The 128,849-nt window shown below is 40.5% G+C and overlaps 1 protein-coding gene across 3 annotated transcripts; it reads left to right on the top strand.

The window, feature by feature from the left end:
- Positions 1-22,482: 22,482 nt before the first annotated feature.
- Positions 22,483-117,957, top strand: CORO6 (coronin 6). 3 transcript variants are annotated; one of them, XM_075196876.1, is made up of 11 exons: positions 22,483-22,752; positions 53,895-54,102; positions 64,086-64,208; positions 90,968-91,097; positions 91,534-91,715; positions 94,227-94,346; positions 102,012-102,116; positions 104,585-104,730; positions 109,010-109,067; positions 111,932-112,162; positions 113,280-117,957. In XM_075196876.1, exons 2-11 carry the CDS (start codon positions 53,905-53,907, stop codon positions 113,400-113,402), a joined length of 1,416 nt encoding a protein of 471 aa, XP_075052977.1. In that variant the 5' UTR covers positions 22,483-22,752; positions 53,895-53,904; the 3' UTR covers positions 113,403-117,957. The 3 variants fall into 3 exon arrangements, with proteins under 3 accessions (XP_075052977.1, XP_075052978.1, XP_075052976.1); XM_075196875.1 differs by lacking the exon at positions 94,227-94,346 and adding an exon at positions 96,383-96,502 and having other exon boundaries at positions 22,485-22,752; XM_075196877.1 differs by lacking the exon at positions 94,227-94,346 and having other exon boundaries at positions 22,484-22,752.
- The last annotated feature ends 10,892 nt before the right edge of the window (positions 117,958-128,849 follow it).

Below are 128,849 nucleotides of genomic sequence, written 5' to 3'. Positions count from 1 at the left end.
CTGGATGACCGCACTGATGCCCTGGAGGCCAGAATGGATGAAATTTGTAGATCTGTAGTGGACAACACACAGGAACTTTCCTCATTGCGCACCAATGTCGCATCCCTGACGGAGAAATGTGAGGATATAGAAAATAGAGCCCGCAGGAATAACATTCGGCTCAAAAACATCCCTGAGACAGTGAACACATTAGCCCTCCCTGGCTTTCTGTTTGGCTTATTCAAAACCATCTTAGTAGCTACGGATGTAGACCTCCGCTTTGATAGAGCACACAGGTCACTGCGACCTAGGACCGCTCCAGGCCAGCAACCTAGAGATGTCATTCTTCGCATGCATTATTATCATATAAAAGAGAAAATCATGCAGGCTACAAGGAATCACGATTCTTAGTAATAATATCCAATTGTTTGCAGATCTGTCTTTTCTCACTATCCAGAAACGTTGGGAACTGAAGGACACCATAAAGATTCTTCGTCAACATGGTTATCGTTACTGCTGGTGTTTCCCCTTTCAGCTCTAAGTCTTTACAGAATCTAGATCTCTCTTTTTATTATTATTATTATTAATTTTTATTTATAGGGCGCCAAAAAGTATCCGTTGCGCCGTACAAGGACAAACAATGGCACAGTACAAGTAGCAGTAAGCACTATAACTCTGGGGGCTCAGGCACAGCATGAAAGAGAGGGAAGGAGGGGAAAAGTGAGTACAGGCAGGTAACTATGGCCCAAGAGGGTGGGCACGGATGACAGGTTGAGAGTCACTGAGGGGAGCGGAGAGAAGCGAGAGGAGACAGAGGGCAGAGGGACTGAGAGGAGGTGAGCTGAGTAGCTGGAGAGCGCAGTTAAAAGTGATGGAAACAGAAGGTAGGAGAGCCCTGCTCAAAGGAGCGAACAATCTAAAGGGAGAGGAAGACAGACAGACACATGGATGAGACGGAGAGACGGGAGGAAGGGGGAGAAGGGATGAGAAAGAGAGGTAGCCGACCGGTGGGAGTTTAGGCATGAGACTGGAAGGCTTTAAGGAAAAGGTGGGTTTTTAATGTTCCTTTGAAAGAGGACAGATTAGGGGAAGTTCTGATGGAGCGGGGGAGCTTGTTCCAATGGAGGGGAGCGGCGCGGGAGAAGTCTTGGATACGTGCGTGAGAGGAGGTAATCAGAGGGGAAGAGAGGCGACGATCGTTGGACGATCGCAGTGAGCGGGAGGAAGTGTGAATAGAGATAAGGTTAGAGATGTAGGGAGCAGTGGAGTTGGCGAGGACCTTGTAAGTCAGAGTGAGGAGCTTGAAAAGGATTCTGTAGGGGAAGGGGAGCAGGTGAAGGGCTTGGTAGAGTGGGGATACAGAGGTGGAACGGCGAGAGAGGAAAATAAGCCTAGCAGCGGCGTTAAGTACAGATCTAAGGGGAGCGAGATTAGAGAGGGGGAGGCCGATAAGGAGAAGGTTGCAGTAGTCCAAGCGGGAGATAATCAGAGAGTGGACGAGAGATTTGGTGGCATCCTGGGAGAGAAAGGGCCGAATGCGGGCAATGTTGCGAAGATGGAAACGGCAGGATTTGGCGAGAGAGTGAATGTGAGGGGCAAAGGAGAGAGAGGAGTCGAGGATGACACCTATGCAGCGGAGTTGGGGAACAGGGGAGATAGATGAGTTGTCAACAGTGATGGAGAGGTCAGAGGGGAAGGAGGTACGAGAGGGAGGAAAGACAATGAGTTCAGTTTTAGCAAGATTGAGTTTAAGAAATCTAGAGGACATCCAGGAGGAGATGGCAGAGAGGCATGCGGATACCCTGGAAAGAAGGGAGGGAGAGAGATTAGGAGAGGAAAGGTAGAGTTGAGTGTCATCAGCATAAAAGTGGTACTTGAGGCCAAAGGAGCTGATGAGTGCACCCAGAGAAGAGGTGTATAGTGAGAATAGTAAGGGTCCAAGGACAGAGCCCTGAGGGACCCCGACTGGAAGGGAGGAAGAAGGGGAGAGAGAATCAGAGGTGGAAACAGAGAAGGAACGGTCGGCAAGGTAAGAGGTAAACCAAGAGAGGACGGTGCCGGAGAGGCCAATGGACTGAAGGGTGTGAAGCAGGAGGGGGTGGTCAACGGTGTCAAAGGCGCTGAGAGGTCGAGGAGAATCAGGAGGGAGTGGTGGCCCATGGCTTTAGCCTAGAGGAGATCGTTTGTAACTTGAGCCAGGGCAGTTTCAGTGGAATGGAGGGGGCGGAAGCCTGATTGGAGAGGGTCAAGGAGGGAGTGTTCAGAGAGGTAGGTGGAGAGACGGTTGCAGACAAGTCTCTCGAGTATTTTGGAGGCAAATGGGAGAAGAAATGGGGCGGTAATTAGAGAGTGAGGTGGGGTCAAGATTGGGTTTCTTGAGAATGGGTGAGGCGAGAGCATGTTTAAAGGCGGAGGGGAAGATGCCGGTGGAGAGGGACAGATTAAAGAGGTGAGCGAGGTGGGAGCAGGTGGAGGTGGAAAGGGAGCGAAGAAGGTGAGAAGGGATGGGGTCCTGGGGGCAGGTAGAAGGGGGGGGAAGAAGAAATGAGAGAGTGGACTTCCTTGCAGGAGTAGAGGAGAGAGAGAATGAGAGGAGATGGTGGTCCGAGAGTGGAAAGGGGGAGATAGAGAAGTCGGACAGACTGCAACGGTGGGAGAAGACAAGGTCAAGGGAGTGACCAACGCAGTGGGTAGAAGAGGAGGTCCATTGGGAGAGAAGAAAGGGCAAGGAGTTTGATGGAAGCAGGGTCGGTGGGGTTGTCAATAGGGATATTGAAGTCGCCAAGGATAATGGAGGGGATGTCAGAGGAGAGGTGGTGTGGGAGCCAGGCAGCAAAGTTGTCAAGGAAAAGGGAGGAGGGCCCAGGGGGGCGGTAAATGACAGAGACGCGGAGATGGATGGGGTAGAAGAGACGGATAGAGTGGACTTCAAAAGAGGAGAAGGAGAGGGAGGGTTCAGGAGGAATGAGTCTGAAAGTACAGGTGGAGGATAGGAGAATGCCCACTCCTCCGCCTGGGCGGTCTCCAGGTCTGGCGGAGTGGGTGTAGGAGAGAGCTGCAGGGGAGGCAGTGTCGGAATCGGTGAGCCAGGTTTCGGTAATGGCAAGAAGGTTAAGAGAGTTAGATAAGAAGAGGTCATGGATAGAGGGGAGTTTGTTGCGGACGGATCTAGCATTCCAGAGGGCACAGGAGAAAGGGAGGGAGGGGAGATGGGAATAAGGTTGGCAAGGTTAGCGGTGCGCGGGGGAGTGCGGGGACAGGAGCGTGAAGTTGGGCGAGGTGAGAGTATGGGTATGGCAAGTGAACAGGGAGGCATGGTGAGGTGGAGGGGTGGGGGAGGAGTGGAAGAAGTAGGGGGGACCGAAGAATCGTCTGAAGCAGAGGGGCGGGAGAGGAGGACAGGGGGAGTCAGAAGGTAGACAAGAGGAATTGAGATAAGTAAGTTAAATAAAGTAATAGCCAACAATGACAATGGACAGGGGGAGTCAGAAGGTAGACAAGAGGAAATGAGATAAGTGAGTTAAATAAAGAAATAGCCGACAATGACGGTGGGGAGAGGTGTGGCAAAGAGGCTAGGCAAGGCAAGCCGTGTTAAATGAGACAGAGAGGCGTGAACGGGGAACAAAGAGACAAGAAAGGCCAATAGACGGAGAGCAGAGGAGTACCAAGGGAGAAATAAAATGCTGTTGGAATAGATAAGAAATGCAAATAGAAATAATTAAATTATAATTAAATACAGTAAATAAGAGAAGCAAATAGAAATAATTAAATACAGTAAATAAGTAAATAAGAAATGCAAATAGAGATAGAGTAAATGCAATAAAAACAGCGAAAAATAAAAATAAGTACAGTAAATGCAATAAAAATAGAGAGCGAAAAATAAAAATAAAGAATGGAGAAAATAAATCTAAGAATATAATAAATAAAGAAATAAAGAAATACAAGTGGAATAAAAATAAAAATAAGGCCTACAAAGGAAGCCGAGAACAATAAATACAGTACAATATGGACTAGGGTGAAAACAGGAGAATGAGAATGAGAACAAACCCGGGAGATGAGACAAAGTCACTGGGAGAAAGTCTGTGAAGTCTGAGATGAGACAAAGTCGCTGGAAGAAAGTCTGTGACGTCTGTGATTGCCAGGAGACTTAGAAGCAGGAGCTTCAGGCAGCGGGTGTCCAGAGGAGTGCAGGGCCGATTACCACAGGTCGCTGTAGTCCTCAGGAGGGCCAGAGATCAGGAACGGCAGCAGGCAGCGTGGAAGGCAGGCCAAGGCTGTGGGTGTCCAGGGGAACTTGTCAGGAAGGCCAGGCGGCGGTGACCAGGAGACACAGGCAGCTCAGGCGGCAGGAGACAGCGGACGGATAAGGGTGAGCAGGAAGCGGTACCAGAGACGGCCGCGGAGGTCAGAGAGGAGCCACGTGTAGAGGATGGATGGGGAAGACGGCAGGAGACAGCAGGCGAGTCCAGGCAGTGGGAGACAAGAGGCGACCCAGGCGGGTCCGAGTCGGCAGATGCAAAGACTCCCACGGAGGGTGCTCTAATACTTGAAAAATTAGGCTTACCACCTAGCTCCACACCTTCTCCGGTTACATCAGCGGCTCCGCTGGCCTCCCGGTGTCTTCCACAAGCCGAATGGGACACAGCTTGAATCTACCAAAAGCTGAAAAATTGAATTGTTGATCTCCTCCTTCCAACATGGTAAAGCGATCCTTTGGAGGTCAATGGACATAACCCTGACCCTCATTGACTTATTCCTCGATGGCGTCTGATGCTTTCTCTTCTCCACCTTGTTGTCTTTTCTTTCCTTCTCTCTCCTCTTTACAGGTCCGAATGCCGCACAACCGCGTTCTTCATATCAATTGATTGGACCTGATCTGTGAAAGGAACATCGAGAAGATGCTGCAACCTACCCACCATCCTCACTTTCGCCATCACTGAGGGACAGTGCTAACTTCGAGATCAGAGTTCAACCCTCTACCTATGTTATGTGTTTGTGGTCAACTCTGCAATGGTGATGTTTAATTTTTTTATGATTATTCTGTTTTGATAACTTGCCAAACTCACATTGCACTTTCACAATTGTTTACTATTGTTATATATTTGTTCAGAAAATAGTTTATCCATACAGGTTAATGTTAACTGACTTAAATTGTTATTGTTGACGCCCACGCTCATCTACACCCACTACCCGAACTCCACTTTCGTTAGAGTTTACCCTCACTCCCCCCCCTCCACACCTTTTTGTTGCTCCCGAACTCCACTTTCGTTAGAGTTTACCCTCACTCCCCCCCCCCTCCACACCTTTTTGTTGCTACACCCTGTAACAACATTTTCCAATCCACCCGAAGTCGAGCAACCATAGGCCGGATACATCATGGCCGGCCTTTCCCTTTCCTCTCTGGTTGCAGACAGTTCAAATTTTCCTCTATTCCTCATTTCCTACCCATCTCTTTTCCCAATCTTCTTCACGCTACCTTCTATCACCTGTTTAGTCATGGTCCTATCATGATCCTTGAGGATCACAGATTCGGAGGGGCCTCTTGGCGACACGTCCTAGACTTCCCCTTGTAACATGTCTCTCCAATTACTGACTGTTAATGTCAAGTGGCTAAACACACCCCAAAAGCGTTCTACATTTATGTCCGCCTTAAAAAAATCGGATGCAGATATAGTTTTTCTCCAACAAACCCATATTTCCAAGCCACATGTAACATTTCAAGGAAAACTTTTCTCACAGACATTCTTTGCTTCAGCTGCATCCAAACATCGGGGACTGGCCATTCTGGTGCGACCATCTGCTCCGCTGGTGGTGCACCGCTCGATTGCAGACCCAGACGGCCGTTTCCTAGTCTTAGTAGGCACGCTGGGACAACTCCCAATCACCCCCCTCCCCCCCCAACAGTGCCCAAATTCCCTTTCTTCAGAAGCTATTTAGTCTAGTAAACAAACATGCCGAAGGCCACTTGCTCATGGGGGTCGACTTTAATATGATTATAGACCCCACGCTGGATAGGTCACCAACGACAATAACCTCTCAACCTCAAACACACACTACCCGGCAGGCTAATAGATTTGATTTATTACTCAAAGAGCATTCTCTCTTAGATGCCTGGCTTTCTATTCCCATCCCCATAACATATACACTCGAATAGATTATTTCCTGATGGACATTAAATTAGCTACCAAACTCCATGGAGCTGGGGTCAACCCGTTTGCCTGGACAGACCACATGGGAGTATCTCTCCAACTAGATATTGTAAATCTCCCCAAACGAAGCCCAACTTGGCGATTAGATGACACCCTTTTGCTCAACCCCACGACATGCCTAGAAATAGCGGAGACGCTTACTGAATTCTTTGCCCTAAATGAGACCCCCGACATATCATTGTCCACGGTCTGGGAGGCGCACAAGGCCACAATCCGTGGGCGTCTCATTAGTATAGTAGCCTCCTGACGCAGAGAGGAGCGGGAACAGATATCCACGCTAGAAGCTTGACTTCTCTCCCTCCTCACCCAACATCAGGGTTCATTAGACCAGTCACACCTGAGGGTTCATTTTTTTTATTTTAAATATTTTTGACAAGCCAAATAATTATATTTAATACTGTTGAGTGAAAAGCATCAGCTAATAAAATATGCACGATATGGAGAAAAATAAGGAAAACATTCACTTTATCCCTTCCTCTTTCATCATTTTTTTATTCTCCAAAAAAAGCAGATAATGCTATACTATGATTAAAGCAACAACAATTATTACGTACTGTATTTCATTCTTTCACCTTTTGTCTTGTGTTGAAAATGTGATTTTCTGCTTTTTCTATCTTTTATTTTAGCATTGTGTGTATAGGAACATTTTAAAAAAGTATAATGTGATTCTTCCATCCGTTTTGCTGTCTGGTTAACACATAGTTACGTACTCCCCAATTTTTCAGGAGTTCTGGACTTCCAGGACTTCCCGCTTCCTGCCCACTTCAGTAGTGAAGTTAATGTGGGCAGAGCTAATTGCGTCATGCTGGTTCCACCCCCTGCTGTAATAGGCCAATATTTGTATAGTTTAGCAGAGGGTCGGATCCTAATTGCACGCTTCACGTGGCCACACCTCCATTACACAGCAGCGAGATCCCCCTTCCGAATTGGAGATCTCCAAAGTTGACAAGTATGGGTTAACGTGGTGCACATGAGAAAAAGACACTTTAAAAAATTATTTTATAAAAAGGACATAAAAAAGTGCATCATATGTTACAACAATGAATAAAAACAGTATTTTTTTATTCTTTTTTGCAGAACACGTAATTTACAGATTGCAACAAATGCCTTTGAACATGCCTTTTTTATGATAAAAAGACCCGTTTATAAAATCCTTAGGCACAGTGATTAGCATTGCAGGCTCGCAGCACTGAGGTCATGCATCCTGCTCCATCCAAGACACTATCTATGTGGCGGTTGTATGTTCCCCCCATGTTTGTCTGGGTTTCCTCCTGGTGGTTCAGTCTTTTTCCACACTGCAAAAATATACTAGTAGCTCAAGTTAGACTGTAAGCTCCACGGAGACAGGGCTGATGTGAGTGTTTTAATTAAATCTTCTCTTTTAAGCACTGTATAATATGTTTCTGCTATATAATCTTAAATAACTAACGGTTAGTAGATAGAGAAGAGATAAAGTGAATGTTTTCCTGATTTTTCTCCGTATCACGCTTATCTTATTAGCTGCTGCTTTTGACTCAACAGCATTATATGTAATTCCGGAGTCTAGTTTATAGAGCAGTGGTAAACCTGTTGTGTCCACCAGTGGGCACTATGAACTCACACATACAGTAATGACGGGGTTTTTTAAAATAATAAATAATAATTTTTAAATACCCATTTAGGAATGTCTTTATCTCTGAGCTATATATTTTAGATTATGAAAAATACTACTTTTTACATTTTTAACATCAATCTCTAAAGTGTTTTTAAAATAAGTAAGGTTTTCATCAAATGAAGACAGGAATAAGACTTGTCCTAGAGCCCATGGGTGTAACTATCAGGGGTGCAAGTGTTATAACCGCTACAGGGCCCAACACCTCTTGGGAACCCAAAACATATGCATCTCGCACGCAGATATACCATTATGTATAGCTTAGGAAAGCATATGTTGTTCTATGTTATCATATGTCTTATAACTTGTTACATGGTACTATATGGTGAGATGTCCTAAATCTACGCGTGGGGTCGGGGGTAGGGGGGGATTTAATTGGCGGCAATGTGGAACACGGAATCTACACTGATTTTTGCAAGGTAAAACGAGGAGTTTCAAGCTATAAAATCAGCACAAGTTGTCTCCGAGGATGTTCCAGGACACCTTCGCCAAATTTAATCTCCCCCTAAAAGTTATTACTGCGCCCCTTTAATTAGCTATGTATTATTATGCATCATCATGCGCTCCTGTTTTTCTACAGAGAAGGATGTTGTTTATGTAATGCTAAATTTATCCACTAAATTATATATCTCAGTGATTAGTAATTACTGTTCATTATCGCCTTATGTCACTTGTTCCAATGCAGCAACATTCGCTTGTCTCTGATGTTTACCAAGTTCTGTTCTGACATTGATGCTCAGATTGTAATTCAATTGTGTGCAAAATGTTAGAAAAATTGCAAAAATGACAGAATTAAATGATTTACCCACAATTGCAATGATAGTTTAAAAAGAAATATGATTTAAATAATGTCATAAGTTCTTGATTTTTACCTTAGGAAAAATGAATACCATATAACACATTAATTGGGACAAGTATTGTTAAAAAAGAAGAGAAAAAAAAAACATTATTTTAGCATGCAATAAAAATATTCACCCAATTGAATATCAATAGATTTGCAAAATATTTCTTAATTGGAAATTCACATAGGCAGGCACCGGCCTGCATTCAATATCTGCCTTGTAAATGAGAAAACTCTTTATAATATGAGGAAAATAGGCTGTACTGCAATTCCTAGCTTAGTGTAAGCACAAGAACTTGAAAACTCCCTTCTAAAAAGTTATGTCCACCTTTGTGGACTTTCTTTTGGGGTATGTAGAGGTATGAGTAATTGGAAGTTTCTATTTTGCACGTATAACCTGATCTTATATCTAGTTGTTGGTTAGATACACTCTCTAGCAGAATATATTTTACACATGCCTTTTGGCCCAGACTCTCGATGTGCACTCATCAGTTTAAAATGCTGAAGTCGGCTACATGACACAGCAGAAAGAGCAGGATCTATAGGGTGTTACAAAATAAGTTTGATATCACCTTAACCAGCCTGTCCCTTGTTTCTCACAAAATGGGGAGTATAACAACATGTACTTTTTATAGCCCTGTTAGTGTTCCCCAGCTCACCAGATTGCAGGTGCAGTGTTTCAAAAATGGGGATAAGGGGACATTGTAGTCATGCCTATAGAGACTTTTTCATTTCATCTCATACTTGCCTACTTTGGAGATCTCCCTTCCAGGAGGGGAAATCTCCATGCTGAGTCCTGTGGGTGTGGCCATGTGTAGTGTGTCTTTAGGACCCGTCCTGCTTCTACACCATACCAATTTTGTCCTATTGCAGCAGGGGACGGGGTCAGTATGACACAATTAGCTCCACCCCCACTCTTCCTGTTCCTGGAGAGTAGGCAATTATGCGTTAACAGGCAATAAAACGGATGGAAAAGGCACATTATACATTTTAAATGTTCCTTTACACTCAATGTTAAAGTAAAAGATAGAAATTGCAGAAAATCACATTTTTCAACACCAGGCAAAACGTGAAAGAATAAAAAACAGTACATAATAATTGTTGTTGCTTTATTTATAGTATAGCATTATCTGCTTTTTTGGAGAACCATAATCATAATCATCACCATTTATTTATATAGCGCCACTGATTCCTCAGCGCTGTACAGAGAACTTATTCACATCAGTCCCTGTCCCATTGGAGCTTTCTAAATTCCCTAACATACACACACACAGACAGAGAGAGAGACAGACTAGGGTCAATTTTGATAGCAGCCAATTAACCTATTAGTATGTTTTTGGAGTGTGGGAGGAAACCGCAGCACCCGGAGGAAACCCACGCAAACAAGGGGAGAACATACAAACTCGTCACAGATAAGGCCATGGTCGGGAATTGAACTCATGACCCCAGTGCTGTGAGGGAGAAGTACTAACCACTTAACTGCCATGCTGCCCTAAGAAAAAATGATGACAGATGAAGGGATAAAGTGAATGTTTTCCTTATTTTTCTCCATAACACTCTTATCTTATTAGCTGCTGCTTTTTACTCAACAGCATTATATATAATTCCAGAGCCTCCTGGATATTCTGGGAGAGAAGACAACTGTGTTCTACCTTACCCATTGTAAAAATGTGTATAGTTGATATTGCAGTGATACTGTTATACATTGTTCTTAAATTGAAGCCAGGTCTGTTGTGGGTAAGGATCAGGTGGGGTCCATTTCCAGGATACAGATGAGGGGGCTGTAGCGGCATTCATTTACCCCCTCCTTGCGCTACAGGAGGTACTGATCAGCTGGAAGCTAGTTGTGGCTGAAAAAGCTTGTAAGGGATTAATACTGGGGGTGTCACTTAACCATACTTGCCAACTCTCCCGGAATATCTGGGAGACTCCCGAAATCTGGGTCAGGCTCCCGGACTCCCTGGAGAGAGGGCAATTCTCCTGATTCCTGACTGGCTGTGGAAAAGTAAATGGAGAGGGTGGGGCTTATTGGTGTCATGGATACGTCATTGTGGCCCCCTAGTTTTATTGGTCGAAAAGGGTGGTGACAGCTTTGGGGGCAGGGCTAACGGTATGGTTCTTGGAGCCCCGCCCCCACACACCCACCTGCCCCCCGCACCTCCCGGGAACACAAGCTGCCAATTTTGACAACTATGCACTAAACCATCTAGCTTTGCCCCTTAATTAACCTGAATATGTCCCCATTGTCTCAGGTTGTATTCAGAAGACACTTTGGAGTCAGCCCGGCTGGGGACCTAGGGATGTATTGGGATGAGAAGGGACAGACCTGTAACAGCCCTTTTGACAGACAGGCCCTTTCAGAGGATCCCACTATCTAAGGCCACCCCTGACCCAGCCCCTGGAGCGTGGGAAAACTACAGCTTATAGAGGATAGAGCAAGAGCCAGGAAAGCTGTATGTTTCTTTTTGCTTTGATCCTGGGAAGAACTCCAGTGTTGAAGTCTAGTCTACTGCTGGACCGAGCATCCTCCTGGTACATCTGCAGCTTATAAGAGCTCTGTGGGTCTTGTTAGTTGGTGGGCCTGATCTAACAGGGAGACCAAGTGCTCGACTACTATCACGCTGGTAAAGGAGAGATTGTCAAAACAAGCGGCCGGTATTCAGGAAGTCAGGACATCCAGGTGACTGTAACTTCTGAAGCTAGTGGGCTAAGGGACATATAATGTGGTAAACCTGCCTGCCATTTATTTACTGCTTGTATATAGTATTCTAGTGTTTATTTTTATTACAAAAATGTACTATTCTACTATTCTACTACATTTGCCTGAGTGACTATAGGAACCTTAGAAGGTAGAGAGTATGCTTACCTGGCATAGTAAGGGACCTATGGGTGGCCAGCAAGTGTGACGTGGGTATTATTGGGCCAGATAAACCAGGTATCTTCACAGAGGGAAGGCTGTAAATGACCAGTCTTCTGCATATTGACTGTCTGCTCTAAAGGCGCTCTGCTAGAAAGATTATATAGAGCATATAGAACATTTAAGCACCCCCAGCCACTCCCCTGTTTGTAGACTTATCTTTTAACAGTTCAGTGTGATTTTTAGATTTTTTTATAGAGCAGGACATATATCTATATATATATATATATATATATATATATATATATATATATATGTATATATATATTAGACAGAGAACATAGGGAAGGTCACTTGTGAGATAGGAACTACTGCCACTGCAGGGGGTGCGGCTGCTGGATCCGGCCATTCATAAAGACCCCTGATTTGCTCTTCTCACAGTCAAGCAGTGGCCTGGGAGGCTAGAGTGGCATCACCAGGTCCTTACCCAAATTTTGTTATGGGGGTGTATTTTATTACCTTTTTGTGGACGGCAAATATAATACATTTTTATAATAGTACTGCAATGTTGGGATCAATATCCCCAGCCAAATCACAATATTTAACACAATTGGCCAAGGGGGTGTGCAGTCGTGGGTGGTACCTGGTGAAAAGGATATTACATGAATGAATGTGAGCACCCACCACGTTATGCTCGCTTCCACCCATTGTAGCCTAATACAGCTAAGCCGCCCTGTGGGTAGCATTAAATAATGCCATTCTGATGGGTGTCAATCCCTTTGCAAACTTTCAGCTGTACCCTTTCAACATGATCCTAAGCAGTTGTTCCTTACTGCTTTTTCCCTCTACAACATCACTTTTATTAACTTCACTGATACTTGTTTTTATTCTATATGCAATTTTCCATAATTGTAAATAAATGTTCAATGGTAGTATTTTCTTTTTACAATATTCCTATATTATAGGATGGTTTTACAAATACATTTATAACTGTACTTATTGTTAAAGACAATTTTTTCAGTGGGTTTTTTTTTGTCAGAGAGCTCTATCAGTAGCATATTACTTGTCAAACTCCATACAGTAAACTCATTTTTTTTTTATCTCAGTCTCAAAATTGGGACTGCTTGAGAAAGGCTCTTTAAAAAGTGCTTAGGACATGATTTCTTTCTGTTAACAAAAGTATGGTTAACATCAGGTTAAAACAATTCATGACTGAACTCTGGAACGCAAAAAATTTAATTAAATATCACGAGCTGTATTGAAATACAAACAAAAAAAATCTTAAGCATGCAAAACAAGAAAAATTTCAGCAGGAAAGAACAGTGATCACAAGTTCTCGTCAAAAATGAGTACATGGAAAGAAAGTTGGTCATAATAATTTTTTATAAAAAATAAATAAAGAATCTTTGTATTTTTATGGTCGGGTGCTCCTCACACCAATACAGGAGGAAGATAGCAGCGACCAGATTCAGTGACTGACACAATTCTGCTCATCTAGTTTTGCAGGCGTATGAAGAGTGCAATGACCATATTGTTCACTGACCAATCACCACATGTGTCCTCCGATATCAGTATGAGAAGGACATGGAACAGGCAGCAAAGGGGACCAAGGGCTTGTTATAAACTAAAGGTTTTTAAAGAAAGAACATTACCAGCACTCAATAAATAAGGCAAGTTATGTAGATACAAAAGCTAGCTGTATAGGTAGGACACTCACCATGAGGCCAAAAGAAAGGTACTATAACTTGAATCGAAATCCATTTCATTTAACATTAATTTAGAAATTATATAAAGCGGCAATCCCACATAGACAATGTATTGATTTTCTTTAAATAGCAAGTTAAGTACCCTTTTAAGTATGTTTCTGATAGTCATTTTGTTTAGCTATCATCATGCAAATCATTATCCACATTTCAGAATATCTTTGTTTGAATAAAAATTGGGCCTCTCTTGCAGATATTCAGTGAAAATTTGCCCAATTATATCCCCTTGTTTAGAAATTGTTCCAAGTTCGTTTTCTCATGTCCCTCCCCCTAGCGGATACCCAATGCACCCCCACTAATTTTAAATGGATTTGCTTGGGCTTCCCACTTTCCAAAGGTATGATTTCTTCCATTTATAACTTGTAGATTCAGGTCACTTCCAAGGTCGCCACAAGCGTGAATGGGGAAAAAACTTGGGACCTCTTCCAGATGAGTCTTGTGGCAATCCCTTCTCTAACTTCTTCCCGACAAGTTCTAGCTCAGCACAAATTAAGAAAACCGCATATAAACTCTACTATCACTGGCACTATACCCAGAAGAAACTCTCCAAAATGTTCTCCATGTCCACTCCGATCTGCTGGCAGAACTGTGGCCATAGAAGTATGCTCCTTCACATATGCTGTTCCCTTATTGTTCCCTTCTGGAATATGGTCATCTTCATTCTTAATTCTGTATACGAACAACCATTAACCAAAGATCGCTGGACCTTCCTCCTCTCCTGCCTGTACCAGATGTGAGCGCTCAATCCAACAAATTGATTTCGCACGTCCTTGCCACAGCTTAATCTTTAATCGCAAACCACTAGAAGAACCCTGATCCTCCCACTGTTCGAGCCCTCAAACTCTGGCATATTGCAAGCATAGAATGTATTACCTGCTACCTGTACAATAAACAGTATAAAGTTGACCTCATCTGGGCCCCTTGGTACCTCAGGGAAAGCCGCAATTGTTTGCCCTCCACTGTCCATCTTACACAACGTGACTTCCCACTCCTTCTCCTGTTCTACTCGGAGCTGCCTCTGTATCTTTCATGCCGGGCTTCATGTCTACAGAGAATGTGGGAATAATTATGCTATATTTGTTACTGGTTGTATTCCTGTATTCATTATTATTTTTTATTTGTCTGATATTTGACTCAATAGTGTTATGTACCTGTACACCCCCCCTCCCTTTTCTCTACCCCTAGTTCTCTGTCTTGTTTTCTCCCAGTCTAACCGCACAAAAAAAATACAATAGACAAAGGAGACAACTTGATTGCTTGTTTGCTGACATTTAATGTTGATGGGCCTGATTCATTAAGGATCTTAAATGAAGAGGTATCTTATTTCAGTCTCCTGTACAAAACCATGTTACAATGCAAGGGGTGCAAACTAGTGTTCTGTTCTGCACATAAGTTAAATACTGACTGTTTTTTCATGTAGCACACAAATACTTGATAGCTTATTTGTACACTGAAATTTAAAGTTGATATTTGTGTGCTACATGAAAAAACAGTCAGTATTTAACTTATGTGCAAAACAGAAAATTAGTTTGCACCCCTTGCATTGTAACATGGTTTTGTCCAGGAGACTAAAATAAGATACCTCTTCATTTAAGATCCTTAATGAATCAGGCCTGATGTTTTCATCTGTTTCCTTTACAAATAAAGAGTTTTAAAAAATATATCTATTTGGTGAACAAACATGGCTGCCTGACACAGAAATAGTCAGACACAGGCTCATAGACTCTCAGCATGTCATGTGATGACAGAGGGGGGTGAATGAGGTTACTCGCGATGCAAACAAAAGTCAGAGGGGAGTTTCAAACCTCTGCTCACTATATCAAGTGGCATGTAACGGTGGTTGCCATGGCAGTCCAGAATCATAAATCACTAATAGCAGTCTAAAGGAAAAAAACAAGGAACATGGTAAATATCAACTTCTTATAACCTGTCACAGTGATTTATTTAAAAAAAAAAAATTTTTTTTTTTTTTTTTTTTCATGGGATTGCTGCATTTATTAAAATCCAGTATGGGAGATTAAATTATGCAAAATAAAATGCAATACAAAGTGAGAATATTACATGTGTGTATACAAAACCAGCTAAAAATGTAAGATTTGTCATATGCTTATTCGTTATTTCTGAAACAAATGAATTAGATTGCATCCAGCCAATAAAATTGTTAGCCTTGAAAAATGGTTTCAGGATTTAATTTGCAATATGTGCAAGCATAATTTGAATATGTTACAGTAGTTGTATGTTTAGACAGGTTTAGTATGCTTATAAAAATAATGGAATTTCAGTGGTCATTTAGCAAATCCTCAACAATTATATTGTTGCTTTCTCAATGTGTATTCAAAACAAATAATTTGGGGGGAATAATCTAGAAAATAAATAAATTTAATGGGCAAAATAAAAAGGACTCTGGAATATACAATGGTGCAAACCTTGCTTAACCACTTCAGTACAGGAAAGAAAAAAACCACTATGATAACGCCTGTTAGGAAATCATAGTAATAATCATCATCATCAACATTTATTTATATAGCGCCAACAAATTCCGTAGCGCTTTACAATTGGGAACAAACGTTAATAAAACAATACTGAGTAATACATACAGACAGAGAGTTAAGAGGGCCCTGCTCGCAAGCTTACAATCTATGGGACAATGGAAGTTTGAAACATAAGGGCACGTGCTACATCATATTGCACATTGGACCAGCTAGAATACAAAGGTAAAAAGTATTGAGTGGACTGTGTGATCAGTCACACAGCAATGTTGGTCAGAGAGTTGTTGTCTTGTGTTAGCTGTGTAGAGGGTGGTAATAGGGTAACCTATGGAGATTAAGTTGCTGGTTGAGGAATATTACAAGCTTGTCTAAAGAGGTGGGTTTTCCGAGAACGCTTGAAGGTTTGAAGACTAGAAGAAAGTCTTACTGTGCGAGGAATAATGAGTTTATTTTGCTGTGAAAACCATTATGGAGTTTATTGTAGTATCATGAGCAGACAGGAAAAGCACAAACTCCGAGGTAATGCAGGTTTGAGTAATTAGCCACAATGTAATGCATTAATCATTGTACTGCAAAAATCATGCAGTAGTAGAACAATCTTTTGTTGCAATACAGATATAAACAATATATCTGAAGAAATACTGGTGTGGTTTTACACAGTTTAAGGCAATGCAATCATATATCAATATCTCTAAGGAAATGCTGGTGCAGTTTTATACAGTCTGAAGTTATGCATAATAAGAAACAAGGTCTCTGAAATGCTGCTGCAGAGTCTAGTAATCACTGTGAAGCCACACAAGAGAGCAATAGTTACTGAGATGAGCTATATGTGAATAGCGTGTAGATGCAGATCAGGAGACAGGAGGCAAAAGCAGAGCCAAGAACCAGCAGACTTGTATAATGCAATCCAAGTATCAGGATACAAATGAATGCAGAACCAAGAACAACAGATGCAAGATCAGGAACAAATGGAACACAGATACAGGAACCAGGAAGCTTTCATGTCCAACGCTATCACTGGCAATGAGTGCAAGACAGGTGAGGGTTTAAATAGTGGAGTCTTCCAATCAGCTCACAAAGAAAGACACAGCTGAAGTGCATAGCAGATCTATAGGGGTTTGTTCAGAAACTGATGATGAAACCTAGGTTTTATTCTCGATCTCTCTATAAAAGGCACTTAAACTAAAATGTATAAGAAGACGCCATCTGTCTCCCACAAAAAAAAAAAAAATCACTTGGGTATTCAAAGTATAGAAAAAAAATTAATTTAAAAAAACATTAGACCATAAAATGTAAATTTTCTGATATGAACCATGATTGTAAAATGCATTGTTCATTAGGCTGACTTGCCACATCAGCTGTTATCTCCCCTCTTCAATGCAGATCCCCCTCTCATCTTTAATTCAGTGTCTTAATGGAACATGATGCAGGTCAAAAGCTGTGGCTATAGATATTTGGGATACTGTGATATCACTGGCCCCTTATTAACTATACTAACTTATCTAGAGTGTCTGCCTACTTAGTTAGAGAAGTACCTACCTCTCAACAAGACAACATGCTGCAGAGGAGTGAAAGAAAACCTGGTGGACACATTTGGTAAAGTGTAAACACTTTAGTTATATATATATATATATATGTATATATATATATATATATATATATATGTATATATATATATATATATATATATATATATATATATATAATTACGCTCAGTAATACACAGCCTTTTATATATATTATTGTCAAATAATGGCTTTCCTTGCTCTAAAACTGACTTTTAAAGCAACTTTTTAAAATGTGGCCTGGTCACAAAGGTATAAAATGCCCCTAGTCTGGAAGGGGATCAAAGGAATCCTACATCCAAATGGGAAGTCTGTATAACAGTGTCCCAAAGAGGATTTAAAATATCCTGAAGGCAAAGGCCCACCTAATTATTAGTTAATAATATATATTATTTCCATTTTTTCTAATTTATGTAAATGTTCACGAGAAATATACAAAACACTGGATGCAATCTACTTTGTGTGGTAAATTTTATTTGCCCTTCAACTCGTTCACCTTCTTCCAGCTCCTCGAGTGCTACTCTGCTCTGTCAGTCTCTACACTGGGATTCCTATTACAGGTACAGGTACGAGGTATAGTTCAAAATCCTGATTGTAACCTACAAAGACCTCAGCAATTTCACACCTTACATCTTTTTCCTAATCTATGTACTTCCCCCACACAGAGTTAATACTCTAGTCTACACTTAACCCCATTCTTCCCCTCTCTTCTCACTCACACCTCCAGGATTTCTCTTGTGCTGCACCTATTTTCTAGAACTCTTCCTTATGCCACCAGATTATGAGTTGATCCATATAAGTTAATGAAAAAACCTCTAAAAAGTTGTATGTAAAAATATGGCATTTATGCCCATATGCTGAGGCGTAGGCAGCACAAGATGCATCCAGCTCTGCACCAGTAGCATATACTGGTTTACACCAGGCCTACTTACACCAAGATACATTTCCACCCAACCAGGTCATAAGCACAAGAAGAGTTTGTTAACATTTGTTTTGATAGCGAAAAATGCAATCAGTAATAGTTTTGATTTAAATTAAAAAAACTAAAATAAAGCAGATATAATATTTATTTTCGCTTATGAATGAAAGCAACAAAAAAATACATTTCAAAATACCCCACAAAGTTATATGTGTACAAACAATGCAGAATGCAGCTTCAGAGGTGAATTATTAATCAGCCAATCAGAAGTGGTTAAGCTAGTGCTGGCGACCTTTATCATCAGCGTGTATTTGCAGCAGCTATCAGGTGCCCACAATTGTTACAGCTTCTGATAGGCATAGATGCTTCTCCGTGGGGGTCTGTATTTGTTTGCAACTACCCAAACACGCACTTACTGTACTCGTTCTGCATTTGACCTTCACTCCCTGTCCTGCCACTAAAGTGTAAGAAGGCACAAGTACCAAATCTGCATACAGACGCTTTTTTGTGTGGGCATGTGCAGTTTAAATTTGCGTATTGTACGCTAAGCCAACAAGTGTACCCCCAAATCAAGCAAAACCTGACCCCCGCAATGACCTTGCTCTCGTCACCTGTTATATCAGAACTTCTCACACCACAATCTCATTTACAATATATGCATGCGCTATCAACTTTCGATGTGTTTAGATTGTAAGCTGTTTTCCTTTATATTGTAAGCTATTTCAGCAAGGTTCTTATTCCCATTGTCTCACCTGTCTGTAAATGTTGAAATAATATAAATGTTATAAGGTTCTGTATGCATTGCTTAATCTGTACAGTGCTGCAGAATATGTTGCTACTTTATAAATAAATAATTGTAATACTTTTATGAGACAGGACATTTGTCAAGTCTAAATTTATGAGATATGAACTGCGGGATGATTTTGATATTCTGTGTATTCTCTATTGCTAGAAAACATTGAACTATGTTGAATAAAGGCATGATCTGCATTATTATAGTCACTTCAGTGAGGCAGAAATAATGTATATACCTTAGCTTGATGAGCTATTGATATGACAATAAAAAAAAATTGCTGTTAGCAGTACAAAATTCTCCGACTGACCTGATGCTTGGCAGCTTAAGGGAAAATAAATCCAGTTTATTTCGTTTTTTTGTAATAACTTTTTTATTGGAGAAACATTTATTAAACAAAACGCAAAAGAAAAAAGACAGCAATGGAGAATTATAAATAATGAATCTGGGTACACGAAACAGGTAATACACAATGAAATATACAAAAGCCTCAACAGACATTCAAGGCCATGTGGCCAGGTGGTATATTTACTAAACTGCTAGTTTGAAAAAGTGGAGATGTTGCCTATAGCAACCAATCAGATTATAGCTGTCATTTTATAGAATGTACAAAATAAATGATAACTAGAATCTGATTGGTTGCTATAGGCAACATCTCCAGTTTTTCAAACCCACAGTTTAGTAAATATACCCCCATGACTCTACAGCTTAGCAATATCATAGAATCCAGCTAATACAAATCCATGACTAAAGATGCCAAAGAAAGACACACGAACAACAGTACGGGGAGACATGAGTTATAACATTCGGCAGGAAAAAGAAGTGATAATCTCCTGCCTAGCCCTGTGCATCCAGTAGTATTGGGGGATCTTTCAAAAACAGTCTTGTTTTGTGTACCACGTTGTGTGTTCAAAGCAGTGATAAAGGAGGATTTCTGGCTACTGCCGAAATGATCATTAACAGTTTTCTACCTCTTTTTATATTTCTCACTAAAAATATGGTGATACCCTGGACTGGTGTAATTTCATCTTTTATACTTAGTTGACCTTTGTTAATGTTTTTTGTATACGTCAATATAGACAAGTGTTTGCAACAACATTAAAAATATAAAAGCAATTTTGTATTTCTGTGTTTATATGATTCAATGGGGAGATGGCTGATGCACAGTAGTGCTTAAATTTTTCTTTTTTTAATTGACACCAATGGGTAAATGTATCAAGCTGAGACTTTTCAGCGGGTTTGAAAAGTGGAGATGTTGCTTATAGCAACCAATCAGATTCTAGTTATCATTTTGTAAAATGCACTAAATAGATTATAACTAGAATCTGACTGGAGCACATGAATTAATTGTATCACCAGCATCGAGCGGTGGCTGAAGGTGAATGTTAGAGCAAATGTCAGTGGGTCAGAATCTTGAATCCAGAAACATAATAACAGAGGTCTAGTGTGACAGGAGGATTTTATGTCATTGTCTGTTGATGTCTCATTTCCATCTTCTTCAGTAGAGTGGAGTTTCAGCATCCCCAATGGACATCAAGATACTATCATTTCATAGTGCCAAATTCAGTTAAAGAGGGTAGAAATTGTTTTATTTGTTGGTATTTCCAATGACCTACTGATGGGTTAGGTGTCACCAAGATTCCATCTTAAGTGTCCCAGTTCAATTACAGGTGAACCTGTATGTCTTGCAATCTGCCCTAGACAAGCCTTAAGGTAGCTACGCATGCTGCAATATCAAATACAATATCGTGTGTGGCCCCAGAATGACTACAATAAACAATATTGAGCCTAACAAAATCATTAAGAACATTATCTGGTATGGTCTAAAATGCAGTTGGAAAATGTGGAAGCGAGTGAGATAATAAGGGTAAGCAGAGACACCACTAGGAATGTGTACCCTAGGCATAGAGTTTTTTAACCATACCCCATGTTGCCATATTACAACCCTTTTTTCACCATGGCATTGTGATGTAAAGTACTGGACTCCTAGAATGAACCTCTAGGACCATCTTCACCTTTAGCAGGCCCCTTCCGCCTAGAGGTGAACATACTCACTGGTACTCAGCTGCTTCCAGGTCTTATTCTTAGGAACAGGCTGGTACAGGAAATAGCAGACGCTAGGGCAGTAACTGAAACGATGCTGGTTCAGGTGTAGGTAGGAAAAACATACACTGAGGGCTGTGCACACTAAACAATAATGCAGGTACCTACACTGGGAAAACATAAACAAGGTCCAATGTCCAGGGCAGGCAAGGGCTAAGACACAGTTCACTGCACCTATAATTAATATACAGTACATGCAGGCATCTAATCAATAGCCCCCATGCCCTCGTATGATGAGGATAACAGAAGATAATGAATTAAAAAATGCTTTATTATTTAAATAAATCATTTTTGCATTAGGTAATAGTTTTATATATCATTTATTTCTTTGAATATTTTGTATCTATTTTTTTTTACTATTTAATTTGTATTATTTAATTTATTTAAGTAGTGGCACTGAAAGCCCAAGTCATATGCCTATCTCTGAGTGTGGCCCGGCAAAGCGGTAAGTTAACGCTCCAGGTCAGTATCACAGAGGATGCTGAGTATAACTTAGCTGTCTCGAAAAGATTTTGGTAATAAATTATGGTGATAGGTGATTTTATATTGCTGCAATAAATGGCAATAGAAAATCAGCCCTATCACATATATTAATTAATAGACCCCTTACACTTCCATGAAAACAGGGCACGCGAGAACTGGTTTACTTACTTCACGGTAATCTCACAGACTGTATTTTGTATTTATATGTGGATTTCACAATGATGCCAGCACCTACCCTCTACTAGGGTAACCAAATATTACCTATAAGGCTAGCGATATAATTAGGCAGGCAGGAAAGGCATAATAATTGATAGCCTAATGTAGGGAATAAAGGTAAAATCATGGTTTAAATGAGTGGTTTATACCCTGATGGTAGATCTGATGATTATAATGCTACAATATATCATCATCATCATTTATATAGCGCCACTAATTCCGCAGCGCTGTACAAAGAACTCATTCACATCAGTCCCTGCCCCATATATCTTTAATACCACACAAAACACTATGAGGTGATGTCATATTACCAATTGCCACCTCAGGCAACAGCATGTTTACAGCCACCCCAGATTACTTATAAGCAAAGTTTCACATGTCTTTGGCTAAATGCCTTCAGACAGTGACTTGGCTGGTACAGTATGAAGTCACCCTAGTTATTAAAGTGGTATCTTATCTATAACATTTGTTATGCATGTAAAAAAAAATATTTTTTTGAAGGGACAATACAGCCAGTCATAGAGGAAGAGGCACTACTCCTCCCTTTGTTGAACATTTCCCCTCCTCACCCCATCATTCTGTCTTTCAGCTGTTGGGTGTTGAGTTATTTTGCTTGAATGTTGATAGCAGCAGCTGTTACTGCAGCAGTAGTCTCCTGCAACACACACACACTAGACCCTTTCGTCAATTTGTGACTGAGAGCAGGCAGCTCAGCACTGGACAGAGGGAGTGCATGCTAGCTGTGCACAGAGACACGCAGAGGCAAGAGGAGCAGCTACCACACAGCCACCTCCTGGCCAGGATATAAGAATAAGGACATATAATCACTAATAATTCAAGTACCCTAACATCTTTCAGGAGCTGTCATCTACCCACTAATCAAGGTAAGACAGCTGTCATTTACTTAGCCAGTAAGTACTACCCAAGCTGCGGTGTCATGCTATTGGGCAGGACAGTGCAGAAATGTCATAATCTGAGCCTGGTTCTTAATATTGGGAGGCTTTATTGTCAATGTATAACACACATCATCAAATCATCTCTTATTTTACTCAGTTATTTCTTATTTTACTTAGTGCTATATGTATAATTATTCAGCTTTTTGTCAGTTTCCCCTGCCTCACTGGTCACAGGACCTGTAAGGGAATGTTCCGTTATTGCTATATTTGGAAAGTGACCTCTCTCCTCTGCACCAAGCAGTCGGTCTCCTTCTTTAGCTGCTGCAACATTCTCTACTACAAAACGTCATTTTATTTCGCTAATGTCGCCCCAGGCACCACTGCCTGAGGGTCTCTGTGTCATTTCTTTTATCATACAAGTAAAGGTCTTTTTTGCTTTGTAAAGTTTGTGCACCAGCCCTATACTTTGTTCCTGTGACATAGATTATTATTATTATGACACAGATTATTATTATTATTATTATTATTATTAATACAAAATATTATTATTACTTTTATTATTATGCATTACTCTTTGCAAAAAAAGATATACTATTGCTTCATTAACATTTACAAGAAGGTCTGCTCATGTGGAGTGAATGTCACTATATAATAGCAGCCATCTTGTCCTATCAATGACACACATATTCCTATGAGGGCTGACTGTCAATATGAGTAATTTCCTTCCCTGCCATGCACAATGCTGACAGGATTTTGATTTGATCTGTACAGGTTTGCTGCATGTAGGAAATTCATTCTTCATGTGTGCATTGTAAAATAGTCACTGTGAGTGGACAGACTGCAGGAAATAGGGCAAAGTAAAATATAGTGAACAGAAAAGATGTTGGTGTTTCAGGAAAGTACAGGTTACATCAGATATGGACAACCTTCTCAGGGGCCACACCTGGCTCTTCGACTTTTCACCTACGACCTATGTGGAGACGCATCAGATAATTTAATGATGTCATTAGTATGGACATGAAGTGGTTATGCATCGCAAACAGTAGGTTCATTTATGGCTGGCCAGTCAATCTGGTAAGAATACATCACAATTAAATCTGGAATGAACCTGCTGTAAAACTGTTCATAGCGAATTTACGCATGCTCAGGAAGGCCGCATTGTGGCCCTCGGGCTGTCTGTTGTGGACCACTAGGTTACATACATGGGGCCTGATTCATTGAGGAACTTAAATTAAGAAGTTTCTTATTTAAGTCTCCTGGACAAAACCATGTTACAATGCAAGGGGTGCAAATTAGTTTTCTGTTTTGCACAAAAGTTAAATACTGACAGTTTTTTTCATGTAGCACACAAATACTTGATAGCTTATTTGTACACTGAAATTTAAAGTTAATATTTGTGTGCTACATGAAAAAACAGTCAGTATTTAACTTATGTGCAAAACAGAAAACTAATTTTCACCCCTTGCATTGTAACATGGCTTTCTCCAGGAGACTTAAATAAGAAACTTCTTAATTTAAGTTCCTTAATGAATCAGGCCCATAGACTGTAAGCTCTTCAGAGCAGGGACCTTGGATACCTTTTGTGTGCTGTATTCTCAGCATATACTGAGGGACATTTAGGATATCTGACTCCTACAAAATTGACCCCTGTTCCTGTACTTAATATATAAATATGTACCACTACTTCTATACAAGTGTTACATTTGCTTTGAATGCTGCCCACAGGGCCCATCCTGAGGCTCAGTGAGAGCTCCTAGTGACCTCATAACTTTCCAGTTTGGTCACATGTGTAGCTAGATTAGATGATTTTATTTTTTCAATGTATTCAGTTGTAGTTTGTGCTTACAAGTAGCATTAGGATTAATGGCAGGGCCATCTTTTCCATTGGGCACGATGGGCAACTGCCCGGGGGCCCCATAGGCACGGCTCTTAATGAGAATAAATAATCCTGCAAAAGAAAAAAACCTGCAAAAAAAACCTACAAGGGTCACTGAGCAAGTACATCTAGCTATCTCTATCTCTATATATCTATATCTGTATCTGTATACATCTATATATCTATATCTCTATCTATATCTAGGGACCCCGGTGCACTGCTTTGCCCGGGGGCCCATAATGTTGTTAAGATGGCCCTGATTAATGGGGATGCAACTTTTGTACTTTTTGGATTTTTAGACCTGGTATGTTTGCCATATTGGTAAGCCTGACATTCATCCAGGGCTGTGAGTCACAATCATTTGTCGCTAGAATGTATTAGGCCTCTTACACGCTGGCCTCCCAAATCATGCTTTTACTAACAGAAGCATGTTAACTGGTATAGGAATGGAACCCTTTGGTTTCATTGACCCCGTACCCACTCCCATTTGCATTTGGGAGTGTTTGTGATATGTCTGTGTTTTTTGGACGCAAGCATGTCAAACCCGAATGTGGTGTCATTGTTGTTTTTCCAGTGGGTAACAAGTCTTGCATCAAACTTTGGGAGAATCAATGGAAGTAGAGCTCAGGTTTTATTCTCTGAAAGGCTTTCTAGATTTGAATTTGGAAATTGTTTGACATATGTATAAAAATGTAGATTAAGTTTTTATAGTTTTGTAAACTACGCCTCATTATTCAGGGAATATAACTACCGGTATTTTACTTTCCCATTTGTTGCAAGGAACTTGCAGTGACAGTAGTAACACCAATAATGTTTCTGTTCTGTGCAACCTGTGTCGTTGTTCTTTCGGACTATAGTACACAACCATAAGTTGTGCGGTGCTCAGTTAGAGTGTCAGGCCGTTTACTTCCAGGTGTCAAAATGTTATGGTCTGAATTTACTAATGGAGGCAGAGAGATCGCAGAACACCGTACAACACGTTTTACATGTAATTTTAGACCTAGTTAATAGACTATGGAGCAGGGTGCTCTCTATAATATATTATAATCCTTTATTTAGTGCCAACATGTTACAAAGTGCTATACAATCAGATAATCAATCAATAATGCTGGACTTGTTTCAAGTAAAATATACATTTATATACATTACAGACAAGTAGACAGTAGATACAATAGTCGAGGTAAACCTGCAATACATAGGATAAATAGAAATACATTTAGATTCAGGTTAAACAGTAAGATATGGCAGTGGGGTAGATTAATATTTATACCTATTAAAACACCATGGGGTAAATGTATCAAGCTGAGAGTTTTCTGGTGGGTTTGAAAAGTGGAGATGTTGTCTATAGCAACCAATCAGATTCTAGCTGTCATTTTGTAGAATGTACTAAATAAATGATAGCTAGAATCCGATTGGCTTTTCAAACCTGCCGGAAAACTCTCAGCTTGATACATTTACCCCCATATGTGGTTTATTATTCTTGTAAAGTATAAGAGTTTTGTCAGGAGATCAGGACAACCAGTTAGTTAGAGAACAGTCTGATATTGGGATAATAATAGGATGGAAACAACTGAGTTATAAGTATACAAGGAATAGGTAAACAAGGCAGGGTGAGATTTAGGGCACTAGATGAGTAGGTTTCTCAGGGACAAGTTATATACTGATGGAAGAAGGAAGGAGGATGGAAAACAGGGAGGTTGTATAAGGTGAGTGGAATATTCTAAGGTCATTGAAAGAAGTTTCAGTCTTCTGTACAGTATTTCAGGCTATAAGCTCTTAAATACAGTTATATTAACAGAGGACTGAAGTTCAAGTGATTTTCTGTAGCACCTTTCCGAGTGACAGCAGTACAAATCCTGTGGCAGCTCTCCAAAAACATCTAGGTACTTTCAGAGAAATTGGTGAAGAGCTTCTTATGGGTAAAGGTTCCAGGCATATTGAGAGACAATATACTACGGGTTGTCCAGTGATAGCTGTATATGTCCGGAGAGATGCACTTTTATTTTGTGTGTAGTGTAAGGTGGCCCAACGTACGACCACATATGAAGTGCAGGGTTCTGTGACAAAGTACATTCAATTTACCAATGTAAAGGTCTCTGTACATGGTATGCAGTTTAACCTGAACTAAAGACCTAGGGGTAAATTTATCAAGCTGCTGGTTTGAAAAAGTGGAGATGTTGCCTATAGCAACCAATCAGATTCTAGCTGTCATTTTGTAGAATGTAGTAAATAAATGATAACTAGAATCTGATTGGTTGCTATAGGCAACATCTCCACGTTTTCAAACCCGCAGCTTGATAAATTTACCCCCTAGATGGAAATTTACTAAGCAGTCATTGTTTTTGTTGCTTTGGCGCACACCACCAGAAATGTCCAGCTCCAGACTGCTGGTTTTACTATCCAGCAATGTGTGAAAGTTTTAGGAAAACTACCTTTTCGAACAATTAATTTTTATTTTGAACTTCAGACATGTCTAGCATATTAATATCAAATATTACATTATTTAACATTCCTATGTAATTTCTTATCCTTTTTTTCATTCTAACATCCTTATATACTAAAACATTTGTAGAGCAGTTCAAGGCATTACAATGACATTTCTTAAAGAAAATGTAATCTAATCATTGTAGTGTTTTTTAATTATTCAGTACACTATATCCTGAGTAAACCATATGGGCATATACCATTCTGTACAGAGATCCAGATGAATCTGGATGTTATTATTTTGTGTAGACGAATGTGAGCAGGGATTGTTATTTACAGAGCAATTAAGTAGACTAATTATCATGATCATCCACAATACAAAGAATGCTGTAAATTAGCAGACAACATTAGGCATCACAGACAAGTATAGACCAATGGCCTGCGATATGAACAATTTCGCTTCTCGCAATCTCCTCTTTTCTTCTGACGGATTTTCCAGCAGTTCAACACGCTGCAGCTTTATATATTTCATGGTTTGTATTTTTACCATGTTAAAAATTGGGATAGCGATGTCTAATTTGCCGTGTTGAAAAACAGCGTTTTCTCGTTTAAGTAAAGCTGACCATTTGGAAACTGCTAAAAAAAGCTATTAAAAATAAGCGTCTTAAGAAATCTGCACTTTAGTACATTTCCTCCTAATCTCCACCTCGTTTTTTTTCTTAAATAAATCCTCCAAGTGTAAAGGAAAGTTAAACATCAATCCTGAAGACATGTGAATATATTGTTTCAACGGGGGGAATTCAATTCCCTCCAGAATAGCGCCACGATAAATGTACTACCGTTATTACGGTAAAGGTAACCCGCATTTCTGCTCGCGGCTTAGGGAACCGCAAGCAAAAAGCCAGCGTTGAAATTACCATAACAACGGTAATTAAGTGCACTTTTACCGTAATATTGCGCAGGCCGCGTTACTTTCGGCAGTAAGGCGGCCAATTGAATTCCTCCCTATATGTTTCTTTTTCTAACCACTTATGTTTTGGAATATTTATTTTTTGTTTGATTATGTATTTGTTGTTTTATTTTTTTAAATAAGAGAATGGAAAGCTGACAGCCTGTCACGCAGCTGTATTTTATGAGAGGATTCTGTGACAGCTAGCAAGGCTTATATTGTGATCAGTGTAATAGCAGCCTGAAGTAAATTACATGAAGGAAGAGATAAATGAAGCAGAGCAGCTGCAGGTATTGCTCAGATACTGTAAGGCTCAATTCCAAAATGCAAAAAGTGCAGACTTCTGTGCTTCTTTATGTGTACAACTGCTCCTACTTGTCCACCTAGTATATTATAATGTTTCTACCAAATATAAATATTTAAAGTGTCAAGGTAAAGTCCAATCAACTACCACTTTAGGATCAAATCCTTCATTAATTTAAACTTCTAAGTTATTCTCCTAAAATGCCGCTCAGTTTATCCTGACTTATGTCTGCGCAAGTGGCGCAGGAAAACCGATGTGGTGAAGTTCACATGATAGATCTTTTCTGGTTTATCAGTCATAAGCTCTGAAATCCCCTTCACTGCTGAGAGTGTAGACTCTTCTTTCTTGACTATAAGGTAGCGGAATAACAATTGCAGCGGTTGGCGGGTAACGTTTTTGTGGCTACTGTAATGTAGAAGCATTATCAGTGACCAATAGTAATACAGCCATTGGCAACTGGTATTGTTGCGCCCCTACAAGTGGTTTGATACGGTTCAAATGAGGGGAAACAGTCACCTGCTGGCACCCTTAATTTATAATAAATGAACCTCCTTTTTGTTTTGGTTCTACAGAAGGTGTAAAATGCATCTCGTTAAAAGTATAAGGAAGTGACCTGATCTCTGTCCATTTTTTATTTGCTGGGAGAAAAAAGCTGCCCCCCACTTTTTGTATCATTTATATAAGATGAAAATGACATTTTTTGCATGTTGATGCACTTATGTGCCGGATCCGTTCTCGTCAAGGACAGACAGTGAATTCTCTCACTGGCCTTGTAAACATTTGCACCCTGCAGAAGCCAATATAAACAGATTGCACTCCTGGAATTGCATTTCTGCACATAAATTCCTGTAAATGACAACTAGTAGATGAACAACTGTGAAGTATTTTATCTTTGTCAGGCTCTGTCATGGATGAAGTATGTCCTTAAAGAACCACAGTAATTAAAGATATTATTATTTGGTGACTTCTGATTGCAGAGGTTTACAAAGGTAAGGATGTATTTCACAGCTGTTCCTACAAGTGTTCACACCACTCATGTATGACAGAGTATATATTATACATGTGATGTTAATGCATGTAAAAACTCCTGTAAATAATATCTGTATAATCATCAGCGCGTTTTGATATCATCTTCTTAGATTCCACTTGTGTATTCTACCAACACTGGTCACAAACAGAATCACAGGTCAGTTTACAAATCCTCTCCTGACAGTCAGACCCCAGGTAATCTCTAGCATAATTAAATACAATTAAATTATACTGTATTAGGTGAATAGTTGAGTGATAACTTCAGTAATTATTAAGAACTCAGGTAACTTAACGTATTCCCCTTAGAAAGTAATGCTGCTAGTGCTTACAGATATCACAAGCACTGGGAGTTCCGTACCCATCAACGTGCGTGATAGAGGAGAGAGCAGAGCACTGCTCAATTTGGAAACCCTAGGCCAAGTGATTTATGTATTGGTCGTGATGTTTTGCAAATCACAGGCACATGCATGCACTGTACACTGATTACTTGATCTTGTGTGTTAGCCAGTGCCATTAGGGACCTCTTGTGCCCAGTATTTAGACATGTGCTCATTCCAAAAGCTTGCACAGCTGAAATTGATGTGAAGTATTGGCCAGGAATCAGTTTTATCCGTCTTTTGGAAATCCCATTCTAGTATGATATCTTTGAGACTCTTATTTAAGTTATGTAATATGTGGCAAGTCACATCAGATCTAGAGTAGATAATGGCAGTCTGTGTAGAGCTATTCCTGTATTCATCTTGTACATTACTAAATAATTAAATGCTTCACACTCACACACACACACAAACACACACACACACAATATATATCTATAATATAAATGTCTAGTGGCGTGTGTTAGTCTGTCTGTGTGTGTGTGGAAAAAATAAAACCAAGCTGCAGCGCCATCCGCTGGGCAGAGTTATACACTGACCTACTAAATTCTTAGTGTGTGTGGAAAAAAAAAATCAGAAAGGGCTGAAATTTGGTATACTAAGATGTTTTTAATTTGTTAATTTAATTTGTTAATTGTTAAAAGTGTTTATAAAGATTTAAAAAAAATATATATATATTTCTTGAAGGAGAAGTGACAGTTGGGAGTGGTTGGTGGTTGCCGGGGGTGACAGTGGGGAGTGGTTGGTGGTTGAGGCCTGGGCTATGGCCCAAATGCATGACAAGAACCTTTTTAACACCTTAAGTAGCTTGATTTGACTAGAATGCATGAGTATCATGCACGGGTTAACTTGTGTGTGTATATATATATATATATATATATATATATATATATATATATATATATATATATATATGTGTGTGTAGATTGAGGTATAAATATATAAGATTAGTCAACTTGCAAGATTTATTTACAGATCTTGACATATCGTTTCTCACACCATTCCATAATACTTCTCTCTTTGATATTTCAAGATGTTCTCTTGCATAATTTCAATTTATCATCTGCTAATATCTTGTTCTATAGCCACTGAGCCAAGCGTAGCTTTTTTTGATGGTCTATTTACTAATGTGCAATCAGCCATAAAAACAGAGAGATCCGCGGTTTCCTCTGTAATGGCCATCACATAATTTATGAAGGGTTCAACACAGAAGAAATCTTAGATTTCTCCTCCCATTATCTATTTAACATTGCTTTAACACAGACCCCATAAAATCAATGTGGGTACTGTGCAGTAATCCAATTTATTAAGCTGTGAAAAGCATCTCAGGACAAGGTTACTTGTCATTTTCAATGGGATCCAGAAGAAGCCTCTCTGGCTTTCAGCAGCGTTAGGCTACTGGTGAACTATAGAAAGTCTTGGTGGAAGAAGGGGGTCTTCTCCTGGGCTCCTAGAGCAGTCCGGCATGGTAACTTGCAGCAGTACTGCACTATGTATCTGTACGTACTGAATGGTACCGCTGTGCAATAATAAAACAGAAACAACACAAGTTGGAGGCAGTTTCTAAAGCACTACTTCATGGCAGATTAATGATATTTTCAGTTTCTGTCAGCCCTTACTGTTACAGGGAATATACTATCTAAAATAACAGCTAAAAGTATCTGACTTAAACATTTGTCACAACTACTCGTATATAAAAGTTTTCGTTCGTCTGCTACAGGAATGACCTTTGCAACCTCGTCCTTTCATAGATCGCTTTACCCATTATGGTCTTGACCAACTACAATGGGGTAGATGTAGATTTTGTTTTTTGCATCTTAACAGTTATTGGGATATGCTGCAGTCTTTCAGCTGCTCTGAACAAAATGTTATGTTTTGGCCACAGAGAGGAGCGGGATTGACAATGAGTGATGTGATCATACAAGAATACTGAAGTCCATACTCGCCTACTCTCCTGGAACATCCAGGAAAGTCCACTATTGGGGGGGTTCTCCCGGACTCCTGGTAGAGTAGGCTACCCTCCCGGATGCCGCCGGGCCATGGTTTGTGTCATCACGGTCCCACCCCCCACTCGCCCTGACCTCAGAGTGTGGGACTTTTGCAGCTTATACTGTGTATATATATATATATATATATATATATATATATATATATATATATATATATATATGATTGCAATGTCAGGGCATGCTGATACTTATAGTACTACACGCATCAGCATACATATACACTTTAACGTGGCCAAGGCATACTGGGATCAGTAGTACACCTGAGGATGAGGAGCTCATGCTGCTGATGCCATAGTGTGTGCAAACGAAGTGTTCTCTCTATTCTGGGCAGGCTTCTGAAGTGGTCACAAATAATTACAGATCAATAGGTGTTAAGAATGATATGTAGAGGTTTGTGTCTGTCGCTCATAAAATTTTGTTTTAAAAACGTCCTCTATTTTGAGTCTGTGCACTCAAGTTTTTGAGAAAACGTTATTAAATGCCCTTCAAAAAGGTAAAATAAATTGCTATTGTGGATGAGTAAAGCTTTAAGGACCTCATTTAGAGTCGGACGCAAAGTCTGTTTAAGACGTGGAGGAGTGGGAGTGTGCCGCAGCTTGGTAGGGTATTACGAGTAGCATACAACCCCAGTTGCATCCCACTCGTAATACCCTACTAAACTGCGAGCAGTTTGTCCTGCTAGCTAACTACTTGCGCCACCTAATTCATGCCGCACAGTTTTAGCCCTTTTTTGACGTGTGCTGCATCTGCGCCCACAATTCCGCGTTCCGGCCTTTTCCTGGTAGTAAGCCGCAAGCTGTCACAAGTGTTAACTGCGTCCAAGATGCAGGCGGATATGGTGCTTGCTGCACATGTGTGATATTGTTTTTTTTGGTCCTTGCGCCTAAAACAGACTTTGTGTCCGACTCTAAATGAGGCCCTGAATGTGTATCTCAGATCTAAACATTTCAGAGAGATAGCTATGGCAATAAATATGCTTGGTACCATCCCAGTTTACTCTCCCTACCAAAAGCATTTCACATTTTGCTACAACCAACAGATTTATCAGGTTTTTCGGTTCATTCAAAGTTCTCTATCCATTCAGAAAATCAGGGAAATGCAATTACAATAACAATTTACTTTTTACTGTCAGAAAAAACTAATTTTACAATGTGCTGCAAAAGGTTGTTTTTAACACCACACCCAAATATTCCTTTATGTGTTGGTTAGAAGTTAGAATAACATTAAACAATAATTGCAAGTCACACCTGTATCTTAAAGGACTGCTTGTCATCTGCTGATGTGCAGCCACTTGTACTCTGCCGTTTGCCATAGCACAGTGCTAAGAGTGCCCTACATAAATACAGAAATACATACTCCCATCAGCGAAAAGTACAAAGTATAATAACAGGCCAATTGATGAAGCGTCAAAGGTCCTCATTCTCTTGGGACACTAACATCTAGAAAATCACTGATTAAAATGTCCTTCCTTGCCAAAAAGACCAAAAGTTACACAGTGGTACAAAAAGGTTGACTTTTAACACTGAACAAAAATATCCATTTATGTGCTGTCTTGCTATTTGAATAAAATTAAGCAATAATTTTAATCCAGGAAAGAAAGGATGCACAGTCACACATGTATATTAAACTATTGTCCTACCCATTCACCAGAATATCAATGGAGCGCCTTTGATCAAAATGTCACATAATATTTTTCTATGTTCATTGTTAATCTGAGCAGGGAGAGACTTCTGCAAGAGAAGTCTTCATTTAAATCCCCTATAGGGATTGTTTTTTTTATTTCTAATTAATCTGGAAAAAGCAGTTCTAATTCCTTATCAGGAAATTCACCTCCTAGTTCCGATCAAATATCAAAAGCAAGGGTGTTCACTGTTGTCATAAACGGAGATATCGCCTGGAATGGATTCCTTTCGAATGAACATATTTAGAGGTCTATTTACTGAGCTACATTAAAGCCAAAAATCTGGAGAAAACACCTCTTCTTTTAAATTATCAAGGGGTTAAAGCAGGAAAATTAGAGCATTCTCCTGCCTTAACCTGATTAACGCTGGTTACTGCGATGTGACCCAATTTAACAAGCTTTGTTTCTCACCGCCAGCCTTAACAAAAACTAACGCCATCTCAAGATAGCGTTAACTTACCTTTTCAATGGAGTCCTATGGAGAAGTCTCTTTGAATCCAAATCTGGGTCTCATCGCTATGCACATGCGCAACCTTAGCAGCGCATGCGCAGTAGTCACATCTGCTGCCAGGGTTTTTAGTCATGTTAGAAGGGGCCCCCGCCAATGAGCCCTGGCTTGATAAATATAAGCGACAATACATTATGTATTGCTGCGGTACCGTATGAAGCAATACAAAATTATTCTTACTGCCACCCACTAGCCACCAATGATTAATAGACCTCTTAGAATGAGTAAATTTATCCATGTATGTCATGTTGAATACAATTCATAATGAGGTCACTGTGGTATATATAAAAATTGTCAGAAATAATTGAGAGTTTCTATATGTTGGGGGTTACGTCAATGAAATTTCATTTGATGAAAAAAAAAAGGTTCAAAAAGTAATTAGAGCCCATAATAGACAAGCTGAATGCTCCTAATTCCTATCCATCTCCTTACTAGTTCAGGGAAGACAGTGGTGCTGGTGATGTCCTCCCAAACAGCTATGCAGCCAATGAGCAAAGATATGAATGCTATATGTACAGTAATTTCATGCTCTGTGATTTAGCACAATGGTTTAAGGCAGACTGTGATTTTAGAAGATGAATAAAGTTATTTGCTACAATATCATTAAAGCTGAATAGCCAAAGTGTATAGTCCTGTGAAAGCTGTGATTGCAGCTAAAGCTTTTAACTCAAATTGGACTTGATTTAAGGTCATCAAGACAGGCACTTGGGGGTATATTTACTAAACTGCGTGTTTGAAAAAATGTAGATGTTGCCTATAGCAACCAAATCTCAAATATATTAGATCATTCAGTGGCTTTTAGAGAAGTTAGGCAGTTTTGTAAGCAAAACTCAGGGGCTCATCTTGAGTTGAACGCAAATTGTATTTTTGGTGTATAATACGCTTTTTTACTTTGGCGTAAGCGCTCAAACCACTAGTTCTGAAATGAATGGCTTGTGCGCATGCTCAAGTGTAATAAAAAGCGTATTCTAGATATACGTATTTCATTACTTCTAATTATGAAGGCAGTGAGGCTGCTTGAACATTTCCAATATTTGTACTTCAGTTGCCACTAGCCATGTTTATGCATGGCATTTTTCAGTTGTATGGAAGGGGGTTAATGTGAGCACCCCCAATCATTTTAAAAATTTGGCTCCTATTGGTCTAATTATTTTTTTATCTATATATTAATAGCATAAGTACGACTTTTATGAGTGATTTATTTCTGACGTTATTGTCCGAGCATTGAAATTCGCCGTTATTTCCAAAACGTCTGCCTGCCATTTGCAACAATGCATTACGATTTTCCTCTGGAAAATGTCACAGTTGGCAATACACCTGTGCACCTGTTGGGTGACCTGGAACATGTGACCTGCTGGGTGGTCTGGAAATTGTGACAGTTATTTGCAGCCACATATATCAGCATGTCTTGTCGGGACCTCAATCATGAACGCCCTTGGGGACGTCACATGGTGGAAACCTTAAAGGTCGCCAAGAGCGCAGATTTCAAAGATCTTACAGTCAAGAATTTGATCATCAAAAGCAACTTTTGGGTACTATGGACGTGCAATATTTCAATTATGATGCCCTTTACTTTTTGGTGGAGGAGATTAACACCCATTTTTCAGACTGCTGTTACAATGGAAAAGTTTCGTTGCCCATGTGGTTGTTTCCCCATATTTAGCAGAACTGTTTATGACAAAGTCATTTAGTCATTACATTTCAGTTTAATTTAAGACGGTTACTCCCCAGGGAGGATTACTGCCGTTTTTTTTAGAATGTGAATATGAGGCTTTATGGAGAAACGCTCCTCTGCATTCTGATCTCCCACTAGCTGTTGCTAGGGGGCAAACCTTCCTTGGCAACATATACAAGTTTGCAGAAATCAATGACCTACACATTTAATTATTTCAAGGGATAAAATCTTTACCTAACAGCATTCCCTATTGTATTCCATGATCTTGACAGTTTATTTGACTTTATTATTTGTGTGTACATATTTTATTTCGCCTTTACTATAGCATTTGGTGCAGGGTTAATACCTAGAAAATACAGGGTACATTACAGGTTTACCCTCACAATACAGCTGCTAAGTATTATATTTTACTCTTCTCTTCCTTTTCATTTTACAGTATAGTTAAAGTGGTTTTCTAAAGTAGGCTGTAGGTCATTTAGGCCTAAAGCAGTATACAAGCCTAGGCTTAGATCAAAAATACTGAGCTGTGAGTGTAGTTGAGGCAGGACTCAGCAAGGTGGTCCATGATCCCTCCCTTCCTTGTATCTTGACAGTCATACCCCTCAATCATATTTACCTACTCTCCTGGAATATTTGGCAGACTCTGTAGGCAACTATCCTGTATCCAGCCTCTCCTTCTTCTGAAAAGGGTAAAGAGGGTGAGGCTCTTCCCCTGCTGCAAAGATGACGCGATCATGTCACAAGCTGGTCCTCTCCCCTCTAACCCCAGGTTTCAGCAGTGGCTGTTGGAGGAGCCCTGGGAAAAACAGCTGCACAAATCAGTCTCGGCTAGGGCAAGGGAAACGTTATTAACATATTTTACTAGTCGGTAGCTTTAAAATAGCAATAAAACCACTGAACCCTAACATTTAATCAAAATAGAGATGCTTTTTAAACTCAATTTATTGTCATAAATTCAACCTACCTGTTTTGCTCTTGACTATTTTTTTTTTATAAAGTGTGGTATGTATGCCGGTGGTAGTCAGTTTAACGATACATGAGAATTCTGAAGAACTACCCGACCTGAACAAAAAAATGACTTAGCATGATCCAGACGACGACCCAATGTCTTGCTGACTGTGGAAAATAACGTCACATGAAAACACGACTACTCTTAAAGCGGCAATGGACGGACCCGGCTGCCATTTATCGAACGTAAATATTATTTTAGGGGTTAGGGTTCGTAGTATTAGGGTTAGGAGTAAAGTAACCCTAACCTTAACTGCTAACCCTAATACCCCTAACCCTAACCCCATACTTACATGAGATGAATGGCAGCCGGGTCCGTCCATCGCCGCTTTAAGAGGAGTCGCATTTTCACGTGACGTCATTTTCCACAGTCGGCAAGACATCAGGTCGTCACATGAAGTCATCTGGATCATGGTAAGTCGTTTTTATTTTTAGGTCGTGGTAGTAGTTCTTCGGAATCCTCATGTCGTTGTAGAACAGGTCGAGGTAGTCAGTATTGTTAATATGTACTACACCCATGTATGAAAGTCAGGGTAGAAAACAGTCAATGACTGGTGGCATGGACTTCACAGAAATGTTCTCATTAGGCTGTTATCTCATTCAAGGAATGACACCTTACTATACAGTAGTTCACTGTTCTGTGCAATACACATAATGGGCCTGAGTCATTAAGGAAAGTGAAGCAAAAAAAGGAGTAACTTTGCACCTTGGCAAAACCATGTTGCATTGAAGGGGAAGGTAAATTTAAAATGTGGGGAGAGATTTATAGTTGAGGTAGGGCCTGTAATAGATCAACTTTAAATTTCAGTGTAGAATAAAGCTATTAAGTTTTTGTGTGTGTTACATGAAAAGCAGCCAGTTTTTAACTTCTACGCAAAATAATAAACTAAATTTCACCCCTTGTATTGTAACATTGTTTGCCCCGGAGAAAATTTACTCTTTTTTTTTTGCCTTGCTCTCCTTTATTAATCAGACCCAAACTTTTATTACTGTTATTTTATAAAAATTGAATCTCCAATATAAAGACATATATCTTACAACCATTGCCATGTTTATTTGTAGAGATTGGCAAATTGCAGTTCAAAGATCAGTTTAGCTCATACTTGCCAACATTGACAAGCACTGCTCCGGAAGAGCAGGCATGTTGGGGGCAAGGCCCTGGAGGATTGTGCCATTTGTCCCCACCCCCTACACAGACATCTCATTTCCCAACCAATTACAGGAGGGGGCGGGGCCACAATGACAAATGATTGACATCCTAAGCTCCAATATCCTCCCCCCCCCCTCCCGCCACTTTTCTATTGTGAGGTGATTAGGAACCAGGAGGTTGCCCTGCTCTCTGGGAGTCCGGGAGGACTCACAGAAATTCGTGAGTCTCCCGGACATTCCAGGAGAGTAGGCAACTATGGTTTAGCTTATTCAGGTAAAAAAATTTATGAACCAGTAACCTTGGCGAATCACAATTACATAATTTTGTGCTAAGTATTGGGATCAGTACTTGATAATTATAGGAGTGCTATTGTAACACATCAGCAACACATGCTTAGTCCACTCTCACTGCTTTCAAATCTCCCACTGCTACCAAGATCCTCCAGCAACAATACACTGCTCAGGAAATAAGCGTTTAGTTTCCACTACTTCCGCACCTACTGCTCTCAATGACATAATGGTGTTCAGCAAGTTTGCAATAAATTCTAAGCAATCAGAAAAACTCTTACTACCTCAATGAACATTTCCACTTCATTTTTATGTATGTACCCCAGATGATGATTTGCTAATGATAGATTTTGACTTTTTCTGCTCCATTAATGTTTGTTCTTTTCTCCCTAAATCCCCTTGTCTCTTCCTTTCAATATTTATTTGTCTTAATCTTTAGTAAATGCATTAAATATTTGGCCAAATCCTGAATTGTGTTTTAATGCAATCCTAATAAATATACTTATATCAAACACACAAAATATAGGCATCAGTGCCAACCATTGGCTAAACCATGTACTATAAAGTGCTACATCCTAGTTCCTTTTCCCAAGTCCGTACTCACATACACACATATATACCTCTTTTTGTCTGCTTCTTTATGGAAAAACAATATCTAATCTTATCAGCACTAAGAGACTGTTTTTCAGAAGATAAGATTTTTTGTTTCACCACCCAGCCAAACTTCCTGATGGGTTATCTCCTCAGTATAGAAAATCCTTTCAAATTAAGGAGGTCTATTTAACAAGTGGTGAAGATCCAAAATGCTGGCAGATTACACAGCTTTTTCTTATTTAACAAAAGGTTAACACCAGGGAAATCAGAGATTTCTCTTTACTTAACTCAATTTCCGGCGATTTGCAGCAATACATATTGATAGTGACCATGCTGAGGTCATAAATAGACCCCAAAATCCTCTCGGAGGTTGACATTTGTGGGCAGTGTGGAAGGGTTTTCAGTTTTATGGTAATGTAGGTAAAGGTGCCAGGTTGCCTCCTTAAAATGTAGCTCTAATATTGTGTTCCAGGATTGTTTTTTGCAAGCTTACATGGTTCAAGGTTATATTATAATCATCAGCATCACCATTTATTTATATAGCGCCACTAATTCCGCATCGCTGTATAGAGAACTTGCTCACAACAGCCCCTGCCCCATTGGGGCTTACAGTCTAAATTTCCTAACATACACACACACAGAGACTAGGGTCAATTTGATAGCAGCCAATTAACCTACTAGTATGTTTTGTTTTTTTTGGAGTGTGGGAGGAAATCGGAGCACCCAGAGGAAACCCACGCAAACTCGGGGAGAACATACAAACTCCGCATAGATAAGCCCGTGGTCGGGAATTGAACTCATGACCCCAGTGCTGTGAGACAGAAGTGCCAACCACTTAGCCACCGTGCTCCAATCTAATATAAAAGAAAGGTGGATACTGGAGTCCTTCTACACCAGTAGACTCCTGAAGTCTGCACTCTAAGCTATCTCGTCTTCTGCAAGCTGACTAACTAGTACCATGATAGTAACTAGGTGAAGTCATATAAGAAGAATATTTTTTAATGTTCAACATTTAATATTTGCATTCAGCAGATACAAACAAAAAATAAATAAAATAAATAATTAATTTGGCTTAAGTCATTTTAAAAAGATAAATCAGTAACCGTACTTCTAATCACTATTACTGTTTTAGTGAAATAGGGGGGGTCTATTTAACAAGTGGTGAAGAGCCAAAATGCATTAGCCTAATTAATGGCACTTACCGCTGTACAAGTAGACCCCTATGGGAACAGCAGCCTTAGGCAATGTATTAAGCAAAGCTTTTCTCAGCAAGATAATGCCATCTAAGGATGGCATTACTGGTCTATTTCAGTGGCATCCAGCTGAAGCCATCCCAGATTCACTGGATGACTTCCGGGAGAACGTGCTATGCGCATAACACTTTCTCCAGTCGCTGGCTGCATTAGGCTGCTGGTGAACACCAAGGGCTAGATTTACTAAACTGCGGGTTTGGAAAAGTGGAGATGTTGCCTATAGCAACCAATCAGATCCTAGCTTTCATTTATTTAGTGCATTCTACAAAATGACAGCTATAATCTGATTGATTGCTTTATTCAACATCTCCACTTTTTCAAACCCGCAGTTTAGTAAATATACCCCCAAAAGTCTTCAATGAGGAGAGGGATCAATGCCGGCAAAGTAAATTTCATTTGTGCTTCTTCACATACCCCTGCGATTTGCAGCAACACAGATTGATGGCTATCGCGCCTGGTCATAAATAGACCCCTGGGAGAGGTATCAGTCAATAGAGAGCTGATCGTCATAGCTGTCTTCTAGGCATTTCTTTTACAAACACAATCCTATGAAACTGGAGAGCCCGTAACTTAGGCATGATTCCAGATTCCAGTCCAGTGTGAGAACTGAATCAAACAGGCATTAATGGAAAGTACTTTGCAGAGTAAATCTTTTGCAGTAATGCAGCGCAGCAGAGCTCCATAACTTTAAAGTGGTGTACACGGAAAGTTTTTATTTCCGGCTCCCCTGTAATTCAGCATAAAGCAGGTGAGCTTGTCAGTAGGACATTACACTTGGAGGAATGGTGCATTGTGTTATTTTGGGGACACATATCTAATTCCGTCAAATCTCTTCCACATTTGGCATCCGTATACTCATGAGAACTAGTCAGTTACATTTCAAACTACATTTTGTGGAGTTGCACTAATTATCTAAAAATAGTTTGGGGAACAATCAGGGAAAAGTGTTTTTTTGTCCCCCTCCTATATAAATTCCATATAATGAAAATATATTTATTTCAATGTGTTGCCAAATGAAAGCCATATCTGTCTTTCCAACACAATGCTAAATTTGCTTGGACAGACTAAACAAATGTAAAAGTTCTTCCTAGTGAAACCGATTATAACTCCAAAATATAAAAGTTAGCCTGGTCATGAAGAGGTGAATCCTTCCTGTATTAACATAGTGAAACAAGGTTTGCTGGAGCACATTTCAATCTATGCTGCCAAGTAGTGTTCATTATTCATAAACCTCTGATTTTAAAGGGTCTATTCAAGAAAAGGAGAAAAGGCCTTTCTTCTGCAAACACGGTTTTTCTCGCCAGAGTCAGGGCTTCACCCGATCTACCAAAGGGTTACCGCTTTCACCTGCAGTACTCCACACCGCAGGAAACTTTCTTCAGTTTTCTCAGGGAGCCTCTTTAACAAGGACAGTGGTGGTACAAGTACCACCGATTTCCTCCTTTCGCTCCCACCATTTCAGGATGGCGATAGTAGAGGATTTTAACAATTGTGCAGTCTTCATATGCTGACAGGGGAAGGTCATGTGTAGGCTGGTAATATAATGTCTGCTTTTGTTACCTGTATCTGTGCTTGTAGACAGTGAATTTGTGTTGCTGGATGGAGAGAGGATCGGTTGTGACCAAAAAAATAAATGAGACCGTTTGCCTGAAACTAACCGATCTCTAGCCAGCACTACCGTCACTGATGAACACCTATGTAAACATAGCAGGGCCGTAACCAGGGCTGTACGACAGGGGGCGACCGCCCAGGGCGCAACGCCGAAGGGGGGCGCAATTTAGGAATATTTTAGGTTCATTTGGGTAAAATTGACAGCTAGGGGAGTGGCATTTGTCTTTCTCGCCACAGGCGCTAGAATTCTAAGTTACGGCTCTGAAATATAGTGTGGCTGTGTGATTAGACTCACTGCCACTTTTACTATCCTGTCAGCCAGAAACACCTGCTAAGAACGCTGCAGTTACGACAATGCTGTTGCTAAGCGACGTATTGCTGCTTCTTCATCTCTTCTTCTGCGCATGTGTGAATTGACAAACCCAGGTCATGCATTCACAACTGTATTCAGGAATGACTGGCGACGCGATAAGAGTCCTCTTACCACTGCCAGCCAGTATCGCCGGGGAGCTGACGCTCAGCTGCCTCAGCAAAAACACAATAGTAAATAGCAGCAATAGGAAGATTTCTAGTGATAGAAAACTAATCGTGTCACTGCCTGATAACTAATAGATTCCTATATGTTTAACTGTTCAGTTTTACTTAAGTTAAGTCAGTATTATTCAAACTGTTCTTTTGTAAGTTATAAGTACATACTGAGCGCTACATTTGAGACTGTGGAATTTGTTGGCATCAGCCTGGGAATTGTATTTGACGAAATCATGCAACAAACACATTCTGGTTAAATAGAATTTTTCATGGTAGGTTAAAATGTCAAATGCTAAATATAATCTATAATTGCTCTCTACGCAATATATTACAGTGATAAAACAAATCTTTGATGAAACTTCACACTCCTAAATACTGATGTATAGATCTAAAAGAAATCTTCCCTTGAGAATGTAATTACCCACATCAGTCTATTTAATGTTTTATTAACCAGTAGCCAAGCACTTTTTTATCATTTGATTGATGTTGAGATTGGATGCTCATCATCTTCATATTCATTTATTATTTACAATTTTTTGTTCCATCTAGAATGCTTCCAGTAAAATACACAAGTATCCGTCAACCGTTCTAAAAACACTAGAACAAACGCTACAGCAGCACAGTTGAAACTGTTCATGAGTCTGATCATTTGTATTAGCGGCCTGCAGGTGTTGAGTCTTCACTATTGTGAAACTAACATTGCTGATGTAAAGAACTTGATGGCAGGTGCCTAAAACTAAATTGCAAGATACAATTTCTTAGGGGGTCAAAGATGGCGGTCCATCCTCCCGAGTCTTCTTAGCCTGCGCTGGTCCCAGTGGTTCCACGCCTCTGCGGGTGGTAATCATATTTCCTTCGCAAATAATACTGACACAAAGAATACTGACACTAAAATGCTGACACTGTATAGCCGCCGGACCTGCTTCCATTGCCCACTTAATGTTGGCAGCGTGATTGTCGGCGTTTTCACTGTCGGCAATCACTCTGTCAGTATTTTATGTGTGTCTGGATTTCTTACATGAAGGTATTTAGGCTGTCGGAATTTTTTGCATGTCACTGTTTATGTTAGACATTTCCTACTTGTCAGTATTTTAAGTGTCGGCATTTTATTGTCAGTATTCTTTGTATCTGTATTATTTGCATCAGAAATTCGTACTACACCCGCCTCTGCTACCCATAGTCATTGTACCCCTTCCCCAGCAACAACTGTAGGAGTTAACATTTTCAAACAGTAGAAGTGTAGTAACTCTTTTGTCACATGGGTGTATCTAGCCAATGATGCCTGTCAATCAGAAGCTTGTTTCCTGCTCTGTTTATTAAAAAGCACTGTAATAATATATATTTTTTTGATAATGGACATGGATATGTTGTAGTTATGCCATTTAGGGGACAACATTTCTTCTATTTTTATTTTTTGTAAAAGGTGAAATTGTTCTTGAAGTAATGCCTTAATTTTCTCCTTTCTTTGTCACGAGGTATGTGAACAATCGGACCTCTGTAAGAACTGAAAAGCTTCATTGGAACTAAATAATAGCCTTGTTCCCTTAGCTTGCAGTATGTGGGTGTATTTGTTAATATAAAATATATGTGTGTGTGTGTGTATATATATATATATATATATATATATATATATATATATATTGTGAACTATCTGTTACTGATACGTGTATGTACATTGCATAAACCTTGTGCTGGCTTTGTCATAGAATAAAAGTAAGGTTCCACTATTGCTGAGCCATGCACCATTAAAGGGTAATGTTCCTTTTAGTTTATGTGGTGTCCCTTTCCAAAAATATTTTGGTAGCAATGGCACTTATGGTATATTTTCTATGTGTGAAGGTTTTCATGTTTACTATGCATAATAAACAATTTCCATATTTACTATTAGAGTAATGGTGAGTAATGTGAAAATCTTCATGGGTCCAACAAGTGGCCCCTGGTTCTCCTAGGAGAGAACATGTTGTCCCCATTGTCAGGCTCATTTTGGACCCTATTTACCATCATATGGTGATATCAAAGATTTTCTGTCGCCGCTGATCACAGCGATACAGAATATTGATATGATACAATTTTTTCTTTATTTCATGAGGGCACCTTAGTGATACACTCCTCCCTGCCGAAACTTGCTGGCAGTGGAAAGGCTGAACTTACCGCTTTGCAGGCCAGGGTACAGGCAAATGCGCATCTGTGAACTGCCCCCTTCCTCACTGGCTGACAATGGGGTGTGTGTTTAATTATGCAAAAGCTTTCTGTTCCGCCCTCCCCCAGCTGATCTTACCTTACAAAGTAGACTGGCTGAAGGGGGGGGGGATGTCAGTCTCGGTGGTGATCATGTGATCATACACAACACTCTGCTTGTTGACTATTATTGAAGCATGAAGAGGATAGGAAGAATTGTGTATTGGAAGGCACTCAGCGATCTACTTGTTAAAAATAAAAAACTTGTACTTTATTAATATACTTAAAATAGACCTCCTAATTGAATAGCGAAATATTAAAGTGACTAAAGTGAATTAAAATAGCAAATTAAATTGCTATGCCCTGCTACTTGTTATCAATATATATAAAGCTAATCTATATATAATAGTCACTCCTCTTCTAATTATATATGACTACCTAAGATACCATTGCAACTGAAAATGTATGCTGTGTGTACTGAGGTTATCTTTATTGGACCCAATGGTCATATGATTATAGTTGACACAATTTATAAGGTAATGAGCTTATATATTGACTCAAACCTCTGGTGATGTAAGGAACATTTTATTATATAAGTATATTCTCATGTTTATATAAGCTCACACCAAGTTGAGTATTGATATATGTTATTATTAAGTAGTATTTCTGGGGCTAAAAGGAACTCTGACTAATGTTGATTAGTTTGTATAATCTAGTAATCCTTTGTCCCTGTAATATACTACTGAACTGCTAACAAACAGGCGCTTGATATGTCTGTAGTTCTCCTGCTAATATTGATAGTGCCGTTTGTGCAGTCCTGCATACACACACCAGTGGACTGCTACCAATCAAGCACCTGATATATCTGTTAGTTCACCTACTAAATAGCGGTAGTGCCGTTTGACAATCATACACACACACATACATTTAGATTAATAAATGACCCATACAAGGGTGAGTGATAGTTAGGTTAATACAGGTAGCAAGGAGTGAATATTTGCAGCAGCAGGGTAAACGCCAACGCGCGTTTCGCTACATGCTTTTTCAAACAAGTTTTTTATTTTTAACAAGTAGATCGCTGAGTGCCTTCCAATACACAATTCTTCCTATCCTCTTCATGCTTCAATAATAGCTATTTGTGTAATAGTGCACCACCCAGTAAACTATTCTAACATTTGTAATTATATTTTGATACTGGAATAGCGATACCTAGTGCAGTGGTACCCTCCTTGTAGTAAATCTGCTTGTTGACTGCAGACTTCTTTACGATCACATACAGATACTGACATCTGTTTCTCTGCCTGCCTACCCTACAAGGTAAAACATGGCAGGAGGGGAATAATGAATTAAAGTGAGGAGATAAGTGAATCACATGGGTGGTTTAATGAGACGCATATGAATCATATGTTGGGGAGCTAATAAGCAGTAAAGAAATTATAGGGTAGTTGGGAATGAATTCTTGAGGAGGGTGAACATAAATTACAGTGGTGGATGAAGGAGGAGGAAAAGAAGTGAATTATAGGGGAAGGGAAGAGTGAAAGGGAAAAGTAAATGATGAGTTAGAGGGCTGCGGTGGACTAATGAATTGTAGAGAGTGGTATTGGAGGAATAAATTACAAGGAGATGAATTACAGGGAAGTGTGGTGGAAAATTAATGACAAATGAGAGGGCCATACACATAGATACATATATGACCAAAATGTCCTGATTCTGGGGGACTCAGAATCTTCCACTGTAACGGATACTGTGAAGCCAGAGAGGCTTAGAGAGGACAAATTAGCTTGATGCATAGACCCCCTAGTAATAATGTAACATGCAATGGTGAAATGTAACCATTGTTATTATTATGTCTTTGAGGTAAGCTTGGTGAATTTCAGTATCATTCTGTCCCTTTTTCTCTTTGATACAGCAAATACCATTAATGACATTCTTGGTTTGTATGTATGCACTGTGTATACCTTTTTGCGTGGATACTAGTAAACCCAACTACCTTTTAACTTTTAGTCAAACGCTATAAAATCTTTACAAGCTGTCTTTTCTTTTAACATTATTTTAAAATTCAGATATTATTTAAACATTTCCTCGCCTCTCTCCTACTGATGACGCTGGATGCTGGAGGCACCGTGGTCACAGGGGAACATTTCTCCGCATATGGTGGACCACCCTTGAATCTCCCCTGTCTGGGATGAAATACAATGCTGAGGAACTCTATGGTTTATCTATTTGTCAAATAGGAAAAGCCGTAAACCCCAGACTTAGGGAAATTCACGTTTCTCTCTATTTAAAAAGCCTTCCCCCTGGATGATAGCTTTCAATGGTGATCACTATTGTCTGGTCTGTCCAGTGAATCTACCCCCTGGAAAGCAGGGGAAGCCGAGTTAACATAGACAACAGTGATACAAGTACTGCCACTGTCCTCCTATCACCATCTCAGGATGGCAATAGCCACAGGTTACCACCAGAAAAAATACTTTATTAATTAAAACATTTTTTAAATAGTGCTATCAATTTTCTTTGTACATTTTTTTTAACTTAACTATTTTTTGTCTTGAATCTGGAACTGGGAGCCCAGGAATAGATATGGTCACTAGCATTATTAGATTTTAATCATTGGATCTCTGTACAAGGTCATCATAGAGACCTAACAATTTCTGAGTAGGGGCTATCGGTACAGAAGTCTTTACAGGGGAGCCTTCTGCTGCAATTCCCCTTTCACTAAGCTACACACACCAATATGTATCGGCAGCTATATAAAGCCTTCTTCTTAGGCTCGGTACACACTGGAGGTTTTTCAGACCATTATCGGGACAATCACCCGATAAATTACCACTCAGCCACGTATCACGTTAGTGGGTATAATCACACTGTGAACAACAATTGTTCCAAAGTGCCGATTGTCATTTCATTTGGTTATTCGTACTGTTTAATAATCTCGTTCCAATCATCTTCTGATCATGTAGAGTGTATGCACTTACAATCACTATCTCCATAGAGTTTACAAAGTCATGGAGCTAAATTTACTAAGCTGCGGGTTTGAAAAAGTGGGGATGTTGCCTATAGCAACCAATCAGATTCTATCTGTCATTTTGTAGAAGGTACTAAATAAATGACAACTAGAATCTGATTGGTTGCTATAGGCAACATCCCCACTTTTTCAAACCCGCAGCTTAGTAAATCTAGCCCATGATCTTTTCATCTGATGCCGGCAATAACCATGTCCTGGTGACTTAAATGTAGAGAGTAGTGTAGATAGAATAGTTTGTTTGTTCGTTCTGAGACTGAAAATTTCATTTCAGAGTCAGAAAAGCTAACGAAATTTGTAAGGACATGTGGATAGCTATAACAAGGCTGTTTTTAATCAGTGTGACAAGAATGAATGAATATTGTGCTGTCAGTCTCTAAACGACTAGAGGACTACATGAAGAGCACCGACCTGAATGTAAATCGTGTCAGTGTGTACGCATGAAACGCCCGACCAGTCAGACTTCCAGTTGTTAGTAAAATCATTGTAGATAACACGGTCGGAAAATACTTCAGTGTGTATCTAGCCTCACACTACAATACAGGATCGGTCTATGGTACACAAATCATAAACTGATAGTTCAGTTATTCGCAGCTTAGTATGTCAAGCACTTCTCCATTGAGAAGCTTGGATGCACTCTTTGGCTGCAACAAAATCCTAACTATTTATATATACATGTCTTCACAAATACCATATGAAGATACTTGCTCACTAAATTTAGGCCACTAGCATTCCTATGGATGGGCTATGTTTCCAATGAGCCATTCCTGAGATCTGATCACTGTAACCCTGCATTATTATTATTATTACCATTTATTTATATAGCGCCACTAATTCTGCAGCGCTGTACAGAGAACTCACTCACATCAAATTCCCTTCTAATTCCCTCCTTCTAAATTGCCTTAGCAGGAGTGAGATCCAGTCTTATTAGGACTTAGGAGAAGAACGAAATTCATCTCAGATACAAAAGAGCACTTAGGATAATAACAGAGCTATAGGCTGCCTGGAATCCTCTATGGTTAGTTCAAAGCTTTAGAAGACTTTACCTTCTATGAAGGTACTCAAAGGATTGGCCATAACTAGTCTACCTCCTGCTGACTAGGCACCTTCTCTGGTTTTTCTTCTGAGTTATCTCCTGTGTGTAACCCCCTGTCACTGTGTGTAGTGTGGGGTGCAAAGGGTACACAGTGCACCTCCTTCTCAAGCCCTGGCTAGCTGATGGGCATGGGTGTAAATGATCAGGGGGTCCCTGCACATGCAGGTGTTTCTCTGTAGTTAGTGGGACACAGGTAATGTCACTTTGTAATGCAGTGTAAAAGTCACAATAATTTGGGCGCCAGACCATCTCTATAACAAACTGAACTTTTATTTACACTCTTCCTCCAGCACGATAATCATAATGGTTGCAGAATATATACATCTCCTTACTCTCTCCAGCACAGTTCTTAATGTTATCCAGATGTTATGTAACATAAATCATTGGTCTCTCTTACACTCCATACTCACTGCAGATACCCTTTCTGCAGGGGCACATGCATGGATGCTAATAATCAGGCAGCCTCTCCTCCATGCAGCTCTGACACACTCTGTGTACCTCTCAACTGCAGCTCACCCCTCCTCTGCGGGGATGATGTCTCCTGTGCTCTGACACGTCACTCTGTGTACTCTCAGCCTCAGGATCTGACACTACAGCTACCAGGCCTCTTGTAGCAGCCCTCACTCCAGGGCCTCTTCCATGCGAAGTGTCACCCTCTTCCTTGGGTTCTCTATAGTGGCATGGAGTTCTCCCCCTCATCCAGGGCACACATTCCTTGCCCTGCCTCAGTCACCACGCTCAGACTTCCAGGCAATGCTGGGGGAGCCTGGGAGCTTCCACCCCAGGTCCCCAGCTACAACTCTCCTCTTCTGTCTCCCTTCTCAGTTCCTATCCCCCCTTAATGACAGCCCCTCCTTCCTCTCCCTCAGTCTCCAGGCTGGGCTGGGTTATCCCCATGGTAACCTGTTTATGTAACTTTTCAGAAACTTCTATCTTACCCTCTAGGTGACCCCTCCTCTATTCACTGAGGTAAAGGTTTAACTAAAACACCACTAGGGGGGTGTTACATTCTCCCCCGATTAGCTGGGCACCCTAAACTACACCTAATGGGCTGCCTAGCTAATCTCACTCACACCTAACTCACATATGACCACACACACATGTAAACTTTTCTACATCACTATTGCATTAAACATCACAGTGTAAAGTGAATACATACATAGCAATACAATGGCAGTATCAATATAAAACACATTTCACATTGCATACCCCACAACACCCCCAATGGATGTAAACATGTGAGTCACAGGTGTCCTGTTTTCTTTCAATGTACATTTAAATATGGCTTTATGCCAAAGCAATGTAGCACCTGCCCATGCCTGCCCATGTCTCCCCCCTCCTGGGTCAAAAAGAGACAGGTGGCTCTCGTGGGCCCCTCCCAACAAATACATCTCCCCCAAGTCACATATCAGCAATATATGCAGGGGTGGCATTTGACCAGCGGGGTTGCCTTCCCCCCTTTCTCTCCAACGTGGACGATCTGCCTTTCTTTGCTCCCCCTAATCCTCCGGAAGGGCAATATACAGACGTCACATTGCACAATCTGCCTCTCTTTGCTTCCCCAAATCCTCAGGAAAGGCAATATACAGACTGCATTATAATTGCACCTCACACGTTGAACCTTTTCTTCTTTTGCTTCCCACTCAGCTGGGTTAAGTGGCACTACAAGTCTCAGCAACAAGCACACTGCTGCTCCATATACTGTCCCGGACAGAACTACTCAGCAAACAGCTTGCTTCACCTTCTCCTCATTACCCTTGGTCTCCTGGGCACCTAGAGACGGTCAGACATGGTGTCCCAAGGGTGTTACTCCGGCTGGGCACACTGCACTCAGTCCCTGTGTCCTGCAAGCACTTTCTCCATCTGTTGTGCTTGAGCCCCACGTTGGGCGCCATTATGTAACCCCCTGTCACTGTGTGTAGTGTGGGGTGCAAAGGGTACACAGTGCACCTCCTTCTCAAGCCCTGGCTAGCTGATGGGCATGGGTGTAAATGATCAGGGGGTCCCTGCACATGCAGGTGTTTCTCTGTAGTTAGTGGGACACAGGTAATGTCACTTTGTAATGCAGTGTAAAAGTCACAATAATTTGGGCGCCAGACCATCTCTATAACAAACTGAACTTTTATTTACACTCTTCCTCCAGCACGATAATCATAATGGTTGCAGAATATATACATCTCCTTACTCTCTCCAGCACAGTTCTTAATGTTATCCAGATGTTAAATAACATAATTTACATGTCTCTTGCACTCCATACTCACTGCAGATACCCTTTCTGCAGGGGCACATGCATGGATGCTAATAGGCAGGCAGCCTCTCCTCCATGCAGCTCTGACACACTCTGTGTACCTCTCAACTGCAGCTCACCCCTCCTCTGCGGGGATGATGTCTCCTGTGCTCTGACACGTCACTCTGTGTACTCTCAGCCTCAGGATCTGACACTACAGCTACCAGGCCTCTTGTAGCAGCCCTCACTCCAGGGCCTCTTCCATGCGAAGTGTCACCCTCTTCCTTGGGTTCTCTATAGTGGCATGGAGTTCTCCCCCTCATCCAGGGCACACATTCCTTGCCCTGCCTCAGTCACCACGCTCAGACTTCCAGGCAATGCTGGGGGAGCCTGGGAGCTTCCACCCCAGGTCCCCAGCTACAACTCTCCTCTTCTGTCTCCCTTCTCAGTTCCTATCCCCCCTTAATGACAGCCCCTCCTTCCTCTCCCTCAGTCTCCAGGCTGGGCTGGGTTATCCCCATGGTAACCTGTTTATGTAACTTTTCATAAACTATTAGCTTACCCTCTAGGTGACCCCTCCTGAATTCACTGAGGTAAAGGTTTAACTAAAACACCACTAGGGGGGTGTTACATGTGTTTAAAGGTGCACATAGTTGGAATTGAAGTTCAAGATGTGTTAACCCGCAGTATTGATTAAATGCAGAGGTCAGTGTCTACATAAAAGGAACACCTAGCAAAGGGAGAGACATCCACCACCTTCAATACTTTTAAGCATTAAGATGTGCTATCTGGACCTCATGAAAAAAGTAAAGGCGACCTACAGTCCAGTTACCAGCAGAATAGTGGGCTGATCAAGAGTTTACACATGAAATAGACAGACTAGGAAGCAATGCCCACCATTGCAGCTCCCAGGTTGGATTACTTGTCAAAGGAATGTGCTGCCCCATTGGTTAAAAAAAGCTGGATAGGATGATTTTCCAACTGCCCTGAAATAGAATGTGACCCACTGTGTGGCACTAATTACTGAGATGACAATTGATCATCATTGTCATTTATTTACATAGCACCAGCAAATTCCCTAGCGCTTTACAATTGGGAAGAAACACAGTAATAAAACAATACAAACAGACAGAGAGTTAAGAAGACCCTGCTTCATCTCAGGTTTCATCAATGAGACTTACAGAGCAACCAGTCTAACAGAGATTAAGGAATTACACCAGCGGTTCAGCAGTCTCCCGTGAAAGCTGAGCTGTCAAATTAACAAAAGAGTCACATGCAATTCACGCAATCAAAAATTATCAAACGTGAGTGAAGCACTGATGTTCTGTAGCCAATCACTAAGCAAGCGTAAAGCTGGTCACAAAATAGTCAATCCTGCTGCAAGACCCAGACAACAATATAACTACCCATTATTTTGTTCTGATCCTTTTTGTCATTTTGTGGGCACAACTTTGCATTGAAATAATATAAGGCACTGAGATAAAGTTCTGGGTTTCACTGCCCTTATGTAAATTTCATAATGCGCATGTGCTGATATTTAGCAGCGTAGGCGCAATAAAAACATAGGGAAGTGGACGATCTCTGAAGACCTTAGCGCTAAGTTGCCAGCAAAACCCTTCCATTCATCGCTGAGGAGGAGGTAAGGTATTTTGAAGAGAATGGCAAGGCAGGGGATGAATGGTAAATAGCAGCTGTACAAGTTAAGGTATCACATAAATTAGCAATACATGGTGATAATTAACGCTGTGTTCTGGCTACCAATGATAAATATACCACTAATTTACTGAAGGCAGTACATTGTTTCTTATAATACACACCTTTCAATGGTAAAATAAATAGAAAAGTAGTATACAAACACCTCAGACATACGATCCCACCTGTCTACTTCTGTTGAATGGTAGCCATCATGTAACTGTTCTGTATTCAGTTGGGGGGTGGCCTCTACAGTGTAGAATTGGAATGTTCTGACTTCTGATGTGTTTGTAGAAAAGCCAATGGATGTGTGTTATATGATTGCTTCTTGGGTTTGTATAGTTCACAAGTTAATTTGTCCAGTAGGAGGCAGTGATGTATATATCTGTAAAAATAATATCAATGGGGTTGGCCTTGCCAGCGAGGAATTATACTTCACGGCCCCCTCTGGTTCCCTTTGTTAGCTGTAATACAGAACGTAATTTTAGAGTCATTCTGACTTGCTCAAATTAAAAATCATGCATGGACACAGTTAAGCTGGCCACACTTCCTGGAATGGAATTGAGCCGACATCACAGCATAAATGGCCCCAAAGTAACACTGATGCCCTCTAATACTCCATTAAAAATCAGGCATGGTGGAAAATTCTGTCAAAAGATGCCAACAGTTGTCCTGTGTGTAAGGTCATCTACCAGCCACAAGAACAGGATCCAGTGTAGCTGTAAGTGATCCAACTGCTCAACTTCTGTTTCAAAAGACTGGATCTTGTACAATTTGCCCACTTACATGTGTGCCCAAATTGGACACTAGTCCTATGTTTTAGTGCTTGGGCTAAGCAGCAGGATCGACTCTTATATGGCAATTTTTACTTTGTGTTGGGCATAAAGTCTTGAGCTCGTAGAGCACTTGGGGCCTCATTCATTACCAAATGCAAGATGAACGTAATGTGTGTCTTTGTTTTTTTTAAACCCCATGTGCATCGGGTATACGCACGTTGGTATTCAGCAAGGAGCGTTTGTGAAGATACTTCTGGTGATGAATGCGGGTCTAGGTCCACTCAGCTCTAGTAGACAGGCCACTGTAGGATACGTCCAATACATATGTTGCATATCAAGTCGCAAAGGAGCGCGCAGAAAAAAACAAAAACTATTCAATTAATGTCACCTGTTAAAAATATAGTCATTAATGTCAAAACATTAAAAAAAAAAATTTTTCCCCTAAAATATTTTTATTAGGATGCAATTAATGTCTACATAAAATATTTTTTTTACAGTTGCGCCTGATTGCAAACACATATTCTAGCCTGCATACACAGCAATCATCAATAATCAGCACTTACACCGGACCTGTTGCTGGTGCAAGTGTTAAGACTGAAAAACACGTACCTTTGAGATGCCCAAAGCTAGAATCGAACTTGAAATGCTCGAGCTTGGCACAAACTTACTGTTCATTGAATGCGCGCATCCATCTATTCCCCTCTCCGCTCTACCCATGAAATCGTAGGCTCTAGTAAGTGTCCTTTGTGCTCGAAGATGAAGGTGCACATCCCCTCGTTACTTTTGTCAGTTAGTAATGTATAGATTCCATACATGTGCAGAACTTCTTTACAGCATCATAGAATATAATCTTATGTCTTACTTTTCTTCTTGCAGTATTTCCACAATGAGCCGAAGAGTGGTGCGTCAGAGCAAATTCAGGCACATTTTCGGCCAGCCGGTAAAAGCTGATCAAATGTATGAAGACATCCGGGTATCTAAGATAACTTGGGACAGCTCCTTCTGTGCTGTGAATCCTAAATTCTTGGCCATCATTGTGGAGTCTAGTGGTGGAGGGGCCTTTATAGTGTTATCATTATCTAAGGTGAGTACTCACAAAAAGCAAGGTTAATTAAAAAATGCTGTTAAACGGACAAGATCATTAAAAATCATCATCATTTATATTTAAACATAACATTTAGAATTGTGAAGCTGATAGCTTTTAAGTGGACATGTTTTTGTTGCACAAAAAGTCTAATTTCTTGCTGTTTTACTATTGGATCTGCAGCTGCTTTTTACAATACACTGCATATATATTGTGTGATTTTAAAGCAATCGGCATGTCCAAGAATAATTCGATCAACATTTATCATTTGATTCTTGGTCGATACCCGTAAATCTGGTTGGAAAATATCCGCTGTAATTCGAGAAAAGGAAGGAAAAAAGGGTGCGATTCAATGGCGCACTCATAGGGTGTCAAGTGAGAAAATACTTTTAAAAACTTAAACTTTATTCATCAATTTATTAAAAATATGATAACACATATCAGGATCCTTACTTAGTACCACCAGTGAAAATATTAAAAGCAAAATAAGTGATACAGTGAAAATGTGTAAAATTGTGTAACTTGTGAATTTAAATATGCAGTAAATACTGCAAAGCTGTATATCTCCTTTATTAATCTTAATTTTGGACATAGTAACTACACAGATAATTGTCCTGGCAGGTGCACCACATTTGCACTGTAGATCCTGGACACCTTTACTATGACAGGACAATACGGTGCCTTTATATAATAGACAATGGCTATAAACCACATTAGCAGTTGAACACCAGCCAGCCCAGAAGCATGGGCAATTCAATAGTTATTGAATGAATTGTACTAATCTTCCTCCATAACACAAGACAAGCACATGTCAGTTCCTGCTGCCTTCTTACTCCTGCCACCCACAATCCCACACTCCCTCTTTTTTTTATACTGCTTGTCCATATATGAGATTCGGCTACACTGCAAGGCTCCCACTGGGGTAGTGATTTGAACTTAGAACTTGAACTATTTATAGCAAGCTTACTAAAGACGAACTAACTGAGAAATCACTTGTGGACAGGCTAGCAGCATCTAAACCTGACAGATGCCACTCCCAAGAGAAATGGGGTCCCAGGGCTACCCAATACACCCATCCCTGAACATATACAGTGTATTCATACCAGAGAACTTCTTTCTAATGCTGTTTGGTGTGTGCACTTGTCATCCAAGTCCCTTAGCAGCAGGAGAAAAGCGACTCATCGGTCTCTGTGTGGAATACTTGGCATTGCGGAACCCCTGTTACGATTCAGTTGTGTGCACGCTATTAATACTGTATCCTATTTCTTGTTCCAGTTCTCTGCAGGGAAGTCTGTGAGTTATTACCTCATTCTGTATTCTGTACCACTGTGCTGATCTGACACTGCTTGTTGCATAAAGGAAGTAGCTTAACTTTATTATTTGAGACATAATTTAACTTTTCATTAAGACCAGTGCCACTGTGTCTGCCCTGTAGCAACCAGAAAATGTGTGCCCATGCCTTGCTTTCTCCGGCTTCAATGTCAAGCACAATTACCCAGACGCTTGGCTTACTGCAAAATCTTTCATTGCATTACAAATCAACAGTACATCTGTAGACATCCCGTCCGGGCTTCATAAGGCTGCTGTAGCTAAAAGCATGATAACATCTTATTGTCCATTCTGCATTTGATTTCATCTCACAACCTGGAAACAGAAAATAATAACCATTCTGGTACTTATTATGTCTCATATTAGGATCATTTATTTTTCATGGTTCCTTCAGAAATCTCCAAGAGACAAGAGGCAAATCTGGTATATAATAACACAATGCTTTACAGGATAGAGATTCTGCCCGTATTTCTGCACTAGAAGTCATTTCTATATAGATAAATGATAACATTAAGTTGCTGAGTAATGCCCCTGCAGTTAGTGGGAAGTAGCTGTGGATTAAGAAAGGCTTAGGGGTATATTTACTAAACTGCGGGTTTGAAAAAGTGGAGATGTTGCCTATAGCAACCAATCAGATTCTAGCTGTCATTTTGTAGAATCCAGTAAATAAATGACAGCTAGAATCTGATTGGTTGCTATAGGCAACATCTCCACTTTTTTAAACCCGCAGTTTAGTAAATCTAGCCCTTAGACTGTGCCCCCTTTCCTACTGCAGTGGTGGTGAAAATAAAGGACATAAAAATGAAATAAATATTTCATACGAGAGGCACAGAGAGCCAGGACATGCCTGGTTTGCTGGGTGATTATCCAGACTGCAGCTGACATCTTTGCTGGAGAGGGGAGATGGGGGGAGAAGATGAGGACAGAAGGGGTTCATTTAAAAGTGCCATAGTTATGGCTGTCAGCTGCATGTACACACACTGGGTCATTCACAAACTGACTGTAGAGTACAAGGGGCCCCTATATGCCTTTGTGAAGTAACAGAAATGTATTGCAAACTGCATCCTTATATTTACAGAACTGTGCATGGAGTTGCATGGAAACAGCAATCAATTTTGCATGTGATGGGACCTGGGGGGCATTTGTTAACTCTGTGGGATAGGTGTAATGATGCTCTGAAGCATGCATGAAGTCTGCAAAAAAACAGATAATTGTTGAGCGTGATATTTAAATAATCAGAAAGATTAGACATGTTTTCTGATTGTTCCAGACTGATGAACCATGCTGCAGACCTGTAACTTACATTACCTCAGAGGACGCAGAAGTTACTGCTTTTCTAATCATTCCAACAAACCCACTTTGTCCCTCTAGGAGCAAACTAGGCACAATGCACATATATATATATATATATATATATATATATATATATATATATATATACAGGTATTAAAAAAATATAACATTCGTCATTTGAAATTAAGCCCGCCTGCTCTCCCCGTAGTCTTAATAGTTGTATGAAACATAAGTTAGGTTTTTAAAAAATAGTACATATGGAGAACATGAAGGGGAAAGGTCATACTAGGCCATGCTTAACAGTTACGTTTACACTCATGCAAGACATGTAGCTTTAATATCCACCTTCAAAACCACAATGATTTTGTATATAAGCTGTGCAGATGAGCTTGCTGAAATGCACCTGCGTATGTATGAAACCATAAAAACATGCAGAAATCCCCATTTAAAGCTGGTGAAACATGAACTGATCCTGCCACTTGGCGGGAGTGGTGGGCAGTAGAACCATTATCCAATTTGGCTACACAGGTAATCAATTAGGGACGGTACATGCAGTCATAAGATGACCATGCACCCAGGCCAATAGGGGGGATCTGTGGCCATCTTCTGGCCGCATGTACCAACCTGTCCGATAAACATCTGACCGATTTGCTGTCATTTGTTTGCCACACACATTGTAATACCTCGATAGTTGCCTGATATCTGCTGCGATATTGCAGTGTACACAATCGCTCTCTCCCCTAGTTGTGTAACCCTGATGAGCAGGGCCCTTCTCCTGTCTTCTTCCTACCACGTCAACCAGTGCAACTTTGTACTTTACCTTCTGCATGTCCTTTACGACAGTTATTGTATACTTTGCCTATTATGTCTTATGTACTGTATTGTGCTTCCTGAATGTACAGTACTTTGCCTATTGGTCCACTACATCTTCGTAATGTGCTCTATTCCCCCACTGTACGGCGCTGCAGATTTCTGTAGCGCCTTATAAATAAATGATAATAATAAATTACCCAAACTGTCTTCCCAGAAAATAGTGGTTTTTTTTTCCATTTAGACAAACAACTAGATATTCAAATGTAGTTCCCTGTACAAAATACAATTAGAGAAAGAAAAATGTTGTGGTTAGTTTTTAAGGTTAGAGTGCTTTTAAGGAGACACTCAGAAAAACAGCCAACACAAAGGGAATATTAATACAGATTTGAACATTTGGAGTTTAACATTGTGATGTCCACTCTAATTATGTTGTACATTTTTATGCAGAAGAGTGTGTGGCCAGGCCCAATAACATAACTCGCTGCTGTAGCCTTCCAAGACCCCCACTCTGCTCTTATAAGTGGGGGTCTCTGAGCATCTGCGATGCATGGTACAGGAGTATGTGCCGCAGAGAAGAGGATTCCATTCCACTCTGATTATCAATGCAGGGAGGTGGCCACGGAGGGGAGGGGGGGGGGATTTTATTTGGTGCTCAGAGGGGGACCCCATCACATCTGGATCTGTAGCGGCTGCACCCACGGTCGCTCTGTCACTCTTATTAATAGAAGTAGTAGTAGTATTCCACTTTCAAGTGACTTTATTTGAATGGCTTGCACATACCTTCCTGCAGCTTTTACTAAGGGTATTGTTTTATCTTTCTGCTTTTCTTTTCCTGCTTTCCAGACATATAATTATATAATAAGGCAGAATTGTTTGTTTTCCTTGTCCTGAGAATCGGGATACAGTACAGCTCTGCTGTCCTTCTGCAATGGACACAAATTAAATTCTGAAAGCAACATTATGTCGCATCCCAGGACAATATAAGTAAACAACTCTGCTGACATACAGGCATAGCTTATTGTAAAAACAAAGAGAGAAAGATAGAATGTTAAAGGCATGTATTTTGATAAGGTTGCAGGAGGACATGTAGAATAGATTCAAGTCATGTGAAGCCCCATCTTCCAGGCTAGTCTGGTAAAATAGAATTCATTTCAGTTCTGCACTGCTACACAAAAATTGTCAATATGATATTATTATATTTATTCAGAGCCCTTTTAAGGAGTTTTGGCAATAACCCATCTCCTGCAGTGACACCAGGGACACAGAAAGTCTTGTCATATGTACTAACATCTATAAACAGTTCAGTTCAGTAGATCTGTGTCCCTAGGGTTAAGGATTTAACATGGAACAAGGTGTTGTGATGTAAATGGAATCTGAGTTTGAAATAGCAAGTCAGAATGACTACAGCTCCTCCTTCTGCACACTGATCTTTATTTGGCTGGAGAATGTATTATCATTAGCTCCTCAGGTCACTGGTAATGTCCTTGACCCATTTTATACCACATTCCACCTCTAGGGAAGGAATGGAGAGCTTCTCTGTGCAGACTGTGGGATGGAGGCAGTTCTCTGCTGATCCTGTACTTCTAATAAGAGTGACCTCATGCAGCAAACAATAGAAATGTCTCAGGAAGTACTAAAAAGGCTATTAGAGTGTTCAGTTTTTCCAGAGTGTCAGACTGGAGGTTGTTTTGCTCAGTTTACTGCTCATACTGGGGCACCGCCCTCCCAGCCCCCGGCACGTCCTGGAATATATTCTGCGCCCAGTGACACTTCTGTCTTCCTCTTTCCTCTTCAGTTCTGTTATTCGTTTGAACCTTTTTGCCCTGTCGTTGTTGTTCTTCTTCTACTGCAGCTAGGAGACTCCCTTGTTCTCTTTTACCAATCTGCACATGTGCTTTTATAACAAATATACACTGCAATCATAATGTATTGTATATATATTGATGGACTTGTCAGCTAGACTTGTCAGATGAAGATTTTAATGACCACAACTAATTACTTATGATATGACGGCTTATTTGTCATCCTAGTTTTTTCCTTGTTTATATGCTCTAATATTTATGGTTACTGAGCAAATACCGGTCCTCATTTACACTTTGGTGCAGCCCTAAAGCCTTGGTTTTGCACTAGTGTGTCCCCATACTTGCCAAATTCTAGGGGATTGTCCTGCCATCCCGACAGTCAGGGCACATTAGTGTCAGGTTTCTGTTTTTAATTTTTATTAAGGGAGCACAGGTGAGCTGGGTGTGATCAATGTGATGCGGCCACACTCCTATTTTGTCATGACCACACACACACACCCTCTTTTAGTGTACCGACTCCAAAGATCCAGATGTTGGGAGGTATGTGGTACCTGTATGCTCCACCCAGCACACATCATCATCATCATCATCATCATCATCTTCATCATCTATTTATTAATTCCACAGCGCTGTACAGAGAACTCACTCACATCAGTCCTTGTCCCATTGGAGCTTACAGTCTAAATTCCCTAACACACACACACACACACACACAGAGACTTGGGTCAATTTGATAGCAGCCAATTAACCTACTAATATGTTTTTGGAGTGTGGGAGGAAACCGAAGCACCCGGAGGAAACCCACGAAAACATGGGGAGAACATAAATCTCCACACAGATAAGGCCATGGTCGGGAATTGAACTCATGACCCCAGTGCTGTGAGGCAGAAGTGATAACCATTAAGCCCCCCTGCTGCCCTAAACTTCAATGCCCTTGCAACACTATTTGACCACTCCCTTATTTCATTTACATGTTTGCATTTTTGTCCTAAAGTACTACCCCGAGCCTTATATCCTGTATATGTGTTATGTCATAATAGTAAGTGGCCATTGGGAAATTCTTTTATGCATCACATTTGTTCATTGTAATTGTATTATTAAAGTGTTATATGTACATCTATAAATGCACTTTGCCATATAAAGTGCACCTACTTCGTTTAAAAGTTGTCCCATTGACACCCAATGTCCTCCATCTCTACAAAACACATTACTGCAGCTAACCCGCTTATAGAAAGGACTAGCATGATCCACCCATCTTCTCACATCAACAGGAGCAACATTTTGCATGACTACAATCATCATCATCTTGACGCGCTGATCCATGCACTTTCCCAAGCAAGCAGAGCAATTGCAAAAAATAGGCGCAATTACAGAATAAAATATGGGAAGAAACAGTATTTGTGTGGCATGCCCACATCTTCCTTATTTATGTCCCTTACATTAGCATTAACCTGGTTATGTGAGTGTCATTAGCAGTGGGCAGCTGCAGTGCAGTAATATCCATCATTTTGGGTTTGAGAGCAAACTATTATGAGTACACAGACGTATGTAGGCGGATACAGGGGCTGATGCTGACCTTACATCAAGAATACGAAGATGTAAAATACCTTCACAAAACCCCTCACTACTATGCAATTGGACATTTGTTTTGGTAGTGAAATCTGCATTCGCTGCTAGGTTGGAATACAATAAAAATAACCTCTTACATACAGCAGGTATAACTTTCTTTCACATGTTCGAATAAAAAAACAATCTTGTCCATATACACTAATAAAATCATATAATATATGCACCATCAAAGTACTTTATCAGCTTCAGAGGTAAATCCGCAATCAGCCAATCAGAAGCAGCTAGTAAGTGATGGCGACTATTGCAGTGTGTCACAAAGGCTCCAGAAACAACTGGAACAATGTGCAAACATTGTTAATCAACTTCTAGATCGGGGGTAAATGTATAAAAGTGCGATTTTGCAACTCCAGCGATTTTCTCGGGAGAGTTGAAACTCGCCGATGTATGAAGCTGAGTTTTCATACAAAATCGCCAGAGTTCTGCTTCTGTCAAAATCGCTACTTGCAAAATCGCCAGAGATCAAACTCACCACTGTTTGCCACTGCAGCTATACAAGTCTCCAATGTATGAAGCTGCGAGTTAGCAAACTCAGAAGAGTTTGCTTGTAAACACGCCAGATACAACACGCTGCTTGATAGCAGCGTGTTGTATTAACACATCACTGTTACACTGCCCTGGCAGTGTTAAAAAGTTAAAGAATAGATAAACGTTTAAAAAAAAAAAAAGCGTGAGGTCCCCCCACTATTCCAGCTTAACCCTAGTGCTGTAAATAGAGCTTACGCAAGTAGCGTAGCTCATTGCGCATGCGCTACGCTACTTGCGTAAGCTCTATTTACAGTATTAGGTGATTCCCCCACTAGCGTGGGAAAATCACATTATACTGTAGTTTTAGCTTACGCAAACAACGTAAGCTCATTGCGATACGGACCTCCTACTAGGTAGGAGGTGTTTGCGGCATCTCAAGACTTTTTTTATTTTTCTGCAAGCAAGCACACAGATTCGGGATCTTACAAATATGGGCCCCTTCTGGGCGAAGTGTTCCTGCTTTTCAACAATCGTTTTTGGAAGTACAAAATGGCTGGGACTGGGGCAAGCCGGCAAGATGGAGGTATAAATATTAAGGGACTGGGGCAAGCCAGGACGTTGGTAAGAAGAAAGAAGACATCATTGGTGAGTATTTGTTTTTTTTTTATTTTTATTAAATAGATGTGGTAAAAAAGAGGGTGCTTAGTGTATTTATTGTGGGGTTTTTATTTTTAATAAATATATGTGGTGTTTAAGAGGGTGTTGTTATTTATTTAACTTTTTTCTTTGTGGAACTACAGGTCCCAGCAAGCCAGGGATGTCAGGGCATGTTGGCACTTGTGGTTCTCCAAGTGCCAACATGCCCTGGCTGCCGTGGGTATGCTGGTACTTGTTGTTATACAAGCAACAGCATGGCCACAGTTTTTAGGGCAACCTCGCTGGCTGGGATTTGTAGTTCCACAAAAAAAATTGGTGTCAGTTTGTTTTTTTAACATTTTCTCGCCGTATTACCCTACTACCACAGCCCAGGGGTAGTAGGAAGAGCCCTAGTGCTATCAGCACTGGGCTGGTTCTTTCTAGGGGGGGGGGGGCCCGCTCGTTTTTTTCGGCGGACCCCACTCCCTAGGGAATCCAGCCCAGCGCTGAACAGTCTAGGGTTGGTTAGTCATTATGGCAGGGGGACCCCTGCCGCGTGTCCCCCTGCTACAGTGCCGCCAACCCTGGCTGGTTTGCCTAGTGCTGGTAAAGTGAAAATCGGGGGGACCCCACGCAAAATTTTTCCCCAATTTTCACGGGACCAGCACTAGTCAGGCAGCACTAGGGTTAAGCATAAATAGTGGGGGGACCCCACGCTTTTTTTTTGTTTCAACTTTTATCTGTTCTTTAACATTTTAACAGCTGCCGGAGCTGCGGCAGCTGTATGACAAGGCCAGTGTAACAGTGATGTGTTGACAACTCACTGTTACAACACAGGAGAGTTTGCCAAACACAGGAGAGTTAGCTAAACTCGTGAGTGTTTACATCGCTCAAAATCGCCAGAGATGACCAGCGATTTTGAACATGAGTCTCAAAATCGCAGCTTGATACATTTCCATTTTTTTTTTAAAACTCGCGGGTAAACAGCGATTTTCCGCGATTTAAACACGCTGGCAAACTCGCACTTTGATACATTTACCCCCAGGTGTGAAAAAACTAAAACCTTTGTGCATAAATGGAGCCTCGTACAATCATCATCATCATCATGATCAGCTATTTATATAGCGCTACTAAATTCGCAGTGCTGTACAGAGAACTCACTCACATCTTGTCCCTCTGGAGCTTACATTCTAAATTCCCTAACATATACTCACACACAGACAGACAGAGAGAGACTAGTATCAATTTGATAGCAGCCAATTAACCTACTAGTATGTTTTTGGAATGTGGGAGGAAACCGGAGCACCCGGAGGTAACCCACGCAAACACGGTGAGAACATACAAACTAGACACAGATAAGGCCATGGTCGGGAATCAAACCAATAACCCCAGTACAACAAGCACGTGCCAGAGGCCCTGGCATACTTGCCAACTTTATTTTTCTCCCCTCAGAAAGCTCCCGAAAGGGAGGTGAATTGCCAGTGAAGTTAGAGGTAGGACAGCACGAATAGCGCCATTTTGGCCCGACAGCGAAATAACACGAATGCATTACGTTACTGCGGGGGCAGTGGCGAAATTATGTGATTTACCGTGAATCTCGTCAGCACGGCCTCCGTCCCGCCCACTACACTTTGAAGTGGGCAGGATGCTGGAGAATGGCCTGTTTGTCTGGGAGACCTAACTGGAATTCAGTGGGCAAGCATGGGTCCAAACTACATGTGAGTGCTGGGACCCTACTAAACGGAGTGGATGGAGGGTCCAAGAGGAGTGACTCTCATTAAAGTGATAATTTTGGGAAGAAAAGAGATTTAGTAAAGGTCATAAATTCCAGAACAAATATCTTTCACAAAGTACCATTGAATCAGAAATATTAATAGCTTTCTGTTAATGGTAACACATTCTGTTAATGGTAACACATAGCTACTGTAATGGTGTGTACTCTGGTGTGTAATGGTGTTGTCCTACTGTGTAATGGTGTTGTTCTACTGTGTAAATAACATTGTATTTTTGGTTCAGACAGGACGCGTGGATAAGAATCACCCCACAGTCAGTGGTCATACAGCTCCTGTATTGGACATAGATTGGTGTCCTCACAACGACAATGTCATTGCCAGCGCTTCAGATGATACTACAGTCATGGTAAGTGCAAAATCTCAGGATCATTCCACGTTTGTTGACTGCTCAAGAGCTATGCTATTCAGATGTATGTATATATTGCCAGTATTTTGGACTGGTGTTGGGGATATATGTTTACTTGTGGAGACTTTTCTCTACCCTGCTATAGTCCACCTGGTCCCTTTCAGTGAAGGGGGTTGAGGTGGAAGTGTAGATGTGAGGCCCAGTATAACAGACGTTCTGAACAACAATGTGAAAACTGTTTCCTCCATGGAAGTTGGCGGAGTCAAGTGGCGCTTATATAATTAACAGGTACCAGCAAGTCATGTGATAGCAGTTATAATATTGGGCAATGTGTCGACTACTGTAAATTATAAGGACATTAGAAGTCACTAAGGAGCTCAGTACCATATAAAGCCCACAGCTGAGGTTAATTTTAATATACGTAATAATGTACAGGATGTCTTATTGCATTATAAAACACAGCTTTTCATAATGAACACTGAAGTTATGACTTGTGTATTATAATGATATAACCTAAAGAAGAAAATGAGCTGAACTATTAACATTACTCATATATTATACAATACAAAAAAGTAATCTGTCCTTCTCTGGTGTGAACAGTGTTTATGTTTGTATACACACACATCTGTGTATATTCCTGTTTATTGGGAGCCTTGGCTGACTGATTTCTATTGCCATGTTCATTACATAACTGTAACTTGAATATGTTTTGGAAAATTGTGTCAGTGTCCAAATTTATATGGCTCTAACTGTATATCCCTGTGTACTAATGTAAGTTATTTTATAAGCTGGTGTATATCCCTTTGTCAGGGCCAAATGCAGGATTTCTATAGGAGTGTTTCCAAATGCTTAATTTTTGAAAAAAGCAAAAACGTGCGACAGGCCTGTGGTAGACATTTCTTCTCCTACACACCCTTCACTCCATTGGCCTTTGTGAAACAGTTCTTTCCTGGTTCACTTCCTATCTATCGAACAGCTCCTTTAGTATTTCTATTTCTGACACATCCTCCCATCCACTCCCACAATCTGTTGGGGTCCCACAAGGCTCTGTTCTTGCCCCTTTAATTTTTCATTGTACACCTCTTCTCTTGAGGCACTAATTTGCACATGCAGCCTCCAATGCAGTGGCGGAACTACTGGCGGTCCGGCCAGTGCAAGGTACCGGGGCCCATGAAGGCAAGGGCGGCCGCTGCCGCAGGCCAAACTGCCAGCATTGGACAGTGTTTCTCTGGATTAAGAAGAGCCCCCCCCCCCTGCTGGCCGGATCACCTATTAGTTGGTCAGGTGATCCGGCCACAGCCATTCCTCAGGGCCGCCGTCCGCCGGATTAAGAAATTTTATCACTTACCAAATAAACATTGTCCAATGTGATTATTGTGGTTCCAAAGAACAAAATATTTAATTGCAAAATATAGCAGGATTTACAGCAAGCCATTATTACGCATAAAAGATATTACAATAATGCAGGAAAATATAAAAACACTGAATACATTCCTCTCCTCTAACACTTCATCCGGGCCCAGAATAAGGTAGTCATGTCTGCTGTGTAGTCAGGCTATAAAGGGCTAGCTGGGGAAAGCAGCTTTATAATATCCAGTTTCAGTATAGAAAAAAACTACTGATGATGTCACTATGTACACAAGCATCACGTCTAGGGTCTTCATTGCTCAGTGTTTAATGGTATTCCAGTTGTCTGCTGGTCATAGGTTAATACAAAGGATTCCTCTGATAAAGTATGGTTGGTAGAATTTGGTTTAGGTCAGTTTTCCAAACACAATGTCATTTTCATCATTAATCTTTTAACCTCCATAACTATTGATCGCAGAAAGCGATCGCAAAGCCGAAAGTAGCGGATTTGAGATGGTAATGTGCAGATCAAAACATGATACATTTCCTATATCCTGAGCCTCAGATACTTGTAATATCTTATCATTTACATATAAACAATCTCTAATACATTTTACTAATAAATAAATGTGTATTGGAACCTAATTAAATGTGTAATATTTAAGTGCGAATGTGTCACAACTTGTGCTGAAATACCTGCTAACGTTGAAACAACTCAGTGGAAGGTTTAGAGTCTAACATGCCCCATGGTTTTCACCAGGAACCCCCGCAAGAAAGTATGGGCTTAGCTGCAGGAGACACGCAGGTCGCAGTCCTTCACTGAATCGAATAGCGAGGTACAGAATGAGAGTATTCGGGTAAGCCGGTTCAGGTAACGTGCTGGCAGCGAGGTACACAGGGAAAATACAAAGGAGAGGTCAAACAGGCCGGGTCGGTAACTTTCAGGAAACGAGATACACAAGGGAAATCCAAATAGAATAGTCAAGCAAGCCGGGTCAAACAGGACACTAGATATCAGAAGGGTAGTCAGACAAGCCAAATTTATACTGGAACGCTGGAGCAAGGAAAGGACCTAATACTCTGGCACAGGCATGGAGCCAGAAGCTGCCTTAAATAGTATTGACCACCAATGGAAGAGAGGCGTCTGCGCTGTAATCGGCCTGAAGTATTGCATCTAGTTGCCTGGCAACCAGGGCAAGCAGAGACAGGCAGCCGTCCCGAAGGAGCAGCGGGGCGGTGCCTAACAGAATGTAAATGTGTGTGTTATTAATTTGTGCGATTGCGTCATAACACATTGCGTATTAATCGCAATCGCACGTAAAACAATATTAATCAATTTGGTTTGCTCTATCCAATAATTTGACTTCTACAGGCCACCCTTTAATAGTGCACAAAACTATCAACTTAAAATTTTTATTGCAGGATCTCAATAGTTTCTTTCATTTACCTGTGATGTATGTCCCCCTTATGCATGACCACACTGTCTAGTTAACCTTTTTTATGCCCTTCACCCACATATGTAATACATTATCTGGAAGGATACAAGGTACAATAAAATATGTAACATCAAAATAGAATATTCTACTAAAGTTCTTCATGCCTAGCATGTTCATCTGTCGAAGCATGTCTTATAGCTTAGATGACATTCAAATAATATATTTTCACCAATAACATCATCCTATGTCTGTTAACAATCTCATTTATGATCTCCTTCAAGCATTGTAGTTAAATACACTCTAATAATATTAACAGGTTTTTCATCAACATTTGTGGGGCGGGCTATTGTCTGTTTATTTTGCCCAGTCTCCCAATACGCAAGTTTCTGTGTACGTGAATCGGTGAGCGGCCTGCCACATATTGGGAGACTTCAAACCTAGGGACCTACCTGTATTACCTTTCCCCTACTGTCCTCCCACCCCATAATTTGGGTACCTCAGAAATATTTAGTCCTACTTAATATAATCTCTAAGGCACGTTAGAGCACACCCAGCACTCCATTTGGTGTAAAACCTTACCCACCCAAGAATGATAGTCGTTCTCATAGATGCCCTCTCAAGTCCGAATTATTACTGGACTGGCATCACTGGATCCACCTCTCTTAAACTATGGGGTTACAGTACTTACAGACACAATACTCCTCAGACAATAGCCCCTCTAACTGTCTCCGAGCTCCAAGGTTAGCAGATTTTTTTCTTTTACCCCTGAATTGAATAGCGTAATTGGCTGCACCGATTGTGCTTACAACTTCTCCTTCATCCCCACCTCCTCAATATCAGTATCTGAACCAGCCTCTGTCCCCATTTTTATCATTGAAAGAATTTACTGTCCTGAAAAGAGAATGAAATGAGAGAAACACTGGACAAGGAAAAACAGGAAAAACAGCTGCTCCATCCCGGATAACAGTCTTTGCAAAGTCTTTGGCTCAGGTGTTGTTACCTGCGATCTTGGGTCTCCCGGTACAGATTCACGAGTGTCGTTCTCGGCTGTAATTTGAACCTCCTCTGGGGGTTGACTCCTCTGCAGTGGATGGAATGGGTACAAGTGTCTCTCTGCTACTGCTAGGGATGTGATGCTGGTCATCAACACTTGGTACCTGTCTGTCAAACAACTTGAGCGTAGGAAATTACAGCCCATAACATACTCTCCCAGTCCAACTTCATAACAGTTAGTATAACATATCAGGAGACAGTGTTTTGAACGTCTTTTGTTGCTGTCTCACTATTTGCTTTCCCTTACAAGATCTTGGACAGTCTCTCTGTCAGGCGCCGCTCCCGCACCATGCCAGGTGTCGGGAACGGACGCCTGTCCTTTCCGATGAACCCTGGCAACGGGACGTACTTTCGGGTTCCGCCAGGCACGCATGCGCAGTAGCCGCGTCCCGTTGCTAGGCAATGGGGACGCTTCTCTCCGCCAGTGCCCTACTATATAAGGCTCCTCCTTTTCCTTCCCTGGTGCCAGAGTATTGGTTTCACCATTCTCCAGCGTTTGTATCCTGCTCCCAGATCTAGTGTCCTTTGGTGTTTGACCCCTGGCTTGTTCCTGACCATTCTCTGTCCAGTGATTTGGCTACTTCGTTTCTCGGATTCTGATCTTTGGCTTTCCACCCGACCTTCCCTCTGGATCATCCTTGTGTACAGCGCTATCTTTTGGCTTCGACCCGGACCGTACGACTACTCCGCCTATCTCCGGCTGCACTGTTAGCTAGCTTGAAGGACCGCGACCTGCGTTCCCCACGCAGCCAAGCCCATACCTCCTTGCGGGGGTCCCTGGTGAATACCGGGGGTACGTTAGAGTCCGCAATTTCCTGTCTAGTAGAGTCAATACCAGTCAGTGGCATCTCCAAGTCCGATCGTGACACTCTCCATTATAAACTCAGATCTTGAACAGTCTGTACAGTATAAACTCATCTCAAGGAAAGTCAAAAGTATTTTCAAAAGTTGACAGGTTAAGAGGCGGCTTAGGAGTGATTCTGATAGTGGGGAGGACTAGTGGCCAAAGCTACCGGCCACTCCAATCTAGTTTCAACCATCACTCTATTCAATTCGTTCTAGATATTACTCTATTTTCCCACTGGCTTGTGCCTGATAATGAGTATGTAACTTACTATCACTGCTCATACATTGCACTCATTATCTAAAAGTTATTACCAGTAAGAATGAATACCCCTATCGCCTTCTATATAACTCTAGGGATACCATATCTACTAACAAAAATCTTGAATATGACACAGCAATATTAGAAACATTTCAATAAACCTTTACCCAGATATATTTCATCAGTACACCAGTATGTACTTGAGAATCCTGCTAGGTGGCAATTGAATGAAGTTGATTTGTTTTACCTGGAGAAAGTCCATCTGTAGGAGGGGTATGGGATGGCTCTATTGGTATTGTCTTCCTGACATTTTCTCTCAATCAAGTAAGACAGGATATTGCCTTCCTACTAGCTTGAGAAGAAAAGCCTGATGCACACCATTATGGTCTTACCAGCTTGCACATACCTTCTCTACCCAGATGAGTCAGACCATGTGCTGCTTCAGCTAGGCCTGGAAGATACACTCTGGGAGCCACATGCCTACCTTATCCATCTCTCCAGAGTCCAGAGGACTCCTGACCACATCCCTTCACCTTCCAGACCGCTTTTTTTCTGCAAGGAGCACAAATCTTAAATTTTAACTAATTCTTGTTTGTTTTCAATTTAGAAAAAAACAAAAAAACAAAAACAGTGATTTGTTGGTTGCCATTTTAAACCTGCTGCCCATTTGACAGCTTTGTCCACCCTTTTATTAAAGTCATGTGTGTAAGCTTTAAATGAAATAACAGCTACTTCATTTGGTAACTGTGTCACTGTCAAAAGTCCTTCATGTAATGTGAGTGTGCTACTCATGTCCTGTTATCAGGGCCGGACTGGCCATCTGGCACTTCTGGCAAATGCCAGAGGGGCTGATGGCTAGATGGGCCGGTCAGCATGCCCGCCCGAGCAGCAGCACCACCTTCCTGCGTGCTGCTCGGCAGACGGCACCTGTCACGTGGTGCCGTCCCATGTGATTACTTGCATAGGCAACATATCACTGGGTCTCCTTGCACTGAGCAGGTGGCACATAGTTTCTTTCCTGCTGGAACTGAGGTGGGCCTGTGTACTTTAAATGCCAGGGCTGATTTTTAGTCCCAGTCCGGCCCTGCCTGCTATTGTCATAAAAGTTCCTCAGTCGCCTCAACGTCGCCCCCTATTCTAGAAAAGTACTGAAAACCAATGTATATCAACTGACATGGCTGTGATCCATACACTTGCAACCTCATGTCCTGTTACAGAGAAATACACGAACAAGTCTTTAGTTTCAAGCACTGATAATATAAACAAATCAGGACACAGCAAAACTATTTTTCGCACTGCACCCCTTATTTGGTCGAAAAAAAATTGAAAACAGTCATGCCAAACCTGTGTCTTAAAATATTGAGCTTGCCAATAACAGTTAGAGATAGGACAGTAAAGAATAATAATAACAAAATGACTTGCAGAAAAACAGAAAAGGAAAAAAGATTTACAGGAGAAAAGGAGATGACAGCTGGATTGGGTACTACAGGGAATTGGCTCTCAACTATTCCACTAATCCCCTTGACTCTTAACTAATCTATGACCCCTCCCCCATTCTTATTAAATTTAACAGAGAGTTACATCACCCATCCAATCCAGTGTCGTCCATCAGCTCGTAAGGAGCCCAGTATCTCTCATCATAATACATAATAACTTTACAAACTTATGATAAACTAGTGACTATAATAGAAAAGTGCAAAATTAACCCTTAGTGATGCATACTCTGTATCTCCCATATGTGTCTTCCTGGAATACATAAAGCAACATTAGAAGCAGAGTTTAACTATATACACACACTTCATTTTAAAAAATAAATCTCACCAAATAAGTTATCACAGGTCAATGCAGTTAGAAGAAAGAGTGTTACAATGCCCCATTGTTAACTTGTCTTTTACAGGAAAATGTTGTATTTCTCCTGCAATCCCCATTATTACTAAATATATCTCTGACTGTTCTTGCCTACAAAGAGAAAAATAAAAGTTAGTATCAGAACCAACCAAAACATTTTCATTTCTTTACTTTCAACAGAAAAACAAACACAAAACATAAAACACACAAAAAAAAAACCTCAGATTGCATTCATTCCTTGATGACAATTGTTTCTTATACAGGAAAATTCCCTAGCAACTGTTCTCTTCAGTCTTTTGTATTGTTCTAAAACCATATAGCCTCATTGCAGTCAGGATCAATTAACTAAGACCATTTGTTTGGACACAATGGATATCTCTCATCTACTGATACACATACATGTGAAACCTTATTTTTCCTTCTAGATTCAATCACACACCATACACAAACACTAAAAAATATATACATTTAAGTTACTCATCTATAAACCTGAACAATTACACACTTAATACAGATTATCAGTTACATTTGCTATTTTTATAAGTTTTTTTCTTTAAATTATTTTATTTTATTCGGTTTATACTTTCCTGCTTTCGTTCGCTTCATTTCACTTTGCTACTTTCCGTTATGCACGCTATCCTGTTACGTGCTCCCTTACAGTTGTCACAGTTTTAAACAGTCAGCTTAATGCTCAGTTTTCACAAATATTTTTTTTTCTAACTTTACTCAGTACCTCTTGATAAATATTGCCAACCATGGAAAAGAGTTTCACACATTCATCGGTCATCTTGACCCACTTATCACAGTATACCATTGTATACCTAATCTCACTGTATGCCATTGCATACATAACTTTACTGTATACTTGCCACTGCATATTTACCTTACTATCTCTACTCACAAACACAGACCCTATCGGTAATACTTTCATCTGTACGTCGGTCATAATGGCCATCTCACAAATTTGTTTAGCACCCATATGGAAACAGAATTTTCCAACGCTTTGCAGTGCAAAACTCCTGTGTGATATTTGTGGTGGCCGTGGACGAATTCCGTAAGCTGTGTCCACTCACTTCTTCTCAACTGGGTACAACTTAACACCTCCTGCGATGCCATGCGTACACAGCGAGGACCACTAACACAGAAACTGGGAGAAAGGAAATATCAACCTGGCAATATCCTGCCTTTCCAGCACACCTGTTTGAGTACTTTATAACTGGGAGAACTGAGTATTGAAGAATATCAGCCTTTCCAGAGAATTTCCTCTCAACGTCTACAATTGGCACAATCGTGCGGTCCGATCGCACAGCCTACAGATACTAAGCTATCTGCAGGCTCTACGATTGCAATTGGGGCTACCTTTTTGCACCGTATACTACCTCAATTCACCTTATACTACCTTAATTCACTGTATACTACCTTAATTTACCGTATAGTACCTTTATTCTTAACCAGGACTTTCAATCACACAAGTCACATACATATACACCTTTGTTTTCTGCGCAGAAAACAATATGAGTGACAAGGATTGCTGTGACCCTTTCAAAACACTGTAACATAAACATTGAAGAGGGGTGAAGGAAACAGGATTTTAAATTAAGAACAATTTCACTTTTACCTACCATGTGTTAGCCTGGTGTGGAAAGCGACGAGCGTTACAGGTGTATTAGCCTAAGATGTCCTGAACCCTTAATCAGGCCCTGGCCACCCTTGAAAAAAATCTAATTGTAATGTACAGTTATTAACACATACTGTAAATCATTCTCTGTAAAGCTGCCTGCTCCTTCTTTGTCTCGTATGTTCTGCTGTAATGTAATTGCTGAGATTGCAGCTCCTGATTGGTCTATCCCCACATATATATCAGAGGGTTATATCCTCAGTTAGGGACTGGGTGCAACTCTGGGTACGCTTTATAATGAATATGTCTTTATATGTCAGTGACCATAACTGACTATCTATCCCCTTGATGTGCTATTTTTTCCTTGCAGCACAATGGTTAATGTATACATTAGCCACAATTGACGCTGGGGCTGCTGGAACATTCCCTGGGATGAGGCATATACATTAAGTTAAGCCTTAAGTGTGTGATTATATATAGAACATACAGCCACATGTCTTGCTCTGTAATCTGGAGCTCACTCTGTGATACAGCAGTTCTAATTATACCTCAATCACTAGAAGACGGGGAAGCAGCTAATCAGATGCCAAACACACAGACCAGTTGGTGACTGGAGTCAGGGGATTCCAGTAAGTTGTTATCCAGACATCAGCACGGTGATTTTTATTTGTCAAGATCCAGGAAGAGCGGCGTCTCCTTTGTTCATGTGAATGACTGTGGGATTGCAGCCAGTGGAATACAATCTTATTGAGCCTAGAATCCACCCATCTTTTAAAGCATTTATTCTCTGACGTGAAATCTGAATTGTAAATAACACAGCAGAATAATGACTGTACTTCAGCAAGTCATGTGACTGGATGCGGACAATTGTCTACCATTCATATCACAATCATCCACAGCACACACAACAATAATATTAATAATAATAATACTTTTAATTTCAAAATTGGACTTCAAAAATGTCACCTATAAACGAAACATAGATATAAAAACAAAACATAGAAGAACATTTTTATTTTTACTGTCTGTAACAAGCTGTAACACTTATTTCATACTTACAGCATCTTAACAGGTCTCCATGGAGATGCAGGAACAGGATAGATTGTTGGGCAGGTAGATTGAGCTGTCCTGCATTGTCTCCCCTCCAAGACCTATGTCATACTTGCCAACTCTCCCGGAAAGTCCGGGAGACTCCCGAAATTTGGGTCAGTCTCCCGGGCTCCCTCGAGAGCTGGCATTTCTCCCGCATCCCGGAATTCACAGAGAATCGCGTCATTTGACGTGATTCTTGGTGAATCACGCCATTTTGGAGGGAGGGGGTGGGGCGACGGAAATGACAGGTTCGTGGGGGACGGGGCCAAAATGGCGCGATTAGCCCCGCCCTCCAGCCACGCCCCCCTCTCCTGGAAACAAGTTTCCAGGGGTAGGCAAGTATGACCTATGTTACCCAGAACCGCCACTCCTGAGTTCCTCATGTAGGAAGAGTGATGACTTTACCTTATCTACTCTCTTTTTATTATAATAAAAGCCTGAATTAAGGGTAAATTTAAGGTTTAGGTTAGTCCTTGAACCCCAGCTACTATAAAGCCTGTGTGGTACTCCTTTAAATGCTGAGGACTCTTTGAAAATGTAATCTGGATACTCCTTTCTGTCAGACATCCTATCATAGTGACTAAATGATAGAGATGGTCACTGACCCCCGTGTTTTGGTTTTGGATTCGGTTTTGGATCTGGATTACCGTCGTTTTGGTTTTGCAAAACCGCCATTGCGTGTTTTGGTTTTGGTTTTGGTTTTGTTTGGTTTTGTTTTGCTATTTTTTTGGAAAATCCATGTTTTTGGGCCTAAATTAACCCAATTTAGTGCTCCAATTGTTTTAGAGACAAGTAATCTAATTGTTGAGGTAATAAATCATCCAAAAAAACAGTTTAATTCTTCGTTGGTAGGCCTATTCTACACACAAAACAGATTGTCTTCCTCTCCATCTATGCATATTGGCAATGCAGCCATCGTCTTTGAATGTATATTACACCCTACACTTATAGTTAAATATGTAAAGAAATGGAAAAAGCCAGTTTGCTTTCTGTCTCTCTAGGCCCCCCTCCACTTGTATAAAATACCAAAAAATTCAGCCATTATAGACTGTACAATATTAATTGACATGGAGAAAGCCAATTTGGTTTCTGTCTCTCTAGGCCCCCCTCCACTTGTATAAAATACCCAAAAATTCAGCCATTATAGACTGTACAATATTATGAAAAATGGACAAAGCCAGTTTAGGGTCACTCTATGACACCCTACCGTTAAGGATAAATTGCCCTAACAGCAGCCTTTCAAGATGGTATGTGATATGGAAATGCCACAAGTCCCTTTCCTCTTTGGGGGTAGATTGCACCCTACACTTACATAGAAAGTTTTAAAAAGATGTTATCGTCATCATCTTCAGCTTAATCCTCACCCTCATCAGTGTGTACGTCATCATCACAGACTATCAATTCATCGCCGCTTGAATCCGCCATTAGAGAACAGTCAGTGCTTGGATGTCTTGGATGGTGAAGGCCTTCCTCGTGGAAGATGTAGTTCATTTTTATAAACATCATTTTCTCCACATTTTTGGGAAGTAACCTTCTACGGCGATCACTGACTAAGTTCCCTGCTGTGCTGAACACTCATTCAGAGTACACACTGGAGGGTGGGCAGCTTAGGTATTGCAAAGCAAGTTTGTACATGGGTTTCCAAATGGCCTGCTTTTCTTCCCAGTAAGGAAAGGGACTGTCTGACATTTTCATATCAACTACCTCTTGAAAGTAATCCTCCACCATCCTTTGCATGTTTATACTCATATTGGATGGAGTTATGGGCAAAGTGACACATTTTTTTGAAAAATCCTTCAAACCAGCCCAGATGTTAAATTGTTCTGGTCTGCCCCCTGTGTTCCCTGCTTCTTTTTTGGAAATTTAATTTTTTACGAGCAACAGCTTGAGAAAGTGAAGGAGGACACGTCGTCAAGCCAAGGCCCAGTTCAGCGGCCAACTTGCTGAGCAATAGCTCCTTGCAAAAGTTCACATCTCGCTCATTTACAAGTAAAGACTCAATGTAGGTTTTAAACCTTGGATCAAGCACAGTGGCCAAAACGTACTGATCTGAGTTCAAGATCTTAATAACTCGAGGATCATTGTGAAGCGAATTAAGTACTTGATCGACAAGGCCAACATACTTTGCTGAATTGCTTGCTTTCAGCTCCTCCTTCATTTTCTCAAGCTGCTTTTCCAATAGTCTAAAGGAATGACTTGGCTCAAACTAGCAGAGTCTGCACTCACCTCACATGTCACAACTTCAAATGGTTTCAGCACCTTGCACAGCACTGAAAGGATTCCCCATTGTGCAAGAGTGAAATACATCCCCCCTCCTTTCCCAATGTCATGGCTTGTGCAATATGCTTGGTTGGCTTTGCGCTGTTCCTCCATCCTCTGAATCATGTACAGGGTGGAATTCCACCGAGTTACCACCTCTTGCTTAAGTTGGTGGCAGGGCAAGTTAAACTGCTCTTGGAGCTGCTGTAATCTCCTACATGCTGTGGCTGAATGCCTGAAATGGCCTGAAATTTTACGGGCCACAGAAAGCATCTCCTGCACCTCACGGTTATTTCGTAGGAAGCTCTGCACCACCAAGTTGATGGTGTGAGCAAAACAGGGAATATGTTGGAAATCACCCAGCTGTAATGCTCGCACTATATTGTTGGCGTTATCTGAAATGACATACCCTGGGGAGAGTCCGAGTGGTATAAGCCATGCATCAATCACATCTCTCAGTTTGCGTAACAAATTGTCAGCCGTATGCCTGTTAGTGAAGCCTGTGATACAAAGAGTGGCCTGCCTGTGACAAATGTTACGTAGTGGTGTACATGCTGCTGCTGTTCCTGCTGGTGAAGGTGAATGACCAACCCAGTGGGCTGTCACAGTCATATAGTCTTTGGTTTGGCCACTTCCACTTGTCCACATATCTGTGGTTAAGTGAACAGTGGGCAGAATGGCATTTTTCAGCGCAATCTCTACATTTTTACACACTTTTTGGTATAGTTGTGGAATAGCTTTACGGGAGAAATGGTGTCGCGATGGAATTCTGTAACGCGGACACAAAACCTCAATTAACTGTGAAAAACCAGCTGCGTTTATTGTGGAGATTGGACGCAGATCTAACACTAACATTGCAGCCATGGCGTTTGTGATTCGCTTGGCGACTGGGTGACTGCTGTCATATTTGCTTCCCCTCGCAAATGATTGTTTCACAGTTAATTGCTGAAATGAAGGACTGCTCATTTTATTAACCTGCCTCTGGGATGACGATTCAACCCCAGCAGCAGCAACAGCAGCAGCAGGACTAACGCTTTCTTCAGAGGAATCAATAATAGTGCCGGAGTCATCCAGCCTTAAGTGGGATGCCGGGCTAACTCCGAGCGCTACTGAGGATATTGATGAGGATGGTGTGGTGGGTGTATTTTGTAGCCGTCGGTATGTCGGTGAGCGGAGGGTCTAAGCTGATGAGGGAGTGCTTGTATTCTTTTGGGAAGAACTTTCAGCTTTTCCCAACACTTTGCCATGAACTCTCGTTAAATGGCGTAACATAGACGAGGTTCCAAGATGGTTAAGGTCCCTCCCTCGACTGACTGTGGCTTGTATAGCCACTACAAATGGCTATACAATTGTTGTCTGGATTTGGGTAGAAATAATTCCACACATAAGAAGTGGATTTTTTTGTTTTATGCCCAGGCATGACAATGGCCTTTTTCTTGTCACGTGCCAGAACTGCTGCCACTGGTGCAGGACTTACACAAACAACCTCATCCTCATCAACATCCTCATTAGCGCCCTCGTCGCCTACACAAATCTCCCCCTCATCCTCTTTTAATTCCAAAGTGGCATCCTCAATTTGGGTATCATCGGCTACACTCGGGCTATTAAGGCACACATCAGCAGAATGCTCACGATTAGACATCCCACTGTTGGATGGACTCTCCACAGGGATTGTTGTCATTTGTGAATCAGAGCAAATATTCTCCTGTAATGCCTCACTGTTATCTTGCAGCTCGGCTTTGACGCGTAACAGTAGTTGTGCACCAATTGTAGGCTGGGTAACTTTTTGGGATCTGCCACTAATAGCCAAAGGTGAAGGCCTCATTCTCTCTTTGCCACTGCGTGTGTAGAATGGCATGCTTGCAATTTTTTTTTTATCGTCACTTAACTTTTGCTCAGTTACACTTCTTTTTCGCTTCAATACAGTAAAAAATTTTTTTGTTTTTGTTTTTTGCACTAATTTGAAAACACTCTGTTGTTTGACATCGCCTTGGCCAGATGACGTACTGGGAACACTAACATCAGGACTGGTGACAGAACCTGGTTGCTCATTCAGATCATATGTGGACTGCTTTGAATCCATTCTGAGCGCAAACCACTGGGGAGTGCTAAAAATTATTTGGTAGATACTGCTGACAGATATGACTTTTGACAGCCAGAAATATTAATGCACAATTAAGGAGGACACCCCAAAAGCACTGAGGAGTGCTAAAAATTATTTAGTAGATACTGCTGACAGATATGACTTTTGACAGCCAGAAATATTAATGCACAATTAGGGAGGACACTCCAAAAGCACTGAGGAGTGCTAAAAATTATTTAGTAGATACTGCTGACAGATATGACTTTTGACAGCCAGAAATATTAATGCACAATTAGGGAGGACACCCCAAAAGCACTGAGGAGTGCTAAAAATTATTTAGTAGATACTGTTGACAGTTATGACTTTTGACAGCCAGAAATATTAATGCACAATTAGGGAGGACACCCCAAAAGCACTGAGGAGTGCTAAAAATTATTTAGTAGATACTGCTGACAGATATGAATTTTGACAGCCAGAAATATTAATGCACATTTAGGGAGGACACCCCAAAAGCACTGAGGAGTGCTAAAAATTATTTAGTAGATACTGCTGACAGTTATGACTTTTGACAGCCAGAAATATTAATGCACAATTAGGGAGGACACCCCAAAAGCACTGAGGAGTGCTAAAAATTATTTAGTAGATACTGCTGACAGATATGACTTTTGACAGCCAGAAATATTAATGCACAATTAGGGAGGACACCCCAAAAGCACTGAGGAGTGCTAAAAATTATTTGGTAGATACTGCTGACAGATATGACTTTTGACAGCCAGAAATATTAATGCACAATTAGGGAGGACACCCCAAAAGCACTGAGGAGTGCTAAAAATTATTTGGTAGATACTGCTGACAGATATGACTTTTGACAGCCAGAAATATTAATGCACAATTAGGGAGGACACCCCAAAAGCACTGAGGAGTGCTAAAAATTATTTAGTAGATACTGCTGACAGATATGACTTTTGTCAGCCAGAAATATTAATGCACAATTAGGGAGGACACCCCAAAAGCACTGAGGAGTGCTAAAAATTATTTAGTAGATACTGCTGACAGATATGACTTTTGACAGCCAGAAATATTAATGCACAATTAGGGAGGACACCCCAAAAGCACTGAGGAGTGCTAAACATTATTTAGTAGATACTGTTGACAGTTATGACTTTTGACAGCCAGAAATATTAATGCACAATTAGGGAGGACACCCCAAAAGCACTGAGGAGTGCTAAAAATTATTTAGTAGATACTGCTGACAGATATGAATTTTGACAGCCAGAAATATTAATGCACATTTAGGGAGGACACCCCAAAAGCACTGAGGAGTGCTAAAAATTATTTAGTAGATACTGCTGACAGTTATGACTTTTGACAGCCAGAAATATTAATGCACAATTAGGGAGGACACCCCAAAAGCACTGAGGAGTGCTAAAAATTATTTAGTAGATACTGCTGACAGATATGACTTTTGACAGCCAGAAATATTAATGCACAATTAGGGAGGACACCCCAAAAGCACTGAGGAGTGCTAAAAATTATTTGGTAGATACTGCTGACAGATATGACTTTTGACAGCCAGAAATATTAATGCACAATTAGGGAGGACACCCCAAAAGCACTGAGGAGTGATAAAAATTATTTGGTAGATACTGCTGACAGATATGACTTTTGACAGCCAGAAATATTAATGCACAATTAGGGAGGACACCCCAAAAGCACTGAGGAGTGCTAAAAATTATTTAGTAGATACTGCTGACAGATATGACTTTTGTCAGCCAGAAATATTAATGCACAATTAGGGAGGACACCCCAAAAGCACTGAGGAGTGCTAAAAATTATTTGGTAGATACTGCTGACAGATATGACTTTTGACAGCCAGAAATATTTATGCACAATTATGGGGGACACCCCAAAAGCGCTGGGGAGTGCCAAATATTAAGAAAAAATAATAAACCTCTATCCTCCTCTCTGCACTAGCGATTTTGGTTAGAGCAATTGCAAGAACAATATTGTATTCTCTGTCCCTGCTCTAATTAGCCTATGACTACACCCTGCTCTCTCCCTCTGTCGAATGGCGATGGATTGCTGTGGAGGCGTGTATTTATAAAGTTGAAGTATCGCGAGAACCGAGCCCCGAGATCCGACGACGTCACGATGACGTTCGGCCTCGATTTGGATTCGGAACGGGCGGGAGAGTACCGAGCTGCTCAGCTCGGTACTCGGATACCCAAAGTTCGGGTGGGTTCGGTTCTCGGAGAACCGGACCCGCCCATCTCTACTAAAGGATTAAAACTTGTAAACTGCACCCTCTCCCCCCCTTTACATAATTTCAATAATCTCACTCTGCAAAAGGAATTTTTTCCACTTGCTCCTCAAAAATGGTATGTATTCTCTGTATATAACAAGGAACACTTTGTACACATTAAAGAACGCCCCCACACTCCAACTCCCCTCAACCTGTGTAATTTATGCCCTGTGGCAATAGTGTAAGTGCACATGTGCAAATCGAGGTGCATGGTAAGATAACTGATTTTGTTATGCATCTCGTCCGTTTCATGCTTCGTGTAACTAACTATATTGTCTGTGAACCAGTAAACTAGAAATGAGTTAAACTTTTAAAACTTCTGTGCAATGTTCACCCCAATCCACATTTGGGGGCATAATTCCACATGTTTTAACAAGTGAATATACCATGAAAAGTTCCGTGTGGAATTCCCCCAATAAAAGTTTATACACCCAGACTCCTCCCTTATTATACCCTATCCACACTGTACTGCAGAGCAGACTGAATAATATTTGCTATTATTTTTAATAAATCTCGCACAGTAGTGTGAATGTTTTCACTCCTGCTTATCTTTACAAACCTGCTTGAATGATTTATATTTTTTGTATGTATTGATCATGCCACAATGTTTTTTCAACTTTAGCCATTTTGTTGTAGATTTAAATGTGTATTTAGAATCTTTTTTGTGCTACATGAGCCACTTTAGCCATTTTGTTGTAGATTTAAATGTATATTTAGAATTTTTTTTGTGCTACATGACCCACATTCTTTAACTCATGGACAAATACCCTGACATTTATTTGCTTGTACAATTTGGACAGTTCATTATTCCTTTAATTAAAATGAGCTCCAAATCATGATACTCTAATGCCATGCCTCACTGCTGGGATGAGGATCTTATGATGGAATACAGTGTTTTATAAAGCTCATTTATGTCAAAGAGTTCCACTTTTGGCTCATTTGGCCACAAGGCACCGTACAGTAGGGAAAACAGGACATACAAAAAACAGGGACATACATAAAATGGACATACAAGATAGTTAAAATAAATGCAGACATGAAAACAAAGTGTATGGAGGATCCTGCTCATTAGAGAGTTTACATTCTAAGTGGAAGAGGACACAGCTGGAACAAGAGGAGCGAGTGTGACTTTGGGGCATATTCAATTGACGGCGGGATCGCCGAAAATCCCGCGCTCCAAAAATATTACCGTTAATACGGTAATCCTGTGCGTAAAAACCGTTAATACGGTAACTTACTCGCTGGATTTCAGCTCGCAGCTCAGGGAGCTGCGAGCTGAAATCCAGCGAGATATTACCGTAGTAACGGTAATATTTTTGGAGCGCGGGATTTTCGGCGATCCCGCCGTCAATTGAATATGCCCCTTAGAGTGGAGATTGGGACAGCTATGAGGGTGTATTAGTGGGAAAAGTACCATCAGGGATAAGGTAAGCTTTAAAAAAGAGATGGGTTTTAAGAGAATGTCTAAAGATTTGATAAAAGTCTAAAGTATGGATTATAACTGTTAGATAATCCAAGTGATTATTGTACAAGTTGAGAGAGCGACAAATATGACTTTTAGTGGTGCAGTGACATGTTCAATATATTCCTTGTGGTTGACTTGTGGTCAGTGATATCAGAAAATTCACCTTGCACTTTGCATAGGGGTTGGGACCCACAGGCACAGGGGCCCACTGGGGTACCGGGGAAATCCCTGGGTACACTACCCCTGTTGTGTCACAGGACAGTCTACCTTTAATGGTGTATTCTTCCCCAGTGACATTTTATTTGAAAGTCTTAATCGGCTTAGTATTTTTCTGTTTGCTCATTTGCAGGCATGGCACCTATTGCAGTCATAGTGCTCATTGCTGTTTTCATTTAACCAGGTACCTTTTTGATTCCTTATTCTCCAATAAAAGGTATCATACTTTTAACCAATTGGTCTTTAAGGGTGTCTACCTTTTTGTAAAAAAAAATCTGTGTTTGTCTGGTAGTATTTCTTTTAGTTTTTTAATCTCCTAATGTTTTCTAATGAATTTTTTTTTCAAATGTTTTTGAGTTGTGATTATATCTGGTGATGAAAGAAATGGTTTCCTGTGCTGTTTTAGCCATTCCTTCCTATTGTGATGAGTAGGGCCTCTCTGCTAGTTTCCCTAACTGCAGTGTAGGCCTTCTCAACTAGTGATTCATCATATTCCCTTTAAAAAAACTTTTTTTAAGTATATCTGCTTGCATGCCGAGTTGTTCAAGACTAGAGCAGTTTCTTCTCAGTCTGGCAAACTGCCGTTTGGGAATATTGTTAAGCCATTTCTTAAGATGGTTGCAATATGATGGTATATATGTCTACAATGTATATCTCGAGGTCTAGGGATCTGAACTGGCTGTGAATTTTAAATTCAAATCGTTTGTGTTGATAAAATTGATAAAGAGATCCAGTTCTTTTCTTATCACTGGTCCATATATGGAGCATGTTGTCTATGTACTGGTGACATCTCAGGTTTTTATCCTGGATAGGGACATAAACTAGGCGTGAATTTTGTTCCCATTGCAGTCCCACAAACCTGCCTATAGTGTCCACCGTTAAACCAAAAGTAGTTATGTTCAAAGATGAAAAGGATACCATCTAAGATTAAATCTATCTGTTTGGTAGGGATGTTTGATTATTTAGCCAAGATGTTTCTAATATGTTCACACCCTCTATATACCTCATTGAAAACCTTGCTTTTATGCAGGAAGAGCTAGCTTTCCAGATGTATTGAGAATATAACCATACTATCAGCATCTCTCTGTATATTGGCACATAATGAAATGTACTTATTTTCTTACAATTTTTTTGTGGGCTGTTTAGATTTCATATGAACAACTCCAACTTCCGACACCAACTTTAACCAAATGTATACCATAACATGTTATCTCTCCATATTTTTTGACAGATTAATTTTTGTCACTTTTTTGCACACTATTCTATTGTACCACCTGACTGAAAAGAGACACCTCATTTTCAAATTCTGACACAACCATTCATTATATGCTACACCTGCCAACCAATCAGCTTTATTTGCCACTTATGGACCTAACCTTATATACTGGAGACTAATACCTTCATAGATTACTTATCACCGAGGAAGCCCTGTGTTAGGGTGAAACACGTTGGACATAATGACTCTTACATATTTTTGCTCTACATGGATTAGGTTTATCTACTTCACCACTTATATAGGATTATTATCGCTCAGTGCGCATGTGCGGTTTTTCAGCTGTGGTCACGCACACTTGGACTTCTGGTATCTATTTCAGCTATCAAAAGGCTTACCTAGAACTGAATACACTTACTTGAAAGGTGGAAAGGATTTGGGAGGACTAGGGACCCTGGGCACATCACTTTGGATCCGTCAAGGTGTCAATGAATGTTTCTCACGCCTGGAAGAAGGTCTGGATATTTTTCTCCTTCGTCATAAAGGCCTCCACCCAATCCATACGGAAAGTATGATACAGCTTTTCTCTAAATATATACATCGATTTTAAAATCTATTATCAACGCAATTTACCTTTATAATATCACTGGAGCCGCTGATTTATACTCAAAGAATACTGGCTGGCAGCAGTAAGTCTGAACTTACCCAGACACATGTTCCAAGCCAGTCTGGAGGCACATGCTCCTTGTCTCCTGAGTCTCCAGCATTTTGGTCTGCAGATCATCACAGCCTCTGTGCCTACTCTACTATCCTTGTGGTAAACGCTCTGCAGATCATCTCTTCTTGTCTCCTGAGTCTCCAGCATATTGGTCCACAGATTCTCACAGTCTCTGTGTCTACTCCACTATCCTTGTGGTAATCGCTCTGCAGTTCATCGCTACCTGTCTCCTGAGTCTTCAACATATCAGTCCGCAGATCATCGTTAGCTGCCTCTTGAGTATCCAGCATATGGCTCTACATACTATTACACACAGTGTATTTACTCCACTGTCCCTAATGGAAACAACCTTCTAGGGTCTCAGCCATTCTGATCCTACTTATTTGTGTTATCCATAGTTATAGTATTGGTTCTCATCACAGTCTCGCTCATTACCTCCTAAGAGAACCGCGACCTGCGTTCTGGGAGCTGCAAAGTCCAGACTCCTTTGCGGGACCCTCTGGTGAAAACCCCCTCTCCGTTAGACTATATGGGCACTCCTCTGACCCTAGTGGACGTGACACACATGCTCCAGGCCCATGTGGAGGCACATGTTCTAGGCCGGTATGGAGGCACATGCTCTAGGCCGGTGTGGAGGCACATGCTCTAGGCCGTTGTGGAGGCACCTGCTCCAGGCCGGTGTGGAGGCACCTGCTCCAGGCCTGTGTGGAGGCACCTGCTCCAGGCCTGTGTGGAGGCACCTGCTCCAGGCCCATGTGGAGGCACAGCTTGTACAGCTTGCAGAGACATCTGCCCACTTCCTAGTGAATGGAAAATCTTGCTGCCGAGTCTGGGGAAAGGAGTCTAGCAATTTGCAACATTAAGCCCCACTCCCTGCTGCTCAATGCTGCAATTTATGGGCTGAACAGCGGGGGCTGGGCCAGGATGACGCATTGCGCCGTGAATTGTTATTAAGCCCCGCCCCCACCCACTTCTTTATGGAAGTGGTCACAATGCGGGAGGTTGTGCCGCTCTCCCAGGAGAATAGACAACTATGCTTATCACATCTTTTTAATAAATAGACCCCATAGTCTGAAGTTGGAGAGGGTAAGACAGACAATCTTAAGACTGCATACCAATGTCTGTATCTTTATGTCTCAAAATAAGTAATATTACTCCACTGGAGGCCCCAGACTATACACAGTGCAGAGTTCTGATAAATGCTGTAATGATTACAGAGCACATCTGATTAAAAAAACTATATCCTCGTTTGCATTCCACTCAATATCCAGAACTTCTTGATGCAGCTTTAGTTTTAGTTAGTGGAAAAACAGCATTATGGTCATGGCTGAGGCATGTACAATATCTCGTAAGTATTTTCCTTCATACAATCACCATAGAAGGACAACCGTCCTAATGATTATTGTATCATATGTCTCCTAATCCCTGAGAAAGAGTTAATAAATGTTTTATATAGTTTGAATTCTGCTAAAATTAAACAATGGCTTGGAGTAGCCATAAACATGTCACGGAGGAGTAAGGACTGAGACAAATCAACTGCAGATCATTCCCTAAGGCTTCATAGCAGGTACGTAACTGCTGTAAATTAAGAAAGTGATAAAACACTCCACCAAAGTGAGAGCGGAGTGAAAACGCATCAGCACGATCTCAGAATCCCATTTATAGTGTAGAATCTCACAGCAGGGGGCTTTCGCTGCATTCAGGAATTCTGTGTTACATATTACACACTGGTGATCATGTATCATTGTGTTATTTTAGAACTCGCCTCACTTTATGGAGAGAGCTCTAATTGCTTGGACAGTAAACATTTAAATATTGTTAAAAGTCCACTTACAATTAAAGGATCCAGTTAAATTCCTATTTTCGAGCGTGAATCTGATAATTCTTCAAGGTCAAAAAGGCTATACTTTTTTTAGCTTCATGACATTCTGTTCTCCACCTTTTCTACTGTGGTCTTTTTTTTCTCCAGTGTTATTTTCCTCTAGAAAGTATATGGTGGCGGTGAAAAGTCCTATTAAATTCTTTTCATGCAGTATTTTTCGCTCACACTTTGGGTGGTAAAGAGATTCAAGGACAAGATTCCGGAACAAATGTGCTTGAGTCTCATTGTAATCCCTGAACAGTGCTGCTTAGAGGAATGTCAGGCCCCACTACACAGACGTCTGGGCCCCCTTTTTCCTGAAGCCGAAGTAACACCCAGTGCTGCGTGCATAGCCTAGGGGAGTGTGACCACATGGACCCTGCTACCCTGCGCATGGAGCTTCAATAGACTCCTGTGGTCCCAGTATGATGGACTGAGGTCCCTAAAAAGCCTATCCACTATATCAAAATATTTTAAAACTAAGCACAATAGTGACATAGAGTTTATTTGAATAAAAGATGCCCCAAACTCTTATTCGCCTTTTTATTATGAAATAAAAACTTCTTTTGTTGTTCTTCTGTTTTTGTAATCCAATGGGAAATTCTCTCTTTTTAGAAATCCAGTGGTAAATTCTACAGTTTCTGTAACCCAATGGGAATTTTTTCTGTATTATTAGTCCAATTGGCTTGAAAAATAACATAATAGACGAAGGAACCGCTGCCTAGGAAGATCCGCTGCTGAATGAGAGTTCCATCAGCTGCTAGCAGCAAGTCAGTTCAGGTTATTAATAACGAGGAGTAGCATCAGCTTTTATGGGTTTGTTTTATCTCATTTCTGCAGTGCAACACAGGCCCTCACTGGTTCTGTACTAGCTTGGGATGCCCAATTCCATCTGGATCCCTGCAGGGTTGTCATCTTGGCCCACAAATCCATGCGCTGATGTACTGCAATCTTACACTTTTGCACTTTGTAAATGACCTACTAACTGTAGTCATAAGAATAGCAGATCTCAGAAAATGTCAGAACCTCCATGTCACAAATCGGGATCTTAGCCGCACTTACCTCATCCGCCGCTGTCATATCACGGCTACCTGGGTCCCTTCTGGCCGTCTGCAGCATTGCCATCCTCCACACCTCCATTTGTAAACAAACACATACTGTTTGTTCTGCTGCATGGGCGCGGCCATCTTGGATGCAGTCAGGTGATCATTCCAGACCAACCAGATTCTGCAGCTGTGATCACATGAACTGATCAGCCAATAGTTGTTTGGGACACCCTATTTAAACCTGCTGCTGTGATCTGTTCATTGCCAGAACAACACACTTCTCTCCAGAGGATAGTTCTTGGCTCCAGTGTTCCTGTCTGCATTCCTAAGTGCAGTGTTCCTGACTGCATTACAAGTGCAGTAATCCTGACTGCATTACAAGTGCAGTAATCCTGACTGCATTACAAGTGCAGTGTTCCTGTCTCCATTACTAGTGCACTGTTCCTGTCTACATTCCAGACTGCTAATTCCCCTGCTATATTCTACAATCAGCAAGAAATATGAGCAAGAAGTTCATCCAGGCTGCTAAGTTCTGTTTCACTCCTGCTCCAGCTAGTCCCAAGGGTCCCGAATCGGATCAAGAAATTCAGACGACCGTGACACTCCAGTAACATGGCTGATAACAAAGTATAGTAGCTTACATTCAGTGAAAGAGGTTGCCCTCTTTTAGACCTCCCTCCTTCAGCGCCATAATGTAGCACTTTGGAGGACTGGACCTGTTTTAGAGATTCAGTCTGCTAGGTTGGAAAGTGTAGTGTTACAGCTTCACAATTCGAATCCTAGGGTTTGCCCAGATTAGTGCTACTCAAGTAGGGCGCAGAGTCTAACGAAGAGACGGTATTCACTAGGGGCCGCTGCAAGGCGGCTTGGCCTTAGCTGCATCTGTCTCGCAGGTCGCGGCCCCTACTAGGAGTACCGAGCGCAACCCCTTTGGGAGATCATCTGGAATGGTAAGCAAGGAATGCACTGGGAAGTGTCAGTCCTGAAGTCAGCAGGTTGCCACTGGACAAATAGGTAATCACACTGGAATAGAGGGTAGAGCGTCAGCTCTGCAGACAAGCCGGTTACCACACGGGAATGGAGTGGAGACAGTTAGCTCTGCGGACAACTGTAGAGAGCCAGCTCTGCGGACAACTGTAGAGAGCCAGCTCTGCGGACAACTGTAGAGAGTCAGCTCTGTAGACACAGGGAAGTAGCCACGTCTAGCATCGGAAGGTAACTCAAAGAACAGGCATCGGATATCCAAGGGAGGTGACTTTCAAAGTTTGGAGCCAATTGTTCGGCCAATAGGGGAGCAGCAGAGGATTTAGATAGCATGGCGGCGCTCGTGACGGAGCGGACAGCCGGCGGGAGAAGGTAAGTCTGCTGGGGATCGGGTGCTCCGCCCGATCGCCCGGCGTGTGAAATGTAGACTCAATATAGTAAAATAAGTTGTCACATTCAGCAGACTGGAAGCTACCAATTAGTCCACTTTGAAGCACTGACAGTACTGTCCTCTTCTAGCTGTTAAATGTTTTTGCTCGATGATTAGATTCTGGTTGCGGTACTCCACCAGTACTCTATGTGGGGTTCTTCTTAAGCATAGTGGTTTTATCCTAGAGATAATAACCCCTTTAAATGGCAATGTTACATATGGTTTAAAGATCTTCACACACATTATTATTTTTTATATAATCCATTACATTTATTGTCAATAAACTGCTTAACGGTCAATGTTCTCACATAATAATAAGTTCCCTTACATTATATCATACAAACCTAACAAATAACAGACACAAACCAGAGCTTGGCAAATAAATGTGTTTATTGAAAATAGAAAAAATATGGTGAAGGAGAACACAAGAAGCAGCTCGGCTAGGACCAATGCCCATCATATCACAGTAAGGATGATTTTTTCACCTGTAGCACACCCTTAACAAAACTTTATATCCAAGTATTGGAGAACCTATGTCCCTTCTGGACAGTGGCGGGCTGGCCGGGGCCGCTGGGTTAGACGCCTGTTAGGGCCGGGGAGTAGGCCGGCCGCCCCCCGGGATGCAAAAAACAGTTTCTCCCCCCACGACCGAATCCGATGTCATCAGATGCGGCCGCGTCAGCGCACAGGCGGCCGCATCACATGACAGGGGATGCGGCCGCGTCATCAATGACGCGGCCACATCCCCTGTAATATGATGCGGCCGCCTGTGTGCCCCCCGGCCATCCCTCTCCCAGCCTGCGCCTGCTTCTGGACTGACGGAATGCAACCAAAAATAACCCTCCCCAAGGGCGGTGCCTGTATTTGAAACCAAAACCTGACTCTTCGTAGGGAAGCGGGTTCTACCATTACATAAATTAAGCTAATTTGTACCCACCAACCATAGGCCGCCGACTGCTCACTGTTTTCCGACAAACAACGATCACCATGCCAGCTGGTGTTGGAACCCAAATTACCAGCAACCCATACCACCAGGATCAAAACCAATAACCACTCATGATTAAAAAAGCAGGTGTTGAAACCCAACATCCCGGTAACACAGGGACCTCAAACCAGATTTACAGGCACCCAGCACTGAAGAATTGGAACCCAAAAACCACATTCACTGTATCCCAAACAAAGAGGGACAAACCAGTAGACATCTCGAACTAATGCCCCACCCCAGAAAAAGCTTGTCCAACAGTAAAAGAGGGAGATCACAACCAGGCAGGGAAATTTCTAATATAGCCTGAGCGACCTCCCGCAGTGTCATAATGTGAGGGCACTATTTAGCCTTGCCTGGCAACTTATAACCCATTTAGAGAAAGGGACCAACCTCAGCTTTTAATTTCCCTCGGGCTTAGATATCCTTAAGTTATAATTATATTAAATCTATTTTTCTTTTATGGTCACTGTTTCTTTGTTGCATAGGGATTCCCTAGTGTGTGATAAGCATCTAAAAGTTCCTAATATGTGACCTAAGTTGCGATACCTGACAAATGCCCACAGAGGTGGCCTTAGGGAGGGTTTTCAGTTGCCCAGAAACCCTCTACACTTCACAGTTCTGTGGTTTGGAAGGAGGAAACAGCTTCTAGGCTCCTAGTCCTCCTGCCCACCTGCATTAAAAATCTACAGCCGTCTACAGTCTAAGATCCATTTTTGTAAGGATCTGCTATTGTTTTAATGAACTTTGGCTTCAACAAAATTGTTGAAGCCATGATGTTCTTAATTTTGTCTTTACTGTATGATTCTTACTTATGTTTTGGCTCTAGTATTTCTGTGACTGTAAGTTACTTATGATATTCTGCAGTTTCTTGGCTGCTGTGAATGGGTGTAACACTAATTGTATTTTTTTTATTATTCATTTTGATGTGAGGGGAGGTTAGTGTTCATTTTGATGAATTGTATTGGTTTTCAAGGTATTACATTATATTAATTTGGTAAGAGGTTATATTAATGTGTTTTTAATGTATAGCATACTTTATTTTTTTCCAGTTATATTGTTTATTTATCACATGTTATTACATTTATATATATTGTACTTTTCTAATTTTATTATTGCAGCAAGTGTTTTTTTTTTTGGTGCTTTTTCTGAATCCAAGCATTTGGAAACCCCCTCTAGAAATCCTGCATTTGCCCCTGGCCCATTGTCTTTATACAGGAGGTTGTCTGTGCCCATCCCCCCTTTCTAAGCATCACACTTCTTCAACTCTTATGCTAGTGCTGACCAGTGCTGTGTACTTTCCCAGTGTTCTTATATGTACATATTATATGGCCATGCCTTCACAAGAACGAGACATAATAAGTTATGTACTGTAGTTCTTTACATAGGGGGCATATTATTTTTATTCAGATAGTTGTTTTTTTTTAGTTTTTTTACAGTTCAGAAAGTTTACAATAAAAGGGAAGATTAAGAAATTATTTTTACATAGCATCTATATGCATTTAGAAAAAGTGGTCAATTAATGCAAATCCAAACTCTGCAATTTCTCAAGTAATTATGCGGTTGGATGAAGATGTGCCCTCTATTCTCCTTGTGGCATAATTGCAAGAGTTTTCAATAACTAACTTTAAAAATAATATTGCACAAATTAATATTAATAGCACTGTTATTTGACATCACTCCCTTATATTTTTCTCTCAGGTTTGGCAAATCCCAGATTACACACCGATACGATCAATCACTGAACCCATCGTAACGTTGGAAGGTCACTCAAAGAGAGTGGGGATTATTACGTGGCATCCGTCAGCCCGCAATATATTACTCAGTGCAGGTAATGGGGATCTGATCCAGAGAGGTTCCACACTAGAGCGCCACATGTGTCTGGAAGTGTAAATAAAAATGGGCCTTTATTATATGATATCTGTATAATGTAAAATAGCTTATAATCCTAGTGAACATTGAATATACATTGAAATATGCTACTAATATTGTAATTGTATATCTAGGGTAGTAACTAGGAATTTATTGGTCACATAAAAACATTCTGAGGTAGCCTTTGTTCCTCCATGTTCCTTCCCAAGTCTTTTCCCCTGTACACGTGTGACATTGCTTGAATGTACCTTCAAAAAGGAGTGTTTAGCTGTGTTGTACTAGTAAGAAGGGGGTCGCTGCTTCTTCTAACGATATTCGTGAAACTCCAGAAATCTGGGGTTTGAATGTAGTGGCTAACTTGAAGGAATTGTCATGTATATCTGCTCTTCTGTTAGGCAGTGATAACGTAATCATTATCTGGAACGTGGGCACTGGTGAGGCTCTCTTTACCTTAGACGAGCTACACAGTGACCTCATCTACAATGTCTGCTGGAACTACAACGGAAGTCTCATCACCACCACCTGCAAAGATAAGAAAGTGAGGGTCATTGACCCACGGAAACAAGAAATAGTGGCTGTAAGTAATTAGTACCCCCTTTTCTCTCTCTTCTTTCATATGCTTTTATCAAGTCACACATCCTGAAAGCTCGTATCCGACACAGCCCTAAATTCACTACATTCCTTTATAAGTAACGTTACAGTTATCCTAATATTGTGCAGATGGGCAGCAGGATATGTTGCCTCTACCCCAACTATCCTACTGCTGTAATGTGAGGATAGGGCATTTGCACGTGAGGGTTGCAGATCACATTTTATGATTTAATGCTTGTTTGGATGTAAGTTATGTCTCAGCTGTGGAACCAAAGGACATTTATGAGCCGTTCAAAATATATATCATATAGGTCACCATTATACTGTTTAATAAGATGTCCACCTATAAAGGTCCTGTATGTTAGGGCCCTCACACCACAGCAGAGGTCATGTCTTGTAATCCCTGACATTTGTTAGATAGTCGCCCTCCCAGTGTCTGTCTAGCAGCTGTTTTGCTGCCATTGGAGTGATTTGAAATTCCACCCCACATTGGGGTGTGTAATGTGCCCAGAAAACACTAAATGGTCACTGCTGTCACAACATAAAAGCCACAGAGTCCAAAAAGGCGAATATCAGAATTACAATACCAGGAGAATCAGATGACTTGGGTAAGAGGGTCCGAGTATTGGCCCTCTGCCCTCCTGATGCATGAGGGAATAGAGTTTTACTTCTATGTGTAGACATCTTCTTTAAATGTTTGCTTGTGAGGTATGATTTAGGGCTGCCTAAAACCAATCAACAAATGCCTCAATTCTACCAGTAATTGTTCCTGATACTGCAGGGAATGTAATCAGAATTGTGCACATTTGACTCAACCTGAATTTCCCTTTTATTTGTTTCAAATATAATCCCATTTTGTGCACATGGAGGTATTTCCTCTTTCTTTGTTTCACTCCTTGTGATTGGAACAATTGCTCTTTGATTCTTTCTACTGCTTATTCCTTCCTTATTCCTTCTTGTTTTCTGTCTGTTTTCTGGTTATAGCATATTTTTTGGTTTTGTTTTCTTGTTCTTTGTGTAAAGTGCATGCCATGCTGCGTGTGTATCATATGCCCATGCTTTATTATCAATCCATGCGGTCACTAGAGTTTTTAATTAACTACATACTCATAGGGGCCTATTTATGAATCTCCGAAGAGGTTTAAATCCCCATGTAATGAGGCTATTTATTATTAGAGGATCCCAGGATCATTGATCACAAAACCAGTCCCGATAGGTCTCTATTGACTCATTCCCCCATAGTTCAAATAGTTTTACATGGAAACTGAGTAGGGAAATTAAATGTTAGATACACAGTAATTCAGAGTGTATCTAATCAACGATAAATGCTAGGTAGGTGATTCTTCTAAGGTAAAATGACCCTTAAGGGCATAGGATTTCACACTGCCTACACTAAGGTGTCAGTATTTCTTACATTCAGTCTAAAGATTGTGGTGTTGATGATGTTCTGATTTTTGAACTGCGCACGAGGAGGGACCATGCAGTTTCAGTGCATTGAGCAGCACTCCATTCGATTGATTGACTGAGTCAATGGAGTCCTGCTCAGTGTCTCAAAAAAGTGTGGAAAAAATTAATCAAAAATGTACATGCCCTTTTCATGCGTCCAGCAGGTCTCCATTCAATTCAGTGGAATGCTACTGACTGCATCACAGGTGTTTGTGATGTGCTTAGACAGAATTAAATGCAGTCCTGGCAGTGCCCGCTCCCAGCTCTCTCTTTATTTAAATTTCATTGCATATAGATGCATGTGCTATATTCCACCATATACCAGCCCACTTCCACCACTGTCTCTATATGAATGAAGTTCATACAACTAACTTGTAAATATATATACAGTATATATACTGTATCTTAGGTAAAGTTGAGCCTTTAGCTGTGAATGATCCCCCAATAGTCACACTAGTCCACATGTAGTGGAGGATCACACAATGGAGTTAACAAGAAGTTTCTGACCATTCCCAAATCCATCAAATTAAAAATAAGGCTTAAAATCTGTAAATAAGTAGTATTTCCAGTGCAATGCAAAATGTCTTTTAATATTACGGGATATATTTACTAAACAGCGGGATTTAAAAAGTGTAGATGTTGCCTATAGCAACCAATCACATTCTAGTTGTCATTTGTTTACAACATTCTACTAAATGACAGCTAGAATCTGATTGGTTGCTATAGGCAACATCCCCACTTTTTAAAACCCGCAGTTTAGTAAATATACCCCTACATATTTATTCTTATTACTTCCTGGCATGTCTGGGTGCCCCCTCTTTTCATCCAGGAATTCTCACTAAACACCTCGTCATAGCAGCTCCTCCTTGTCAACTCTTACAGAAAGCTCAATTTTAGAGTGCAACAATTAAAAAACAAAATCGCTAACTGTACTTACCAGTGTGTGGATAAATGTCAGTGTGGAGTGCTTGCCGGTGTGACACTAAACTTCATGCATGTTTGTGTTTTCAACTTGCTGTGGGTGACTTAACCTGCTAACCAAACAATCTAGGAGAAAAGTGGTGCCCACGAAGGAGCTCGACCAATCAAGTCCATTTTTATGTCTGACGGCAAAATATTTACCACCGGTTTCAGCAGGATGAGTGAGAGGCAGCTGGCCCTGTGGGATCCGGTATGAGAAGGTGTTCTGCATGTTTATTTACTTTACCTATCTCTCTGTTATGTTATAGTTATACTGACTTCCTGAGGTCTGCAGCGATACAAAGGTGACATATCAGTATATCTGAGATCAGAGACATCTCTTCATTTAAAAGTTAGATTGTAAATATTTGGTTTGTAATATAAGTGTGGTACAATAAAATAGGCTGTAATGCCCGTAAACTGCTGGTCGGACCAATGAAATTAATAGTAGAATAACCAGACAAAATCAAAGTATTGCTATAGATGTGGTACAATTCGGAGTTATGATGACCATGAAATGAACGCGGTGATGATAACTACCTGATTAGGGTTCAGGGAATTGCAAAGTTTCACACTGGTCATATATATATATATATATATATATATATATATATATATATATATATACAGTAGATCAATGGCCATTTTTCTTAATAGTGGTGTGAGCAAAAAAACAAATCAAGATAGTGGCTATTCTTAATATCAAATCCTGAAATACATGGTTCTTCATTCTGAAACTAAAAATGGCAAAAATATATTTTTAGTAGTGTAGTCGTATGAAGACTGTGCAAATATACTGCTTACAGTGTTTTCAGTATAAATCAAACATAAAAAAATAACATCTTCCTAAGACAAAAAAATCTATCGGAAAAAAAATGAGTAAATGAAGTCACAGACACTTTACCTGTCAGTTAATTTTTGTTCTGATGAACACGACAACATGTGGCTGCTTTATTGATCCTTTATAACCAGCATGAAATACCTCTAATATAGTTTATAGTTATAGCTTTCGCTGGGCCTTGAAAGTGCAGGATTAGCAAAATCAATGAGAGTCCTTTGTTTTACTTTGTAGGAATAAGGAGATAAATCCCTTAGTGATGTACTTCAGGACTCATATAAATTGGGAAGCCATTGTCTGGACTAATACAGCTATCAAATAAAGTAAAAAAAATCTGAATCATCAGTGGGCAAACATTGAGGACCTGAATCATTAAGGAAAGTAAGGCAAAAAAAGGAATAAATGTTCTCTGGCACAAACCATGTTACAATACAAGGGGTTCAAATAAGTTTATTATTTTGCACATAAGATAAATACTGGCTGTTTTTTTTCATGTAGCACACATATACTTGATAGCCTTATTTTTACACTGAAATTTAAAGTTAATCTAGGACATGACCTACCCCAACTATAAATCTGTCATCACATTTTAAATTTACCTCCCCTTCCAATGCAACATGGTTTTGTCTGAAGCAAACTTACTCCTTTTTTATGCTTTGCTCTCCTTAATGACTCAGGCCCTGAGTGTTTATATGTACTTGAGATAAAAAATAAATTAAACTACTGATATGATTTAGATTGGTTAATTTGAAAGTTACAAGTAGTATATGCATAATCATTGTCTAGACTAAGGCTTGGGGGTAAATGTATGAACGTGCGGGTTCTTTAACACCCGCGTGTTCGGCGATTAAATTTCAAGCGGCGCTGCATTGTAAAGGGAACCCGCACGTTCATACATTTACCCCTTGGTCTTGTCAGCCTTTTTTGGTCCAATTATGCATAAAATTCAACTTTATTTTATAATGTACATGTGTTCATGTCAATTACTTAAATGACTAAAATACAGTATATAGTAAATAATGAGTTTGTTAAGTGGTGGTGGTACATATGGCATGGATACCTCTATATGGCACTGATTCATGTTTTAGGTCTAAACCCTTAGTTTAAAGACCCCTGCCCTAAGGTAGACAATGGAACATGAGTTGACATTGGATCCTGATTTGTTGTTTGATTGATGCCAGCTCAGTCTGAACACAATGGACAGTTTGCTTTGGCACAGAGAGACCAGCAGTTCCCAGGCAAGTCTATGGATCACTCCATCCAGGGTCACCTTGGTAAATATAGCTGCAGAGAATTAGGAGCCAGTAACACACTGTCTTATGCCTCGTGCCAGGACATTGAGCCTTTGTGTCTATAAACATATTATGACCAGTTTGTTTTCCACTTTACCTCCCTCCTCACCTTCGCAGGAGAAATGTGCCCCCCATGAGGGGATGAGACCTATGCGAGCCATCTTTACCAGAGATGGAAATATCTTTACGACGGGCTTTACACGGATGAGTCAGAGAGAACTGGGCTTATGGGACCCGGTAATGGCAGACATGATAGTCCAGGAAATGTTACTGCTATTGTCACTGTTCCAAAGCATAAGGCAAAGATTATACCTCTTTTCTGACGGATCATTTGTTATCCTTGGCATTGTTATGGCCTGATACTAATTGTAGGGAGTGATTTGTGGACTCATGTAGTCAATTGTCTTCTAAAAACATCTGCACAAAGAATTCACCTTTCAAAGCGCCACCCAGCATAATGTTTCCTGTACCTGCTAGTGCGATGATGTCCAGGGGCTTATTCATTAAGGATCTTAAATTAAGAAGTTTCTTATTTCAGTCTCCTGGACAAAACCATGTTACAATGCAAGGGGTGCAAATGAGTTTTCTGTTTTGCACATAAGTTAAATACTGACTGTTTTTTCATGTAGCACACAAATATCAACGTTAAATTTCAGTGTACAAATAAGCTATCAAGTATTTGTGTGCTACATGAAAAAACAGTCAGTATTTAACTTATGTGCAAAACAGAAAACTCATTTGCACCCCTTGCATTGTAACATGGGTTTGTCCAGTAGACTAAAATAAGAAACTTCTTAATTTAAGATACTTAAGGAATCAGGCCCCAGTTCTAGACATATATATTGTTCTCTTCTAGGTCACATTCTCCATACTATCCCATACACACACAACTCCTATGGAACAGAGATCCCTTAATTTCTGTTGTGCATGACTTCTTTCTAGAACTAAAGTCTTGAACCATTTGAAATGATACCATTACGAGGTTTCTGATTTGTTGTGCAAGCCTTCTTGCCAAGATCACATATTCATAAACCGCAATGTATTTTCTATGACCACAATCTGCTTCATATTTTCGGAATCATAATATGTGCATTGCTCAGCCCACGCTGTCATACAGACGTGACCATATACACAAATAATTAGAAGGCAGCCACAGAGGCTGCTGTGTGTGTGGCTAATAGGAATGTTTAGTAGATAAAGATTCTGCTTCTGAGTGTCCTAGACATTCAAAATTCCAAAAATGTCCTTATGCTTACAGTAGATAATAGCAGTGCAAATCCGGGCTTCAGAATGCAGTGTGTCAGCATGGTGTACACAGAGATCTCAGGTCAGGCAGCAATGCATGTTGGGTATGACAAATATAACGGAATAACAGTAGAAAAAATAGTGATTGAAGTGAATATTGAACTACTAACTAAGTCAAAAATGAATATACTGTAATGTTATATTAGCAAATAAAAAAAATGTCCTATTCTTTCTATGGGTCACAAAAAACCAGGATTAAAAATGCATTGTGAATATGTTATTATGACTATTGTTAGGTAAATAATATAAGTGTGTCTTTTTTTCCACTATGTATTGAACTTAGCATGGTTGCCAACATTATGAAATAAATTCCCCTTTGCTGCTGATAAAACACATGTATTGTATTTAAATACACCTGTTAAATAGACTTTAACTTATAAAGCCTAAAGAATTAAAAAGATAATGAGAGTTGTATTCAGTATACATAATAAGAGGAATTGCATGTATTCGGTCAATATTTTCCAGGGCAAAACTTTTAAAAACTTAGGACTATCCCTGAAAAATAGTCAACGAAGTAGCTCGTTTTTAGTCGGATACATTTGCGGTTTTTACATACCACATGATGCTCATACACAAAGCGTATTTACTAGAGATGTTCAGTGACCCCGTGTTTTGGTTTTGGTTTTGGCAAAATTGCCCTCGCGTGTTTTGGGTTTTGGTTGTGGAGCCTGAATTTTTTCCCCCTAAAATCCCATTTTTTTTGTGCTAAAATCACATAATTTGGATCTTTTTTTTATCCCTACGTTATTATTAATAACCTCAAAAACATTAATTTCCAATCATTTCCAGTCAATTGACAAGTGACAAGAACACTGCTACCCCTTCTGTTTCTGTATGAGCAATGGCACTGAGCAATGTCACTGGAGAGTGACAAGAACACTGCTACCCGTTTCTGTGTGAGCAATGGCGCTGGATCTCCTGGGGAGGGAGGTACTTATGGAATCCAAAACCCACGAGATCCAACAACCCAACAATGACGTTTTGCCTTGATTTAGATCCGAGGACACGCGGAGATACCGAGCCGGCTCGCGAGCCTTCTCAGATCCCCTAAGTTTGGGTGGGCTTGGTTTTCAGAAAACCAAGCCTGAGCATCTCTAGTATTTACACACATCTGTTCCGGCAGACACGTGTTATTGAGATTCGTCCGTCTGTAAACCAGTGTCAGACGTAGCAAGTAGTGTAAAGAGAGCACAGAGATGTGGCGAGACAGTGTTAGCAGGAAATGCTGAAGTCACATTATGTGTAAACAAGTGTCATTTACACAAGAGTGAGAAGTGTCCTGACAGTTACTAATAAAAGCTGCATGTTCATATAACATAGTTAAAAACAAATTAAATGATGTACAAATATCTGTTGCTTTCCCCTTTAAAAGTCCAATGGCAATTTCTTTTCTGCAGTAGACCAACTAGAAATGTCCAATAGAATATAATGCGAATAGACTGCCACACCTTCTTTTAATATAGCCGAAATGCTAATTAAGTACTATCAGCTGGAGGAGTCAATATGCAATTAGACAATCAGACTAAGCACTAGATATACAGTATATTTGCTCCAGCACCCCCATGAGCTATGTGTCCTGATAGGCGAATCTGTGTATGCGGACACATCTAATTGAGTCACATTTACGTGAACCCGCTTGCTCGACTCCTCCCTCTCGTGTTCTGCCTCCCAGGATGACGGACACGCACAGCAGTAATAAAAAACTATATACGGATGTCTGCGCCTGCATGTTTCTTGCACAAGTGCAGTATAAAAATGTGTGCCTTCCCCAAAATAACAGATGCACTAAAGCGTTATGACTGTAAACCAGCCTGTTATGCAAAAAGTTCCAATAATATATTGCATAACATTGTGAATTATTTTAGTATCTTTTAGGTCTTTCACCATCAGCAAGGCGTTATTGTTTCGCTATGAATATCCTATTACATGTAATGATTTGGTGTAACTGGCTGTCATTTCCAACAATCAGTACTGCATATACCAAGTACAAGGAAACCCACCTTTATCTAAGTATCATTTGCTATTACCCTGTTGTCTCCCAACAAAGCAGCGGTCATCTCTGAATATATCTTTCAGATATGTAACTATGTAACGGAATTGGAATGCAGTGAGTCACACAGATCATGTTGTTGAAATTAAAGGGAATCTTTTATTTACTTATTTTTATCCAAGATTTTTTTTTACTGATCTCAGCGTTCATATATCAAAGTACTCCTTATGGTGCCAACTTCAAAAGATCACTTGTTATTCTACTTTTTTTTAAACTGCATCTCAAATAATAACATAATGATACGCACAGTGACACAAAAAAAGAAAAAAATACAAAATATTAATGGACCTTTATGAATAGTTATATGTAATAAAAATCCAACCGCACCAAGTACATCACTGCCCCCTTATTGTTTACTTTATTTAATACTGATGATCCATATATCATATTGTTTTAGGAAAGTGCACCCACACATTTTAATTTTGATACTGTCTAGAAACAGAATAAAAAAAGGAAAATGTGTCTTATTTGGGACACTCTGTGATCCAACTCATAATAAAATTCCAACTTTTATTAGTATTCATTAAAAAAGAGATCTTTTCGATCTATTCCTGAATCATCATTGGTAGCGAAATATTTAAAAACAACGTAAGTGTATTAACGTGAATAAAGTTGCTCAGTGCCATTGCTCACACAGCAACAGGGGTAGCAGTGTTCTTGTCACTCTCCAGTCTACAGTGACATTGCTCATACAGAAACAGGGGTAGCAGTGTTCTTGTCACTCTCCAGTCTACAGTGGCATTGCTCATACAGAAACAGGAGGGGTAGCCGTGTTCTTGTCACTCTCCAGTCTACGGTGACATTGCTCATACAGAAACAGGAGGGGTAGCAGTGTTCTTGTCACTTGACAAAAATTGACTGGAAATGACTGGAAATTAATGTTATTGAGGTTAATAATAATGTGGGAACAAAAAAAGAATCAAATTATGTGATTTTTGCAAAAAAAAATAGGGATCCAAAACCAAAACACGTGAGGGTGGTTTTGCCAAAACAAAACCAAAACACAGTGGTCAGTGAACATCTCTAGTTTATAGCTGCCAATTTTAATTGCGCTTTATTGCACAATCACATTAATTCACTTATGTTGTTTTAAATATTTTGCTACCAAAGATGATTTATAAATAGATCGAAAAAATATCTTTTCCTGAATGAATACAAATAAAAGCTGAAATTTTATTATTGGTCGGATCATCATCATCATCATCATCACCAGTTATTTATATAGTGCCACTAATTCTGCAGCGCTGTACAGAGAACTCATTCACATCGGTCCCTGGAGCTTACAGTCTAAATTCCCTAACATATACACACACAGTCAGAGAGAGAGAGACTAGGGTCAATTTGATAGCAGCCTACCAGTATGTTTTTGGAGTGTGGGAGGAAACCGGAGCACCCAGAGGAATCCCATGCAAACATGGAGAGAACATACAAACTCAACACAGATAAGGCCATGGTCAGGAATCAAACTCATGACCCCAGTGCTGTGAGGCAGAAGTGCTAACCACTAAGCCACCATGCTTAGTGCCCCCAAAAAAAGACAAATTTTCCATTTCCACACCAAGGTAGCGGCATCTATAATTCCTAGTTTTGCACCGTGTGATGGTAGAAGCTAGGAGGAACTGGATGCATCAGGATGTTTCTTGCAGATTATGGGATAGATGTCTCTTCTTTCCCTCAAATGCAAATTTTAGATTTAGTTTCAAAATATTGAACTGAGATTCGAGGACGAAAAAGCTAATTTTTTGCTGGTAAGCGCATTTATGTGCCCAGACATACCCATGCATTAAAAACATTCAAACACACACACAAATTACAACATGTGATCAATAGCATCCCGAAGTCATCTCATTCTCATGAGTAATTTAATATATCAATGATGCCAGACCGAGCAGTAATTTAATAAAGGGTGTTCCTCATGTGATAAAAGGCATGACTTTAAAGTGATGATTTATAATACGCCATGATCGTGTCCATGTGCACCCTCAATTCCGCAAAAGTAGGTACTTGCCCAATGTCTGAGGACAGCTCCCAAAAGTAGAAAGTGGGTGTGCTTGGTAAGAAGTTAAAAAAAATTCTTGTCCTTCAGCATCCAGTCTAGTTAGCCATCTAGGATAGGTTTTCATCAGTAACTAATGTAATGTGACCAAACATTCCTGGGTTTGATTGTGACCTGATGCTTGAATTATAGTTTTGGGAGGTGGTCTTGTTATTAACGCTTTTGCACCGTTTATTAAAAATAACAATAGTAATATAAATAGTAACTAAAGATGCCTTGTTAAATTAGCATTGCTGTGGTTTAAACCAGAGTGCTGTGTGCAGCTTATATAAGTGCTTAAGAAGTCTCCACAGGATTTGTAGTGACATAACCTCTCTCCTGTCTCTTGCATTTAGAGTAACTTTGAGGAACCCATTGCCTTACAAGAAATGGACACCAGTAATGGAGTACTGCTGCCTTTCTATGACCCTGACTCCAGCATAGTCTACCTCTGTGGCAAGGTAAGTAACACTGCGGCATAATAGCTGTATAAATAGATCTATAGATTTCACTTTCAGTGTTATATACAGGGGCTTCGAGAGCAAGTAGGGGAGAAGGTACAAATTACCGCCTTCCTGGGGGCTTCTAGTAACAGTTCTAGAAACTTAAATCTGAAGTTGTTTTACAGTTGAAATTTATATTACAGATGTTCTGTTCACCCTATGGTGAATTCTTCTTAGTGTTTATTTATATAGCACTGGTCATATTCTGCAGCGCTGTACAGAGAACTCACTCACATCAGTCCCTGCCCCATTGGAGCTTACAGTCTAAATTCCCTAACACACACACACACAGACATACACATCCATTTTGTCAGAAGCCAGTTAACCTACCAGTATGTTTTTGGATGCAATGGTGCTTTAACTGCCCAAAGCATGGATGTCATGGATTGCTAAAACCTGGGAAATTTGTTGCATGTACTGCTCATTGGTGAGCATTATTTTATTTCAATCCATAAATAATCACTAGTTCTGGATGCTCGGTGATGATCGGGCACAGAAACAATCATGGCCGCTCCATCCACCGTCCCGGTATTAGAGAAAATGGTGCTCTGAACAGAAATCTTAGTGTAGCTTCCTGCACTGGGAATGCTGGGCCAGTAACCAAGGCATTGCCAAAATCATTATTGAGTATTAGTCTGTGTGTGAGCAAGTCAACAAGAAGGGAATAAAGTAGAATCCCAATTCAAATGTAAAAGGTGCTTATAAGGCATATACATAAGACACTAAGCACACATGGAATGGTGTGTGACTCCAGCATTTGTCACTTCTGTGCAAAGCCATTCCAACATAAATTACATTATAAGCGTTCACTAGCTGGACTCTTGTCTTCTTGTCTCCTTCCAGTTCATCCACCTGGTTTAATTACAACACCTATTACTCACCCTGCTTATTACGTCTTATCCACAGTATTATATGCTTCTTGTATGTCCATTACTTTAAGACTGTTTTTTACTGTGGACTTTAGTGGCGCCTTATAAATAATAATAATAATAATCTAAGCGATCTGTTGTGCAGTTTTGTTTATTAAATATATGGTATGCTTACCCTCTCACTATTTGTTATTTTAAGAATTGTATTACTTTCTTTGTAGTGTATGATTAGTGGGGGTTAATTCATGAAAGTGAGTGATCACAGGTCTGTAGCCCTATTTAACTAGCAGTCACAGGGGGACATTCAATGGGCCTCGTTACTTGAAAAACTAACGCGGCCTGCGCACTATTACCGTTATTACGGTAATAGTGCGCATAAATACTGGTATTACGGTAGTTTTAACGCCGGCTTTTTGCTCACAGCTCATCTTTTCTCCTGCCAATGTTGCAATCCCTCCCAATATCTCCCTCTTGGATGACAACATTACTCTTTCTCCTGTCACCCAAGCTCGCTGCCTTGGACTTACCCTTGACTCAGCCCTCAGCTTTACCCATCATATCCAGTTCCTCACCAAATCCTGCCACTTCTGCCTCCATAACATTACAAAAATCCATCCCTTCCTCTCTCGGGAAGCAACCAAATTCCTGGTCCATTCACTCATCATTTCTCTCCTCGACTATTGCAACCTTCTTCTCACTGGCCTTCCTCGCTCTCGCACTTCTGACCTTTTATCCATACAGAATGCTGCTGCTAGGCTCATCTATCTTTCCCACCATACCTCTTCTGCTTCTTCTTTGTGCAAATCCCTTCATTGGCTCCCTATCCATTTCAGAATTCAGTTCAACCTCCTTATCCTGACTTACAAAGCCTTTACCAACACTTCTCCCCCTTACATCTCTGGCCTTGTCTCGAGGTACATACCTACCCGGCCACTCCGGTCTGCCTTTGACCTCCGCCTCAATTCACCTCTCATTACCTCCTCCCATGCTCGCCTCCAATACTTCTGTCGTGCTGCACCTAATCTTTGGAACTTCCTACCCCGTCTGACTCTACTCTCCCCCAACCTTCAGTCCTTCAAATGCTCACTCAAAACTCACCATTTCAAGCTCGCCTATCCTACCACCTCCTAACCACTCTATCCATCACCGCCTGTTCCTCATCTGCCATCTCCATTTTTCTCCCAGTTTGTCCCACCGTCTCTCACCACCCCTCCCTATAGAATGTAAGCTCTCCCGGGCAGGGTCCTCACTACCTATTGTCCCATGTCTGTCTACTGTCCCCCGTACGTCCTGTCACGTCTTTTGCTGCACTCTGTGTGAGTCCCCATAGCATTACTCCCACTCATCTATGCTACTTATATGTTACCTCATCTATCTGTTACTTGCTTGTGTATCCGGCGCTACGGAATCTGTGGTGCCTTATAAATAAATAAGTAATAATACTAATAATAAAATATAAAAAAAACTAAATGTAATTTAAGAAAATGTAAAATGGTTTTAGAGATGTATTATTGTCTGGAATGAAACTGAGGCATTATTTCCACCATCTTGTTTTAGGGTGACAGCAGTATTCGCTACTTTGAGATAACAGCAGAGCCACCTTATGTCCATTACTTGAGTACCTTCAGCAGCAAGGAACCCCAAAGGGGAATGGGATTTATGCCCAAGAGAGGCCTGGACGTCAGTAAATGTGAAATAGCCAGGTAAGCAGGGAAAGTCGCAGATTAGACGTGTGTACAGCCTGTATCTTTTCCTTTTGGGTCTATGAGTAAGATATTTCTAGGTTCCTCTTTTTCCTTTTTTGTAATGGCTTTATTGACAAATGAATACATGTTAGATCCATTTTTCAGAGCAGATTATCCAGTATTTTACTTTGGCGATAAGAGGAAAAGTCTAGGGGCAGAGCATTTACTAACCGAATATCTTGAAATATCATTCACTTTGCTACAGAACAAGAGTGAGACATGAGCTCAATTGAAACCTTTAAACTGCATCTCACACTGTCGGGTAATGAGTGTAACGTGTTTGACTGTGACAGGCCTCTTAGTAGATTGGAATCAGCTGGCAGCGGAATGTCCCTCTGCCATCTGTCTTATGATAAGCTGCAATAGAGTCTACATCTATGCTCCCAGTGCAATGTTAGATAAATCACTTGTGAACTTATGAAAGCTGACATATGAATTATATTTCCAACAAAATCTGGTTTTTCACACAGCAAGAAATTTATAATGTGCCCATCCTGAAAGTGCATAAATAAATGGTCAATGGTGGAAGTGGAAATTTAGAAGTGGCGGTATGGTTAAATGTAACTGAATGGCCAGGGGCCCCTGAAGCTTTAGGGATTTTGATAGGTTTAAATTAATGTTAGTCCTAATTTTAGAAGCTTTTTAACAATATTTAATAAAATACATAGACATATCGGGGCAGATTCAATAGTAAAAATAATCGCTGCATAGTATCCCACCGTGGGCACTTTTGCTTGCGCCCCATAGAGACGTGAGCAAAAGTGAGAGTAACTTTTTACAGTGTAAATGCTACAAATGCGCAGGGGAACTTTGTGTCCCCCACCTCTCAAACATATTGGACACACAGACAGACACACATAGAAGAGAGACTGACAACATCCAGTATTCAGGAATCTTTACACCTTTTAGAAACAGAAAATATCTTGTCCACCCAGACATTTCTTAGCTTCTAATGCTTAGTGTTACTCAAGCTGTTTCCTGAAGAATAGTTACATATATTCGCAGTTTTTTGTGTAAATATTTTTGTGCGTTTAACTGGAAAATAGCTCCCTGCTATGTACCAGATAATGGGGCTATTTATGAAGTCTAAACCGCAAGGTTTAAGTGAGCTATGGGGCTATTTCACAATAGTATAACGCAGGAGATATCAGAGAGAATAATGGGGACTGCGGTATTGTGTGGTACTTTGTCCAATACAGGAGGTATCTCTCTGTATTCTCAATGGGGACTGTGTTCTTAACCTATTTACCACGTTCCAAAAGCTTAGCTTTTTTGGACTTTGACCCCAACATCTAATGCCATCTGAAGATGTGGTTAGACGTTCTATTCTATAGAGAGAGCATTGCAGGAAAGGAATCTCCCGTTATCTAACTAAACTGACTCTGCTCGTGTGCGACCTCTGGTTTCCGGACCAAGATGTCGGCATCTATAGGGGATAAAAAATAAAAATGTTACTTTTTAAAAAGTTGACTTGTAAGAACATCAAATTCATGAAGATTACTTTTATCTCTGAATTTAATTACATATTAGTTGACTACTTATATTTCATCCCACGTATAGGTCGCTTTACATTTTGATATTGGCTGAAGGTTCCTGGAACGCTCATAATTGTTATTAGACTGAGGTCTGGATGCTGTGACTTTGTGGCATCTTTCTTAAACACCGTGATTCTGTGTGATTGTGTCAAATTTGACTGCACACAAATATGGCTAAATTGAACAAAGCTATCCCCCACTATGTTGTAATCTCTCTAAAGGGCAGGCCCCTCCTTTTTGTTTTCACATCTGCCTTTATTTTGTTTACCTCGCATGTCCCTGTTTTATGTTTTGTGCTGTTTTCTCCACTGTTCAACACTGAGAAGAGCTAAGGAGCACTGTGGTACCTTACAAATCAGCAACAGTAATAGTCAGTGCTTTTTTTGGAAGAAAAAAGGTGCCGGAACTCACATCACATAGTCAATCACTGTACTCAGACCCACGTCAGTTGTGTAACGAAACATACCGGTCGCCGCCCGCAGTAAGCACTCAGCGCGCGACCACACGATCACAAGCTGAGCAGCGCCACAAGTCGAGCAGCGCCATCACAACCAGCGTGGACGATGTACGCATGCCTCAGACTCGAAAACACACAAGCAGTCTGCATGCACCAGTTTAATGATTTTACCATCGACCTACTACGCTCGACAGTGCGTTTCAAGTCCATGTGGACACCAAACATCAAATGTTCAAAAGTTACTTTTAAAACTTGGAAAATCCAGCGAAAAAAGGTGCTGGAACTCAGTTCCGTTGAGTTCTATGACAAAAAATCCACTGGTAATAGCAATTATTATAATGATCAGTGCAGCTATGCCACTCCTCAGTCACTCTCTCTGGCTCACCCCCCTGTCCTTCATTAAGCAGAGTTAGAGAATGAAGGTATTTTCTTGTAGACAGATGATTTATGATTTGTATTAATGCTAAGGTCAAAGGAGCAAAGGGTGTGGATAGGTTTGTAAAGTGTCTGTAACTTGAATAAAATGTGCACACAGTTGTACAAAAAATGTAGCTGAAGTAAGGAAAACATTTTTTTTAATATAATAATAATTAATAAATGTGAAATACCTTGTATAATGGTCTTTGGGAGATGTTGATGGAAGGTACAGTGGGAAAACAATAAAAAATTGATCTATACTGATGTCCAAGTTTTATGAGTTGCAATGTGTAGATGTGACCTTGGGAATTTATTGGACCCAGGGGCTTATCGAAAATCATGTCATGGGTCCCAGTGGCATCTATATACAACCCTGTTAGTAACTCATTTATAAAGACAAGCTGTATTTTAGGTTTAATGGTCCTTAAAACTTGTTTCAAGGTATTATTTTCATATGCAGAGTAAAAGGTTATATTTAAGGAGCCGTCAGGGTTGTAGGGGAAGTAAAGTTTCCTATTAAAGGTAGCACTAAGGAAAAACCAGTAAACCAAACTCTTATTTTTATATGTAATTAAGAATCGCAGATGGTTGAGCCAGGAGCTTCATTATAAGCAGTGACAAGAGTAATGCAGTATCACTGGGTCTGTGGCAGGTAGGTTTGGAGTGCAGGCCTTCCCTCCTTATCTCTTCTGGCTCCTAGAGCAGCAAACGCAACCATCGGGGCCAAGGAATCATGGTTAGACTAAGGTGCCAAAGGAAGAGAAGTAGGTGTTACTGGGGGTATTAACTATCCTCACTAGAACAGTGGCTCATGTTCAAACCCTCACACAATCAATACATATTATGTAGGTCAAAATCTGATGAATGTTTTATTCATAAGTTAGAATTTGCTTATAGTACAAACTTTTTTAAAAAAATGTTTTGTTTGATAATTTGGCTACCACGTGGCATTGTGCAATAAAATACCAAAGTTTTCCATTGTTACTTCTAAACCTTATTTAAAAAACTGCCTACTGGACATGTTCCCTTTTCCCAACATTTTTTTGCAGTTATCATACAAGGTTTGTACACTTTATTTTTGTACAAACTTTGTTTATTGAAAGTATGAAGAGAAAATCAGGTTGTGATACAATATCATGCATCTATAGACTTCAACATTTTATCAGAACAGACAACAAAGAAAAAATAGAACACAAATGTAGACAATAGTGAAACACAAAAGAAATATAGAACAGTTAAAGAGAGCAAGAAAGGAGAAGGGGGATGGGAAAAGGGAAATCAAGGCATGGAGAAAGGAAGGGTAAGGGGGGGCAGGGGGCATATTGGGAGGTGGTTTGGGAAGACCGTTCATGGCCAAAAGGGGGGCCTAGAGGGCATGTGTTACTTCTAGTATGTGCACTTTAGATTATACTTTGTCCTTTATCGTATGTGATTAACTTATTATTTAGAAATAGATTTTTGATATTTACTTGTTCTATTGCCTTATTTGTTGTCATCCTTTTTTTAATGTAAAGAAAACTGATCTCATACTGATTGTATTTAACTATAGAGAACACTCCTTAAAGGTATATTAAAAAATACCCAACTGCTGACCAAATCAGCATCCAAATGCTTGGTCACATTGGATATAGATCTGTTTATTGGGCTTAGCAGCCAGATCTGGGTGCGTGTGACTAGCTTTAGACCTTCAGGTGCTGACCTTAGCATTGAGTCTTGCTTCTTCCTGCATACAGGCACTTCTATGCTTTCTTACTGCCTGTGTTGTAGACCGTGCAATACGCTGACTGTTTTACTGTACACTAATAACCTAATCTATGAATTTCTACAGGTTTTTCAAGCTGCATGAGAGGAAGTGTGAACCCATCGTCATGACAGTACCAAGAAAGGTGAAGAATAAACTGCCACAACGCACCATGTATACCTTTATGTTGTCCAATACCAGAGCATCCCAGCTCACTGATTACATGTCCCGTCCCAGAGCCATTGCAGTGGGCTAGTGAAGAACTTAACACCGAAACATCATTAGTTGTGTGTTCTCTGACATATCACAGTATTACAAGTGCCCATTTATATGATTAGTATAGCACAAATCCGTTAATCATCCACAAATCAGGATAACTTCGGCTTCAAATGAAATCGTGAAGAAACCACTTTCATCCCTTCAGCCATCTGTGTGTAAAGAGTTTACATAAGAGCATGTGATCTTGTCATTAAAAGATATTCATCAGAGGGGGGAATATGCGATAGGTCGTGTTATCTGATGAAGCATATCAAAAATCAAAATCTTTCTAGACATTCCATAAAATTAGTTTCATATATTTTGGCTGCGGCCAAATCAACTATTGCTTCCCAGTGGAATCAGGTGGACGCCCCTCCCCCCTCTGCACTTAAAAACCATGTCTGTTATGTCACATCCCTTATAAATAAAATAATAATAATAATAATGCATGGAAATGATCACATATTACTCCATGACAGGTCAGACCTTTTCACTAAGTTATGAGCCCCATGGATTTTTAGGGAAGATAGAAGTGCCCTTCTCACACCTAACACCTCCCCTTGAGTGTTCCTGTCTCACACTATTCTTTCCATTAAACTAAATCCATTGATTTTAGAGAAAAGGTTTTTCTGTTCTCTGGTCCCTGCATTCGCTAGTACCCACTACCTATCCTTGAACCCCCCCCCCCCTTCTCCCTCTTGTCCTTGTTTACATTTTCCAAAAATAGACCTTGTGCTGTCTTATTACAGATTTTCTTTTATTAATGTATCATTGCACTAATTTTAACTCTTACATGTGTCTGTTGAAAATAAAAATGTAAAAAAAAAAGAACAGAATGCAGAGTGTACTCATACATATGTGCAACATAAAGGTCCATCAGAGCGCATGGAAGAAAAAAGAATTCAGAAAATGAATTTGCAACTCTTAATAATATAATCATTAATAAAAATATGTTGGTTTTTTTTTTTAAAAAAAAAAAAAAAAGACATCCTAGATAATCAAAACATAAGGAAATCCTCTGCATGGACAGTGTGTAAATCCACATGCATTGAGCTCCATATTTAATCAGCGCTGATACTGACACACAGAGATGTATGTGGAGTGTTCTTAGGTTCAGCAGAGCATGTTTCCCTTTACTTAGGCCCACAACAATTACAATACAAGTTGCCCTATGTCTCATTGCCACTTTCACAAATATCCTGGTTTCTAAGTAACATTTATTATGGTGCATTTGACTAAAGTCTTAGGGGTCTAATTGTCAGTTGGAGAATACCACCAGAGCCGGAGAAAACTCCCATTTTCGACGCATTTAGGGATTTTTTTTCTATTTATCAAAGCCCCCTGGTCGGTGAAGACCGTCGCTGTCGGTAGCCTTTGTCTGTGGCCCCTGATGATGCTTCTCCATGGAAAACATTTATCATGAACCTCGGCAATACAAGTACTGCTGCCGTCTTCTGATTGTTAATACCATGTCAGGATTGTATTACCCAGGAGGTCACTGCAGGAAAAAAATCTTTATTAATTAAATACTTTTAAAAAGTAGTAGTAAAATCTATTTTCTATATTTTACATTTAAATAAATAAATAAATTATTATTATTTTTTTTTTTAATGGAATCTGAAACTGGAACAAAGTCTAGGCTTCCAGTGCCAGTGCGCATGCACGAGCCAGCATGGCAGCTCACGTGTGCGCAGAAGGACCCTGCACTGGTCTGGCCAGTGATAAGTCTCATCTTACCCTCACTGGCCAGTGTCACCAGGAGACATTGCATCATAGAAGATTTTCTATCATTGAGATAAGCAGCGATAGAAAACCTCCATTAGGGGGGGGGGGGGTCTGTTAAATAGACCCCTAAGTATTTAAACTTAATCTCCTGCACGTCTGGGACCTTCTTTTATAGTTGTCGGATAACAATCTATCTCATGAAATCATCGTAATGATCACAAGAGTACAGAATATATCAGTGAGCAGCGTCAGACTGGCCCACTGGGATATCGGGGACATTCTTGATGGGCTCCTTCTGACCTATGACTCCACTTAGAATCTAAGTCAGCTGAGTCTAACCAAACGCTGGTGTGCGCATAGTGGAGGTATGAAGTCGTGGTTGGAGGCCGGGCTTATCAATCACTAGTCTCACCCTCTCTATGGACTTGTCACGTTTCCTCTAGTTTGTGGACCTCTGCTTTCCCCACTGGGCTCTTCAGTCCGACACTGTTAGTGAGTTTGCAGATCTTGTGGGAAGCAGTAATCTGCCCACTCATGTCATTATGTTATCTTTGCTTATCTTGGCAAAGAGCAATGTATATGCTATATATAGTTTTATTGTATCACTCTGAAGGCTATGAGAAAACGAAAGGAGTTGTGCCACCTCTTTCTCTTATCCATGTCATAGTTTCTGTCCTTTTCTGGCATTGCCACACCAATACTGATGTCACACACCACCTCCAATCACACATATTTCTTGCCACTAGGTCACATCCTTAAACTATTGTCTGAGAAGATTATCACTTAATAACCTTAAAAGGATTGCACTGGGAGAAGATGGGAAAGAGAAGTCAAACAATGGCAGCTCTTATGGGTGATGACCTCTGCAAGCAGACATATTAACATTTTAATAGAAACTAGGCAACATCCTATAACCAGAATATTTGAATACATGCAACCATTAATTGTTATATTAGACACATACAAGGCAAAATGATATATATATGTAACATTGGTTGTTTGTTTGCTTTGTTTTTTTTCTTACAGTCAGAACTCTTCCAGGATGATCTATACCCAGATACGCCTGGTCCGGAGCCAGCCCTGGAAGCGGAGGAGTGGTTTTCAGGACAGAATGCTGATCCTATATTGGTATCACTAAGAGATGGATATGTTCCTATAAAGAACAGGGAACTTAAAGTCACCAAGAAAAACATTCTGGACAACAAACCTCCAACTGTGCCACGTAGAAGCTACTCTTCCTGTGAATCTGGATTCTCAGTAAGTACTCAACACATCACATTCATTACTTAAGATAGATCTTTACCCACATTACATTCTAACAATCAGCATTCAAGCATGTAACGCTTAGTGTGTTATATTTTATTATACAATGTTTTTTTGACAATAATGAAGACCAGTATTTAACAGAAAATAGGCCTACATTAAAAAGGCTACGAAGCACCGTTTTAGGGCACCTGTATATTGTTTTGTATTTGAAGAAACACTGTATTTCCACAAACAAGTTGCTCCATGTTTCCCAGTTTTAAGCCCCTGGTGCCTTCTCTTGCTTGGGTCATTAAGGAGAGCAAGGCAAAAAAAGGAGTAAATTTGATCCTGGACAAACCATGTTACAATGCAAGGGGTGCAAATTAGTTTATTATTTTGCACATAAAGAAATACTGTCTTTTTTTGTCATGTAGCACACAGATACTTTATAACTTTAATTTTACACTGTAAATTGATCTAGGACATGTCCTACCCCAACTATAACTCTTCCCCCACATTTTAAATTTATCTCCCCCTCCAAATCACCATGGTTTTGCCAAGGTGCAAAGTTACTCTTTTATTTTACTTTGCTCTCCTTAATGAATCATGCCCGTTGGGTGCAGTATTAAATCATAAGAAAGAGGCTACCACTGCCTTGTTTATTTTGAGCATGTTTCTAACGGACCACCACTGATATCTGTGATGAAGGGGCATTACCTGGGCATAGTTCCATCGTGAGTATAACTTCCACATTACCCACATCTTTATAGGGGTGCTGGACATGCCAAATTTCATGGCACAATTGTCTATGCATGAGAGATGAAGAATGCTTGATGGATGTATGCCTAGCATGGTGATCTCAAGATTATCTCAAAGAAAGAAACCCCTTAGTGACACCAAAGAGGGTGTTTACAGTGCTTCATTATTTTTGTCTGTGTCAGTTAAGAATTGAAAGTATATTTTTTCACCTTTTGAAACTTACGTTAATAAATAAGTTCAGCAAAGTGATCTGCTGCAGGGCTTATGGCCCTACAGTTTCTCTAGAAGAAATGACTGGTATCCAAGGCTTGGATATTAAGTTTTATCTCACCACCAAATAGGCACTTACTTTCTGTTTTCTATTCACTAGCGAGTCTCTCTAGATGATCTACTTGAAGAAATCAAGTGTTTGCGAGCCACTGTTGAATCACAAGAGAAGCGCATCTCAAACCTGGAAAACCAACTGCATGAACTTTCTAATGGCACCGCCTGAGACGAACTGTGAGATTCCACCGACCCAGAATGCACTTCAAGAATTACATGCCCTCTTTTCCTAGCAAGCAAACCTGTTTATGTTTTACAGGAGGGGATGGAGCCGACGTACGGACTCCAAAAGGAAGGTCCCCAAATGTATGCCCTTCATTGTTATAGGAGTCTACAGTGACCCTCTTCCTTGGGGTTGGTTATGTTATGGGATTGGGGATAAAGACTAGTCGTTGTTTTGTTCCAAAGCACTAATGGACTCCTCCATCTGCATCCATACAGAGAGCAATCAGTAGGCTGCTTTGACTGATAAATGGGAGATTTAGCAGTCTGAAACCAAAGCTAACATCTGTAGTATGCAAGACTTCCATGAATTGTAGCGATGGGACAAATTACTTCCAGTGAATTAGAAGCAAGTGTCATATTTTCTCTCTCTCTCTCTCCCCCTGCCTCTCTCTCTTCACCCACTTGCCCTCCCTCTTACAGTCTCTCTCTCTTTATTAGACACCCTCTCCTTTATTTCCTCCCTTTCTTACTTTTAGACATTTTGAATGATCGTGCATAGAATCCGTAGATTTTGGTTTGCGCAAGAGGACAAAATTGTATATATAAAATGAATGGCCTAACATTCATTCTTTTTCCAGAGAAGCGAAGATATTCAGGTCTCGTAGGTGCAAGGAAGAAAATCAACACAAATAAGATATGCAGATATGTTTAGATCTATGCAGAATCTGATAAAAAAAAAAAATGCAACCTAAGGCTCTTATCTATGCCATTCCAAATTACAAGGGCCTCCCATCTACTTGTTTGTTCCATAACTATGCTAATTTGTAACTAATTTCCCCCTTTTATGGGCACTATTCCATCCAACCTTAATTAGGAATGTCTTACTGTAAATACAGCACTTCATAAACACCATGTAACCTACATGGCCTGGTGGTCATTTACAGTGCAGACAGTAAGATCCTACATTATTATGCTGTGTACTTAAATTTCTGCAGATGTGCCTGGATTTCCAAAGCAAGATGGCAGCAGAGCAATATATTGTCAATTGTAAAGGAACAGAAGTGTGCACAGGCAGATGAAAGTTTGGTGTAATGAGGGCGTTCCTTGCTAAGTATGGAAAACGCATCCCGGTGCTCCTAGCTTTAAGGAAAAAGAAAACTTTTCAGTGCAAAAACAAGATTTCATTTTGAGTGAGATCAATGAAATTAACAGACCGAGAGAGTGCATAGTTGTGTTCCTTGCTGCGAAGAAGGGAGTACAGACATTTCTACTTTGCACCAACTCGGAGTTTGGTTCGCATCCAATATAATGATTCAAACACAAAAGTGCCATAAGAAATAAAGACAGCCCTGGTGTCTCATCATTAACCAGCTCTGGTGTCACTAATCATTAATATAAGCCATATATGAGACTAAACAGAGCAGTACTTTAGGAGAGACACAGAAAAATGTTATTTAGTAAACAGAGTGGTTCAAAAGTGCTAGATGTCTGGACCTTGATGTGACTTTACTCCACCTCTCCGCAAACCGAGGTGCAATTCTAAAGAGCAGAGACATCTCCAGAGAGCAGAGAAGAAGAGTGCAGGAAGCTGGGTGAACCATCTAGGTGCGTTGTTGTAAAACCAAGGTATTTTGTGGTGCACGTCCAATGCGGTTCGTAAATAAGGGGGCAGCGATTTTGTAGGCTGAGATAATATTCATGAACACAGCCTATCTGTCAGTAAGAACCAGTGTCTCAATGATGACGCTAGTTCCTAATGAATGAAGAGGCTGCACTCTGTGTAGGTAAAGGATGATCCATATATAATCTGGATTTCATAGTAAGTTTAAGGTCAGGGAGGGTGAAGTGTAATTATGAAATAGCCTTCTGTTTAATTTAATCTTAATGTTTTAATGTAATTTACCTTACACAGCAAAGAGTGATGGTACTCCCATGTTGTAAAGGAGAGAACTGACAACCGGAATCTTGATACCAGAGTTACAGGTGAAGACTGTATTAGCCACACCTGCTCCTGTGTTATTATATGCCATTGCTTATGGCTGTGCAGCACCATATTCTGTAATGCTCTGTACTATTGCACACTGCTCTGTGAAACCATACAACCTACCTGGGACAGTACTAGCAAATAATACGCTGATACCCTTAAAGTTACGTAGCGCCACTTTATCAAATGATAAAATGTCTATTACAGCTGTATTTTATTGGGGGGGAGGGGGGATTTAATGGCAATATGTATTTTTGCTCACCCCTTAGTTTTCAATATTTGTGGTGTGGTTGGCACTCACATTACCATTTAAAGTATTTTATACCTATATACAGTGGATGCTGCCAATGCTGTGGGATGCTGCCTATCAACTGGGCTAGAAACTAGTGATATCACTGAAACATGGGACAGTTTGGGCCTCGTTTAGAGTTTGACGCATTCTGCACCCTAAACGTACACATAAAAACTGTTGCAAAAATGGCAGACGTGTGTATGTTGAGCCAAACATATCTCGAGATATGTGCAGCTGAAAACATAGCAGTAATTCTATGTCAGTGGTACAAATGCATACACTTACTCCCAGCAAGAAGGTAGAGATGCAGCTTGACAGTGATAGTTGTGAATGCTAAAGTTGCAATACCATATTTGTATGCAATGTAATGTAATAAAGTGTCATATACACAATAAAGAATAGGGTCTGACAGCGTTATTAATAAATGTGAAAGTCACATTTTCAGTATAAAATGCAATGAAATACAAACACACCCATGTTTGTTATTTAACGCTTTATATATCCAATGGGTATCTGAAGCTGTCCAAATAAAAATGTCAAAGAAGAAATCCAAATTGTCGACCACAACTTGACATACTATAGTCACGATGCTAATGAATTAAGCTAGAGGGGTCAATGGCAGGGGCAGGCTGGGCTGGGGGAAGATTTTTTTGTTCCTTTAAAATGTTTCTAATAGCCTGCCGAGTCAAGTCTTGTTATCCGGGCTAAAATTTGCCAGCCCTTCCATGGTCAATACTATATAATTATTATAGCATATCTTTTAAACCCAGACTATATTGGGATGAGTCCAAGGGCTAGATTTACTAAACGGCGGGTTTGAAAAAGTGGAGATGTTGCCTATAGCAACCAATCAGATTCTAGCTATCATTTTGTAGAATATACTAAATAAATGACAGCTAGATTGGTTGCTATAGGCAACATCTCCACTTTTTCAAACCCGCCGTTTAGTAAATCTAGCCCCAAGTCTCAGTAGGTCCCATCTCCAGGGCATGGTTTTACTCTACTCAACCAAACCCCGCCCCTTTATGCCTCTAGGCGTAAGGGTCCACAAGCCTAGATACAGACACATTTTGGTATGTAGGTGTAATATGAAATGAGTATATTTATGCTCCACAAATGGACCGACGTCCAACTCTGAATGAAGATCTTTGTGTGTTATGCTTCAGTGATTATTATTTTCAAGTGAATTGAGAGGCTGAAAATTGGTTCGCTCACAAAATTACTGCCATTACTGAGTGTAAGATTGCCTGGATTTCTAGAGTTAATTAACAAACAAGGCCACACAGAAAGTTGTTTAAGTGGCAGAATGCTTTGTACAAACAATAGCATACAGGTGTCCTCCAAGTATTTTGAATACCTTACTCTAAAATATGAAAAATACTTATAATAATTATACTCTAAAAATAAATTGTTACAACATGTATCCAGCAGAACCTATTTGCATCCGTTTCCATGGCGACCTCATTCCCAGGTTTATCAAGCATACATGGCTCAGATCTTGAATATGTCTAAAATCACACTTAATTGCATCTAATGACAAGAAAATGGATTTGATTATGGTAATTAAGACCAATATTTTCTCAATAAATAACTAAGACCCACTGAGCTGCTAGGCATTGTAAAATTTAGGTGAAATTTACAAATTGTGAAGATTCATCATCATCATCATCATTATCATTATTATCATTTATTTATATAGCGCCAACATATTCCGTAGCGCTTTACAATTGGGGACAAACATAGTAAACTAATAAACAAACAGACAAAGAGGTGAGAAAGCCCTGCTCGCAAGCTTACAATTGCAGTTATTAAAACCGTAAATATCATCCACTGAGTGGAAGAGGGCATGTTGTAATTTCAATTAAAAATGGTTATTTTTAAGACTCTTATATTATCCTTGATATTTAGTCATTGCTACTAAACTTTACAAAAAGAGATTATAATTTTACCTCAAAATCAATGTATGTAACATGAATTCACCAACTATATCATAAATAACTGCGCTGTGTCTATTGTCCACAAAGATGGTTTATATTTTCTTAAATTATACATACATTTGCCTTACTTCCTAAATAGACAAATATTTTGAAACTTTGTAGAATGTATTTAATTGGTCATATCAAATTGTCTGCTTGTAAAATAATGCATTTTTGTGCTACTCTCTAGCAAAGTGTTAATTATAAAACATTGTGAATCTTTGTGCACTGAATAATTTAACAAAAGTGGCTGCCAGTTGAACATGTGTTGCCCCCCCCATGGCTAAATTAAAATAGTATCAAATTATTTTGTGAATCAGTCCCCTTCTCTGCAGTGATCTAAATACAGTGTTAATATTTACAACCGCATGGATTGTCACAAGTTAATCAATATAATATGTAACATTACATTACATTAAGTAAAAGCTTAAATATATATTTTGTGTATGTGTACTTAAACAGTCTTAGGGGCATATTCAATTGACCGCGGGATTGCCGAAAATCCCACGGAAAAACCGTTAATACGGTAATTTACTCGCTGAATTTCAGCTCGCAGCTCAGGGAGCTGCGAGCTGAAATGCAGCGAGGGATTACCGTATTAACGGTAATAGTTTTTCCTCGCTCGAACCCGCGAACAATTGAATACCCCCCTAACAGTGCTCATCAGCTCAGAATGTATTAGTGTTACCTTGTTGCTTATGGAATATTAATACCGTATTTCTGGAAAATATCCATCTGAACGTAATGGCTTGGTCTGAGATTATATAGTGCCTAGCTAGCAATTTCAATGTATGGGGCAGAAAACTTTCCTGTTAATTTGATTCTAAGCACTTTCAGGGGCATATTCAATTAGGTTTCCGTTCCGCGCTAATGCGCGTTACCGTGAAAAGTGCGCAGTATTGATGGTAATACGATACCGCAATAATGCAGATTTTCCTTCGCAACCCTATGGGGTGCGCACAGAAATCCACATTATTGCGGCACCGTGGATTGCCTTGGCGGCCCGTTCCAGAGCGGAACGGAGACCTAATTGAATATGCCCCCCGATGTCATGGACAGATGTATACGAAGTGTAAAAACATTCACTCCATATATGTAGCACAGTACAGACAAATTTGAGAAAGATTTAATATTTAAAAGACAATGGCTATTCCACAGTACAACACGTGCTAAACCTTACATATAACAAATCCCCGTTATAGGAGCACAGGTGTTATATGTGACCCTGTGTTTTACTTCCTGTTCCTGTGTTATGTTTCTTTGTTGTTCCTGTTTAGATGTGTTTTAGGCAAGTCATATTTTTATGTTTAAGCTGGGTACACTGAATACAACAGAGTTCTTGTTCCCAACATGTTTCCATCTGTCCTATTTTAAAAATAACCTGAACATTCAAGTCAGTATTGTAATAAGATTGCAGTGTCAGCTCCCAGTCAGTTTGTAGACCAAATTGAAGGTAATTATTATTACTATACCACTATTTTTTACAGGTACAAAAATACAGAGACTGTACGTGCAAAAGTTTATATTTTTTACCTTTACTTCTGCTTAAATAAAACATAATGTATTAGTAAAATAACATGTCAAATGGCTTAAGGTAACCATAATGCTCCTAAAATATTCAGTTTGAAGGCTAATTAATTTATGATAGGAGTGAAAGCTCTAAGGTCCAGTCAAGTTAGTAAACAGCTATGTTTTACATAGTGCTTTATGCCCCATGCACATCATACCTTCCAACAGTTCTGATTTATGGACCCCAAAAGGGGTGTATCTTCATAATAATGTGGTTGTGGTTTGGGTGGAACAGGGTGCAGTTTGGGCAGATCATAAATGGGGCTTATTTGTGTCCCAATTTAGTTTTTTGTTTTTTAATTAAGTACTCCTGTGCTCTCTCCAAATCGGAGGGCATAGCATATTGGTACAGTCTATATTAAAATGCATGATGTTGGCATCAGTGTCTGAGTCACTTGCTCCTGGGTGGCTTCCTCCCCTTATCAGGAATTTTATTAAACTTAAGCAGGATTAGACCCTGTCAGGATTCCTAGTATGAACACCACAGCAAGAAATATAAATTAAATGAGTTTATTTAAGCACGGAACATACAGGTGAAACTGGGATGCAGCAAATGAAAAGGCAGATAACACAAGCACTGGATTGCCAGATAAAGCTGATGAGCTGAGGACTCTGGTTACCAGACAAGAGAGGTGACCTGCAGGCACAGAGAGTCTGAATGTCCATGTAAGCCGGGAAGCTTGGAGCTGGATACCAGGTGGTAGCCATAGTCTGCTGGCACAGGTAGCATGGAGGTCCGGGTAAGCTGGGAGGCTTGTAGCTGGATGCCAGATGGTAGCAATGGTCTGCATGCACAGGTAACACGGAGGTCCAGGTAAGCTGGGAAGCTTGGAGATTGATAACGGGTGGTAGTGATAGTCTGCAGCCACAGGTAGCACTGAGGTCCAGGTAAGCTGGGAGGCTTGGAGCTGGATGCCAGGCTTGAGAGATTGTCAGGGAGTCAGTCAGGATCAGAACACAGGAGTTACACTGAGAAACCAGCCACAGCAAAAACAATTGATGACCTGACTCAGATTGCTGGGCAAGGCAGTCTCTTAAGGGCCAGACTCAGTGATTAGGCTCCAGGAGTAATGATGAAGACTTAACCCTATCGCTTATTCATCTTCACTCTCTTTTTATGGCTTTTAGAGGGCTTTGTGCATTCCTGAGACTGAGGCAATGGAGCAATACGTGGGGGAGAATCTTCGGACAGGCTTCATTCGATCTTCCAAGTCCCCGGTAGAAGCCGGGTGTTTCTTTGTAGCCAAGAAAGATGGCAGTCTGAGGCCTTGCATCGACTATCATGGTTTCAACAAATTCACGGTTAAAAATACCTACTCGCTTCCTCTAATCTCCACTTTCTTCGATCAACTCAAACTGGCCACTATCTGCTCTAAGATTGACCTTCGGGTCGCATACAAATTGATTCGAATCAAAGAAGGAGATGAGTCAAAAACAGCCTTCAGTACTTACTCAGGGCATTACAAATATTTGGTTATGTCATTCGGCCTCTGCAATGCTCCTGCAGTGTTTCAAGATTAATTAATGATGTTCTGCGGGAATTCTTAGTCAAACTTGTTGTAGGCTACCTGGACGATATCTTAATCTATTCTCAGTCCTTGACTCAGCACCGTCAGCATGTCCGTAAAGTGCTCCTTAACTTTGTCAGCACCACTTGTATGCTAAACTCAAAAAATGTGAATTTGAGGTCACCTGTGTTACCCTCTTAGGGTACGTCATTTCTCCAAACGGGTTCTCAATGGATCCTAACAAAGTTCGAGCAGTCCAGGATTGGGTACTCCTCACTAATTAGAAAGCTATTCAAAGATTCCTTGGCTTCGACAATTATCGGAGTTTCATTCGTTCATTCTCAGTAAAAGTGGCACCTATTACTGCTCTCACACTCAAAGGTGTCAATACAGTCAATTGGTCGCCAGCAGCTTTGGCATCTTTTTCAGCTCTTAAAGATGCTTTTACATCTGCTCCAGTCCTTTGGCATCCTAACCCGGAACTTCCGTTTATAGTCGAAGTGGATACTTTAGACATGGGGGCTGGTGCTATTCTTTCTCAGATGGATCCGTGGAACCAAAGGCTGCAAACTTGGGCATAGTTCTCTCGTAAATTCTCAGCCGCAGAGATTAATTATGATTTGTGCAACCGCAAATTATTAGCCATCAAATGGGCTTTGGAAGAATGGCGACACTGGTTGGAAGGTGTTGCCCATCAAATCACCATATTCACGTATCATAAAAACCTTCAGTACAATAAGGCCGCCAAGACCTTGAATCCTAGGCAAGCCTGATGGGCCCTCTTTGGTACTCGTTTCAACTTCTTAATTACTTTTCGACCAGGCTCTAAGAACCTCAAGGCCAATGCACTCTCTGAGCTTCATGTCATGTCATGCCCCACCTCTGGAATCCTTTTTCCCACCATCCCATCCTCCTTAGCTCATGCTGGTTTGACCCAAGACCTTGGATTTACGCTTTGTTAATTTCAAAGAATTGCCCCTGCTGAGACTACTACTGACAGGCTGTTCGTTCCAGTTCATCTTAGGAAATCGGTACTCACTGAATGCCATGGAAACAAATCTGCTGGGAATCCAGGAATATCTAAGACCATTGAAATCCTGTCACTTTGGGTTTGGTGGCCCTCCTTGTCTTCTAATGTTCGGAGTTATGTCCTTTCTTGTGGAGAATGGACCAGAAGCAAATCCCCCAGAAGCTTCAGGTCAGTTGATGCCCTTGTCTACTCCTGCTAAACCATGGACACATTTTTTGATGACTTTCATTGTGAATCTACCATAGTCATCCGGTCACAATATAATATGGGTAGTTGTGGATTGCTTCAACAAGATGGCCCACTTTGTTCCGTTATCCAAACTACCTGATGCACGAACACTGGCCTCGTTGTTCATTCAACATATTTTTCGGTTACACAGCCTTCCTGAGGACATCGTCTCTGATCGTGGTTCACAATTTGTCGCCCACTTTTGGAGATCTTACTGTAGCCTGCTGGGAATGAAGGTTAGCCTATCATCCGCTTACCATCCGCAATCCAACCGCCAGATGGATAGAACTGATTAGTCCCTGGAACAGTTTCTTTGCTTGTATATCTCCAAGTTTCATGATAACTGGTCCTCTTTACTCCCATGGGCTAAATTTGCCTACAACAACTCTTGTCATTCCTCAACCCGTATATCTCCCTTCTTCTGCAACCTTGGTTTCCATCCCAGGGCGAATTCTCTCTCTTTTACAAAATCTTCTGGTGTTTCCGGAGCTTCTGCTACTGCCTCAGAGTTATCTGGAAGAAAGTCCACTCTGCCTTGCTTCAGACCTCCTTCAGATCCAAGTCCTTGTCGGATCGTCATTGTAGAGCTTGCTTCTTTAAAGTTGGTGATAAAGTTTTGGCTCTCCCCCCGGAACATAAAACTCAAGCAGCCTTGTAGGAAACTAGGACCCAGGTTCATTGGACCATTTACTATTATCAAGAAAATCAACCCTGTGGTATTCAGTCTTAAATTGCCTCCACCTCTAAAAATTCCAAACATATTCCACTCTTTTTTTTTGAAACCTATTGTTGCCTCTAGTAAGATTAATCGGCACAGGTCACACAGATCACGGCCAGTCAGTATTGATGGAGATCGTGAATTTATTGCTACTCACAGCAGCATCACTGACTCTTCTCTGACTCTTGTTGGGTTCCTAAGCTAAGCTTCCCCCTTGGAAAGCCAAAGCTCCCCGTGTGCTCCTGACAGCAAAATGTATTAGCCTTCAGCACATACAAACGACATATGTTGGCTTTGGTGTCGGAGTCATGCTTGCTTCAGGGCAACGTCCTTCTAAAGCACAGCTCCCCTGCGTCACAAGTGCAGGGGAACTGTAGGAAGAATAATGTCTGGGAACAAGCGTGACTCTGACATTAAAGCCAACATACTTAATTTTCATAAAATGTGTTGTTCTAATATGTTATGACATACTTGTCGAGTTTTTGGAACTTCTCTCCAGGATGTCCCAGAGGGAAGATCCAAATGGCAAGTGAGTCATCGTACAGAGGGGTCGGGGGAATGATTATGTGAATCGCATAACCAGGACCTACTCATCATGGCCTGATGACACCAATTGCATCATCCAGGCCTCAAACTTTATAAGAAGAAGTGTTGTGATCAGGGTCGGTGGCACACACTCCCAGGATTCCAGAAGAGCCCCCCAAAATTCAGGAGTTCTCTGGACTTTCCGGGAGTGTGGGTCTCTGTCTTACTCTAGTAGCGTACTCATTACAGCTAAGTGCCAAAGTCTCCCTCTTGGAACACACGCTGGCTCGCACTTATCATTTTGGTTGTCAGTATCTCTAGCCCTAAAATATATCAGAGGGGCACTGTAATATATAGAACTTAAAGACCTTATCACTGAATGGAGAGCTTATGCCCAAATAAATGGGCTTAGACTTGAACTGACGTAGGAGGGAGTTGATAAAAGTTGTAAAAATGTTACCCTGGACTCTAATGGGGACATTTAAATGCTCTGATCCCGCCACTACACTGCTGGCCAACCCCAGAAGGGATTCCATCACTCATGGGCGTCCCACAGGTACATCATTGCAAGGCGTGTTATATGTATATAACACCCCTTGCTTGGACCCCTTGTTTATGGGTTCAGGCAGTATTCACCACTTTGACACATTTTTTGTATGGCATATTTTCTTTACAATTTTTTTTTTTTTTTTCTTAACACATGCACAGATGTACTAATGCTAGCTGGCATGCAACAGATCACTATTAACTCAGATAAAGGTTGTTGTTTGCAATGCTAAAAGTCATGTGACTGCTTACACCTCTGGTTTTATTTCACTCTGGATTATTTTTTTCCTTCAAATTACGATCTAGTTGCCATTGTACAACCATGTACACCTAAGCTGTTATAACGAGATTGCTTGTGCAGAAATTGAAATTAGCTGCAATTAGTGGAAATTGTTTATACTGAAAAGCTTTGCTTAATAAACAAAGCATGACAGTGGTCTGCACTGCTCAAAAGGCCATGATTATACCAGCACATTTCAATGTGACATCCTTTGCTCATTCAAGGAGCAAATCTTATATATCATTAATTTACAGGAAGCATTTCCTTTAGCACAGGGAAAACAATGTAATGACAACCTAATATCAAATAATATTACTTGGTTTCTGTCATTGACACTTTGTTGCTCACATTGATAAGCTGAAGAGATCAAGGTCATGTAAAATACTCCATAGTGCCAGTAGAGGGTGCCAGAACTGTTCTGATTTGCTAACAAAGTGTATTAGTAAAGCCACAATGCTGATCCCTGCTCTATGGCATTGAGGTCATCACTTCTTAACACATCAGGTCCCCCTAAATTGCATATTTACAATTAAAGGTATATTTTGCCTAAAATTGAAAATTCCATTTTGAATAAAGTTACTCAGGTTAAACAATAATAATAATTGAATCTGGTGGGTCCCCTGATGTCTGTAAAAGTCCAGCAACTCTCTCGTTGTTCATGCTGCTTTTGTATACAATGTAATCTGCTTATGTGGATGCCAGCTCACATGAGTAGAAAGAACACTGGGGAGAATCTATAACAACATCTGTGGGTAAATGTATCAAGCTGAGAGTTTTCCGGCGGGTTTGAAAAGCCAATCAGATTCTAGCTATCATTTATTTAGTACATTCTGCAAAATGATAGCTAGAATCTGATTGGTTGCTGGAAACCCGTCATTGGGGCAAATACCGTACCCCAGGTAAGTAATATTCAGTATTACGGGTCTATTTATAAATAGGTGAAAAGCCCTGGTCCTAGATTTAGGGCTTCTACCTACTTAACAAAGCCCCTGGAGCAGGCAAAGCATGGAGAAGCCTATTTACCATGTACAGCAGCGGTACAGGTATTGTCCCTGTACTCCTTATCGCTATTGGTTTCTGAAATTGAAAAAAATGTTTTATTACTTAAAAATTTAAGCATTTTCCCTTTTTTTTGGTGATAAAGTGATTTTGGATTTTTTTTTTTTTTTTTCCTCAAAAGGTTTTTATTAAGTTTTTAATAAAAAAATATGTAACAAACATAGCAGTTACCAAAGAGTACAGTGCATAATGTAGATCCAATAAATCAGTCAGAACTGCCCATAAACCATCAAAAAGTGATTTTGGATTTTAATGACCCTATTTTTATTTTCTTTTATAGAATCTGCAGATGGAAACGCCAAAGTCCTTGTTTCCAGTGTGCAGACTGACCCCAGACAGGCCTGGTTAGCGGTAAGACTTCTCTTTCTGCTGCCAGCCAGTATCGCCAGGGAGCTGAGCAACGCTCACTTGTCCCATTAATCTTTTAATGTTAATACACCTAGTGACAATTTTTACTAAACTGCGGGAGATGTTGCCTATAGCAACCAGATTCTAGATATCATTTATTTAGTACATTCTACAAAATGACAAAATCTGATTGGTTGCTATAGGCAACATCACTACTTTTTCAAACCTACAGTTTAGTAAATATACCCCCTATTGTTTAACCTAATGAACTTCACCCAATACCAAGATGTCCAAGTAATCTTCTACTCACTTCAATGACGTCACTGGGATAATACATCTGACTAGTCATCTTAATATGAAGTTCACCGTACACACTTTTTAATTAATAAATTCTCTTCAGCAGTATTTGTAACCAATACTAATTAGGTTTGGTGGGCCAAATTTTATATAAATAAATGCAGAGAGAGAAACGTAAAGAAAATGTTAAGCAATTGGATTAGGTAGCAAAATGAAGGAAATTAAACAATGCAAAGTTTTTTTATTGCAGAAAGCTAAATTGGTGTTTCTGCCATATTGGTACATTTATTAATTATTGAAGAGATAATATTTGTCTTTGATGGTTTTTATTGTACTAATACAAATGTTGATTTTGTGTAATAAATGAGAGGAGGGCAATTTAACTTTAGGCACAAGGATGGCTAGGCACACCCCTCCACATTAGAAATTCTCATTGGCTTTCTAAACTTTCCCTGCTCTAATCCTGACAATGGTCCCCAATAGAGCTATAACAAGCATAGGTTCTCAGCAAGACGGATGCACCCACAATAGTCTCCTCTAAGAATTATATCTGTTAATTCACTAAAGGTAGAATTGTAAGATTAGATATAATTTAAGGAAAAATGCTATCCTTTCTAAATGTACTTTATGTATTATGTTAAAGAGCTCTTTAAAAAATAAGACCATTTTATTTAAAAGTAATTATTTAAATATGATAGTAATTTAAATAGTAATGGCATTTAAATAACCACCATAGGCTGATATACACAGATGTCTTTAAGAAATGAGTGGGCCTGTGTGCAAGAATAGTGCTTATATGCGTCACCTCTCCATGTGGGTTAAATAATCACCTAGGTAAATAGTGAAAGATGAGTCCTTTTATAAAATTATATATGTATGTGTATATATATATATATATATATATATATATATATATATATATATATATATATATGTAATCATGTAATCTCACAGCATACAATACAAAATAATAACAAAAATAGTTTTCCACATTGCGAGCTGTACTCTCCTATACCTCACCAGCATCTTTCATCATCATCACCATTTATTTATATAGCGCCACTAAGTCCGCAGCGCTGTACAGAGAACTCACTCACATCAGTCCCTGCCCCATTGGAGCTTACAGTCTAAAATCCCTAACATACACTCACACACACACAGACTAAAGTCAATTTGTTAGCAGCCAATTAACCTACCAGTATGTTTTTGGAGTGTGGGAGGAAACCGGAGCACCCGGAGGAAACCCACACGAACACAGGGAGAACATACAAACTCCTCACAGATAAGGCCATGGTCGGGAATTGAACTCATGACCCCAGTGCTGTAAGGCAGAAGTGCTAACCACTATGCCACCGTGCTGCCCAATATCTTTATCTGTCACTTTGATGCTCAACTGCTGCTGCTGTGCTACGTTCTTCGCTCCTCTACCCACACGGTTTGGACTGACTTCAGTGCCCTTCTGGCAGGTCCACAAAGGAAGCACAGTACTCGAAGACTTCAATGTCCACACAGACAAAATCCTGGACCAATCTGACAGGAGGAGTGACTCCTAGTCAGCACTGACCTGAAGAACGAACTTCCAACAGTGGTGTGTCTTCAGATGGGAATTCCCGTAGACCACACCCCCACCTGGGTTTGGGTTTACCAGTGGCTGCCCATGGACCGTTCCCAGTCCTCAGTTCAATTGCAGCCACCCTACTGTGTGTGGCTTCAGCCCGACTGCAAAAGCAGGAGAACACCTGTTGCCGGCGTATGAACTTAATGACCAGCAGGCACATTACACAGTACAGAAACAAAAGGCAGTGTGCATACTGGTCACATTTAAGACTTGTACAATGAAATACATACATACATGGACAACACAGCACAATCCAAGCAATGTACAACACTGTGTGGACGATAAGGGGTGTACCACAGGATAAACCCCTAGTTTAATGTCCTGGCACTCCATCTTGTCAAATTCTCCACCATTCCCATAGACATTCCTCCCAACATTTGTTTGAACAATTGGGGCAAGGATGGAAAGTAAAGCTTTTGATACTGTCCCACATCGCAGACTGTTAAATAAACTTGAAAGCTTGGGATTGGATTCTAAGATGGTTGAATGGATAAGATCTTGGTTGCAGGATCGAAAACAGTGTTATAGTAAATAGTGTGCATTCACACTTCACAGGAGGGTAAGGTTACCAGTGTAGTACCTCAGGGATCTGTACTTGGACCAGTGCTTTTTAGTATCTTTATTGGGGACATTACAAATGGTATTGAAGGTAAAGTATGCATTTTTGCAGATAATACAAAGATATGCAACAGAGTAGACACACCAGGAGGAGTAAAACAAATGATGATCTAGGTAGACTACAGGAATGGTCAAGAGAGTGGCAACTACAGTTTAAAGTCAACAAATTAAAAATCATGCACTTGGGTATCAAAAACCCAAAGGCTGAATATAGTATTAATGGCACTATAATGGAAACTACTGAAGAGGAAAGGGATCTAGGAGTCACTATTTCAGGTGACATAAAGGCAGGTAAGCTGTGTAACAAAGCAATGAGGAAGGCAAGTCAGATGCTTGGTTGTATAGGGAGAGGAATCAGTAGCAGAAATAAAGAAATAAAAAAAAACATTGTATAGGTCACTGGTACGGCCTCATCTAGAATACTGTTTTCAATTCTAGAGGCCATACCTCCAGAAGGATATAAATACATTATAGACTGTACAAAGAAGGGCAACTAAAATAGTGCATGCCCTACAGCACAGAACTTACCTGGAAAGACTCAAAGATCTTAATATGTATAGATTGGAGCAGAGAAAAGTAAGGGGGGACATGATAGAAAGTTTCAAATACATCAAGGGTTATAACAAAGTACAGGAGGGAAACATTCTTCAGAGGAAGAGAAGTATTAGAACACAAGGACATGCACTGACACTGGAGGGAAGTAGGTTCAGAGGAAATTTGAAAAAAAATTACTTCACAGAAAGAGTAGTGGATAAGTGGTATAGCCTCCCATCAGAGGTGGTAGAGGCTAATACAGTAGAGCAATGTAAACATGCTTGGGATAGACATAAGGATATCCTTAAAAAGGAATAAGGA

Source organism: Mixophyes fleayi, chromosome 2, assembly GCF_038048845.1.
Source record: "Mixophyes fleayi isolate aMixFle1 chromosome 2, aMixFle1.hap1, whole genome shotgun sequence".
In the NCBI taxonomy this organism is placed as follows: Eukaryota; Metazoa; Chordata; class Amphibia; order Anura; family Limnodynastidae; genus Mixophyes; species Mixophyes fleayi.
This window is presented reverse-complemented; position numbering and strand designations above follow the sequence as displayed.

Excerpts from the sequence above, each read along its gene's own strand:
- CORO6 (XM_075196876.1), top strand. The coding sequence starts at position 53,905 with ATGAGCCGAAGAGTGGTGCGTCAGAGCAAATTCAGGCACATTTTCGGC. Across the intron at positions 91,098-91,533 it reads CAATATATTACTCAGTGCAG|GCAGTGATAACGTAATCATT; the intron begins GTAATGGGGATC and ends CTCTTCTGTTAG. Across the intron at positions 91,716-94,226 it reads GGAAACAAGAAATAGTGGCT|GAGAAAAGTGGTGCCCACGA; the intron begins GTAAGTAATTAG and ends CAAACAATCTAG.